Source organism: Phalacrocorax carbo, chromosome 8 (assembly GCF_963921805.1).
Source record: "Phalacrocorax carbo chromosome 8, bPhaCar2.1, whole genome shotgun sequence".
Classification (NCBI taxonomy): domain Eukaryota; kingdom Metazoa; phylum Chordata; class Aves; order Suliformes; family Phalacrocoracidae; genus Phalacrocorax; species Phalacrocorax carbo.
Window position 1 is genome coordinate 40,679,573 of NC_087520.1, and position 128,854 is coordinate 40,808,426.

Here is a 128,854-nt window from a genome sequence, read left to right on the forward strand (position 1 = left end):
CAAAAGGCTTTGTAAAATAAACAGGGTATCTAATGGGACTGCTACGATTTGCTATGATACTCCATTTTAGTGAATATTAATAAAATTGAATGTGTAACTTAAGTCCACAGCCCTAAAATCCATTAAGTGGTCCACACAGAGAATCCCCTTTGCTTCAGCACAAGTGTTAATAATTAATTTTTAATTAAACAGATTCTGATACCATAGTTTTTCTGTTGTCATTTTAGGTATCCCACAGAAGTGTTTTCATTTATATCACATAGACTTTATACTAGATGCCACGCATTCTTTTAATGCACAGGCAGTGCCAACAGTAAGAAATTCCTGACTGTTGAAGACACTTCGCTCATGTGGTGTAGGGCTTTAGCAAAGCGTGTAACACATCAGAAATATTCATTACAGTGATTCACAATTACAGTAGGCATAACTAACTTTTCAGCTTCATATTTTAGTAATAGTTATTCACATTAATCATTCCTGTGGAGTGTGTACCAACACTATATTTCTTACAGGGTTTTTCTGAGTAAACCCTGATTTTCAGGAAGTTACGCGTACCTACAAAATTCACAGTCAACTCATCACTGTGTTTGAGAGCAATTACCCCAACTGTTTGAATAACCAGTGCATCAGCTTGGAATCAGATGGGAAAAGTCAAGTGGCTGGAACACTCACAGGACTACAGTCCTCACCCAAACTGTACAAACAGTCAGCTCAACTGAATCGAGGTTTTACTGCAAGGTCTAGAAACAAGACATAGTCTTTATCTGCACCAAATACCTCTGCCATAATTCCTTGAGGGTGTTACCAACTAGAGTGAAACAGGGAAAGACAAACTGTATATTCATAATATACTAGCACTCAGCGCTGCAGCGTAACGGTAATACCAGATTCAAATGCTGTTGTGTAAAGAACCGTGCAGATACGGCACGTTTTGGCCCCTTAACACCAAAAAGTCCAAAAACAAGGCAAAAGAGATGCAGGCCATACATGAGAGGAGATTTAAAATGGTATAAAAAAATAGTACATGAAAGCCAGTATTACAGTTCTTTACCAACACAGTTATTAATTTAACTGCAAGAATGCAGAGATGAAGGTTAAATTGGATAAAGACTAGGTGGTGATGTCCTGAACTTTTATCTCCGTCAGTGTGGAGCCCACAAACACATATGCAATAGGTGCTGCTTATGCTCTTATGCTCGTGAGGCAAAGCTATGCTGTGCCAGGGCACTCACTGCAGATTAAGGGTGTCCTAAGTGAATTTATAGCAAGCTAGCCACTGAGCACTCACTGGAATATATCTGACATTAAATTCCCCTGACAGACAACTAATGTTTCAAACTATCCCTAGCAGAATTGAGCACGGGTACAGTGATCTCTGCAAGCAGAGCTTAACACCAGAGCAAGAACTAGCAATGCTTTACATATGTTATACTGCTGCTATTCAGGATAGCTTTCCTTCTACTGAAAAAAAATCCCCAAGATGTCAGCATTTCATTTCCCAGCAAGAGAAAGTGCACTACCGATAGCATGATCAGGTGTTGCTGGTAGAGCTGGAGGGATTTTGCTGAGTAGTTATCACTCCCATGCTCTGCACTCCTCCTATCTGTGTATTCTACAGACTTGTGTTGCAGTTGAACGTGGAAAAACCTCTCTGCTTCGGCCAGGTCTGTATTACAGCTGCCATTTGCCCCTTCTATTTATATTTCCTCCTTATTGACTTTCCCACATGAAGTGCCTAAAAGCTTCTCATGTTCTGTTGTGTTTTCTGGCACAACAGAAAATTCCATCAGATTTCTTCTCAAACTTGCTCTTCCAGAAAGACCAATGGGAAAAATGCTTCTATCCACAAATGACATTAAATAAAGTATCTTCAAAGTCCTTATAGATAAGGTTTATTTCACCCAGCGTGTCTCCTATTCACCACTCAGCTCACTTCAGGAAACCACATGTACCGTTTCACCCGTATCTTCTTTCTCTGTCAGATAAATTGTAATAATTATTACACTAGTGTTTCTCAGCTTCAAGATCACATTAGCAACATAACCTCTCTCTCTCAAAAAAAGAAAGAAAACCAAAACCATGGGAATCAATGGACAATCTCATACCACCCTACTAGTGGGCAATTAGCAAAGAGAAACAGCAGGATGAATATGATCGTACTTTCACTACGTAAATGAAATTCAGCTGTAAATACTGCTAAATGTAGTCCAAAGTATCAACAGAAAATGTGCATGCCATTTGGTCTTTAATTCGTTAAGCACATTGATCTTTGAAAACATGATTCTGACTAATGAGCTGTGTTAAGTGGCTCTTGGATTCTTATTTTGTTGCTATTCTAGTGAAAGATCTGGACTCACAGAAGCTGATGAAAGAAAGAAAAGCTTCAGTGCTTCTGCACTCAGATATCAGCTTCTCAACCTAATCTCTAGGACAATTCTCTATTTATTTACTTAAAGATTACAAGCATCACCAAATCCTATTTAAGAGCCTGCCTGAAGTAGATTTTGTCATCACAAATGGAAGAAGGATCAAGGATGCAGAGTTCCCAGTTAGGGAACTTCACTATAAAGCACTCTTCAAAAGTGTTCTGACGAGTACCAATAAAACGACTCCGCCACTTCCAACCACTCAAGTATTTAATTCAAATAATGTATCATTTACATGTTCTAAGAAAGCTGACAGCATGATGCAGAAAAAAATTGCTTCAGCTTCTCTTCGAACTTTCACTGAAAACCTTTGCGGTTAAGTTTTACCAATTTAACTGGGTCCATCCAGGTACTGAAAAATAAGTAAAATTATTCTGTGTAATTAATCTTTCAAAATAGATCACAAAATACAGCTTTCTTCCAAAAACAGGTACATGTACTAATTTCAAGATCGAGTGTCAACAATGGTTCTTACAACAAACTGGAGCATTCATTGTAGCCTAGGCACCCTTTCTTCAAAAGGTTCAAGACACTTAGTATATTTGGCTCAGTAAAATTTATTTTTTTAGATAGTCTTTTGTTGCTAGGCAGAACAGAAAAGTCATTTAAAAATAAGGTGAATCCAGCAGACACCCAGTGAAGCAGCTCCATCACCGCACAAACCAACACAGGTTTTAATATCAAACCTTCTGAATTCAGAGACTTGTTGAGGACTTTCTGCAGTTTGATAGCAAAACAACAGCTCTTGTAGGCTAACAAGGCAACCTGGTTAGCACAATACTAGTTGACTTGAACAGAAAGGCAAGTTACGCTTTGTTTCACTTCAGTGTGAACTTTCCTTCAACAACAGTTGTCATAACTTGACTTCGTCTTTGTACCTGAGTATGTGGAAGAACTATTTAGCTTGTATTTTTGGCAGCACTCCTCTTCAAAAACCACTCAGCACACGTTGATTGTACTCAACAAAAATCAAGGCAATGCTTTGTAAGTCCCTGGAAATGTTCCATTCTGAATTTTTAAAGCCGCTTGCTTTGGGTATGATGAACAAATTGTCTTACAACAGTCTACACTGTACATATGGTTGGCAGGAAAGATTTTTAATCTTCTCAGTGGAGGATGGTAGTTTCATCATTTTAGCTCCAATAAAAATACTAGAACGCCAATTATTACTTGATAGGCAATTTCCAATTTCAAGCCACATCTGTTTAAAATTTCTTTTTGCTAATTCATTTAAGCAGTGTTATCACAACATTACAAAGAGTGATGGAAAAGTCATGCAGTGTTTTGCAAGAAGAAAAGAAAAAAAAAAACATGAAAGAAAAACTGCCAAACACAAAGAAATAAATGCAGCTCAACACACGGTAGGGAATAGAGCAGCCTTGAACACAATATTCCGCACACACTGATTCCTCATTACCTAACAATCATAACAAAACAATGCCAGAACAAAAACTTGCCATAATAGTTTTCTTTTAGAGGTCAAAAATTAAGTTAAGTTGTGAGTGATCATTTGTTATATTTATTTTTTTCCACAATGTTTGCCTTGCTGGGAATGAGAATGTTTTAGGTGCGTTTATTTTTTCACCATTTCACAAACCGCAGGCTGAGCACTGGTGATGTGGAATAAGTATTCTGTCAACTTTCAACCGAGCGTCCCTGTTGAGACGCAGCTGTTCAACTGCAGCACAGCTCACTTCTCTGAGTTTTTGCGAGCATCAATTAGCTTCCGTCGTATCGCCTGGTTCCTGGCCCTGTTTTCTTCATACTGGAAGACAGATAAGGAAATTAATAGATCAGCTGTTATCATTAAACAGATAAGACAAATTTAAAAGTGTAGAGAGCTTTTATTACTTAGGAACAGAAACAATATCTTTGATGGATGCATTAGAAATGCAGTTCTTGTTAATATCTATATATTGGTTCATTTTTACTTTGAACACTTATTTGATTAAAATACATGTTTCTAAGTTTGAGGTTATTAAGCTAAAGAGTATTAGAACATTCTAATAAAGAAGATCCAGTTAACGTGGTGGAGGAACTTAATTATACAGCCATCTTCTATACGATAGCTACACTTCACACGTGAACCAGGAAAAAAGCTGCGTCAGTGCTATTCTAAGGCACAGGTCAGGCACTTCTTCTAAAGATACTGATAAATGTAAGTGTGTCTAAAGATACTGATAAATGTAAGTGTGTCTGCCCTCTGAAATACGAATTTGTCATCACAGACTTGGTCTATTTTTGATCCTAGTCATTAATTATATGCACAGATAGAGTTAGTATATCATGATGAAAGGAACAAAGGCAAATCTGGGTTGAATGAGGGGAAGGTGTTTTGGGGTTTTTAATGGTTTAAAAAAGGAATGCAACAAAAATGGGACTCCAGTGTAAAAGGGAAACAAGAAAGCCTTCACAGTTTAGATACATGCGTAAGGCCACTGTGCTTTCAAGGGTGCCCCTACACGAGCAAAAGCCTGAAGACTGAAGAGCCTAACTTTTCTTTGCAGCCAAAAAGGAAACCTTTTCATGGCTAAAAGGAATGAAAAATTAAAAATCAATGCAAGATTTGGTATATATTTCATGAGAATCAAATTATTCTTGGCCTTAAGTTAGAGCATCTATATGTTCAATTTTTTAATAATTGGTATCAAGAATAAAACCCAAGTAACCCACAAAAACTCAATTCTCTGTAGAATGTAATAAACCACTAAGGAGATTGATTTTGGAAAGGATTTGCAGTTTTTCACTCATTATGCTGATTGGTTTATAACTGAAATAATGGCCTGAAACATTACTTAACATTTACAGAATGCTTAACTTTTCCCCATGCCAATATTTATTTTTTCAATAACCCATCCATGTTTTTATGTAGAATGAGAACAATGAATCTTTAAAAGCTACATCTGTACCTATTCTATACTTGTAAACAGCCTTTCAGGGGCTTCCTAGTAATGGCATATCAATGTAGCCATATTTTAAGAAGGCAGACAAATACAGCCATCATGAACTCCTTTTAATATACAGGCTTCAACGGAACAAAGAAAAAGAAGATTACATGGAAGGAAATTTTACTTCATTATTTTCCAGATCTGTGCTACAGTTTTTACAGGGGAAGAAAAAACTGGTATTTGACACAAGCAGATGAAATTAATTCCCATTGACAGAGGGAAAAGAGGGGGCCCAAACTGCCCTGGCTATCATGCACTTGAAGTCTCCTTTTTTAAACATGACTGTGAAAATTATGTCAAAATTAGTAAGTATGATTTCAAGTTAAAAGACATGTCAAGAGTTCATTTCTGTGTTCTGTCAAGTAAGCATGACAACCACAAATACAAAGACCAGCTGATACTCTTCTGAAAATGTGTCCATTAGCTAATTAATCTACTTAAACTCCTAGTGCCTTCCATTCCTTCCTATCTGCAGATGTTGCACGGCAATGAGTAGGTCCTAAGCAGCAACATTTTCATTTAGGGTCTAACTCAGCAACTCATCAAGTAGTTCCAGCCAACATAACTGACTCCAGTGATGTGTTACACAGAAGTGACCGTTACTGTTTTATATTCTATTCTATGCCAATACCACACTAAAAAAAATTAAGAAAAAGTCAGGAGCAACCTGTGAAGTGTCATTCCTATTTGCAATATCTGTTTGGTTAAACTGTGTCTTTGCCTATTTTTGTATATTCAAAATAGACCATGCCATTTGTTAAAGCCAGATTTTACCTGACCAATTTATCAAAAAAAGTTTAGATTTGGTCTCAGATGCCCATTCCAGGATGTGCTTACGTTTCAAGGCCTATTTATTGATTTGTGCTACCTAGTAAAAAGCAACTCTGTTTCTATCCCATGAACTTTTTGTTATTAAGCATTTAACTCATAGTAAATTTGTTTCTTACCTCCTTCTTTAAGCACTTCCGCATCTCACGGTCAATGTCATTGCAGTGGCCAAAAAATTTCAAAATGTTGTGCTGATAAGTTAGGGAGAGAAAAAAAAAAAAAAATCACAATTCAAAGGTTTCTTCCTCTGAAGCTCTAAATTTCTTAGAAGTCACTTACATTTTGCAACATATCTTGGTCTTCTCTTCCTTTTCTCTTTTTGTGCAAAGTGATGCTTTGTAATTTTACTGAGTAGCTGGAAGTTAGAGCTCCTCCTGAACTTCATTTGAGCCACCCTCACCTTCCTGAAAGTTGAAGGAACTCACCATGCTGTATAACCAGACTGAAATAGGACACCTAAGCTGAAGCTATGAAGTCAAAATGTAGAACATACATTTCTATTGATCTGGGAATCAGTCTTACAACCTTCACTCACATTAGCCTGAATGATGTACAAAAAATAAATATTCTGAACTCCAGTTTGTGGTATAGAAAGATGCAGGGAGATCTACAGGCATCCTGGAGGCAACATCCTCTGTACTTTAGTTTTCGTTATTTCTTCATGGCCTAGAGAGGCAAAGAACTTGCTGCTACATCATCCCAGCCACATGAAGAATATGTTGTGGGTCCAAAAGATGCAGGCACGAGGCTTAGATGACTGAAATGTTGGAGCCAGTATAAAAAACAGGGGATTAAGTTTTGCCAGGTCTTGCCGTTAATGTATAAGATGCATTTACCATCTTTACGACACAGCTCAACTGCAGGCCTTATGCATACTTAAGTGTTACTTAGTTTCTGAAAAACTGCAAGCATTGTCCTCACAAAGGCATTCCCCAGCTAACCTGATGATATTCACCATAAAAATCTGTCCTCTTAGCCAGCGTTTCCTGAAGTAATTTCATATTATCAGCCAACAAATCACTGTCAGAATGCATTCTTCTAAAACGACTACTTTTTCAGCGTGATGCTTGCTAACATGCCATAGATTCTGGTAGCAGAGCATCCAAGCAATTCAGAAGACCTGAAGGAGTGGAGATTTTAGTATATTATTTACAACTATACAATCAATAGGGACAATTTGACTCATCTTTCAGAGAACTAATGAATTAAAAAAAAAAAAAAGACCATTAACAAAACAGACAAAAATGAAGTCACTTCCATATTTCAGAGGGAAACCTATGCACATTTCTGTAGCTGATGAGCAGCCAGATGGATTTATGCAGGTAATACAGGAACACTATTAAGAATTCAGTGGACAAGATTTCAGCCAACAGAACATGACTGAAAGTAGAAGTGGGTTAATAAAGATTATGACAAACACTTAACTATAGCAGGGCTATAATTAGGTTGTTTATACTGCTCTGCTTTATAAAGGGCATCAGATGACACTCTGAAGCAGTTGCATGTGATAAATGGTCACTTTCCTGCAAGCTGATCTTGCTTTTACAACATCTTCATTTTAGCTAATACAGATTTCATTTTGTATTCTATTCCCGTACCTGCATGTTAAATTTCAAGGTGAGCACTCACATTTCACGCTAACTCCACTCTTACTAGTGCATACAGTGAGTTGAATCTATGTTTATTTAGCCAGATTCCCAAGCTGTCAACTTTTTGGCTCACATTATCAGGAAAAAAGAATCAGTTTCTCAAAAATAGTTATTATGCCTATTACAGTGATACAACTGCAAGACAATACGTGTTTCTTTCAGCTACCACCTATAAATATAAGTCTCTTCAAAGCACGCACTCAGCACCAGAGTGGAGTTGTTAAAAAAAAAATAAAAATAATAATGACATCAAATAGGAATCCCATTAACCTCTCCTCACTAGATTCAAAACTTGATACAACGGGCAGATTCTAGACTAGGAATAAAGTAAATCAAACTGACTTTTGTGAAAATGCACACATGGGACACCCAATTAAAAAAATGAAGCTTTTCATCCCTCAGGAATATTAATTTAAATTGTAGGTGAAGGTTCTTAGGACATTTTGTCATTATAACAAAACAGTACAGTAGGTAGTCGCTTTAACTAATTAAGATCACGGACTTTTCAGATTTCAGTGACTTCAATTTTAAAAGAATATTTCAGTACATTCCCCTTGAATTTTAAACAAAAAGGTATTGCTTCCTTTTAACTGTGTGTGAAAGAAGCCATCTTCACCCTTTCTGTTCTGAGAGTGCTACACAAAAACCCTCTCATAGTTGAGCACAGAAGTAATTCCTCTTCATATAAAGATCAAACTCAAACAAAACCAAGAGAATATAATCCTGTGCATGACTATTATTGCTGCTCCCAGTCCCTCCATAAGTCAAATTGGCAATAGGTTCCTTTGAATCACTTGCTGCCAAGGAATTCAAGTACACCTTTTAGTTCCAGTTCCCTCTTAAACTCAAGGTAGTCTAATAAGCTACATTGTACAGAAAGCCTATGATGCTTGCATATTAACATTCATTTTTATTTGAAAAAAAACCAAAACAAAACAAAAACAAATAACCAAACAGTCAACCATTACTTTCAAGTAGTAAATCAGTATTTCTGGATTCTCTGGTCAAAGCACAGAAGGCCCAACTATGCATGTATCAAAAAGCAGGACAAATCCGAGTGTACTTTCTTTCCTGATTGGCTTCGCTTTCACAATTATGAAAAATTAACGACAACATTTAATTTTATATTGCTTATAGAAGTTTTACTCTCCTCTTAACTGACAGTCATTTTATTTGGCAATCCTTTTGATACCATAGTAGTTAATGTACAAGGACAGTCTTCTCACTTAACCCTGGCTACTGAACACTTGTAGCTACATTACAACATTAAAGTTGTTTAAAAAGAAATCATCTAAAAAAGGAAAAAAATTAAGTCTCTACAATCTCTCAAATTACTCAAAGCATTTTTAGCCAAATTAAAATTTTAGAACTCAGATGAAAAGCATAACTCTTACACCCAATACAATTACTTTTAAAGCTTGGGGATGTTCTGTACAAGAACTTTTTATCTTAGGTTTAAAAAATTTAGACAGTGCATAGGAACAGACAGGCACTGGTATGGAAAGTACCAGATATGAGATGGCATCAACAGATTCCAGCATGTTTACATTTCAAGATACTGCACTACAAGTGCCAGCAAAACCCAATTAAATGTTGCTGACCAAACCCAGTGCAGTATACTCACTGCAAGTGAATTTTAGTTTTAGAACTCTGCTCCCTTCATCGTTGTTCATTTAGAAAGCATAAGAACATGTGGTACTGCAAAAGTTTTCTTATCTGTTAGTTTAGCTACTTTTAAATCTGCAAAAATGCTGTTATCCCTCTTTCATACAAAACATTCATCTCTTGCGTATCGTGTATTATCAGCCTTGTTTTTCTTTCTGTAATGACTTTTGCAAGGAAAAGTTTAGAACTCCACTCACAGCAGTAAAGCTAACATACGTGTTGCCTTAGAGCTTATGGATAACTGCATTACAAAAAAAGTACAAACACCACATCTGAACACGGAGGTGAAAATACTGTAGACTGCATGTAATGGTGTAAACCATTGTTTTCACATTCATATTCAACATTTAAATATATTTTTGTCTCAGTGGAAACTATGAAATTGAGCTTTTTATGCACTAATACAGAAATATATCTCTACAGAACATCTGTTTAGAGTATACAAGATAAACAGGAAAATAACAATATTGCGACAACGCTGCAGATAGCTGTCATTGCAGGGGCTTGACTTTTCTACAACTAGGGGTTTACTACAAAGCAAATTTTAAAAAAAGGCTTTTAATAAATGAGTGTGATGAAAAAATTATCTTCTTGAAGCAATGAAGAGCCTTGAGAAGTTTGAAGACAATTTGGTAGGTGCCTATTAAGAAGATGGAAGTCAAACAGTAACTCACATTTAGCTCTCCAAGCACTGAATGTAAGGCATGCTGCATGTCCGGCTCTCTGTCAACACATCTGCTTATAAATAGACTGAAGCATCTGCCCAGTGGACAGCTGAAATATGGAAATGCTGTGAGCATACAAAAAGAGGGTATTTGAAGTTGCTTTTATTATTGTTTTTTTTGAGGGGCACACAGTCCTAAAAGGTGCAGAAGTTATTTCAGTTCCTAAAACAGGTCCACATTTGTCAGGCTGTAGCACAGGGAATTTTAAGGCATGTTTTATTTCCTAAAGAAATCACTGGCAAAATTTTACACCCGGTTGTCAGATACCTCTTCAGTGAAAACGTACTAGCTACACTTCATGGCTGTTCTGCCTAGAGGAGGTTTTTCTCTCTATGATCACATAATATTCTCACTAATTCATCTGACACTTATTTCCCCAACCCACCCACTCTTCTCTGCTCAAAACTCCTTACCTCCTTGTGACACTTCTTGAGCAGACTGATAACTAGGTTACATTCTTCACTGTGCAGATGAGGAGACAGGTCTGGATGCATCTTTAGTTAGGGATAATTTTAGTAGTACAAGGACAAGAATCTGAGAAACCTTCCACCTGCCAACATTAAAATATGAAAGTAACTTGAAAGCTTGAGCTAACCATGTAAAATATTATCACACAGTATTATTTTAACAAAAAATATTTTAGATCACAATGCAGCTTAAAATGTATAATTTATATTACACAGTTAAAGTAATTAAAACCAGTACGTCTGTTGTTCTACACAGCCCAAATGTTAAAAGTTAACTAGAAGTCTATATTCTTTGCTATCATGGACATAAGCGTACATTTGGGATTTTAATTTTCAGGCACTCCCTAGTAGCATTAATCTTTCTTGAACTGCAGATTATCTTTTCACTTTCCTACCTCAGTTTTCTTCTTTCTAGCTTTAAAAAAAAGCTAAGTGTATGTAATTTTCTTTCTACCTTCTACAAAGCAGGATCAGAACAGGAAGCACAATGATATTTCATTACAGCACTCTGAAAACTGGCATCTTTTTTAGTTATCTACGTGCTTTTTGAAAAATCCTGATCCAAAGCACTGAAGAGGCTTTAAAAGCCAGTACTTAATCACTTCATTGAAATGGTAATGTGTTGGGTTTTTTTAAAATTATGCCCAACTGGCATGTCCCATCTTGCAGCTTCACATTTTTGCCTCTTGCCCTTTCACTGTGCTCCTCTGAAAAGCATCTGGATCTTTCTTCTACATGAATCCCCCACTCCTTCAGATAGTGGAAGACAGCATTTAGGTTTCCCTCAAGTCTTCTCTTTAGAATGCTGGAGCAGCCTGCGTCCCTTAACATTGCCACACATGCCAGCTGTTCCACTCTCCTGACCCTCTTAGCTTCCCCTTTACTGGACTTGGGTTTTTTATCATCTCTGTTACACTGTGGGGCCCAAAGATGAACACAGTATTTCAGATGTGGCGTCAAGACTGCCAAAAAGAGGGGAATAACAATAACTTCCCTTGACCTGCCTGATACATTTCTAACACAGCCCAGTATGCTGCTAGCCTCTGTTGCTGTGAGGGTGCACTGCTAAAACATGTTTTAACTTCATGTCAACCAGGACACCCAGGTCCTTTTATGCAGGGTCCTGTGGGGCAGGAGGCAAACTGCATTCAGGAAATAAATTTTTATATTACGTTCCATTTAAAAGAAAACATATTCCCAGAAGTAATTTTCAAGATCTTTTGTTGAAAAGGATGAAAGCATCATATGATAGCGGCTGAAATAAGATGACGTATTTGTTGTGGAACATCACTTCAGAAGTGAGGGAAGAGGAAAAGTCCAGTTCATACCAGGACAAATGGTCTCCCCGTGGCAAAATTCTACTTGCATGACCCATACTGCCACTGAATTAAAGAGATGCCTTTTGTTTGTTTGTTTACTTAGTATTTTTGTCCTTCCCTCCTCCCAAAGAGATCACCTTTCCAGCTGCAATACATCAGGCAAATACCACTACAACTTGTACCAAGTAGCCATCACTGTTTTAACACTCCAGCTAAATAGACAAGCTAAACACTAGTAGCCAGCGGTCAGATTTTACAATTGCAAAATCCCAATATTCAGCTGCAGTGCTGGCAGCTATAATCTACACTGCTCTTCCTAGAACACTGAAGTAATATATTTGGCTTGAAGAGGTATGTACACTAACTTACCCCATATTTCCCTCATGCGTTCAGCTTAACAAGAGTTACATTCCCACAAGCAAACTAAATTGTAAAAATCCAAACAGATTTAAAAGCCTCTTGAGAGCCATGAGAATATGTTCCACGTAGTGTTGCAAACACATGTAGTAATTCCTTTCAAAAATCTTCCCCCATACTATCTGAAAGTCTAATATTACACTACATATACTCTTAGCACAGAACAAGTTGGAAACAGTACAAGTTGCTTAAGCATTCTAGTCAACAAATTAACAAATGAACCTTTAGAAATATGACAGCAGGAGCATGCCTGTAACAGCAAAGTGATTAAGAACCCTGCTGCGTTATTGCTACCAGCTTTTGATTGCATGTCACACAAAGTCAATATGTTTTAAATTTATCAGTAGATCTTTTTGATAGCACTGGAGTTGGCATTCCCGTGAGAGGGTGACCTGCTCAATGACTGCACGTTACTTTAACATGTGTGAACCCAGCTGATTATTAAATCTCTTCATCATTCAGCCTCCAACTGCTCTTCCTAAAGCTGTCTTCCAAGCTGGCTGTTTGAGAAGAAAGCAAGACCTGGGCCCTGGTGAAGTAGGTAGCATGCACGCCAGCACAGGCCAGGAAATCCAAGGCACCATTTCAAGGAAAGGCTCATTATTTCTAAACTAAGATTAGTAATCACTGCCATTGTTTACAGAATTATTCTCAGATAAAGTGGATGAAGACTATCAATGCCACAAATAGATAGGTGACAGTGTACTTCTTCAATTAAAAGCCTTCTAATGACTCGAATAGGTTTTCCAGTGGCACCTCTTGCAGGACACATACCACAGATCAGAGGTCCTAACTGCCACACCAGTTCATAGATCAGTACTCCTGAAATTCATTTTCAAACAACATTCAATATTAAAATCTTTCAAGTTCAATTACCAGATACGGTACTTAGCTCACGGAGGCTATGATGGATTAAAGTAACAAAACATCTTACAGTGGTCATGGAGGCTGAACTGGAGCGTTTAAGTACTTCTGAAGTTCATGATGAACAGTGTTATCAGTGCTCAGTATTATACTTAAGTTAGCAGTGTCAGATTAGGCAGTGATCTATAAATGATCAGAGAAGGCTAAAATGTTTTTGCTGGAGGGGAATGACTCTAACAGATGAAAGAGTTTCAAGAGTCACAAAAACATGTATGAAAAAAGGACAGGATGAGCTGTTGGTTTTCTTAATTTCTTTTAAATATGTTCTAATCTAAAATAAAGATAACAGGTTGCCATCTTACCAGAATTTAAGTCCACATGGACAGAATTTTATATAGGTGGTAGCTCATAAGGAATCTAAGTATGAAAAAATACTGCGAAAAAAAAAATTCATAGAAAGAGACTGGGAATAAGCAACATAAATTGCTCTGAGAAAACTACTAACAGAAATGCTGGATAAAGAATGTCAAGGTAAACATGCAATTGCTGTAGAAGAAATATTAGCAGTAAAGTAGAACAGCAATATTAAGAAAATAGAGGAATTGCTTTAGGAGAAAAATTGACTGCAAATTGTTACGCATACATTAATATCTGAAGTGACTATTTGGGGAGAAGTATTTAGATGAACTCTTAACATAAAGGCACTGACATATTTCGCTGGGTTGCACAAAAATGTTCAGCCCTTTATTGTGTTTTATACAAGATTTTGAGTTCTGCGCAGTTTTCCCTTCCATGTTAAAAATTACATTACGTATGCATCTAAATGCCTTAAGAACTAACTGCAAATTTCTGGACATTATTAGCCCTGAAAGTAGAGGACACGGATAAAGATGATTTATTTTTCAACTTCCTTAACCAGTTTCTAAATCTACACTATCCTTCAGGGGAAAAAAAATAATTAAGACATTGTCTAGTTCCAGTATCACATTCTGCGTGGTTTAGCTTAAGGTGGGGAAAAGATGGGATGTTCTAGCTTTATGGTTTCAAACATAAACCAGATTTTTTTTTTAAATCAAAAGCCTAAACTTCAAAATTCTCTGACAATGATACCAAATTTCCAATGACAATATTTTTGTTTAGAAAAATAATACTTACAAGATAATTCCTTGCATAAGCAATCCTGGACGCTAAGCATTTCACATTGCTAAAGATTTCCTAACAGGAATCACATATAAGTTATCAAGAAGCGACACTCATCCCTAATCTAAAAGCCTATCTATAAACACGTTCAATCCATTAAATATTTATATTCATGTGCAAAAGGAACCAGCATGTATTATGGAATTCTCAATAAAACTGTGGATACCTAGCAAGTAGGCAGAAACCAAAAGGCTGTCTAGAAAGAGGCAAGAATGCTGCACGCATTTCATTCGCACTCGTGTTAAAACACCAAAATCCAGGATGAAGTGCTTGTTTCTCTCCACTTGCTCATTTCTCCTCCTGACCTCCTTATGGGAAATAGCAGTACAGGAACCTCGCTGTGTGGAGAAAGAAGTGCGTTTGGTACATTCCCGCTTCCTTCCCAAATGAAGCATGAGATCAGCATGTCAGGAGTCCAGGGAAGTTCCTTCCTTCTTATAGAGAATCTTCCATAAATATAAACTAACCAGTGTCCTGATACAGAAGGAAAACTAAATTAGGTTGCTGTAGTCTCGCTGATTAGCTTAATGCTTAATATTTCCATGCTTGGGGGATGACAGTGAAAGAAGAGGTTTAAATCTAGATAACTGTTTCCCTAAGATGCTTCTTCCATATTTCATTAAAACACATTAGAGTGTTTCTAAACCAAGTTTTGCTATTTTTTCCATTTAAAAAGTTGCATACTAAAGTAGTTTAAATTTGTGAAGTTTCTAATGTCAATAGTAAAACACCCCCTAAGCCCATGAATTCATGTTGCTCAGAAAAATGACTTCTTAAAGCAAAATGCAAATCCTTGTTTACCAACCCTGAAGATGAAAAATTGCATCTGAGCATCTACATTGCTAACCATTGGGCTCCTTAACCAGAAATACAGAGTAAGCTTTCTGCGCTACTACGAAACAGAGATTTGCTGTGCACACTCAAATCATACCCACAAGGCGGCAGCATGACCATGTGAACGAGAACATGCACTAACAGCGACTGGTGAACAGATCTGCATATTCCTATAAATTTCACTCACCACGTGTAACATTTACTGTTGCACTTCATCCTACTGCCTAATTTGAGTAAGACCAGCCAGTTTTGGTTTATGTTCTCAGTTACACAGTACTGTTCTGTTTGGCTTTGGAGAAAAATACTTACAATCCAAACAGCTCTTCATTTACTCTAATCACAGCTGTTTTCTGTAAGATTATACGAAGTTTTAGCAAAAAAAAAAAAAGGATTCAGCTCCACACCTAACTGGTTGGTGTTACCTGAAGATATCATTCATGTCACTTCAGCAGAACTGCATTCCTAGTATTATCTTTCTTACAAAATTTAGAAAGATTTTTTACAATAACAGCTTAGAATACTCACAAGATCAATACAGAGGCATGAGAAATCACAGTTGATTAACACTATTTCAAAAAGCCTAGGGAATACTGAACTAAGGACTCTTTCTAGCTTTTAATAAGATGGTTAACACCTTCCAGATCAGGATATTAAAGTATTTATGCTGCTATCCTTAAGGTTGTGATTAGGCACATTGAGAATGACCCCTAACTTTCCAATGTTTCCAAGAAATTTAGCCAGACACCTTCACTTTAATAAACGAAGTTTAGCTAGATCTTATAAAAATTAGTCTCAACCTTTTGAATTTCAGTCTTGAAAACTAGGCATTAGTTTTCTAATGTTACATATTAGAATGCAGGGGGAAATTATTTAGATACATATCTATAGACTCCTAAACAGTAAGGAAATGGAAAAGGGAACAGAATTATGTCCACTTTTAAAATGTTTTATATTATGTAGATGGCGTTTACTTTCCCTGAACCTAAACAATAAGACTGACTTTAACCGCCTTTTTACATGACCACTTTCTGCCAACAATTCAACATTCCTCACATCAGCAGAATGAACACTTACCTGCTGCTTTTAGTAGCAGGTACCTACATCAGACCTGATGTCATAGTAAAGCAAGTTAAAAAGGTGTTACTGCTAATGAATAAAGCAAGCTGAGCACCAACTTGAACACCAAGTAATTTCTACAGTTTTATTTCTGGCTAGAATAAATGATCAAGTAAAGCACAATGAGGCAGCTTCACCTCCTGGTAATTATTTAAGGTGGCACTGATAGAACAAACATCAGCATAGTTACTGAAAAATTAGTGGGATATTTTTATTATAATCTGCAGCAAGTCACACTGCAGAATACAGTGCATTCTATCACAAAAGATTACTGCAGCAATCTCTTTCTCTTCCTGCTATGTCTATGAAGACAAGACTATACAGTCAAGAACGGCAAGACACAGCCAGCACAGAAGTAAAGCATGCTGAAGATGAGGTGCTGTTGCCAAATCCCTGTTTTGCAAGCTGCTCTCGTACTTCAGTCGCATCCACCAGACCAGGCTTCATTTCACCGCTATTTCATTCATTTCCCAGTCAAGCAGGGAAGAACATCACAAACCTAGTGCTGATAGCAGGATTTCCTCGGTTACTGTAAACTGCTTTTCCCCTTCTGAGAGAAGGGGATCAAGAGGATCACGCTCCCCTGTTGGAAAAGACGGGATCTCATCCCTTGAGCAGCACTTGGCAGACACTCGGTACTGCTGGCGGAGCACAGCCTTGCCATCGGGTGAAAGGGGCTGCTGCACCTACACTCTTACCAACAGTTACGGCGGGAGAAGAGGCCCACTCAACTAGCCCACTCCTTTCAGTCTGTAGTTTCTCAGTGCTCCCAGGAGTCCTTAACATAGCCATAGGATACACGCAGATGCAAGGAAAAAGCAAGCTTACGACAGTCGCAATGGAGAGCCCCGTGTTCCCACTCAGAACAGCTCATTTAAAAGCCCTCCTTGAGCCCTGAAGGAGGATGCGAGGTGAGCAGAGGGTCCCAGCAGCCGGCCCCGAGCTCAGACAGGGGAGGGTTCCCCCAAAGGCAGTGAGGCACAGAGAGAGGGAGGCGGGGAAGGCGCCTCCCCACACGCCCCTCTTTTCCTTTAGGGATAGAAAAGAGCAAAGCTGCCCACTCGGGTCCGGCCACAGCCTCCCCTCTCAGCCATCCTCGCACTTACTCCAGTCCCCGGAGGACGAGCCAGACAGGGAGGCAGGAGCCGAGGGCAGCGGGCCCGCGCGCAGGGCCGGGCGGAGGCGCGGTGACCTGGGCAAACCCCACCGGAAGCCACCTCAGGCACCCGCCGGTTGCGGGAAGGGCCCACACCGCGCCGGCGCGGGGCGGGGCGGGAGGCGGAGCGCCTTGTGATTGGGCAGCTGTGGCAGCCTGCGGAGTCTAATTGGGCGCTTCGAAAGGCGGGCGGCGGTTGGCGGGGCGTGTGGCGGATAGGCAGGGTCGCTCCGCTCTGCGGGTCTCCTCACGTCTATGCCCGCTGCCTGGGATTCCACCCTAGACACCGGCAGCAGCAGCCGCCCCCGGCGAGGGCCAGCGCTCCCTTCTTCTGCAGAAGCTCGCAACGGGCCTCGGTGAGCGAGGGAAACTTGTGAGGGGTTGGGGAAAAATGGCTGTAGACAGCGCTTTAACTCGCTGTTGTTGATACCCACCGAAATGTGTGGTAGTGCTATGCTTAGGACTGATGTCAGCGTTCTGCTAGTCGTGTCTAGGTGCAGCTTCGTACACATTACAAAGATGTAGGTGAGTCTGCCTGTGCCTTGGTGCTCTTTAACGCTTTAACTTTCCAGGTGGTTTCATTATGGATGAAACTGTTGCTGAGTATATCCGAAGAACTGTACTAAAAATGCCACGAGATGAAATCAAGACAATGCTACAGAAATGGGGCTTCCTGTCTGAGGCACAGCTGCAAACTCTAAATTTCTGTCAGGTGAAGGAGAGCATTTCTCAAGATGTTGTTCAACTTTGTGAGGTAATCCTTTCTTTTGGGAACTGCCTGTCAGTGACATACAGAACAGATGTTGAAGCACCATAAAAAAAAAATTCTGAAATGAATTTTCTTTGGCCTTAACAGGGCATCGAATAGCAGTTAGTAGTTTGAAAAATGTAAAGCTGAGCTGGTAATGCTACCAATTTTGTCTGACTGACAGGAGTACAGGATTGACCCTTACTGAGTACAGAAGTGCATGTTTTGAGCTCTAAGGAGATAAAAGCTCAGTGTGTTAAATCTTTAAAAAGCAGATGTGTTTCTAAACTGCAAAATAAAGGCAGTGGTTGAGATGTCTACTCATAATGCTAATTCAAATCTATTTAGTATGGATAATGATAGCAGTAATTTATATCTTTTAGACTTTCCAGATCATGTTGAAAAATACTCCTTTGCCAGAACTACTTCTGTTCTGTGTCCTGTAAGGAAAAACACTTTCTGGTCTCCTCCCGACATACTCTGATTTTGGTGTACTAGAAGTCTTTATGTTTAACATCATAGCCCAGATAGATACAATTATTACCAATATATCTTACATTCCATAGCTTATTGATTAATTCCATTTGAATTTCATACTAAAATATTGATTACATAGGGTGTAGATCAAACTGCAGGCAAGAAACTGTTAAGTTGCTAGTGTAAGATAGCAAGTGTCATATCTTAAAGTACCATTTGTTTCTGAAACATTCTTATCTGTAACAAGTAGTGTCATAAAGTTTCTTTAAAAACTTTTCATGCTGTAAAGGTTAAATCCGGAGGAACGAAGCATGTTAAAATTCCTGATGGCTAAATACTAGTCACTGTTGCATGTCATGGATACCCTTTAATTTTATTTTCTATTTGTACTTCATACTGTAAGGACAATGTTGTTCTTGTTGCCTCCGCGGAAACACTTAAACCTTGCTGAAATAGCTTTCAGTGTTGGTTTCTCAAAACTGTATTGTGTGCACATTGGGGCCAGGTGTGGTGTCTTTGACGAGAGCATGCATGCTGTGGACTTCAGTGCAATGTAATTTAAAACTACCAGTACTGAGACTCTTCACTTACTAAACAGTCTGACAGAGCATTCTGGACTTGTAGTTCACTACACACTGTTGTTCTTTCCAGGAGAATTCTGCAGACATAAAGCAAGCAGCTGTCCTAGACATAATTTGTAAGTAAAAAAATGTATACCAATAATATCTTTATACTTTTTCCAACTTGATAACATGCTTAATTACGTAGCAATTGCCCTAGTGAGGTACAGATGCGTTTAGTGTAAGCAGGTTACATTTTAAATGATGAATCTTATTGGATCAGTCCTTTTCTTTTAAAGAATTTTCAAAAGCTCAAAATCAACAAAAGCATGTTTGCCTTTTCTGAGGTCTAAATAGATGTAAACTGTGGTAAGCTACATCCAGCACACAGTTATAAACATAGAGACACATTTGTCTCCAGTATGCACCGAACCCTAAAATCAGTAATATCGTGCCCCAGTAGGGAATGATGTAGGCAAAATTATTGGCGAATACTCCAGGTGGAACTCTAACTCCAATATTAATTCACAACTTGATTATGTAATAGTTTAAATCTCAAGGTGTCTTTTAAGAGTCTACACTTTTTAGTTTGACTTTAGACTGAGTTTTGATCAGTTTAGGTAAAATCTTTTAAACATTGAACCTCAGAGATACCCTTTATTAGTTGCTTAACTCAAAGATTTTCTCATCTCTTAACAGAAAACTATTTTGCTTTTAGGTTTACTATGAGTGATATTTTAAGAATGTTGACTAAATTATATTGCATTATCAGAAGTAATCTTTTTGAGATAACCTGGTCATAAAACCATTGTCAAATTCTTGGTCCCTTTAATTACTGTTTAATAATACATGATGTCATTGAGCAATTCCTATTTTTTGTAGACAACCACGTCTACCCAAACAAAAGAGTGTGGAGCGTTTACCAGATGAACAAAACAGGTAAAATGCCTTTCCTTGCTGTCATCTCAGTTCTCAGCAACTTACTGCAGCGCTGCCTCATATCATATGTTTTACACAAATATAGTCAAGTCAATGGAGGTATCTAACTATAGTCTAGTGTGGATTTTTCAACAGAGGCATCTTTAATATTTTTAGACTGCTTTCAATTAACTTCTCAAGCAACTATTAGAAATTAATAACTACAACTTAAATATTCACCTTTTCTCTAGTAATAATGAGGTTCAAATTTTTAATATACAGCTTTTGTATAAGACTATGCAGCTGTAGCTTTTTCTGCTTAATTTTGTTTCAGCAAAACTGTAAAAATAACTTTGAACTAGTTCTTGTAAACATAATTAATTCTAGTTTCTTTTTTTCTTCTGTTACAGGGGAAGAAACAGAAGTTTTTGACTTAACAGATTTCAAAAAAAAATTTAAAAGACGACTTCGGTCAGCCTTGAAAAATGTAAGAATAAATCCATTCTAAATTTGTTACACAGCTCTGGTGTCAATAGATTGTTTTTGTAACTTTAGCAAGGTATTTTTTTTTTCTTAGTCTGCATCAAAAAATAAATGGAATTATTCATTTGGGAATGGTAGGAACTGCATGTGAAACAGGAAAAATGTATTGCATATTTGTTCTAGCAACTTTACAATTATGCTGGAGTGAAAGAAAATGTAGGTTTGCCTTAAAATATGACAGGCTTCAAGAAAGGCAGTATGTCTATGTGTTCTACCAAATCTTTGCCCTCTTTGAGTGCACGTGTTGTCTAGGTGAGTTGATATTGCTTTGTCCTGTTACCCAAGAACAATACACAAACTACAACAATCAGATCGAACAGAGTATGGAGGGAATTTGAAGTAGCCAGTAAGGAGGGCAAAGAAGTTCAGTTATGACTTAGATTAGTAGCAAAACTGTACACAGTTCCTTTTAGTTCTGTTTTGAAATGTTATTTTGTGATGGCTGTGAGAGCCTGGCCCTGGTATTTAATTACATTATAATGACTGAAAGACCACTGTCAGTGGCAAGAAGCAGTTTTTAGGCTACAGAAATGAGCATGGTAAGAAAAAAAAGAAAAGGAGGTACTATTATCTCACTCTTTTACTAAGCAATTTGCAGAAGCCTTTGCTTGCTTTAGCTCACCAGCTCCATTTAAGCAAAGTAGCAGAAAATGCCTCTGGCTAGTTAGCTGTGCCACTTCTTGATGCACAAAGGATTCCCACTGACAACAGGAGAGGGCAATAAATACAAATCAGACTAACAGATAATCAGCTGCAGTTCATAAAACTCTATATAATAATAAATTGTTGCAATATTTTTTTTAATCCACAAAAACTTTGAGAAATAATTGTGGTCCAGCAATTTAAACACTTTATGGCCTACTTGGACTAAAAACTAGACTCCATGTGCCTCAGTCAAAGGGAGGGATGTGGGTTTTTTATTTTAAAAGAACTTTTCCCAAACTTAAATCACCTAGACTGAGTCATGGTAAAAAGAAGTAACAGAGGAGGAAATCAAGAATAGGAAAGGGAATTTGCTTCAAATTTCTGACCATGTATTCTTGATAAATAATATATTTGGGTCTAAAATCACAAGTTGATAAAAATTTTAGTATCTCAAAAATTGGACATATTGGAAATACTGCCTCTAGCCCTCCATCTAAAGAGACCCCTTGTTGTGCTGTTATTTTCCAAAAAAAGAGAACCAAGGCTTTTGTAATGAGCTATTTTTATTTTCACCCTTCAGAAGAAAATGTACATCAACAGGAACAAAAGTAATATTAGAGTTTGAAACGTGATTTCCCCCCACCCCCTCCCCGCTTTGTAAGGTTACTGTTTTTCTGTGGAACTTTAATTTAAATACAACCCTGACCACACTAGTGGGATTTGTTTTTTCTTCAAGCAGTGGTGTACTAAGTTATGTTTGGGTCTTGTGAACACAGCGCTAAGAGAGAACAAAATCTTTGTGGATGCCTGAATGTGCTGGTAAATCAAAGCTTTCTTTTTCTATTAGGTCACCATCAACTTTAGAGAATATGAGGATAATGCAATCTGGATTAGAATTGCCTGGGGAACGCCATACACAAAACCAAACCAGTACAAAACCAGCTATGTTGTGTACCATTCACAGACTCCCTATGTCTTCATCTCTGCCTCAGTGCTTAGGAGCAACTTGCCTCTGCTATGTCAGGTACTCTGACAGACTCTGACTTCACCACCGTCATGCAGAGCTATAATTGTGTTACCCTCTAAGAGGATGGATAAAGATTCATCACTTAATGTCACTTACTAATTTACATAGTCATTTTTTTGCCTCATGATAAAAATAGGGCAAAAAACACATCTGTGACCTCTGGAATGGTGCATTGTGAATAAATTAAGTTTGGGATTTTGCTGACTTTGAATTGTTCTAATTTCTTAACTAAGTGTTAGGCAGTATTCAGTTGAATTGTCTCATAGAAGTTGAAGAATATTACATCAGCACAGTTAACGTTAAGAACTAAATGTATGAGCTCATCAAGGAATGCTATGAATTAGTTTTAGAAGACTTTGTCAACTTGTCAGCGTTGGTAGGTTTTTTTCCTATATTTAGCAGACTTCTGTATGAGTAATGTAATTATTTTATTAATCTGTTTGTTTATTTTTCAGCTGATAAGTCTATAGGGCTTATCTGGTTAATCCTGTGAATGCTTTTAAATATTAACCTAAGCTTAATAACAGTCTATTCAACATTTTGTCAGATAGGAGAATCCTGCTAGTTGAACGGCAGTTGCTTACCTTGAAACAAAAATGTCATAATGTCTAGAAATACTTTGTTTTTCTATAGTATAAACACAGTGGTGACCAAGACTGCTAAAACAATTTCATTTTTTTATTTAAAGGCCCTGGTTGTTGCTTCCAATTACTGTGACATCTGTGAAATGGAGCTTCGAAGTCATTCTTTAAACTCCCTTAAAGATATTGTGTTCAAGAGATATAGCCAGGTGAGCCACTTTACAGGAACACCCTAAGCTAAGTCTTGCTTTTTGTTTCAGGCCTAGTTCTTACCCCCTAGCGGGGGGGGGGAAAAATCACCTCTTGCAAGAGACCATCAAGTTAAAATAATACTGAGCTACTGGGGTGGACAGCCTTTCGCTAAGGTAACATTACAGTGGGGATGTAAAAAGCAGGTGGGATACCACGTAATTACTATTGTTATTCCTGATGGTTAAACTTGGTCTAAAAACCGTGTGAACAATTCAGTTGTAGGACTTCTTTAGCATAGCTTCACTAGGCTTCCTAGAGCAATGACTTGAGGGCTAACAGAATGGGCACTTACTCTGTTCGTCCATGTAAAACTTGCAAATAGGGAAGTGTTCACAAATATCATAAGATGGGCATTCTTTTCTCAAAATAAAGCCAGGATTTCTGACTTCTAGTAACTCTCAAAAATTGGAAGAATACTCGCCTTCAGAATGAAAAGTAAAAAGAAATCTGGAAAGTTCTTTTCAGATACAGCCTCCAAAAGTGGAAGAGAACTAAAATCTCTCTTCTTTCTCTCTCCATTTAGAACTTCCAAACGTACTGTCCGAGACCTCTACAGGAAAGGCCTGCAGCACTAGAAAATGGTATGTATATTTTAAATTAAACGGCAGTTTGAATGTCACTACTGCTAGTTTCCGAAATTAGATTCATAATAGGAAATGTACACCTGTTGCATTGACATTACACTATCCATCCCTGGTGGGGTGCCATGATACTGACCATGCTAGGAGAGGTCCGTATTCCCCATGACTGTCACTGGACATAGTTATGAAACCAAAAACACCCAATGCCCAGTATCTCCTTTCATATTAACTTGGGTTTTTCTCTTGGTAAGAATGGAAAATATAAATGATGGAGACAGCTAGCTTATTAAAAAAAAGATCGTGATGAATTCTTTAAAATTACTATCTTCAGACTTTCACTGGAATAATCACCTGATCAGAGAAACAGTATTGTATCAGCTGACAAAGTTGTCTTTCTTGTTTTTTTTTCCTCTTCTCTTCTCTACTCGCTTCCCCTGCAGCAGATTTAAGGATAATTCAAGAAAACAGAAATGAGAGAGAGAAAATAGAGAGAGTGAATCGCGAAGTTTTTGGTGATGGTCCCCTACCAAAAATTGAATTTGCACAATATAAGGTAGTAAAACCAACAAATTTTGTTTTTATGATTTCAATGTAGTGGTAGCTACATTAAATTGCAAAATGAAGCAATATTAGATTTAAAAATAATTTTACAAAGGATGTTTTAAAATTAAGTATCTTTAAGAAACAGATTTGCATTGAGATTTGGTCAGACTACTAGATTGTGTTTCAGTCTTTCAGCCTTGGGAACTAGGCATTTTGACTTGTTTTTGTAATAAAGGTAGACTTATACGAGCAGCATGGTGAATCTCTGAGAAATTGGGGTTATTTGAAGAACATACAAAGCTCACACCACACGTAACACCATAATTTAACTTGGACGATGCACAGATTTTATCTGACGAACAGATATATTGGAAATTCTAAGAGAAAATTAATATTTTACAGTATTACTGACCCGGCTGCCTCTGTCAGCAGAGAACTGTTTACCACATGGTGGCACCCTCTGATTTTATTGAAATATTCCTCCAGCTGGAATCATGTTAACATTGCAAATAACAGACAAATAGGATACAGTCTTGTTACGTATTACATTTTTAATGTAATGCTTAAATGATAACATATAAAAAATATATTTGTTGCTTATCCTCCCTGGTTCAATTTTGTGTTAACAGCTTGAGACGATGTTTAAAAGCGATCCTAAAATGAATGTTTTGGATAAAAAAGAACCATTCAGATGTCTGGTCAAGTTTTCTAGTCCACATCTCTTAGAATCGCTGAAATCCTTGGCACCAGCTGGTAAGTGTTCCAACGCTATACAATGGTGGAAAAATCTGCAGTTAAATATCATCTTACATTCTGCTTGTATCTTGCATAAGGGAGAACCTTCCTAGTTTGTTTAGAAATACATAGAAATTTAGAGAATAAAAAAGTTACCGCTACAAAAACTTAGGTTTAAATACATACCAGTTTGTTCTTAGAATTATTCATTTGTAGACACATACTCAAGCTGTGTTTTCAGTTTTATAACAATTATGAAAGGTAAATATTGGTTGTTAAGCTATAAATATCTGTTTCTCTTTCCAGGTATGGCTGATGCACCACTTTCACCGCTACTTACATGTATACCACAAAAAGCTAGGAATTATTTTAGAATTAGAGAGAAAAAAGGTTTATTTCCAGGAAGCTTTGTAAGCCCTTAATTTATAACTGATTCATAGAGAAATATACAATGTATTTCTTAATGGTATTAATCTAAATCATCATAAACTTTAAACCATATTTTTAAAAAAATAACTTACTCTGATAATACCTTAAGGTTTTTCCCAAATTATGGCTGCTTTGAATTACTTTTCCACAATTCTTTTCAAGAGAAGAGTTAGCCCTTTCCTTAATAAAAACCCATTAGCTGTGAGGTTTAAAAAGAGATCACGGTTACTTTAAATTTAAATGCAATGACTCCTTTCAACTGTATCTTCATAATAGTATTTGTGATGTTAAAGCTTAATAAAGATACAGTAAGACAGCCGTAGCCATTCAGTTTACTATCATAGCTGTAGATGACAAAGATATTCTAGGGGGCCACCTTATCCTGTTACACTGCTGAACTGGAGCCAAAATATGTGCCCCATTTTGAACACATGAATAGTCCCATGAAAATAACTGGGACTACAGATCTGCTGGTCAGGCATGTTTTTATCTTAGTAGATGAAGATTAGATTCAAGGACCATTACAGGGCATGGGGAAGAAGGGACTCTTGGAATATAGATGTCAGTAAGAAGTTTCCATCCAGCTTTAGTGGATATTAATTCAGATACAGGGTTTAAACACACCAAGGGCAACAGCCAGTGACAAATACTTAAAAAAAAAAAAAAAGAATCTGTCTATTGGTATTAATGTCTTATGAAATTTTATCTTGGAGTAATACAATGAAACAGGCAATAGCTTTTGAGGAAAGTCCATGGTTTAGAATATTTCAATTAAGATTTGATCCTTCTGCAGTCCTTGCACATTAGCACCTTTTTTGTGCTAGGGGACACACAAATTGCAGAATCAAGATGGCAACATTCACTAGTGCTAACCACTGCTTTGCAGTGCAGTTCTTCAGAGTTGGTAAATTGTAATTGGTGATTATATATATTGCTGTGTAACTTTCTGCATAATCTTTAATTTGAGAGTGATTTCATCTGGAGTCAGTTATAGTGTACAAGTGTTTCTTTCCTTACTCTGTTACCGGGGAACTTTGTGCATGTACTTTGTGTATATGTAATTTCCGATGTACTTCAGGTATGCCAGTGTGCAGAGACAGTCTTCATAACTTCATGGCACAGTGTAAATATTTTGAGAGGTTGTTTGGGAATGTTTTTGTTTTTCAAACTGTAAATAAATGTGTAAATTATGTCTCACAGAACTTTGTTTGGCCGACTTAGTATGTCAAGTCATGTTTCTGATTTTTTTGTTTTGCTCCTCAGCATCTCTATGTAACTTGCACATAAAGAGGAGTTTAGGATTAACTGCTGGTGGTGTATTTTTAGGACTTCCAGCTCTGATTTAAATGTTAATTTGAAAAAATAGTAAATGTTAGGATTCTGAAAAAATTCCAGGTTTTGTGATACGCAAAATGTGTGACAGACATCAAGAGTTAGCTCTTAATGTCTCTCACTCATACCCTCATAGAGCCTTCTCTATGATTAACACTTCAGTATGCATTTCACTCTCTACAACTTCCTTCCTAATGCTCTTTCCCAAGTAACTCAAATATCTGAAATAATAATGATTTACCATAAGGGTAAAGCTCCCAAATGCTTTGAACCATGGCGAGTACCTGGCCTGCTGCCTGTTTCTATCTCTTATTTCTGGGAAAGGCAGCCTCTGTTCCCTTTTTAACAACCAAAAAGTTGGTCTCTGATTTTCAGATATACAATTAATCTCTACCTTCCTCTAACCAAGGCTCTTATGGGAACTACGCAGCAGTTCCAGGCAAGCAGGCATGTATTTATTAATCCCAAGCGGCAGAATGCATGCAGTGAGACGACAGGGGCTGTACAATGAGCATAAGGCCTTGGCCCAGCCTGGGAGCTACACCCGTCACCCCATTCTTCCCCACTTAAGGGTGGGCTCTGTATTGGTAATGGGTGTTTGTGGTGTGTTTGGGTTTTTTTTTTCCCCTCTTGCTGGCTAAGCTTCAGGGGGAAAAACTCCTGTGTGTTATAATTGGTTCTTTAAAAGGCAAGTCTACATCAGTAAATAAATGCAAAATATCTGATCCATGGAGGACATGCTGCAGCCCTATCTTCCCACAGGAGGGTAATGGGGTGGAGGTTGGTGCAAGTGCTTTTTCACATGCTCTAGCTCCTCTCTACTCTACAGTGTACATTTTTTTTTTTTTGCTGTGAATCAGAATTACTAAGGTTGGAAAAGTCTAAGACCATCACATCTGACCATCAACCCAACACCATCATGGCTCTTAAACCATGCCCTGAAGTGACACATCTACATGTTTTTTGTAGATCACCTCCAGGGATGGTGATTTACCACCTCTCTGGGCAGCCTATTCCAGTGCTTGACATCCCCTTCAGTGAAGAAATTTTCCCCAATATCCTAATATCCCCTGAGGCCATTTCCTCTCATTGCTAGTAACCTGGGAGAAGAGACCAACCCCCACCTCACTACAGCCTCCTTTCAGGTAGTTGTAGAGAGCAGTAAGGTTCCCCCCTCAGCCTCCTCTTCTCCAGACTAGACACCCTCAGCTGCTCCCCATCAGACCTGCTCGCCAGACCCTTCACAAGCTTTGTTGCCCTTCTCTGGACATGCTCCAGCACCCTTCTTGTCCTGAGGGGCCCAAAACCGAACACAGGATTTGAAGTGCGGCCTCACCAGTGTCAAGCACAGGGCACAATCCCTGCCCTGCTCCTGCTGGCCATGCTATTGCTGATACAAGCCAGGATGCCGTTGGGCACTGCTGGCTCATGCCCAGCCAGCTGTCAGCCAGCACCCCCAGGGCCTTCTCCGCCGGGCACTTTCTAGCCCCTCTGCCCCAGGCCTGGAGCGTTGCCTGGGGTTGGTGTGACCCAAGGGCAGGACCCAGTACTGAGCCCTGTTGAGCCCAAGACCGTTGGCCTCGGCCCATCGATCCAGCCTGTCCCGACCCCACTGCAGAGCCTTCCTGCCCACTTGGTGCCACCCGCACTCCCTGAGGGGGCGCTCGACCCCCTCCCCCAGGGCAGCAGCAGCGCGCGGGTCAGCCCTTTTCCTCAGCGCCCCGGGACGATGACGCTACGGGGCGTGGCTGGCTCACGCGCCTGCTGAATATTCAACAGCGGCGCTGACTATTGGCGGCCGCCCCCGGAAGTGGGGGAGGGGGCCCGAGCAGCTGACAGCAACATGGCGGCGGCGGCGGCGGCCGGGCGGCGTGGTGGGGGGCTGGGGCGGCCCCCGGCGCCGTGCCCCGTGCCCGTGGGGGATCTGCCGCCCGCCGGCGAGCTGGTGCGGCCCTCGGTGATGGAGCTGTCCCAAGTGAGGACCAACATCCTCTGCACCGTGCCCGGCTGCGGCAAGGTCCTGCCCAACAGCCCGGCCCTCAACATGCACCTCAGCAAGGCCCACCCGGTGCAGGTACCGCCCCGCCCCTCGCCGCGGCCCGCGGGGCTCTGCGGTGGCGCGGCCCCTCCCTCCCTCCCTCCGCTCCGGGACGCAGCCCCCCGGGGCCCTGCCGGGGTTTGGCCGCGCCCCGCCGGGCCCCGGAGCCTGGGCCTCCCCCCGGCCCGGACCCTGGCCCCGCTTGAGGGGCTTCGCTCCTGCCGGGCGGGAAGACGAGGGCCGGGGGTGGGGGGGCTGCCCGGCGTCCTGGGGGACGTCCCGGGGTGCGAGGGCAGCCTTTGGCAGCGCTGGGGATCCCTTCGTGCAGTGTAGTCACGGGGGGGTGTGTGGGCGTGGGTGTGTTCCACACGGGAGTAACGCAGCGCTCCTCCTCGTCTCTTGGTTAAATCCCCCCACCTGAAAAGCCTGTTCGGGGACGCGTCAATACACGAGTGGGTGCCTGTGCACGGCCTGACCGGTCATGTGGAGAATTCCGCTAAAATTATAGAAAATAACCCATTTTGTACCACTGTTAAACATAACTACGGCAGCTAAAAGTTCTTTGGGATCCGCTTTCTGTTATTTCATTTGCTTATCGCTTATCTTTCTGCAGTAAGACATTACAGCCCCACTTGCGAGGTGCTATGCAAACACGCCGCGTCTCCTACCCGTAGCAGTTGGCAAGCCATCGTAATCCAAGCGCCGAGTGATGTTATGCTGGGGTTTTTGTTTGTTTTTTAAAAACGTCTGTGAGCCAAAAAAACCCCTACATGGATGCCATTTTGGAAACAAGCCCTCATTACCATAGTACTCCTGAGAAAACGCAGCATGTACTGGGGGGAGGAGAGCCACGGTTCAGCAAGCGTATGTTTGAGTGTGGGCCTTTCAGAATGATATCCTTACTTTTCTCAAAAGCAGAATGCCGAGTGTGTGAGGACAAATCTTATTCCTGGAAGACTTCAAGCACAGTATTCATATCTGTATGCAGAAAATGCAGCCCCAGTGGGCAAACAATAAACATACTTGTTTTGTGAAACAGCTAATTACAGAATCAAGTGCGTCTTACAGATGATCATTTGTGATGAACAAAAGGAAATAAGTCTCGAGCATGCTTGCGATCTATATCTGATTGTTTTATTTAATTTCCTAATATGCGCTAACAACAACTGTGCATGTTACATATTATATCTTTCGTGGAGGTACAGCAGAAGTCAATTCAGGTTCAGCAGGCAGTCCGTTCAGTTGCAGGCTTGTACTCGGAGAGTATACAGCAGCCAGCGAGGACTGCAGCTAGCAGTGCATGTAACTCATGTTCAGGGTGTGACGGGTGAGGAAATGCCGCTTTCTCACCAGTTGCCTAGATAGTTGTTAGCTAGTGGTGTCTTGTAGAATTATAACGTATTTCATATACCTAATTACTAAATCTTGTGATAGCTTGGATAACTACTGAAACATGGTTGGATGCAGATTTTCAGGAACATTGGACTTATTCCATGGGCATTGTAATTGAGAGTAAAATGTTACTGAGGCTTAAGGTAGGCTAGTTTTTCTGTACTATGTCTTAGATAAAATATATTTAGTATTATGCACAGCTTGAGAATGCATCTTGAATGAAAGGATAAAGATCTGAAGGTAAAATGATATAAACCTAGGTGTGTATTACTCTTTCCCCAGAAGGAGGTGGACTAATATTTTAGTATTAGGATTTCCTTTTAAGAGAGAACTGATTCCCCAGACAAAAAGAATTTAGTAGATGGCATTTGTTAGTGAAACATGAGGATTAGTAAAGAGGCAACTTCACAAATGAGATGGTAAGAAACTATTGAGGAAGGAGAGAAAGTAGCAATGCTGAAGAGAAGGGAGGCTGACTTGGTTAATTTTTTTTAATAAAAGTAGCACCAGTAGGCTCTTTTGATACCAAAAACTGTGAGGTATTGTCAGTGCAGAGGAAGGACGTTTACATAGGAAAGCAAGATTATCCTGTAAAAACGGAGTCAAGTGTAGTAGTACAAGGTTATGGTCTTGTGAAGTGATAACAAAAAAATTTGATCGGTCCTGGCTTGTTACAGAAATAACTGAGATGGGAAACACTTGCAAAAGCTATTTGTTCATACACATATGAGCATTTAGGGTAATGCTGCTGTGAGAAGGGCAGTACATCAGAAGGATATTCTGGCACTGCTGTAGGGTAGGAATCTGATTCAAAGAAGCTAAAATGAACCCAGAAGACCTGTAGAAAAGGGCTACTAAGGCTGATGAATGGCAAGTGTGCCTGACAAGGGAAATTAGAAGAATTTGGCTTGTTTGGCCTGAAAAAAGAAGACACAATGAAGTGTTGATATATAAATGTGTTTTTTCTGGCTCCTTAGCTTAATTAAGCCAATAAAAAAATGAGAAGAGTGGGTATAAACTGGCACTTAATACAGTTAGGCTTGAATATTTTTTTTATTTCTTTGGTCTTTTGTCTGTATTATTTTATGGGGAGAAGGGGAGCACTTCTGTGTAGTTTAAAAATTAAGCTAGAGGAGTACATGTAAATGAGTGGCGTCTGTGGCTTCCTAGGGTAGCAGGTAGGCTGTAGTCAGCAGTGGACTGGAAAGGGTAGCTTACCCTTGGGGCAGGTTACCCAAATGCAAATATTACACCACCACAATAGTTTTTATAATAAGAATAAATGCACTTCTCTCTGTTATTTAGTAAAGAAATGCATGATCTGCTGCAGCAAAGGAATCTTATAAATAGTTGGCTACAGTCTACTGTAACTTATCGTTTTAAATTAATCCTTTGGGGTAAGCCTTTCTGTTGTAGGAAAGCAAGACATTCACCTTGACTAAATCAGTAGCAAGGATCGCTGTTTTCCACATTGTTGCCCCAAGTCCTGTCCAAATGTCAGTATTCCTCATGATACATGCATATTGTGAGAAGTTAATTGAACAAATATCTACCAATAATTGTGCTGGGTGGCTCTTGTAGAAACATGGGAAGTAAAATCAGACACAAGGAAAGGACTTGTGCGAATGTCTGAAATGTGACTGGCCAGACTGGTTTTGAGAAGATGTGAGATGAACCATTTAGAGCCAGGAGGACTTTGAAGATGGTCAAAACAAGATTCCCGTCTGTGTAGGGTTACTTACGTGTATAGAGTATCTCTCAACTTGGCACAACAAAGTTGTTGTGATTTGTGCCTCAAAAGTCTATGTTCCAGCTGTTATAAACATTAGTAAGGTATTTTTTTATAGCCTTTAAACACTTGGTGTTATTCTGTGCCATAATACTTAAGTAGCTTTAAATAACCTGACTGTGGTTTACCTGTTAAGTGCCTGGACATATTTCCTTTATTGCCCTGTCATTTGTTGGGTTGTGACTTTAACTATAACACGCTTTGAATAACTTTTTCCTTAGGAATAAGTAACTCCACTTGCTGCTTACTGAGCAATTTTCTATTTCATCTGCAGTGGGAGAGATCAAATGTAGTTTTGTCTTAAAGGCAAATCTTTTTTTCTCCTGAAGTCTTGAGGCTGGAATCTGGTCAAAGTGTTTCTGGGTAAACTCAGGGTTAATAAGTGTAATTGGGGGTAGCAGGGCCGGAACAACTAGATTTTTCTGCGTCATGTTCCTGTTTTGGGCAGTGGCTCTAGGAAGTGCAAAAATAATCACAGTAATTATTCAGCAGAGATAAACCAGGCCTGTTCATGAATGGTTTGTCCACAGGGAAAACTGCTGTACATAAAGATGCTTAGAAGGTTAAAAAGTTATGTGAAAAATCCCTTTTTAGAGAAGTATTCTAAGTTTTCTGATGAAATGGCAGCTGAATGTTTTGGTCGAGAGGCTCTAAACTTCTTTAAGTATAGTATGACATTAACAAAAATGAACTTGTGGCAATGTCAGCAAGTAGCCGTGTTGGTTGAGCGTGTGGAAATAACTGAAATGTTGCTTGAAGGGATTACATTTTACCCAGAGTATTTTAGATTGAGAGATGATTTGAGGAAAAATAAAATCATTGAAGCGTCCCACTCACCTCCTTCATGGCATTCCTGCAGCACAAATGAAACGAATCGTTCCAAAGCAAGGCACAAGTAGCTCAGAGCACAGAGGTGTTGGGTTGTGACTAACTGTAGCTTGGTAAGAAGCGGGGTGTGAGCAGCGAACCCCTTTGTGTTCTGGCAGCTGCGGTACATACCTTCTCACTGATTCCCATGGGATGACTATTGTGCTCTGTGGATTCTTTGTTTGGCCTGACCTGTATAAACATGAAGCGGCTGGTAGTCAGGGAGTGACTGGTGTAAAACCAACATTCCGCCACTTGCTGTGCTTACTGTCACTGTTGTTACACAAAGGAAAATCAGGTGCAGAGCTCAAACAGGGCATGCTCCGGTAACTCTTCCCTGAATAAATCCTCTTGGGGATGCCATTGTGGACTACCATAACTGGCTCTGGGGACTTGGTTGGCTTCCTACTCAGTCTTGGGATGTAAGGAGACCCACAGCTACTCTGAGCATCAGATTTTTAATAGTTCACTTTGAATTTTTTGCTTAGACACACATGCCCGACGTTTCCATTGAAGCTGTTTCAGATGGGATATGTCTAGAAGGATCCATCTTGTCTGGCTTCCATGGCTGTTTCCTCAATACGAATAGGTTCAATGTGGTTGAACAATCTAGACAATCCAACTAGGGTGTCCTTTTTACATGTATTTTTGAAGTCCTCTTTGAGCAAGTTATGTTGCTTTCTTCTCTAGTGTCTCAGATGGTCACAGAGACCGATCACATGGAAAGCGCAGGTATGCCAGCCACTTTATGTTCAGAGATTCAGAATTAGCATACCGGTTGTTAGTTTTGTAGACTTCAGTGAGATTTGGTTTATGATCTGAATTAAGTGGCAGAGTGTACTTGGCACTTTTCATTTTATTACAAGTAAACTCTAAATAGTGGCAACAGAATTCCAACATCAGGGAAGTGTTGTGTTACAGTGTGTGACTAATTATAGCAGAGCTTCAAGAAGACTGAGCTACTAACAAGTAAAAACCACACTGAATTGGCAGTGTAGTGTAGTATCTGTAGTGAAAGCTTTTGGGCTCGAATAACGCAAAAGGCAGTTATAATTGGCTTGGCACAGCGAGTATCTTGGTAAAAGTAAATAGTACAGTGCTACTACTCTGTAGAGCTTGTTGTAATTTCACATGGTAATTCTGATGCTACATTTGCAAAGTAGCATCCACATAGGTGCAAAACTCCACTTGAACTTCCAAATTACTCAGGAAAGTGCCTTCAACTCAATGAGGTGTGTAAACTCAGTGAGCCAAAGTTGATGTGTATTCTGAATGTTGTCTTTAATATGCAAACCTGTAGAGTTGCCAACTTCTCAACTGGTTCTTTTTCAGGATGGAAAGCTTAATGCACCAGTAAGGAAGGGTTTGAAAACTTCACAGAAATTCTACTGCTGCCCTATAGAAGGCTGCCCTAGAGGACCAAACAGACCATTTTCCCAGTTTTCTCTTGTAAAACAGGTATTTGTATTTCCTAAAGTATTCTTTTCAAACTGATTTAATCGTGAGTGTCTCTACTCCAGAGAGTGTGCACTTTTTTGCATTCAGATATGAGCCAAGCCTCTCAGCATATATCCAGAAGTTGAAGAACTGTATGCAGAAACTCCACATGGGCATATAGTTGATCAATTTGCATGTTTGCGTATTGATATTAGAGGACTTGAACCTTTTGATGAGGCAGATGCCAGTATGTTCTGCAAAACTAGAAGACAGCCCCTCTCCACAAATTAAAAACATGGAGAAAGATCAAAGAGGGAAAAAAGTTAAATGAAAAGGAAAAATTCTGGTGCTTGCCCTGAAGTTGACATATCTGACTTGAGACTATTTGTTCAGTTGTCGATCTTCAGGAGAGTGCACATTGCGATATATGCTTACTACACTCTTTGGCAAGATTCATCTCTAGGTTTATTAATGTCCATAGGAAACATCCAATAGCATTAGGACACATAAATGTTTATCTGTGTTTTCAGATGCACATAGTGCAAGCAGATTTGCAAACTTTAAATTCTTTCTGTTGTTTTCTTTAAGCTTGTAACTTATTCCTACCGAGACTTAAAAATTTTAATTCTATTCTTCAATGCTATTTAACAACTAAAAAACAAAAAAAATTGCAAATATTAATGTCTCCCCTGAACATGGTTTTCTTTTTTTGTTACCTTAGCTGAAGGCTAATGTTTACTTTTCATTGTGTGTTCTAGCACTTTATGAAAATGCATGCTGAAAAGAAGCACAAATGTGATAAATGTAGTAACTCCTATGGTACGGAATGGTATTTGAAGCGGCATATAGAGGTCTGTGGCAAGACTTTCCAGTGTACTTGTGGGTGCCCTTATGCCAGCAGAACAGCATTACTGTCTCATATTTACAGAACTGGCCATGAAATTCCTGCAGAACACAGGTAAAAGTGAAGCAGTTAAGTAGTGATGCTTAGATTTGTCACCAGGTCCTCTGTCTCCCATGTACTGGCTTTTTGTCTCCTTCCTGTTGATTAAATTGGAAATAGACTCACATTGTTTTAGCTGTAAAGCAGTTTGCAGATTCTTTGTTCTGTTGCTCTTAGTAGTTGCTGCTGTGTTGAAGGCAATGATGATTCTCTAATCAATAAGATCAGGTTTCCCCACATATCAAGGAGAAAGTACTGATGACACTGCACTGCATGGCATAAATGCTAGTGGTTCTTGTTGCATCTGCTTTTACAGTTCTGTGAGAGTAGAGATCGTTTGGAAGTGTTTATAGCTGGTAACTGTGGTGTGGAATGCAATTCAGTTTATTTTCTTTTATAGTCTAGTCATCTTTGCAAGTATTGGTGTGGGTTTTTTGTTTTTGTTTTTTTTTTTAATGCTGATATATGCATGTTTAGATTTATAGTTGTAATAAAGGGTAATCTGTTTCCTGAGGCCTAGCCTATCTGTCTTGGATATGCAACTGCTGCAAAATTAAGTTTTGTGTGAGGGAGTGCTAATTGTATCTTCAGTTTCCATGAGACCTTTACCTGTACACTAATTTTGAGAACGCTGTCCCTTCAATGCTCAGTCTGAGTTAGCATCAAAGTAATTAATTAAACTTCAAATCAGAGTGCAGAATGATTCCCCCCCCCCCTTAACAATGGGGATAAACCATCTAACCTTCCACCTCCAGTTAGAAATAGGTCTCCATAAAAGCGGTAACCTTTTTTCTTTTTTAAATGGGGGAGTGAGGAATGAAATTTTACAAAACTGAAGTTCATGGAGTCTCTCTATGTTTTAGTCAGGATTAGTTTTCTTCTCATATCCAACTTCATCTGTAACTTCAGTGTATATTTTCAGTGCAGTGACTGAAAGGAATGGATAGCAGATGTTTTGTGCTTGAAAGGGGTATAAATTATTGATCTCGTTTTCACAGGGATCCTCCTAGTAAGAAAAGGAAAATGGAAAGCTCTGTACATAATCGGCAGTTGACAGAGAAAGCAAACAAAGCATTCATTAATGCACACAATAATAATCCTGGCACTCGGGAACTGGAGTCCTCTGAAGTGAAACTGGTGGCCTCTCTTGAAGGCTCCTGTAGCTCTAACTTCACGAACCAAGTGCAGCCAAAATGTACACCGAAGATGCTTTTACCAAAGCCCAAAGTGGCTTTGGTTAAGCTTCCAGTGATGCAGCTTGCTCACTTGCCTGTATATGTATCTGCAACAGACTCTTCTGTCAAACCTGCTGTGGTGGCTGTTGATAATCAAGGTTCAGTTGTAAGTACTGTTCATTTATTGCCTCAATCCATAGGAATTCTGGTTCCAGCACTGGAGGCAGAAACACTTGTGTTTAAAGACAGTATGCCTGTTTCAAAAGTGACAAATTCCAGCGATCGCGAACCAGTAAGTACTGGCGTACAAGTTGAGTGGGATAAGGTTACATCTAATAACACAGGGCAAGAACTGGGGAATGTTTGTCACAAGAATAAAATTTCTTCAATAAATATACAGACTGACTTATCTTGCATCTCACAGAACTTTGTACCCGCTGCAACCTGGACTGCCAATTCTTCTGTATCCTCTTGCTCTCAGACAGATCTGTCATTCAGTTCACAGGTTTCGTTACCTGTCAGTGTACAAACACAGACGCTGCTGCCTGCTTCCAAACTGACTTCATCCATAGCTGCTCAGACTGATGCTTTCAGTCAGGTTTGTTATCCAACGTGTGGCATTTCTAGAGAGACTCAAACCAGTCGGACACAGGACTCTGTTGATGGAAGAGTGCAAATGGACCAGGCTGTAATGTGCAGTGACATCTTTGATGATGTTAATTCATCATATAATGTTTCTACTCACATTGAACTTCCAGAAAACAATTTAATGCCTGCAAATATAGATCAAACCTTGCTGCAAAGGAGTAATTGCAAGAGCCTGAATCAAGATATGGTGAAGTCTGAATCTCTTATCAGCTTCAATACACAGACTAATATACTTCCACCTCAAAATACGATGGATAATCAAACCCAGACAATGGACCTACTAAGTGATCTGGAAAACATATTTTCGGGAAACATGTCTGGCCAGACGCTGGATAATCGTGGCCTTTTGTCTGAGACAAGTTCTAATGCTGACACGCATCTGCCATCTGGTCCATCACAGAACACAGGAATAGACTTTGACATTGAAGAGTTCTTTTCAGCATCCAATATCCAAACTCAGACTGAAGAGAGTGAGCTTGGTACCCTGAATTCTGAGCCGGTTTTGGAGTCACTGGACATTGAAACTCAGACTGATTTCTTATTTTCAGATAGTGCCACTCAATCATACAGCTGCCGAGGAAATTCTAACTTCTTAGGTTTGGAGATGTTTGATACACAGACACAGACAGACTTGAATTTCTTTTTGGACAGTAACACCCATCTGCCTTTAGGAAGTATTTTGAAGCAGTCAAGTTTCTCCATGAGTACTGACTCATCTGATACAGAAACCCAGACAGAAGTATATCCGGCCACTAAAAACATACCTACTCAGAATATTGAAAGCAAAGTCCAGCTCAGTAGTGCTGAAACACAGACTATGGATAGCTGCTTTGAGAATCTAGGGAGTTTATTCCTTACCAGCAATGAGACCCAGACAGCAATGGATGACTTTCTTCTGGCTGACTTAGCCTGGAATACAATGGAGTCCCAGTTCAGTTCAGTAGAAACACAGACCTGTGAAGAGCTGTGCTCCTTATTTCAGAGCTCTGACAAGCCCAGCCATTGAGTACTATGTAATATTACTGTTTCCTGTGGTGTGAAATTAAGTTATTGGGGTGGGAGAGATGGCTTGGCCAAGTTATCCACTTTGCATTATTGAATGTAGTTATCGTGAGCAGTTGGCCTGAGAGACTTCCTTTGCTGAAGGTACTCTATTGAATACGTAACTGTACATAAACTGTGTGTGTATAAATGGGGGGAAGGGGGGGGGCTGTAACATGTTAATGTATATTTGAACCTTAAAAAAAAAATTATGTGGTGCCTAAGTTTTTTCCTCAAACTTCTTTACAAAGCTGATACTGCTTTCACTTAAACAGAAGAACTTTTAAAGTTGTTCCATATATATCTTTATCTGTTCCTGGCTTACATTTAGGGTTCCAATGTGCTGGACCAAAACCCTGACCTGTCCGATTCAGATGCTTCCCTGAACTTATACAGGGAAGGATTCTGTTAGTGTAAGCTACTTCTGTTTACTTTTTTTCGTGGCTTGTATTTTAAATCTGGCATGAACAAAATAAGCCGTATTGTCTTCTCTTACTTTATGCCTTCACAGCTCTTTCTCTTGCATAAGTTGGTATTTTCTAAATACCTGTCCAACACGAGACAACCATAGACTCTTGAGTTGTTGAATATATTTATTATTAAAAATATGTAGAAAGCAGTACTTGTTTTACTTTTTTTCTCTCAGTGGCACTTACGACCTTTGAAGGGTAGGAAAAGAACTTGGAATGCATAATTATAGGGAAAACTAGTGTGTCTTCCTTTTAGCTAGTGTAATAAATGGGACTAACATTTTTAGAGTCTTCAGGAGGAATTTGCTTAAATTATTTCTGTCTGTAAGATGCAAATGTTACAATGTGTGTGCCTCAAAGACTGGAATAATTTGTTTTTGCTGAAATTCTCCTAGCTTTATTAAGATCTGAGTTGAGAAATGTTTCAGTGATTTATACCTCTATTACCTTAACAGAAATCGTTAGAAACGGGAAATGAAATTCTCTAAAATACTTACTTAGACTCCTGTTTTTGGACTTCTCACTTCCAAAAACAATTGGAATGTGTACAACAGTTGGGAGATCAGCTCACAGAAGCCATTTCAGAACAGCTGTATCTTGCTTTTGCACATTGATCTGCAGCCCTCCGTTCCTGCAGCTTTTACAGAGCTTTTCTGAGTATAATCAAATTCAAACAAACTGATTTCTCAGAGAAGAAACATGTGACCTCTTTGTATTTTTTTTTAATGTCCATCTTGCCCCTCATACCATTGTTTGCAGTATTTTTCATTTGCATGAGGAAAAAAAGAAAAGCCGTTTGTGAATGTGTGTTGGAATTTGGCCTTAACCAAGTTTATCTCTTACTATAATACCTGCAAAACGTAGGCCTCTGGTTTTGTCACAGGCAGGTTTTAATTTCTGTTACCTTAAATGAAACGAGAAACCTCTTCATGTCAAGTTCCTGGGCCTGTTACAGACTTTAGACTTTACTCCTCCACTGTGAGAGGAGAGGTATTGGCTGCGTATTTACTAGGCATCCCATCAGTAAATACATGTCCAAGCCTTAGTTTCTGAAGACTTGCTGTGCTTTGTGCTTCATATCCTCCACTCAAGGACGTGGGCGTTAGGTTACTCATCCATTGCAGCTAGCTTGTTTTGTTGAAAATGAGCAATACCCTTTTTTTTTTTTTGGTCTCCTCCTACCACTCTTTAAATTGCTACAGTTAACACACTAATATAGTAAGGATCTCTACTTTTATGGGAATAATCTCTTTAGATTAACCCCAAAACTCCTGTTTTCCTCCTGAAACCACAGCTGTGTTGCCTGTTTAATTTTTCAACATTTCTAGGTGTGAGTTCAGACATTTACAGTCTTTGGCTGAAGAAACTGCGGAAATATTCTTGCAGTTCTCCCCAGGAGTACAGTAATTCTGCTTTGGGGAGTCCCCCCCAAGTTTCACAATGCCTAGAGTTCTGATCTGAAAGGTGGGATATATTAAAAAAAGGAAGGCATAATTTGTAATTCTGTTTCTGAAGATATGACTGGTCCATATTTACCTGCCTACTTTGAAATTGGGAAATAAGATAAATGGCAAAATTAGGTCAATTTCTTCTATTGCAGTATTTTTCTAGTACTGTTGCATCTTCAGCTTTTAAAGTGTTTTTCCTTTTCCTTTCTTCCTCCGTCTGGAATAGCAGAGAACTTTTCTTCATGCAGAGGCTTCTGTGTTTCCCATGTGCCATTTGTCTGTACTGATGCATGAAAGAGAAGCAGTTACTAGAAATGTGGTTGGGGAAAACTGCATTTTCCATGGCTGTAGAAGGCAGAAGTGAGAAGCTGTTCATTACCTCGGAATTTAGAAAGTTGGCCTTTTCTTTGCAAGAGAAGGAATCTTAGGTGATGAGGAGCAGAATTACAGAGGGCTTCGAATTGTAGCTGTCTGAGAGACTAGCTAGCATTTAAAGAGCTTTGAAACTAATTTACAAGTTAGAATGAGAATTGCCACATTCTCATGGTGTAAGCCAAAGCTCTTAACATCAGTGACTATGAGAAAAACCCTAAGGTTTGTGTGGACACAATCTTACAATGTAATTGTTACTCATTTATTGTACTTTGTAATTAAAAGTATTTATGAGCTTTGTGTGTTTTATTAGAACATGCAAATAGCATTCCCTTCCCTCATCCTATGGGTTTAAAATCGTTTGAACTTTAATTGGGTGAACACAGTACTACAACATGAAATCATTTACTGAAAGTGTAGTATTAAGAAATCCTGTGTTGCTGGCATATGTCACTCAGTTTGGATTCATTAAGTATTGCTGTGAAAAGATGAAGCCTGCAACCAGACTTCATGGTTTGCTGAATCCCACAGTAAACCTAATGAAACCTGATCTGAAATGCTGTTGCTGAATACTACAAATTCTTCAGAGTTGAACAAGTTCTTTAAAAAGGCTAGTTTTCTATTTTGGCCATTGATTTAAAAATGAACTTCAGTCAGGCTATTTCTTGGTAGTACTAAAATGATACTGATCTCCCTTTTTCTGCAGTTTGTCTCTGATTTGATTTTCATGGCACTGTCTTTATTGTGAGCATTGGTCAGCAGTGACTTACTACTTTGCTTATTCTCTTTTGTATCCTCTGCTGCCAGTTGAACTGTGTAATGCTACGCTAAAACTGAGTTAGTAGGTTTGTAGTTTCACTTGGGATTTTTCTTTAGTGTATAAGAAATCAAACAAATGAAACATAGCAAATTTGGGACACAGGTTCTATGAGAACATAAGCACAGAACGGCTGAAAAATGAGAGGTCTGTCTTGTTGCCTCCTATGTTTGTCACAATGCTAAAAGTTTGTATGACAGTAGATGTGTTTCTTCTCCTTTTGGCTGTATTTGCATCTGTTTCCACTAATACCTTGTAAATACTCCTTTCTGCTTTGGGTAGGGAGGGAACCCTCCCCCAACTCTTCATGTCAGCCTAGAGAAATTGGTAGTTTAAAGTCAGAGTTTACTAACGCTCTGTATTCTTAGCTATGCAAAGCTGCTTGTGTGTAGAAAATTTTTACTTCCAAAGGATATGAAATCTTAGACCTCATGTAGTTTTGAACAATTCAATCAGTGTCTGTAACTTAATGGATGTAACTAACGCTCCTTACAAATTTTTATTCCAAGGCGTACATGCAGTCGTGTTTTCTGTTGCAAACAAAAGGCTGAATTTCCCTGTTAGTCAGATGTACCTTGGCTGTGAGAGGCAACAGAACAAGGAAATATGACTGCCTTCCGCTGTTCTAAATCCTTATCCTGCCAACACACGCTCACATGCTTAGTCAGATCTGAATCGATTTTTTTGTGAGGCTGGGTAGAGATGTAAGTGCTGGCAGGACTGGGATCTCAGGGTGTTAGGGGTTTTTAATTGCCTTGCAAATATAGGGAAAGTCAATCGGACTAACACATACTGAATTGACATAGGGTACTCCACTCGCAAAAGAATGTTCTGAGTTACTGAAATGACAACTCGGAGGTGAACCAAATGTACTTGCCTTTATCATTAAGGTTGTACAACTTCCTTTGCTTTAAGCTATTTCTGATGTGTTGGGTTTTTTTAAACATGAGATTAATGTACAATTCACTGTTCCAAATAGATTCACACCAAAATGTTGTTAATGTTCTGGCCCTTGCAAGCTTTTTCAGTCATGTTTGGTTTAAGGTGCTGTTTTGCTTGTGTTCCTGGTAGAACGGGCCTCCTGTAACAGACTTCCGTTAATAACTTTACATGAACACTATGAGGATATTGGTAGCAAGCTTTGATGCATGGTGCAAATGTGCATCTTCTGGGTTTTTTTTTTGTTTCGTTTTTTAACAGTTGATGTGAATTTAAATGCGTGCTAGAAGGATTTGCTGCTTAAAGCACGATGATTTTTCTTGTTTAAAATGCCATTGCTATGCAATGAACAGAACCAAGGAACTACATTGTTCAGCTCTGCGTTGCCTTGCACTCAGGTTGAGGGTATGTTTGTATTCGTGCACGTGACGCTTCTGCTTCACTGAAAATGTAACCAGACAGCCTGAAACAGTGGAAACTCCTGAAGGAACCGCTGAGTTAAATAACAGAAGTCCTTTATGTCTGATTCTTTTTCATATATTGGCTTTACAGCAGTATATTCAACTTAAATAGCGATGGAATATAATAGATGACTTGCGATGATGTAAACTGTGCATTTCACAACTAACGCTTTACATGCATGCGTCAAGCACTTGCATGCAGAGCTAGATTGACAGTACTTCTGTCTACAGGTATTTGCGAGTGCATCTATGATAAAGCTGGATATAAAAGATAGCCATATTTTTTTCATCTTACAGAATTCAAAATCTGATTATGATCTAAGTTAAACTTGTAATTATTTGGAAAGAATGAGTAATAAAATCTCATGGGTGAGTCCTTCCCAAAGCATGTGTGAGTTAATCTCAGTGAGGCTGAGAAATGTCCATAAAATGTTTTTCTTCTCATCGCTGGTGAGATTTTGATCTAGTGGACAAATTTAGTTTTCAAAGGGTGTCCATGTTCAATTTTTGTTGTTTAAGCCAGTAAACTTGCAATGAGCAGACAAAAGCAAGCATTCATTTTAGACCTATTTTACAAGTGACAATCCCAAAGAAGGAATGTTGTCCTAGTAATTGTGAAACTTCTGAGTATATTAATGCATGCAGAGAAAACCTTGTGCCAAAATACTGTTTCATATTTCCCTCTGTTGGAAACTGAAGTGTTACACAAAGCTACTAGTAAGTTATTCACAAGTATTGAAACGTTTTGTTCACAAATGAAGCACTTATTTAGTCCTGTAAATTATACATATTTTGGAATAAAGTTAACTTCAATCCGTTTTTGCCTTCTGTTTTAATGACTGTGATCTGCCTACAGAGGCGTGGGTGGGTCAGGGCCTATTGGCAGGGACCACCCATTGCTCCTTAACCTCCTCCCTTCTGAAAGCTAGGTGTCTTTTGAATTGACAGAGAATTTGTAAATTAAAACTCTTAGAGTGTCAGTCCTTGATCTCCAGAGGCGGCGGAAGTTTTCCTGTGTAGTCCTACTTCTCAGTGAATCCTAGGAAGATCCCGAATCAGAATGTCAAGATGCTACGTTTCATAAACCTGAAACAAATCCATTTGAGAGGTTCTCTGCTGTAAGTGAACCTATGCATAGACCTCTGTGCGGAATCTAGTGCACGCCGGCAGGCCTGGATTCTTGTGAGCAGCAGCATCCAGCTGGCTGCACTAGTGGTCCTCCATCTCAAACCTCTTGCCGGCGCGTGCAAATTTTAATCTTTAATTCCCTTCTATGCACGATGGAATACCTCTGCAGTTTCAGCTCACTGACAGATGCCTTTCTTTTAGAACAGACTCTAGGGACAGAAGGATTACTTCACATTCTTCCTCTACCTTACCACCCACCCCTCCTGTAATGCCCAAGATCTCTAGAGCCAAGAGTGTTATCAAGTAGAAATTCAACTGCATTATGTTTTCAAAATATCCTATTAGAAAATCACAGTCCTCTCTGACAGCTTATACTATTTTGCAATATATTTTATATAACTGAGGAAATAATTTTGCCGCTATGAATATTTAAGAAAAAAAAAGCCAGAGTAGGTTGGAGTATGGGTCATACTTTGTCCCTTTTCCTCTTGTACAGTTCCCGTGCTTAGTCATGATCCCACCATTTTCTGCTAGTTGGAGGTATAAAATGCTGATTGCTGTTGCCTGCATATCTTGTCAGTAGAATTCAGAGCAGGTGAACAAGCAGATGCTTCTTGGCTGAAAGTTCATCTGTACTACAACATCAGCCACAGTCATGAATGATGCGTTCCCTGACGTATAGCAGGCTGCTTTCTGCAGTCCCATCATGCTCTGAGGTAAGGATTTGCACAAGGCAGTGTTCGGCCCTAGTAGTACCAAAAGATGGAATGTATTTCAAGAGGGGAGTATATCCTAGGTATCTAGAAACTAAATTCCTGTTCAGAGCATTTAAAATTATGAGAGTCAAATATATAAGATGCTGATTATCCTTTAGGAATGATAGCCCTATCCCTGCTGTAGGAATGGTTCTCCTTAGTTTAGGCCGCGTTATTACAGGTTTTTCATTATTCAGAACAAATTTGGCCCATGAACAAAAGTCAGATACTTCAACAGCCTGATCCTCATGAAACTTTCACAAATGGTATACTCTGAAAGGCAGGACAAGCTTTAAGTCTTGATTGAGAGGAAGATAATGGCTGTTTAGAGATCAGGGAAGCCTCATCTATTTTTTAACTATTTTCTTGTTTGCTGTTGCTGAGAATTGACTTATTTCTGGTGCTGGCAGTGAAAGCAGCCCTGACTGGTTTGTTTAGTTCCTGAATTTTCTTCACTTAAAGAAACTGCATGCTGGCAAGCTGATTGCTTTCTGTCAAAACAATGGAATTAGAGGCAGATTTTCTTTCTGGCTCCAGGATTTGACAGTGCGTTCTCTGGAATCAGTCCTTTGGAAGTTTGAACCTAAAACAAAAGGGGAAAAATGTTGATTTAACTTTCAGGTGTTCCATCATTGTATTTTTACGTTGTTGTCAGCAATTCCCTTTTCGCTTGTTTTGTTTTGGCACCTTGAATACAGGAAGCACTTCTAGCTAATCAAGCCCTTAAGTTTATTTCTTTTCCTTGAACAGGAATGACTTTATTCTTGTGAGAATTTACACGTAAGCAAGAAGCTGCTGTTTCCTGTGCTAGAAGAACCCAGTGTATTCAAGGGCAGGTAATTTGATTAAGCTTATGATGGCCTAAGTGCTGTGTATTTGCTTCTTTATCTTTGAGGCCTTTAGTTAGCAGCTTTTCTGGTCTTCTGCTACAGGTCTTGTAGCAATGATCTGTGAGCATGGTTCTTAGAAACATCATCTTTAATCAGGCTGTAGTAAAACCTCTGTCTAATCTGTCTGATTTGAAAGTTTCAAAAACCACAGCAAAAATCTTATCTGGCATGAAACACTGGAAAACAGGGAAATAAAGTTTATAGCTTTCCCTGCGACTTTAAACCTTTTTTTCCTGTAGTCCTAAAGAATTTACTACCTGTCTGCAACGGCTGTAACTTACAATTACTAGAACAAACATGTTTGGCTTTGCCTACTGTTGACTGATAATGCAGTTCATTTTACAGTTTTCTCACTGAAGCAGCCACGTTTTCGGTTGTCTGAGTGGGAGAGACCATCTTCTCTCCTAGATGATGGAAAATGTTACTAGTTTCACAGATACGTATATCTTTGAATTTTATGTTTAGTGGAAAACGGGACTGAAACAAGTATGTGGATTTATTTATCTTGGGGGTTGCGAAGGATGCTTCTTTTGTAGAGCTTGCATTTTATATCCAAATATGAAGCACAGGATTAGAAAAGATACTACCAATGGGGGGAAGGGTTCAAAGAAGGGAAGAAAATGGTATATCAGAGGGTGTCTCTGTTCTGTCAGAACGATACTGCGCTTGTAACTGCAGCACCATAACTGAACAGCGGTTTGGACAAGTTACTATGACAAAAAAGTTATGTTTCCTGAAAGTTAACAACCAAAGTAGAGGTTGATTCCAGATAGTCGTTGGTTGAGCTTTTCAGATGTCCAGAGTATTTAAAGAGATAAAAGATGTCTATTCATCATAGTACCAGCTATAATGACCTATTTTTTAATAGATATTTATAATTTTTAGAAGGTTCTTTATAACTTTTCCTCATGACTTGCAACAAAATACCAAACAGGTACAAAAAATTACTGCCATTTCAGATTGAAATGTGTAACTTTTGCTCTTCAGGAAGAGTGAAGGAATGCAGATGACCGTAATCCTGTCGGCAGCCTTGTGCTGTTTCTGGCACAGGTGCTTATTTTGTTCGCCGTTCAGCAGGTGGCACTCCTCGCTCCAGTACAGAGGCACTGCCGCTTGAAAAATGAATTTTGCTGCCGGAAAAGTGTTGGCCCTGTTCTAACCTCCAGTGCGACAACTCTCGTGCTCTGCACCTCAAGCCGATGTGCCGCTCTAAAAAATATGCTTCGTAAAAGAATCGTAACATACTTTCTATACAAATTAGTGTTCTAAAAGATGTCCAGATTTCCCTAAGCAATTCCCATGGAAATTTGTATTAGGAGACAAAGCAAACTGCTTGGAGCTCTTATTTAACACTAGCACTCAGCTCCTGCATTCTCTAGAGGTCGTTTCACATGAGTATTGGGTGAAAAGACAAAGCTGTGTCATCTTTCCTTTTTTTTTTAGGGAATAAACACATAATTATTTAGATACATAGACTACATACCACCTGTTTTACTGAAACTGTGCCTCTAGAAGGTGATTATTCTTCAGCTCTGATGTTGAGATACCTGAAAATGAACACAATTAACAAATAGATGCCAGAAAACTACTAAAAACTACATTTATGCACATTTATTAGTAAAGAAATAAATCTAAAAAGACATTGAATTCCTCCGTCTGTTGTAAAGTGGAAACCATAGGCTATTGGGAGCCTTGCACTGGTATTATCTTTCTCCATTCTGAATTTTTATCAAAGCATCAAGAGAGAGGAAGGGTAGGTTGCAATGAATCTCCATCCTGAATGATGGATTGAATTGCAGTCACCTATGTATCTATGGAAAGGCTCCTGGTTTAGTTTGGTTTTTGTTTAACACAAAAGCAAAAGAGAACTTGATCTGAAAGTCCCTCATTTAGTATGAGATGAAACAAGAATAAGTGAATACCAGAATGCACAGAATATGTGTTAAACAAGCAAAGAACACATTAACAGGATTTTAAAACTGCATCTTCTTGCAAGGAGTAAGAAAAAAATAATTGTAAATCCCACCACTGTCTGCTTTCCAGGTCAGTTCCATTTCTTTTAGGTGCCAAATTAGCAAGGAATGCATGCAAATGTTTCTCTGTGAACCTCAATAGGATTTTGTGCACTGTTTAAATTAAGAATATTATTAAATGCCTTGTGGAGTAGGCATGGATTTAAGAATGTTCCTAAAGTTAGGGATTGAGTCAGTGCTCAGCAGCATCAAATACCTAATTACCGTGCCAGGCTACGGTAGTCATCCAGAGTGAATCTAACTGAAGAGGTCGCACCTCATCCCCAGAATAAGCTATTTAAGGCTCTAATGAATCTGTCTTATAGACAGGAAGAAACTAAACCTACGTGAAAGTAATTGGCATTCATCAGCTTAGAATACTATTAATAGCATCTGCAAAAACTACAAATACCCACATTGCTCACAAGGAAATTTTATTTTTTTTCTCACAGTCTAACAAGCTTTAGAAAAACACATGAAATTACAATATAGGAATGTTCGGTCAGGCTAGACGGCACTGCAGCTGCTGCAACGTGGCTGACTGTTAAGGAAGGGAGTCCAGAAAGCAGTGGAACCTCCTGCATTTTTTATTCGTTTCTTTCCTTGACCTCAGCATACCTGTTCCTGATGTTATCGGTTGAAGAGCCCTGGATGTCATTATGCTTTATATATTGGTTTTGGTTTGTATGTGGAACCTGCACACAGGCATGACAACTGCGCTTTTAAAAAGCAATAGGATTAGGAACAGTTGCAATACTTTTGTCTGGTGTAATAGCCCAGTGCCAATATAACTGCTCAGGATCTTCTTGCGGGAGCGAGACCTTTGTATGGCTTGAGATAAATGGTGATTCATGAATTTCTACTTTTTGTCCCCTCGCTTTATCATTCACGACATCAGCTCCTTTTTCCACCCTTCTGCTATGTTGCTCTAGCATCGTGACTACAGCAAGCAATGTCAGCTGAAGTACCATTCTGAAAGAGAATGGCTTTTGTATTCTTCCAAGAAGGGTCTGAAGTATTTTTGGGAGTGGCATCTTTCACAGGTGGAAGTATTTTTGAAGACTTAAAGGCAAAGATTCAGAGCCATTTGGATCAAGCACATCAAAGATGTGAATGTCTTTATGCCTTACAGCTTCTGGAGTTTTCACATCTTCCAGGTTCCACATACAGTGTTCTCTTTATTGGTGGGTTCTTAATCTCACCGTGGAATGTCTGAACAGGGTAACTTGTTATGTATTTCCATTTTAATGCCATATATTGTACGATAACAGAGTTACTAGAATGGGTTGAAATATCTTCCTTTTGTGAAGCTGTATCAGCTATGGCATCTATGCTTAACTCGCCTTCTGATTTTGATTGCTGTCTTGTGGTTTTGGCTTCTTGACCCATACTGTTGTCAATAGGTTGCAACATATCTAAGCAAAACTGGCAATTGTTGGAAGTTGCATTTGCCTTGCATTTCTTGGCTTGTTTTTGCAGCTGGAAGTGGTCAAGTAGTGGGTCAGTTTTACCCCAGCCTTGCACCTGATAGGAGAGAAACATGTTAAATCTAAGACAAGCCAGAGCATTGTAAGAAGAAAAATGTAAAATTAGTCTTTGCTGGTGTAACTGAACACTCCTGCTATTTGCGTTTTCTTCTGAGTGCAAAATAACAAGTAACTGTAATTCCTCACGGGTCCTATTTTGTCACGTTGCATGGAGAAAGACCTCCTGAACCGAAAGAAGGAACGGAGGTCTTGCGTAGTCCCTCCCCAGGGGGTTTTGGTTTTATCCTGAGAGAGACCAGATTAATCTGACCTCTGATGTCAGAGGCCATTTGTGACAGGCAAACCCTCCTCCCTCCATCAGAGTCTTGGAGGATACTTCCCATCTTTTCTTCACTGTGGGTGAAAGAGTGACTACAATGATAATCCCCAAATCTCAATGAAATGTGCCGCTCCCACCGGCCACCTGAGGGGAAATGGCAGGGCTCCTGTGGGAGAATGGTGGGGTTCCTCCCTCGGGCCTGTTCGTGAGGGGAAAACGCTGTGTAGGCCTTGGGAGAGCTGCCCCAGCGGTGGGGACTGTGGGGGAGCTCCTGAGGTACCTCCCCACCTCGAATTATCCTGTGGGCCCTGGGATTTGCGTGGGTATGGCAGGGCCCCACGGCTGGCTGCACACTGGCAGATGGCAGGTGGCAAAGGACCCTGAAGCCTAATGACAGGCTGGCGTCTGGGAACCTCCGGCCAAGAGTGGCAAGTGGGAGAGATGGCAGAACCCGGCAGCTTGGTGGGCAAAACCAAGGAGAGTGCTGACGGGCACATGGGAGAAGGATAGAGCCTATACAGAGGTCTGAAAACATGAATGGGAAGAGAATAGTGCTTGTGAGAAAATGGGACGTGTAAGGACCAAATAGGAAGAAAAGGAAAGAAAAGCTGTGAGAAAGCTTAAGAAAACAAATAAAAAAATGAGGAGACAAACTCATCTTACAATATAAGGAATCCAAATAATCTCTTGCAATGAACCACTGCCTGACCCATGGATCTTTAAGTATGAAAAAATATAAAAATGTAAATCAAGCATACAATGAGCATATTCTTATGTCTAAAATCATTAACTAGCACTAGTGAGACTATTTGCAGTTGCTAGAAGGTCCTGTGGTTATTTTATACTGTAGATGGCATGAAGACTGAGTCATAAGCACTTTTACCAGAATATGGGATATGGGGACATCCTGAAGTGCATTTATGCAGATATTTGCATGAAAATCTATGTTAAAAGTCCTAGAACTGAAAGAATCTTTGTCCAGCTAGCTGTTACTTAATTCTTGTTAAAAACATCCAATCCTTTTAAAAACAGCAGAACTATTTCTATAAGAAAATAGTTTAAATGCTCTTTATCATCTTTTCCACAAAATGAGATAGATCTGTTTCGTGGTTTTGTTGTTTTCCACTGTTGTCTTAATTGGGGCTTTTTTAAGCTTACATTCTCTCCAGAAGTCTTAAGCCAACTGCTTGATGTCAACAGAGATGGCTGATGCTTAACTAATAAAATTGTGTGTGAGCTTCATCATATAGTAAGGCAGATTCACAAGGTCATGCACTGACGTAAGCTCTTACAATTCTATTTTCATGTTAATATTGTATCTTCATTTGGATACCTATATTTAAAAAAAAGGCAAACCAAACCAAACCAAAAAACCCAACCAAAACAAAACCCCACAGACCAAAAGGCAACCACAAAGCAACCTTTCTATGTGTCACATCTCTGTTTAGCAAAATTATTCACTGATCTTTGACATCAAATGTCATTGATACAACTGCATGAATCACACAACTTGGATCTTAATAGATAAAGCCTGCATGTCCTGGTTAGGTGAAGATAATAATTGGTACAGAAGATCGATACCATTGTTCTTTAACAGAATGCTTCATTTTTATACATGTATACTTAAGGCATATTACCTAATTCTGCTCTGGCACTTCTCTGAGATGTGACTAAAACATTTTCTTGGGGAAATAAATAAAGTCTGAGTTAATCATTGATGTGAAATGATGTGGGAAGGTATTTTTAAAGTATATGCATGCAGAACAAGCGTACCATGCAAGGCTTACAAACTGTCAGTGTAAATACCATTGTCAGATTCACAGTCATATATGATTAGTACGCTCTCGAGTGATGTTCTAATGTAACACCTACATAGTTCATCAGCCTCAGAAGAGCTGCACCGATACAAATGAGAGGAAGCTGACCTTTCCAATTCAGACACCGAATCACAACTTCATCTCAAAAGCTGATGTAATCGTAATGCACTTCGCCTTTACATCCATTTTATCTTCCTACAATTCTCATTACTAAAAATAAACCTGTTCTGGAAAGTTAAAGCAGACATGTGACGGTGGCCACTTTGGATAAGCCCCAGCACTCAGACACTTCTCCCTATTAATGGTTCCATTCGTAGTTCTGCTTAATGCTCCCAGCGCCAGCATCTGCTTTCTCTGAGATTACCTGGAGTCAAGACAATTAGTAAATGCAGCAGAAGAAAGCTCCCAGTTCATTGCCTGCATCGGTTTTGCCTTTTCCTTTGTGAATCATTTAAATCTTAACAGAAGAAGAGGACTGAACATCTCTGTTCGGTTAGTTGGAAATTCTCCGTCATCAGACGGAGAATTAAATGCAGTTTGGCATGGCAGAAATGTCAGGGTCACCCAGTGCTACATCGGCAGAACAAGAGGCTGTCTTTAAAATTTCTGATGTCAGCTGGAAGATGAAGAGACAGGTTGACAAAAAGTTATTAGGACAATGTCCTTAGGATAAACTTTTATCCTATGACCATGCTATTTAAATCTGCAAGGGGAGAGGAATCTGTAGCAATGAAAACAATGCCTGAGCGCCACTTCATAAGTCTGTCGACTCTAACTGTAAGACCACCTGTTTTTCTTGCCCTGTAATAGAGCAATGCTGTATAGCGCTGGAGTTTACATTATGACTGGGCTATTCCTGCCACCACCTTCAAAATTATCTTGCCATTAAAATACTATTTTCCAGTGAAAAGATAATAGGTATTTCTTTACAGGGGCTAGCTAGGTCAGTACTAACAATTTCTTTATCAGCTTTGTTATTGACAGTATTATTTAGAAAAGAGCCTCAGATAATGTCATTGCCATAGCACTATAAGTGACTTTTAAACTTACATGTTCAAAATATTGTGAACTAAATTAAGATAGGGAGGGGACCACTGCATATATTAAGCCATAGTGTCTGTATATGCGGTAGTACTTGCTTTTAAGGACATCAGCATTTGCTGCGTACAAATATTTACAGTATGCAAAACCGAAAGAACTTCCTTTTACAAATGGTGTCTGGTGCTTCCCATTTTGAACTCATACCACAGTTTCCACATCACAGAAGGATGCACAATGCTGCAGGCTGTTTGAGGGAATGTCTGTGTGTATGTTTGTTCCATTTCAGTGCTCAGAACTTTCATTTATTATGTCTGTCTTAAATTCATCAGTGGCAGACCACCAGCCTAGTCATAAGGACACCCTCACAGCTTCACCCTTGGCAAGGGAGCAAGAGGGTAATCTGACAGCAGCAGCATACCCCCCCACGTTCAGCAAGACATGCTGGGAATGTTCAGGTTGAGAGAAAAAAAGTGAGAAATACCTTTGTTATGATTCGGGGGTAGGTTTACGGGGTGATGGTGCTCAACAGAGACCATCATGGGGGCTGAGGTGCCCCCGTGTGTGGCAGAACTTCAGGTGTCTTGGGGAAATTGCAAGTGAAAATGTGAGCACCTCCAGGATTAGCTGGTGAGCTGAGGTTTTGACAATTTAAGTACCATTTTATTCTGATTTTTTAGAAGCCTGTAAATGGCTTTCTCACATTCCACAGGATTGCCTGTGAAATTATTTACAGTGGGCATGCATTTATATCAAGTCTCTTTCCACCCTTTTCTCCACTATCCACATGCTCCCCCAGTATTCTCATTCTCTTGCAAAGCTAAAGAACCATCAGATTTTACCCAATGATGACAGGAGCTGAACTCAACTGAAATTCCTGAACTGCATTCTCATCGTGTCAATCAATTTATATGGGCATCCCTCTGCACCTCCTGCTGTCTTGACCTGGCTCGTCCAAAGCATACCACATTGGGCTTTTTTGGCTTTCTTATCACAGGATTTTCTCTCTTTTTTTTTTTTTTTTAATGCCAGTATTTGGTTTACTAACTTTGGGGAATCCGTATTTTCAACTCGGTTACGTGAACTACATCACCAACCATCCCCAGTGATGAAAGCAGTTGGGTTTTTTTTTTTTGTTCTGTGACCAAGGTTGTGGGGAGAAAGGAGGCCTGAAAAAGCCAAAAAGCAAGAATATTACACAAGCATATTATAAGAAGAAGTTAGGTAACTAAAATTACAAGAAGAGGGGAAGCCAAACTTTACTGAGGCAGAAGTAAAATTGCTCCCAACAGTTGTATACCACAAAAATGTATCCAAAACTCACTGAGCACGTATTCACGTTTAAGTCAATTTACTAAATTGGCTCTTATTGACCATTGAATTACTGACTAATAATTGACTATTATTATTAGTTCTGATAGTTTCACAATGGTTTAAAAAAGGCAAAGACTTTGCATGTAAATGTAAAAAATAAAGTTCTTACCGTTTGCTGGTTTTAAAGGGACATTAACATCAGTAAAACCAAGTGTTAATTCCTTAGAATATTTTAATTACAACAGTTAGAAATTACTAAAAGAATAAAAGGATGTAGTCTTAAAGCCTGTTTGAACAACTCTTTGAGCCTGTTCTTCTTCTCCCCCAAATTAGTATGAGTGGATGAAAACCAAACATGAATTTTCCTGAAATACTCATTTTTGGGAGGGGGACATGGGAAAGAGGCCTAGCAAATCTTTCCTGTAGTGTGCATTAAAGGACAAGTGAGACAATTTTAAGGTCCTGAGCTAATGAATTCAGATGGGATTAATCCTTATGTTATTACTGTTTGATTTTTCAAAACCTATGACCATCCTGTGAATATAAGACAATGACACGACATTGGGAAGCACAACAGTGTCAAATTTAACACCACCGGGCAAATTTTTTCATTCCCTAGTTATGAACCATCTGTCACTGAAAAGATTTGGAACCCAGCAGCAATGACCTAGGAATTATTTTCATACTTATTAATAAAGGAATTAAAGCTGATCGTTCTAATATGAGACAGTGGGGAGCTTTTCCCCATGTTCTGGTGGCTTTCATTTTTTTTAAGCCTTGGTCCTTACTGGGTTTACCTGTCCCATTCTTAATCTCATCAGACTTTTCAACGTAACACCAAGTGCCGCAGATAAAATGATGAAGGTGTAAAAGCTCCTGCGCAGAAGCTAAATCAGAATCACATGTCAACACAAGTCAGGCTCAGGTTGGCGGGATAGCAGGATCATTGTTTTTAATGCAATTTACTAATTAAAAATGAGTACCAGATTACGGAAAGTCTGGAATGAAGCGGCTTGCTAACATAGTGTTTTAGCTCCTTGAACTGCCTGTCTGCTTTTCATTGGACTATAATTCCTTTGAATATTGCTCAGCAATTATTAAATGCTCTTCCAAAAAGCACGACCGCGCTTTACGTTTCATAACCAGCCCTCCGCGTTTGGACTGGAGCTGCTTTTACTAGAGCTGGAAATCTGTAGCAGGGCTGCGGCAGGTGTCTTTTATTCAGCAGATGTACTGTAAACGCATTACAGCAGATTAGCTGGATTTCTTCCTTTAAATGTACACTGCGATATGCAACTTGCAAGCCAGCTGTTTCTTATCGGCCCGTTTAATCTTCCAGAGCCCGGCTTTGCCTCTCCTTCCTTTTACCAGCTATTTCTGTAACGGATCGGACGGGGGTGAGCGCCGCTATGAATGTTAATGCTTCCACCGGGGAATCCCTCCCGCCTCCTCTTTTTGGATGAGATCCTCGAGGAAAGACCCAGAACACAGCGAGGAGGAGGCGGCGGAGGAGGAGGAGGAGGAGGGACGGCGCAGCGGCGGTACCGGAGCGGGGGGCCGGCAGCCGGGGGTGTCACCGGGGACGGTGGGGAGGCCGAGGCGGGCCGAGGGGCGGGTGGGGAGCGCGGGGCCATGAGGGAGGAAGGATGACTCGGGGCCCATTTCCCCGCCCGAGCCCGGCGCGGCAGCAGCGACGGCGGCGGCAGCCCGAGCGCCGCGGTCCCGCCGCCCGCGGACACATGCGCCCACCGGCATCCCCCGGGGCCGGCCGCGACGGGGAGAGCGCCGAGCCCATCCCGCCGCCCCTGGGTCCGGGTGAGGGGCAGGGCCCGCAGGCCGGGCGCTAGAGCCCGCCTCGCCACCCGCACGCCGCGGCCGCCGAGGAGGAGGAGGAGGAGGAGGAGCGGCGGGCCCCGGGCCCCGTGATAAGCACCGGCACCGCTCCCGCCGCCAGCCCCCCTCCATGGATAAGGCGGGCTCGCTGCACACCTCGGTGCCTACCCCGCCGCCCCGGCTCTACCTGCCGCGCAACTTCAGCTGCAGCGCTTGCCTCTATGGCAGCCTGGCCGAGCAGTGCAAGGGGGGCTGCAGCCCCGACGGCGACGCCGCCCCCACGCCCGTGGTGCGGGAAGCGGCGGCGGGCGAGGAGAAGCCGCCGCCTCCGCCCCGCGGCCGGGAGCCCTCGCTGCCCGCCGTGCCCCCCAGCCCCACGCAGCGCCGCCGCGCCAAGTCGCTGCCCACGCCCGGGGACCGCAGCCTGCGCCCGGCGCTGCAGCAGAGCCCCTCTCGCCGCAAGACGGTGCGGTTCGCCGACTCCCTCGGCCTGGAGCTCACCTCCGTGCGCCACTTCTGCGAGGCCGACCTGCCGCAGGTGCCGCTGCCCGCCCCGCTGCCGCCGCAGCCGCGCTCCGCCGACCTCTTCAAGACCAGGAAGCCGCCGGTGCTGGGCGACCTGGAGCCGGTGCTGTTCGGGCCGCCGCCGCTGCTGCTGGAGCCGCTCTTCCCGCCGCAGCCCGGCGCCAGCCCCGGTTTCGCGGAGCGGGTGCGGCAGCACAAGGTGAGGCTGGAGTGGGTGCGGGCCGAGCCGGCGGGGCTGCGCGGCGCCGTCCGCGTCCTCAACCTGGCCTACGAGAAGGCCGTCTCGGTGCGCTACACGCTGAACCGCTGGGCCAGCTGCGCCGAGGTGCCCGCCGCCTACCAGCCGGCCGGCCCGGCGGACGGCCTCACCGACCGCTTCACCTTCGTCCTGCCCCTGCCCGTCGCCGCCCCCGCCGCCGAGGCCGCGCTGGAGTTCGCCGTCCGCTACCGCGTCGCCGGCGCCGAGTACTGGGACAACAACGAGGGCAAGAACTACCGGCTGCGGGGCGGGCAGCGCGTCCCGCCCGCCGCCGGCCCGCCGCAGGACCCCGACAGCACCGCCTGGATCCACTTCATCTGAGGCGGCGTGGGGGGGAGGGGGGCGCGGAGCGGGGGAGCCCCCGGGGCCGGCCCTGCCGCCGCTGAGGGCCGGGGCGGGCGGCGGGGCCCGGCGCGCCCCCTCCCCAGCCGCCCGGCCGCGCGGCGCTGGAAGGCCGTGTCCTGAGCTCTCTTCACACGGGATAAGTTATAGTTCATATTTCACAGGGGGCCGAGGGGAGGCCTCGCAGGCCGCCACGGGGGCGTCGGGCAGGGCAGGCCGCGGGCACGGCGTGCGGCCTCAGCCCACCGGTGGCTCCCACCGGAGCAGCTGCCCGGGCAGGCTCTGCAGCTGGGGAGAGAGGGGCTGCTTGCACAGTGTACTAGCCGGGAGCGGGACCCACGGGTGCAGAAGGCTGCCGGGTGGCGGAGGTCAGCATCGTCTCGGCAGGGTCAGGCTCTGGAGGCACGCAGGGCAGTGTCGCAGGGCGGCCAGCCAGCCGTCCTACTTGCCTAATCCTGCTTAAGCAAAGCCCGGCTCTGGCGAGGCGCTGGGCGCGTCCGTGGTCAGAGCCTCTCGCTGAGCCACTCCTGTTAACTGCCCTGCGGGGTTAAGGGCCAGCTTATAGTTTTGAACCCCAAAAGACAAGAGTACGGGTGTCCCCAGGTGTAGCTGTGTTTCATCGTGCTGTAAAAATGATGGATCGGTTTAAAGCAAAGTTATATATTCTTTTTAAATTTTTAACTTTGTTGGACGTGCTTAAGCACATTTAGAAAAGAGAAATGGTGTCACATACTAATTGAAATGCAAGCCACCAAGAGATTTTTACAAAGCAAGCATTTCGTTCTGAAATTCACGTGGTATGCTCTTGCAAAGGTTTGTCAGGATCTTGAAACTGCTTGTGTTCAGGTCAGCAGGAAAGTCATGGAATTGCAGCACAGGAACTAGAGATGGCAAGAGTTGAGTAAATAATTTTAGCCTGTATCCCAAGCAACGCCTTCAGTGTTATTTCTGTTAGCAGTTTAATTGAATTTCTTACGCAGGACCCTGCTTTCTGAAAAGCAAAATGCTCCAAATTTTTCATAATGATTTCGGTAAGTGGCAGAATTCACAAAGCTGGCTAAATTTAGTCAGGCAAATTGAAGAAAGTCACGTCTTGCCATATAAAATATATCAACAGAAATTACAGAGTGCGCTGACTTCTGCTTTCAAGGGCATGCTTTAAATTATATTAGCAGTAAACATAGTATTTTCCTTTTTTAACTTGCTTTTCTAGGAGTTCAGCTGAATACAGGCTGTGCTGGTGCCAAATCTGGGTGCTGAATTTCCTGGATTTAGGCATGTATGTGTTTGCAGGAGAGGGACTGCTAGAAATACGACTTCTGAGAGTGGTAAAACCGATGTAAGTGTGATCTTCCAGTTGTGCAGGGCTGTAAGATCAGGCTTTTAATGCTTTGGGTCCTCTGTAGATTGTTCAGGAATAAAATGTGGGGTTTCTTAATTGCATTTTTGTGTTCCTTGAAAGGGTTAAGTGTCCCAAACAGCATGAGTAATGTCAAGTTCTCGTAGAACGTTTTGACTTTGATGGGAGTTGAGAGCACTTTTGTCTCCTGAGGGTCTGGTTCAGTCAGAATAATTAAACTTACAAATTCCGGAGGAAGAGAAAAAAGGTCTGGAAACTTGATGGGAAAGAGTATTTAATTTCATTTCTCTAGATCGCTGTTTCTGATTTAATATAAATACAACAAGACTACTTTCTCTAGTATTGGTAGCTTGGTTTTAATTTCCCAGTCAGTTTTCTAATCCCTGTGTTTTTAATAGAAACAGAATATAGAAGAAATGTATTGTCAATATCTACTGCATATTTCACATTTTAGAATATTAAGACCCCAATCTTGTAATGAAGTAACCCCATATATCGCTAGTACGCATTTATAAAGCTAGAATTGCAGAACTAGCCTCTTAAAACGTTCATGACTGAAGCATATTAAGTGGTGTATTTGATAAAGAAAGCCCAAGTGTCTTTTAGTTACACTTTTTTTTTTCTTTTTAATAAGAGCCTTAATACTGGAGAGAAGGAAAAGGACTTGTCTCCATTTGAAAGCACTTTGAATTCTGGTGGAAATATAGCCAAACCTCTTTTTATTTATGTGTTACAGCTTTCCAGAGCTTTTTTTGCTTGGCCTTTTTTACCCAAATAGTGAAGCAAAGACTGTTATGTCGATTGTTGAAAACACTTGGAGAAAAAAATAGTTTCTCTGCATTTTAGATTAACTGATGCCGCAACTTTGCGTATAAAGATTTAGTAAGATTTCCTGTTTACTGTTTTAATGGCTTTAGAAATGGTGCTAAAACCATTTTTAACAGTGGATAACTCTAATTCTAGAACTTCAGAATTATTTTCCAGTGAATGGCAGTTTTCATCGTGGTTTGATTTATGCAGCATCTGCAGGTCTCTAATCATTAAAAAATCTCCTGATAGCAACTGTGGCTTAAACTCTTTAAATCTGGAACACCTAAATGGATGTACATGCATCAAGCACGCTGGCAAGGTATTCCATTACCCTTTTTTGATCTTGACTTAGGGGAAATTACTGTTGCTCTTGGTTGAAATTCTGTGGGCAGAATTAGGCTATGGCTTTATAACACTGTTCAGATATTACTGCTTTTTTTATTTATGGCCCCATTTGTCAAACAATAAATCTGAATGTTAAACCCTTTCAGGGTATAGCATGTCCAAAGGATGTTTCACAAACCAGAGACTCCTGAGCCTTCAAGCAGTGAGGTTTATCCTCAACATTGTAACCTCAGGTTACAATGACCCTGAGTATTTTTTCCACTGGCAGCATTTATGTACAGTTTCCAATCCTTTAGGTTTCAGTCCTATGCTATCTGTGTGTGGCTTGCTAGAAGCATTGTAATAAATTGAGGTGAAATTAAAAAATCCCAAATAATTACATAATATTTACAGAAATGATGCCTTTGAGGAGAAAAACCTGTGTTGAAGAGGATAATTTTCAAGTTGGTGGGACATCAATCATTTTGATGGGAACAGGAACAAACCAACTTTTAAAAATCACGTTTCTAAAGAATAGAGTTCCACAAAATGAACTTTCACAGGCAAAGTAAAATACTTGAAAATTTGCAAGCCAACCTTTTTCTGGAAAAAATGTCAGGTCTTTGTATTTTTATTTGCATGAATAGAACCCATGCCACCTTCCTTTGAAGTGATACTAGAATGGTTTAATCCTTAGGTCATATACTTCACTTTTAAGTGAATTATCCACTGCTTATGTCTCTGCAGATGTAAAAACGTGTCTGTCACTTAGCGTGCAAAGTTGTAGCTTTATGAAATGTGCCACATTACTTTACGTGCAATATAATGATACTTTATACAGTGAGTCAAATTGCACTCTACGTCTGATACACATTGATGTTTGCTGCTTCACAGTTGAACTGATAGGGGTTTTGCATGTCATTCTATGCCTTTCGTGGCAATATATTTTAAATCTTCCCTAATTATTAGAAGTCCTACCAGGAATCAGAACAATTGAGTGACTGTAAACAGGATTTCAGCTGGCTAAGCATATTACTATTTATTAGCATAAAATCAGTAACTGAAACTGTCTTACTTATTTTCAATAAATGTACATTATTTCAGGTAAATTAATTCATTTTTTCCTTTTACCGTTTGCAAGTAGCTTCCTGATGTGAATGTGTGTGCCTCGGTGTCTCAGAAAACAACAGAATAAGTGCACACTCTGTTGTTTCAGCGTGTGTGAGGGGAAAATGTATCGCTAGAATGAACAAATGTCCGGTCATGCACAAGCATGATCTCTTTACAGATACATGAAACGTTTTTCCATAGCGCCAACAGGCAAACATCTGCTAATTCTGTATTTTATTGTAAAGTAATCTACAGGAATACTCAGAACCTGCTTTTTAACATATTATTAAATATATGTTGAAATTTTTATGTGCCTTTCAACATTTCCTAGGAAGAAATCTCATGTGTTCCTTAGCTCTCTCACCAAAAGTCCAATAATGGCTTTGTCATTAAAATGAAATTTATACTAAAAATTAATAATAAATTCTAATTCCTGATCCATTTTCAGCTGTGCCAGAAATCCTCTATCTGTAGCAGCCAGAAGAATTTGGTAATATTTTCCCGTATTATAGTGAAAGAAATTACAGTCAAAAAATACGTCTTCCTGGTACACTTCTGCAATTATGTAGTTAAGTAACAAAACTAACTGTGACTAGAGTTAATAAAACAGAATATATTTATAGTATATATTCACCTCTTACACAGATATTCTCATATATATTCTATCCGAAATCAGAAGTTCTAGTTTTTTATGAAATCTATTTGTGGAGACATGGTCTTTTCAGCTTTTACTGTTATTTATCTGATGCTGCATAATGCATATTGTTAAAATTTTTTGATTAATTTAATCTGTCTCCAGTTTGTATCATGAGATAAAAGTGTTCACTGTAAGGAATACCTGAAGAAAATGGCTTTCACCTTCCAATTATACTGCATGGCTTTTTGGCAAATCATCAGTAATTCTGTTTCCTGTACGCACGTCATGTGTATGTGGTCTGAATATATGAAAGGATATCTTTTAGCACTGAAATTAAGGTTTTTCAAACATAAATAGTTCAATGTAGGAAGTAAATACAGATATTTTTGCTGTAAAATAAAAAAAAAAATTAGCCTTATGTATAACTGATTGGTATGTCTTTCAAATGGAAGATGGTGACGTTTTTCAAAATGAAATGTGTTCAGGGAAACGTACCCACTTCAATAGGAAGGTTTTCTCAGGCTCAGCTTATGTGAGAGAATAGCCCTAGAGGAGTCCTTTCTTAAATCGGTGCATGGACTTGAATGTAGGTCTTCCATGATCGAATCTGAGCTATGAAACCATTGGCTATTGCTTGGACTATTTCTTCATCCAACTTGTAAATATGACTTTTAAATTATTTTACGGAGAGGATTTTTGACACTGGGTTTTCCCATCTCTTATGAATAACCTCTTCATTCAGCTATCCTGGCTTTTGTTTGAACTTTCTGTTCTTGAGAAAGGTCGGATTATATTTTTATGCAACATAGAAAGATTATTTTACATTACATTTTGAGGGGGAGGCAGGAAAACTGTTTTCCTTTCAATTTTAGTTTTTTTAGTATTAAACGATAGCATGCAGAGTAAAAATGTGCTTGAAGTAACACGTGCACTAGTGATTCCAAAGAACATGGCTATGAAAAAGTCAAATGTGAGATGCGCTTTTTAAAAATTTATGTGCTTTGATGTAGTAAGGCAGGGAAAAAGTCCTTGTCTCCAGTGCAAGTGTATTAATACCAGGGATTTCTTTCTATGCAATATTATGGTGCACCTGTTTTTTTTAAGGGATTAACTTGATTGGTATAGTTGGTGTATTGGTGTGTGGTGTATAGAATATTCTGTTAAAAGTGTCATTAAGGAAACTGTATGTCTTAAATAGCATTATATCTTTAGGCTTTTTTTTGTCCGGTCTGACATCACTAAGTCATAATCGTACTCCTTTGATTAACAGTAACATGACAATATTTCATAAAATTGTGGAATGAAGTTTCATGCATTGTACTTTACTCTTTATCACCTTCTAGGACAAAAAGTTGTGTTACTGTTGTGAGTTTTAAAATTTTTGTATCTCTGTATCTTAAAAATAAGCCAAATTGTATTATACTTTTAAACTCAAAGAGCTAATATATATGTTTTTAAAGTTGATCAGAAGTAGTAAAACTAAAATTGGTTGGGATTGCTCCTAAGTCCGGTTTCTAAGCTGTGCTATCACAAACGCTTCTGTACATCCTGTAACTGGCTTCATGGAGGTGCGCCCTGACATGAAGTTTATGCGTTTTAGGGTTGATATAAAATGAGCGTTGCCTGGGTGCGAAACCTGCCTACATCCGGACATGAATCCGTGTTGTAATGTAGGGAGATTGACTGCTGTGACAGAAATTACTGTTCTTGAAATGGTTTAAATAAACCTAACTCCTCCCTTATAGCGTTACACAAATTCTTTCTTTCTGTGATGGAGATGCTGTCTCTTGAAGACAGTGTTCTTCAATGTGTAAGTTTTTATTACTGTTTCTTTGCTTTACTTTGACTTTGTTTAAAAAGTTGTTTCTTAACTATGTACTTAACTAGTAAATTACTTCTGGTCATAGTTTCTGCTGCAATGTTTATATTTCACCAAGTAGTGTTTATTTCTAATGTTTGTAAAAGTAATGTAATATCACCAAAAGTTCAAAATCAACTTTTTCTAATAATGCCTTGTAATTTACCTAGCCTTACAGTATTTCAGACAATTTTCCACCGAAACCACATCTAGTCATTGGTTGTCACAATTATGAAAAATATATATTTATAAGCCTGTAGCTTCTAGCTGTCATTAAAGATTAATGATACAAATTGTGAGCACGTGATGAATATAAACCTCTTATTTTACTGACAAACAATGAGTTCTTTTTAGTTGAGGATCTGAAACAATTATGTTCTGATTCATCCATAGTGCGTGCATGAGGACGTGTTGTGATGTGCCTGCACATCTGAAGACGAATATCTAATATTTGGGCAAGATTTTCCAGCCAACTTGTCTTCAGGCAGCCACCGCTAAGAGTGGTCTCTGTGGAAGCTGCAGTATACTGAGTGATGTTGGTAATCTGGTCTTCTGTAGTGTAACTTCCTTTGAGGAAGATAGGCTGAGATTATCGATGGGCATAAACGTACGTAGCCGTCTTTATAGTCTTGTATCGTTGACACCGTTTCAGCCATAGTTTAGCAGTCTGTAGTTCAGAAGGGAATGTCTGTACTTCAGCTCTTTGTGACTTTCCTCCTTCCTGGCTTCACATCGTTACGGTCACTAGTACCAGTTCAAACATTCTCAAGTGCAATTCAACGTTTAGCTGCCAAAAGCTTGGGCTAGGTGCTAGAAAGTACAGAAACACCAGTCTTTCAGGAGAGGAGGGAGTGGCTGTCATAGAGGGAAGATAAGAGATATGTGAAAAGAACTGTGATTTTTATGGGGGGAAAAAAATGTTTACATTTTTCAGTGCTGAAGGGCTAGGAGGAAGGTTTCTAAGCCCCATGTGTGTTCAGCAGTAACTGCAGTCAAGCTGCCTCTTTAACCGGCACATGCCTGTTCCTCCAGTGGTGATGCAGAATTGAGGCTATCTAGGTATTAGCTAAATGAATCATAAGGACTCTTCCAAATATTCTTTCTCTGTTAATTGCTGAGTTCAAAATATTTGTTTCCTGAATTGTTACAATGCACTAGTTTTCAGTCTTTTGCTGTAGACAGCATCTTGTCTTGCAATGCCAAGAACAGTTTTCAGGTTGTCTTCAACACTTTTTGAGCCTTCTTTGTAATACAGATAAAAGCCATAAGGAGAAAAAAAATGTTACATCTTTGTTCCCATGTAATTAGTACAACTCATTTTTCTATACTCTTTCAGAAAGATCTACTTAGCTGTCTCATTATTATTAATAATAATATTTTCATGTGTTTCTTTGGAAGGGCAAAGTAATTAAAATGTAGCCCCAGATTTCAGGTTTTTTCTCCAGAGGGAATGCTTTCTGATTTAACGTCTGTCTAATCTTTTTGTTCAAGTAAAAAAAACCTCTTTGCTCACATAAATTACAGAATCTAGAACTGTTTTCTTAAGGTGCCATTATATGAATATTAGACTGTAGTAATTAGAATAATAGAATGTAATTTCCCTTTTTGATAAGCCTATGCTTTGAATTTAAAACTGCTGTTATGCTTGAGTGATCCTGAAGTAATGAGATTACAGTTCTGGTTGAAGATTATGATGAAGTCGTGCTCTAAAATGAGAAAAAAAGGAGTAGTTTGACGTTGTTCTTTAGTCTTGGATTAATTTTTCATTTTTTCCACTCTTACTTGGGACAAAATATGACTACAGTAATTCATTTGCCTATTAATCAGAATTACATACAGTAGATAGTCTTACTAATAACAAGTGTTAAAATGTATGAAGTATTCATATAATAGTACAACTACTAATTATAGTAACTATCCCTATTTCTTAATGTTCCCCTCTGGGTGTTTCTTGGAATCTACCAACAATTTTTGGTCTGCACGATGAGTTGAGCCGAGGGGATGCACCGAATGCCATGGCCGCCACAAATGGGGGAGCCTCTCACGGGCGTGCGTGGCAAGGGTGGGGAGGATCGGGCACAGAGAGAAGGGAGAGGCCAAAGAGGAGGGAGAGTGTGCAAGAGCCCGTCAGCAGCAGGGAGCGGCGAGATCAGATCAGGTTCTCACGCAACCTCATCCCAAAAGCTCACACTGTTGTCATGATCTAGAGCCACGCTTCCCAACCCTGTTTTGACTTCAGGGTGACTGTCTCTTCTTGCAGCTCTCTCTGTGTACAGGGGCAGGTAGAAAGGAGAAATCAGGGTTACTACCTATAAAAAGCGGCCTTTTGCAAGACTGTGTTAGATTCCCTATTAGAAATACTACTGCAGATCTCTCAGAAGCAGGGGCATGCGTTAAAGGACCATGTTGTCCTTCCGTTACTCCTTAAACCTATGGAAGATATGGGAAGTAGACAAAAAAGTTCCTATCAAGGTTTTGAACAGATGAATTTTCTTCTTTGTTGTCTAACACATTTACCAGGCCAACCTGATTTAAGAAATGCCCCTTAGTCTAACAGAAAACTGAAAATGTTTCAGTTGTAGGTGAGAATGATACACTGCAGAAAAAAAGAGCCCTGCAATGAGAATATTCCACCAGTTTTATCACTGGCTTTGCCTTACTGTTTGTGGCACAAGTGAGGGGTTGTCAGAACGGACAGGGGTTCTCAAGAATACTTAATTCTCTTTCATGTTCTCTTGATCCAGACCCTAGCAGCGAAGAGGGGAGAGGGGTGATGGCTGAAAAACAGAAGTACTCTTGAGTCCTAAGAAGTGCAGGCTCATCCTCCTATCTTGTGGATTGATTTTCACAGCTAGAGAAAGGTACAAGTGCTGTGCCTCCATTAAAATACATCTCTAAGCAAAATACGTTCAATAACATAAATAATTAAGCACTATAAACAAATGACAAATGAAACAGCCTAATAGCAGAGGGTGTGGGACACTTGTACTGCGCTAAAATAGATCATATCTGAAGTGACTGAGTTATGCTTTGTCAGAGAGGGATATCGATGTTGTGAGGCAAAGTCTAACCAATCCAGATACCACAGCCTAAGTTCTCCTGCCAAGGGCTGCTCCTCTAAGACTGTGTCTCAAGCAGTGTGGGGAAAGTGGAAAAAAATTACATTGAGGACACTTCTAAGCTGCTTTCAGAATTTGTGCCATCTGCAGCATAGCTTGCTGGTAATTTACACTGATGGACACTGCTCGAGGGTCTTTTAGTATCATCTTACATCCAGGAGATCGTGTTGCCTGGAAATGGCTTGCCGAAGGATGTTTGGTTTTCCATCAGTCCCGTCACGATTCACCACGTTACAACAGGGCTGGCTGTGGAGATGGCACCGTTCTATGTAGGTGACCTTTGCAGCCTCTCCAAGAGCAATGCAGTTTCACTAATCTAAAAGCAGTTTCACCTGTGCCTTTGGTAGAAGAACGTTTTTCCCGAGGCTCCCGGTCCATCTCTGCTCTTATTGAAGGGCTCCTCTTGACCTAATGGCTGGCATCGCGTTTGGAACTTGGTAGAGTCGGAGACTGTCCATGCACAGCCCTTCCCCACCAGGCCCGGTTTCAGGCGTGCTGCAAGAAGGGGGAGAAGACGACTGTGGGAGAGGAAAGAAAATCATGGGTACGATAAAGTGAGGTTTAAGTTAGTAATTCCTCTGTCACATACCGTGCTGTGAGGAGTGGCTTTTTAAAACATTTTCAGTGAAGCAAGATGTGCTTAATATTTTTTCTGAGCTTGAAGGTGACCTAGGAAATGAAATGAGGCTGAAGTTGAGATGTGGCTGCCGTTAGGGCCGGCGGCGCGCGGCGCGGCCGCCCTGACGCCGTGAGTGCCCACCGTGCGGTGAAATTGGGCAGCGCTTGCTTTTTTTAACTTGCGGCTATTTAAATCGGCGCATCACCGTTTGACAACCTGGAGAATTCCACCCACTTGGTGAACTCGTGTTATTAGTGAAATACGCGCTGCTCTTCGGTTTTCTTTCTCTTCCCCAAAGCAGGCAGCACGGGTGGTGCGATTTCCTTTGCCCCTTGCTGTGTGACGTCTCCCAGCATCACGACAGAAAAGCCTCACGCGCTCAGCTGAGGATCATTCTGGATTGATTTATTGGTAAGGTCTGTTTATTCACATGATCAGGCTGATGTGAAGATAGATGTTGTGTCCTTCGTGTGTCAGTTTGCTTATTAAAACTCTGTGATGGGATCCATTACTACAGGAAAATCGTAAATTCCCAATCTGTCAGTACGAAGAAACATACAGTTAACCCCTGTGAGACAGACATAATCAGTGGTTGCAGAAGTACGGAAATCAGAATTGCCAGAAACCAATCTCTCTACTGTGTCTACAATGTTTAGTATCCAGTAATCCTGAGTGGCAAGTTCTTAAGCTCAAGATCAAGACTTAAGAGGTCACACATAAAGTGGTTATTTTGTAAAAAATAATTTCCTTTATTCATTTTCTATAGGAGCACACACCGGTGAACAAATTTGATGTTTTCCCCTATGATTTATATAAAAGCATTCCAAATTGTGTCATGGACCAAAGCTAATACACATTCATTGCAGCTTTTATTTTGATGAAAGGCATTCATTATGGATTCCTGTTGGCAAGTTTTGCATTCGTGCTCTTGCAGAGCCTGGTTCCAACCCACGTGTGGTGGTCTGTCTGAGGCTTCCTGCTGCTTCAGGAATGTAGTCAAGTGATGGGATTATCTGAAAGCTAGGAGCTCTGCTTGGGCACCACACATCACACAAGGAAGAACACATTCTTTGGGCAGCATAATTCAGGTAGTTGAGTGGATTGCAGAAAGATATAAAAATATTTGCTCCAATAGACATCCTTTAGCCTAAATAACTGCAGAATACCAGAGATCTCAGCATAAACCACACAAGAAAAGCACCTAAGTATCGTTCCCGTTTTAAGAGGAATTAGAAAATTCAATAAATTACCTTAAGGTCATATAAAACCCTAAAAGAACTAGGGATAGAGACTCTGAAGAGATAGAAACTCTTTAAGCAAAATAACATTCACTCTCCAACTGCACACCATGAAAGGAAGGTTAAATTCTGTTTCAGGTGGTTTCTCAAGAATGTTTTCATTTATCCACCCCCTTCTGTAATCCCCTTAGGGGGTTACAGAAATTACTATTTCATAGATCAAAAGAAAATATCATCAATATTTTAAAGGGAAAAATTTTATTAAAATTAACTATAATGCTGCGGACTAATCTTTAAAGGAGGATCCACAAGAGTCATATAATCATAGCAATGAATGACCTATTAGTCTCTAGTAAAGTTGGAAGAAAAAAAAAAAGTAGAAGAAACAGTATCAAATTGAGACATTTTCCTACATTCCTATCCCCATTTGCCTCCACTCTAATTTGAAACAGAACTTTCCCTTTGGAAAGTGCACAGGGAGGTCAAAGACCCAAAGTGACACCGGGAGTCTGTAGGCCACGATCAAGCTCCCATCTCTCTGGGCCCTGAACATTGTCACAATAAATTCTGCATGATACTGTGCAGCATGGATAAGCACGGACAGTTTTTAAAGCACTTACACTAGGTTTACCAGAGCCTTTTGTTTATCAGCCACTGCCAAGTTTGGACCCCTGTGGAACAGTCAGACCCGCTCTTTCCTCTTGGCCACTTTGCAGTTTATCCCCTATGGAGAAGATAGTTTTATCTTAAATACACAGTGGAGTCTCTCTTGGCAGTGCTTTTATCTGTGACTTGTGTAGGACAAATTGGCTCCCAGGATTTTAAAACACCCACCAATTACTTTGACATCCCTTTAGATCTTAAAAGAAAGCCCTACATTTTTATGTAATAAAAAGGTTTCTGTATAAGCTGCAGTGCATTTCTGCCCTTTAGAAGGGCTGTGCTTTTGAAAGTAACTTCCAAAGGAATATGAATTTTGCCTTTGTCATCTTATATGGATTAAAGATTCCCGTTTCCTCTTGGATCAACCTACAGATACTTGGTTTGCACTCCTGTTTTGTGCTTAGCTTCTAATCACCATTTTAAAATTGTAGGACAAAAGTTTTAGACCAAGACTCTGCTGTACTACCGTTTTCCTAAAGTACAGGTCCGTACAACTCAAGCTTACCCTTGGATGTCACATCGACTTTGAGTGCACTTTTGTGGATTCAGGAAATATTAAGTCTAATGGAATTCAGCTGCTTTAGCTTACTGGTTGGCAAAGCAAAAAGTTTAGTCTCATTCCTGTGACATCATTACAGCAGTGCCCCTACTTGATCTTAAAGACAGGCATACATGGATACATTTTATGTCAAACTATTACTGATCAGAGTTTTCTGAAGTATCTACTCTTCTGAAACCACAGCTGCTAAACACAAGATGTAGAATTCCTTAATTACTTGTGACATGGGTAGTGGTTACCCAACAGAAAACACAGCCTAACCAATCCACTCGAGAACCTTGATAAACTATCATTGCATGAGTTTTGCGTACTAAAAAAAGCATATAAATGAGAAGACAAGGACCCTACTCTTCTGCCTCAAAGGCAGAACTAATTTGATTACATGGTACAATGAAGAAGGAAAACAAAGGATTAATAAATTCTGTAATAAAGTAAAAATCATGCGAAGGGGTAGTCGATATGGCTTCTCCTTTCTCAGTATCATCTTTGCAACAAGAATTACAAAAAAATATTAGGAACGTAGGGTGGCACTGCTTTCCAGTATCTTGGGAGCAATAGAAGAGGGAAAACTGTAGTCCAGGTTACAAAAACAGTCCTGTGCCTACAACAGAACTATCTTAAGGCAATTGTTACTAAATTTGATTGTCAAATGAATCTTGGAAAGTATATATTTTGGCAAATAAATTATCGTAATTATTGGATTCGTTAATATCCACTATCCATAAATATTGGATAATTCAAAAATATCATAGATAACATCCTGAAGTTACATAAATCAGATAATCTAGAAGAAAAAACCCTCGCACATATGCAGGTGTTAAACATTTTTATCACAGCAATTATTTATGGCCCATATATATGTGATCATAAGAGGTATTTTTCAGGTTGCCAAAACTGGATATTCTTTACTTTGCTGATTGATGACAAACTACACTGAAATATTTTATATAGATTTATTTCATTATTCCAGCTCAGTCCTCAATGGATTTTATGTATTTCTCATAGGCTTCTTCACTCATCAGTTCATCAAGTTCAGCAGGGTTTTCCACAGTCATCTTGATCAGCCAACCTGTAGTTAGGAAATTAAAAAGAAAAATGGTTGCTAATATCCTACTAGACAGACTCATCCATGTTACTGCCTTAGGAGAGTACTCCCAGTAGGCATACGAGCCCTGTAACGCTGGTAGAATCAACAGCACTTCTTGTGCAGGCAAAACAATGCTTCAGTACTTTAAAAACTGAAGAAAGAACCTGTCATAAGAAATGGCCTTTTGAGTCAGACCAGCTACCTAATTTAGTACCGTCTCTGACAGTAGCATTAAGGAGATGCTCTCTAGAAAAACAGCCTGACCTCTCGGCATCATGAGCTGTTACAAGATCAGAGAAGAGAAATGTGATCAAGGAAAACATTTAAATTCAACCACAGTCTGTGTCTGAGAACACCACATTGTGAAGCAGCTGTCAGCAAAGACAAGACTACAATAAGACTTTCATGTTAAATTTTATTGGGCTTGAACTATATTCAATATATTCCATTTAAGCCTCCACAGCACTGAACTGGAAGAACTAGGAATTGCAGAGCCATGCGTGACAGCAAGGATCCAGCTGGTGTTCATTACTAAAGATAAAAATGACATCTTACCATCTTGATAACATGATTTATTGACGAGCCCTGGATTATCTGCAAGGGCAGCATTAATCTCAGTCACTTCTCCCGAGAGAGGAGAATACAGTTCACTAGCAGCTTTCACACTTTCCAAAGCTCCAAACTCATCTGAAACACAGAATACAATTGAACGCTTTTCAGAGGAAAACACAAAGTGCTTCGGTTTTTTTAGTCAGACATTCTGGTGATGACCTAGCCAGTGAAGGCGTATCTTGATCCTGAACAAGGAAAACTGTCAAGGAGATTGAAGTCACCGACTTTATGACAATGATTAGCAGTATTAAATTTGATCTTTATGCTCCTGAATTATTCTGGGGAGCTTGCATAACACTAGCTAGCTGGCTACTACAGAAGGGACAGAAATTTCTTACATTTGGCTAATCCTTTGGCTAAAGCCTTACAGCATATGTTGTGATAAAGGGCTAGAAGGAACCACAGCCAGCTCTTGCGGCAAGAGGCCTAAATATGCCTTCTACCTACAAGTTAAACCTTTTTATACATAATTTGCTTACAAAATGGACACATCCACAATTTCAGGAATCCCAGTTTTTCTTCAGAAACACTAGCAAGTGTTACATTTGCACTCACTGGAAAACACGCATTAGTATTCAGAAGCACCACACTGGAATCACCCAGCCGCTCTTCCCTTCTTTCTGTTTCACAGGCAGTTATGGAAACAGTGCCTGGAGCAATGTTAGTCCAGAGTAACTCTAAGCCACAAGCAAATAAGACAGAGGCTGGAGGAACACGGAGCTGTCAGAAGAGTAGATAGGCATCAGCACAAGGAACCAGAGAACAACATGTTCTGGGAAAGCCTGGAATTAGACTAAGGCCAGAATGGGTAAAAAAGAGAACGACTAAACAGAAATGAAATTCCTTCAGATACAACAAAACTACAAGTTGGTTAATTAAAACCCCGAACAGAAAGACCTTTTGTCTAACATTCACCATTCAATGTGATGCAATAGGCCTGCTACTTCACCTCCGTAAATCTACATTCTTGTTCTGCAATGTCCAAAGCTAATGACAATCTTTTCCCCATACACTACCAAGACAGCCCTCTGTGTAAATGCGGGAACAGGCTCTTCCTTTCTACCTGTTAATGCTCACTCTTCTGTAACATGGAAAATTACAGAACTGAATGAGTAAGATTGTAATGATTTGTACATTGCTAATGAGGAAAACCCTATGATTACAGCTGATACCCCCAAATTACTGAGTCTCTATATTCACAGAGCTTGATATCAATTAGATGTTTCACTCCGTGCAACTCGTGAAACACCTAACTGCAGAATTACAAATAAGCCAGCCTAAACACTAGCAAGTTCAAATCAAAGCATAAATATCTTAAAAACAGAGTATAGATAAAATTGCAAAAATATATTTCAAATGTTTGATTTTCAAATGTCTTAACAGTTTAATAAGCTGGTATTTTCTGCTACCATGCATGGTCTGACAGTGCAAATTTGAAGTTAAAGCTGTCTCTTATAGAAATACCTGAATTTATTCTGCACCCAGAAGATTTATAATGTAATTAATGAACACAAATTACTTCATAAAATTCATCTTTGCAAAAGGAGAGAAGGATGAGTAATTACTTAATTAGAAATTAGAGCTGAAACTTACCATGTTTACTCAATTTTGTCCCAACTTCTGGAAGACTACAGTAAACAACATCCCCTAATGCTTCCTTAAAAGAAAAACAAAAGCATCAAAGCATACATTAAAGAAACTATACACAATACAGTAAGTCTGGAATCACTATATATAAAGTAATCTGTCTCTAAATTTAGTTCTCATTCCTTAAGGACTGCATATTTTTCACATTTTTAAACATTTAACTTGGAAAAACCGTGCTTTGTTATCATGCCCCAAATGCCAAATTACTGTTTATCTATTACAGTGGTAATAACCCTCAGGCTGAGTTACAAGATTCATATACAGATTTCTTCAGGCAGAACCTACTGATCTTCTTACACCAGCTAGAGTAATAGTTTTAAGGGACAAAGTTCCCAGTGGTTTGAGGGAATTACCTTTTTGTTACAAAGCGCAGAGTATTTACTTCCAGTTCTATTTGAAAGAAAACGCAATGATTCCTCCACAGAGCCACCAACAACCGGGGATCCATTAGCATACAGTTTGTCCTCACTGACTTAGTAAGGAGCCTTATCACCATAAGAATGGTCTCAACCAGAATAGGCTTCTGGGGAATGTACCCTACCTCACAGAAGACTAGGGATCTTAGAGTATTAGTGTTGTTTACAGAAAACTGAGATTATGGGAAATGGTGCTTGTCCCAAAAAACATTAATTCCACTTAATTGATAGCTTCTCTCATTAGGTTTTCTTAAGTTTCCCATGCAGTGAATCTCTAGCCTGAATTTGCCTGTGACTATTCCATATCAAGTACTTGCATGAGAACAAAACAAAAATTCCAAAGAAATTCCTATCCTAGAGCTAGAAATACATGCCATGTTGTACTTCTATTCACAATTGTTCTTTAGCCGGAGGGATTGGACTGTATTCATGGTCAAGGGAAATTTGACCTAAAAAGTGCATGATACCTTCTTCACGTAGCCACAAACTCCTCAGGCCTGTAAGAGCTGAAATAACAAAGGAAGCTTTAAATTCTGTTGAACCATGAAGTTTCTCAAGTTCAGCTCTCTATAGGCTCAATCTGAAGTGATTAAGAATTTATCAGTATGCTAAAGCATCACTCACTTCAAAGAATGCTATAGATCCAAGTCCAGAAATCGCGCTCAGTGTATAGCGTATGCAATTAGAACAATAAAACCCAGTAACTGTCCAAAGAGCAAGGACAACGGCACATATGCATAGATAAATATTGCAGACTTTGGTAAGGGGGGAGGGATCAATACCTGTGCAAAATTGCTGATTCCTACTGTTCCAATGCCATTTTCAACTGATATCCATTCATGCTTGTCTGTGAATTTGCGGGCTAAAATGAAACAAACTTGGTATTTCAGAAATAAGTGACATGTTGCTCACTTAAATACAATAACACATTTGCAGGCTTAAACTATGGCATTTCTTTACTGAAGTTAGCTTTGTTCCTTTTTCTTGGAAAATATTTTAAATGGCAAATGCAATTTACAGAAGCATTTTGTGCTGCTCCTGGCATGCTCAGTGACACAGTAGGAGCTCACCAGAGGTTCTGTTAAGAGTTCCTGCGCTAGTTCTTGTGCAGTCATCTAGAGACTGGTAAGTACAGGAACAAAAGGAGTAGTTCCACATCAAACAAAAGTATAAATCTAAAGCACGTGTACTTTACTCATAGCTATGCATTTCTATGATAGCTTAGTGGCTTTTCAAGCATATGTGATGTTTGTTTCGAAAAACCACTTTATTATTCCTGGGAAGGCCAGCGTTAATGACTCACTAGGAACAGTGTCAGTGTTAAAGCATCTCATTCAAAATACTTAGAGCCATCAGCTGAAGTAAAAACGTTGCAACCTAGCTAACAAGGGTGGCTGATCCCCCTCCCTCCCCATGACATTTCCTATAGAATCTATTTCTCCCTGTTTAGTGTTGTCATAGCTCTATGTAAAATTGGGGCAAATTAATAAGGTGACTCATACAGGCAACAGTTACTTAAGGGAATTTGCTCTCTGTTAATACAGTTACTGTGAGAAGAACACTACTATTACAGTTACTACGTGTAGTTTTAAAATAAGCTTACTTAAGACCCCGTTAAGTCTTTTCACAGCAATCTTACAGTTCTACACATATTTTAGATCTGCAATATTCAGGGCAGCTTGTGCTAGCTTTTATCAGAAGTAATCCTTTTTATAAAGTCATATAGAAAATTTCAAAAGCAGTAATTGAAACAGGCAACATTTTTCTTACTACCATTTTACCTGGAACTTTTCTTACTCTGAGCATTATCAGCCTGCTTTGTCTGTTCTCTCATTTCCATTGTTTCCCCACAGATACTTTCTTTCCCTCACCTTCCCTACGCCCTCTTTTCTTAAAACAATAATTTATTTTTCATTTTCACTTGTAGCACCTATTCAATCAGGCATGGGATGTTCCAGATGCTGGAGAACATAACTTCTTAGAGCTCCCTGGGTGATTAGTGCCAGCATAGTACAGCTGGACCTTCCTTTTGAGTTCAGAGTTAGCTCAGGCTCTTCCTTTAAGCTGGATCCTTACACCCACTGGAGAAACTACACTTCTGCACACCCTTGTATATTTTCTAAACTTGTAGATGAAGGAAAACAGAAGTTCTCACACTAGACCTGCTAAGGTCTTTCCACTGTAGGTCAGTGAAATTTTCAGCTGTTTCAGTTGTAGTGATCCTCATATTTACATCTGAACACATGTAAGAGAAGCAGATGAAATGGTTTGTCGTTCAAGATGGCCTAAGTTTTATAGGCCTCTATATAGTAGAGCAATGCATGTTTCTGCAAGTACAGTACACAATTTTTTTTGCTAAAACACAAATTTAAAGTATTTCTCCATGAATTATCACTCAGAAAACACAGACAATTTCAGCTTACATTATTTATGCCTATAAAAATCTCTCAGGACACGTTCTAATGAACAGAATAAATAATTAGTCTTAAATCATTTTAGACATTAAATCCATAGGAATTTCACTGGAAATGAGTAATGAACCGTAAGAACGGAGAATGATGCAGAATCTCAAGCCCAAGCTGAACATTTGTGACATTGCACATCAAAGAAGCCAACCAATATCTTTCTATGTAGGATAATAATATAAGTTTTATTTATAAAGCAAGGTTAAAAAAAAAGAAAAACAGAAGACTTCCATGATCAGTTTGGAACAGAGCAGTAAAATGCTCCCAATAGTTAGAAGAGCACATAAGTGTCTCATAGGACAAAAAAGTGAAAAATGAGAACTGCTAACCATGTAACAAACCCCACTGCAAATAAAGTAAAGGTCAAATTAAAAAGAGTTAATAAATAATCTCAAAATTTGAACTTTGAGCGTATGTGATCAGCCCATTAAGTAACACAAATTCAATGAACACGAGATGTCAAAGCACACCAAATCTCTTCTGTGAGCATTCTTTTTCAGAAGAGCAGCTAAATACTCTAGCCTCATTCATTTCAACATGACTTTGGTTTCGGCTTAACTAGCACATTCTAAATTCAGACCTTCACTTAGTCTAGCCTGCCTCTATTGAGTATTTCATATATATATGCTTCAAGAGTGAAGGAAAACTCACACCTCCACAGAGGCATGCAAAATTTTTCTTCTCTGCCTAAACCAAAAGCATAATTTAGGTTATTGCTTCAAGTTTTATCTATAAAAAAACAACGCGCATATTAACAATTAGAATAGTGAAAAAAGCTTAGCTTTTGACTCAGTTTGCAAATAACAACTAATAAATGTTATTTTGTTCACTTGTAGCAGAAGACAGTTAAAACGATAGGTTAAAAGACTATCTGGAAGGAAATTTATGATCTCTTCTTATTGGCAGTCATTACTTTTATAGCATACTCTCCTCCTCTTCTATCTTTCCGACATTGCTGTCCTCTAAAGTATTGCAGATTCTGTTTTTCAGACTTCTGTGGCTAACTTTCACTCAAAGAGACCTGCAGCAGCAGCAGACACTTTCAGAATTACCTACAGAAGTGCTAAATCACACCAAGCACCTCCTGCCCTAACACTCCTGCAGCTACACTGCACAGGCGCTGCTCAGGCCAAGCCAGGCTCCTTCAGCACCAAAGGGGCCCCGAAGGTCCAGCTCGGCTTTGCTGGCAGCCCACGCCAGCCTAACTGCTGGGGCTGGGGCCGGCCTGCCTCCACCTGTCCCCGCTGCTGATGCTCCCCGGGGCTGCCAACGAGCTGTTTCAGCACGACGGTCCCAGGAAAAGCTATCCACTTTTTTTTTTCTGTCAAGTTTGTTTTCTCCGCGCTCGGCCCACTCGGTGAAGCCTGCGGCTGGGGCCGGAACGGGACAGGGCCACTTTGCTGAAAAGCTGCAGCATGGGGAGAGAGGAGGTTAAAGGTTTTCCGCCAAGTAACGGCGATGGCCCAGCTCCTCGTGGGGGGAGGAGCTGGGAGAATGTCAGCACCGGGACAGGGGCAGGTGGAACCCGCGCTGCCAGAAGCAAGCCGGGACGAATTGCCCCCCGCAGCCGTAAGCCCTTGCAAGGCTTCAGCCATCTTGCGCTGCTTCTCCCCGGCTCCCCCAGGGCCGCCCCTGCGCCAGCGAGGGGAGACGGCCCGCCCGAGGCCAGCGCGGCGCCGGGGTGCAGCACCCCGCTCCGCCCGGACAGCCACGGCGTTCGGGCCCGCCTCGCTGCGAGGCGCTTCTGCGGAGCGGGGGCCGGCGGCGGGGGTGCGAGTCCCGGGACATCCCGGCGCGGCAGGGGGTCCCCCCAGCGCTCCCGGCTGCTGCAGCAGCCCGCCCTCGTCCCCTCCCGGGAGCCCTGACAGAGGGAGCGAGGGCTCCTCGCAGAACCGGGCCGCTCTCCCGCCGCCCCCCCCGGCCGCCACTCACCGGACAGCACCAGCGAGCTGGTGGCCAGCCTCCGGGCCGCCGGCACCCGCAGTGGCGGCGGCGAGAGGCGCGGGCAGCGCGGCACCAGCACGGGCCCGACCCGCCGCACCGCTCGCCACGCCATCTTTGCCGGGGCGGTCGGGGGGCGGCGCCGCGCGGAGCTCCCGCCTCGCGGGGGCGGCCTCAGCGGCGGCCGTTGCCAGGCGCGGGAGGGGGCGGCCGCCGCCAGGTACCCTCACAGGCGGCGGGGCTCCCGGCGGGGGGGGGGATCGCGGGGCCTGCAGAGCCGCCAGGCAGCCGCGGGGCACAGCTGCTTGGTGCCGCCGAGGCCGCGGCCGGGGCGGGGGCCGGCTGGCGGGGCCGGGGGGCCGCCCGAGGGGGTCGCCATTTTCCCCATGGCGCTGGCTTGGCGGGAAGAGAGCGGTTTCAGCCAAGCGGTGCAACAAACGCTCAGCGTTTATTAAATACAGGTGCAAAGTCTACAGCAAGTACACGTGAGACTATGTTACGCTTAGCATTACTCCTTCGCTAATAAACCACAGTAACATCAGTCGGCAACAGCGTTCTTGGTTGAATGCCACAGCATTTCAGTCAGAAGCCACAATAACCTAAGTCTAGCCGCTGCAGCTGATAGTTAAAAAGTAAATCTTCCACCCACAAAGTGACTTTTCGTCGTGGTTATCATTTAATCGTTGACAGGTTATTTCAGTTGGTCATTAGTGACTGGCTTCTCTTCCTTCTTGCATTTAATCCCGAAGAAACTGAAAAGTTTCATTAGCATTAGATCAACAATCTCCTCTTCTTCTGAAGCCTAAAATAACAACGAGAAGTAAGTTACTCAGACTTGCAGACCAGAAGTGGATACGGTCTCTGCTGAAGCCAGAGAATGTTGCAAGAGAAAATCTCTGCTTGAGGTGAAATTTTCACTCTAAGCAGAGCACAAGTAGCTGCCAAAGCAAAACACCATGCCAATATTTTTATCAAGACAAAAGTCCCAGATGAGCATGGGTGAGCATGGACATTACAGAAGAAGTTTTGGCTCTGCCAAAGCCCATGGAAATCTTGCTACAGGAGCCTGGAGCTCACTTGCCAGCTACTAGTGGTATATGCAGCAGTATATGCAATGAGCTACCCACCATTTCTAGATGAGGGAAATGAGAAAAACTAAACATATCTTGTTTTCTATTGACCATATCTTTTGTCCTCTTCTCCCTTGGCTTTACACCATAGAGGAATTTTGGACAGCCCTGCAGTACTAAGCTGGATTTCACACCATGCTGTCAATAGATTGAATGGGTCAGGCACTCACAGTGACATATTTAAGAGGAGCTGTAAAGTCCTCCTAGAGTCAGTAGCAGTTTTGGCACTGATTTCAATGGAGCTGGGGCACAAGCCTAAGACTATTTTGCTCAATTTAGTATGTGAACAGAAAGCTACAAACCTGATCTTGTACTAAATGTGAACAAGGACTCATCTGAACAGGAATGGACAGCATAAATGTGGAAAGTCTGAAGTGCGCTTTATGAGTCAACGTTGCCTTCTTAAGAGTTGGACTGAGTTTATACAGGCTTAATCCGATGGTAGAATACCTAAATAATGACTAAGCAGTGCACAATAAATGTTAAAACCATCAGGAGAGCTTAGATGAACATACCTGGTAGTGCTTCTGCTCCTCGCTAAAAGCAACCAGAATCACTGAAATGAACAGATTCAGTACCACAAATGTCATGAAAATTATGCAGGATCCAATTAAGAATGAGCCTAAAATTGGATTGTAGTCCAAGACCTGTAGTATAAGGTAAGACATCATATTTTGATTGTAAAAAAAAAACCCAATCCAGAAACCAAAACAACATACATACAAGCAGTTAAGACACAATAAGGACTTCGTCTCTGCAAATCCCTGTGGCTAATAAGTTGTGCTATATATATCATACGTATATATATACACACACAGACTTTTTCCCCTTTAGTCACCTTCCTATGTTGGTACAATACAATACAAAGATGATTGAATATTTTACATCTCTGGTATATGAATATGGGCAATCTTTGGGGTTTTTTAAGTGTTTGCATTTGATTGTAATTGTATTAAAGTTTCATGTGAAAGTTGACAAGCCTGGAGATCTGTTTATCTACAGAGCAGCTGGAGCTCCATCGTGCCTCAGCTTTCAAAGTATAGGTGAAATCTCTGTATGCTTTTACTTAGTGTCTTTACAAAGAAGCCCAGTCAGACTGTCACGGATGCATATCAACTAAGGGCTGTGTAAAAATCCAAACCCCTCATTTTCATGTAAGCAATAATGCAGGAAGTGGGATGTAGAGGTTGAAAAGCTTTATGCCCAATTACTGATCTTCAAAGCTACCTATACCTGGTTGGATCCATGGTCTAAAAATGTCTACCAGGGAGGACTTCACTGTCAGGCATGTCTGAGAACTAGCTTAATCCAGAGAGTATTAAAATACCAAGGGTATTTGAAAGAACTTAATGAAAAAGTCAAGAATAATAAAAACAAATGTGACATAAAGTTCCCTTGTGAAAGGGCTTGCCTTTCTTGAGAAGCTGATGGATGCATATTCAGAACAAATGCAGGGCATTGCTCACATTTCTGTTGTAGCTTTCTAAGGAAATTGCTCAAAACTTTCAGTAGCCAATAAGTGACACATCTAATTAAAATGTGAGCACTTTTCTCAGCGAAACGTTCATTATGAGCCTATTGATGGTCAAAATGGGATGTGAGGTGTATTTCGCTTGGTGTCTTTTTTTTTGTCTTGGTGAGAAGAGGTGGCCGCTTTAGGAGACTGTGGATTAATGTCTAGCACTAATTGAAAGTCTTTCTATTTGCTGGTTCAAAGCCCATTTGATAGCTGAGCTGCTGATTACACGTGATAAACTTCTCAAAATCAGAGGTGGTACCTCCTCATAGTTGAAGATTCCCAGCTGAAGACTGACCATGGTCTCTGCTGAATCAAAGAGAGTTTTGTAAGAGTAGAGCTTCCAGCCAAATATCAAGTTTGTCTGCAGAGAAAAGAAGGGATATCTTGTGTCATCATCAGCATACTTGCTGCAAAATCAGCTAATGACTGCTCTGTTAAGAGAAAGCCCTCCTAGCGTGTCACCAGAGCCATGAAGCTTTTTTTGTGTTTTGGGTGGTTTTGGTTTTGTTTGGGTGTTTGTTGGGGAAACACCAGACAAGGTCATAGAAGACGAGTAACCTAGAGCTAAAAACTGGATTCACACTTTCTGAATGTGTTTAGCTGTAAGACCTCTTATCATGGATAGGAGAATGTGTTATATCTGCTCAGCTTGCCACCAGATATGTAAAAAAATCTGCAAATACATGACAAAATCATGAAAGTAATTTACCCCACCTCCAAGGGGCAGATTTATCCCTGCATAATTGACGAAATTAATCAGTCACAAACGCTTGCCTTTCAGTGCACAGATCCTTCCGGATAGGCAACCTCCTTGTTCACCCTCAGTAACCAAGGTGCTATTTTCTTCATTTATATCTTGTGGGCCTACTGTGTCTGGTTTAAATGGGGACTGCTGCAGTCTCACCTTTTTCTCCATCCCTCTGCCTCTTTCTTTCACCGCTCCATCCCTTGCATGATGTGACAGCGGGCTGGGTCATGATCTCATCACTTACTTTAGCTGTTAAGTTTGTGGCCACACCAGCGCCTAAAGCTACTCAGTTGCTAGAATGTCAGTGCTGGAGGGAGAGATGAGGAATGTGAGGTCAGGCAGCGAGAGACTGCAGCAGGTCCCGTTTGTCACAGGACTGCCCTTTACAGGACAGTTTGGATTTGGCTCAGATGGTTTCCAGTGATTTTGCAGTTGAGATGTGCTGAATTTCCCACATCACTCTGCCAAAAGATTTACACGAAATGTTTCAGCTAAAACAGTAAATATACATACATAGTTGCAGTCCAATAATTCTTTCATCTCACTAGAATGAAAATATAACTTTATTTGCATAATAACTGCTCCTATAATAGGCAGAAAAATAGTTATTACCACTTAAAACTAGCCAAACAGAAAGCGGCACTTGCTGCACTCTCTCCAGTTTGTGCTTTATCCAGAAAATTATTCTTCCTGTGCTTTGTTCTTTGTCACACTTATTACACCCAGAGAATCCATTTTTTCATCTCAGAGTTTGATTTTTGTACTAAATTTCAGTTTGCAAGGAACAGACAAGTGGATATTTTAACTTCTATTTCACTTACACTGAAGAATTGGGCTCCAAGGTGCTAAGCTAAGATTTAGATAGGCAGCTTTATTCAGTTTTACATTTCAAAGCTATGTTGCTTTCAGCATTCAGAAGTAATTCATTTAACCTGACAGTGCCTGGAGGCAGACTGCAGGCACCAGAAACCACAGTGGTACTCACAGCAATGGAATAGGCGAGGAACATGATTGCAATAATAGTGATGAATCCAGAGATATCGCCCCATGCCCTCCTTAGAGTTGAAGTGATCATGTTTAGTTTAGGGTTGAGCCTCAGGAGATGCCACAGTTTCACTGTGGAGAGAAGCACTAGGAACGCAATCAGGTAGCCAAGAACTGCATCAGCTCTTGCTGTTTCGTTAAAGCTTACACAGCTGTTAGAAAAAAAGAAAAGATGTAATAGACCGTGCACACAGAAGCCTTTGAAGTGCATAAATGAGTATGCTGGGAAGGCCAGTCACTCTGTCCTTGTTTTCAATGGAGAGCTAACTGGAGTTCTTGCTTGAATGTTCCCATCTGTACTTCCTGCTGTGTGCACACAAAAAGCCCAGCTGTACATGGCAGATTTTTTTTTAATCAGCATTAGCTAGAGCTGAGAGAGTGTCTAGGCTGTAGCCCAAATGCTGCTCATTTTTAGCAAGTCACAGTTTAAAGGCAGCTAATGCAAACATACTATCAAATTCTGATCCTTAGAAAGGAAGACAGGTTCTTCTATGCATGTGTAGTTGAGAGGATGGGGTTACTGGTGCTGTGCAGTACCAGGATGCACTGGCTGTGACAGGGTTAGCTAATTTCCAACAAGGTGTGTGAGAAGGTGTCTTCTCACAAGAGGATATCAACAAAGAGGTGATAAGGAATGAAGTAAAAGATTGGAGGTCAAAACTGTGATTTGTGATTGAGGTGAGTCAAGTCTTAAAGTTGGCTGAAAAAACCTTGGCAATACTTTTATTTACCATTTTATAAATGGTAACACATCATTTGTACTTACGATTTTGTTTACAACAGAGGTGACAACAACAAGCTTTTATAAATTATGTATGCTAATATAACTTGACATACACCTATATGATATGTGCATGCTGCATTAGCAAGAATGTAGCTGTTGGGTTAAAGTTATTTATTCTTTCCTCTCATTCAGCACTTGTGAGGTTGCATCTGAAAAACCTGAGTCCAGTCTTGGGCTCCCCAGTGCAAGGAGGGCATTGAGTACAGTGAAGGGCCACTCCGGTTGGGAGGCAGGGCACAGGACATACAATAGAAGGATGTTGGAGCTGGGTTTGTTCAGCCTGGAGAAAAGAAAGCTAACGAGGCCTCTAACCGCTGTCTCCAACTGCCTAGTTGGTGGTTATAGAAAGGATGTAGTAAGGTGCTTCCAGGAGGTGCGCAATGAAAGGACAAGAGACAAGAGCTACAAGTCACAGCAAGAGGAATTCTAGCTGGATGTGAAAAGACCTCTGTTTTTCTCCCACAGTGAGAGGGATTCAGCACTGGGGCAGGGCTCCAGGGAGGCTGTGGAACCTCTGTCCTCGGAGATGCTCAAAATTCAACCAAACAAGGCTCAGAGCAACTTGATCTAACACCAAAGCAGGAGGTTGGAGCAGAGACCCCCAGAGGTCCTTTCCTTCCTCAATTATCCTGTGATTCTATGACCTCTTTCCTGTGTGACCATTTTTAAACAGATGTTACAATTTTCCATTCTGTATAAAATAAGCCATTATTATCCTCTAACCAATGGCTTTTTACAACAAAGAATGAGGCAGATTATGTACTATCTGAATGGATGTCCTGTAGCAGAAAGGCTTGTTGATTCCAGAGGGGGTGATGCAGAGAGGGAACTAGCAGCTAGGCTAGGGAACTTGGTGCTCAAATCTACTAGATTTTATCAGAGCAATATCAGAATAAAATCCTATTGCTGATACACATCTAAGCCCTGAAATACTTACATGTTTCATGACTATAACCATATAGGGTAGCACTATCTAGCACAGACAAGCTGCTGTCTGGGAAAAGAAAAAATAGATTTGTTTCTGCATAAGTAGCACTGACACAGGATGCACTAACTAGCATTAGTACTTACTCCTCTTTGTGTTCCTGGTAGTAGCTGATGTCTCGGGTCCCAAGGACTGTCCGCTTCACAAACACTGACAAGGCACTCCAGCTAATCAATATAATGGCCATCTCCAGGAGATTCCACTTGCTGTGGAAGTATCGCCATCTCAGAGTCTTAATCAGTCTTCCCTGTGGAAAAAGGATTTTTACTGTTTAAGGCTCATGACTCCATATCATAGAATACATCTCTAAGATCAGGCATATCCCCTCTGCAATAAAGCAGATACTGCACATCGATAAAACTACATCTTGCAGTAATTTCTCAGTAGCTTTCTCAAAAGAAGCATTCCAGCCACATAAGAAGTTGTCCCCCTATTATTTAATACAGAATCCATGTCTGATTCAATCTTCCACTGGTGCAAGTCACCAGCAGCACTACTGAAATCAAGTACAGCCCTAAAGTTTTTGTAAGTGAAATCAAAACCAGACATAAGGTGATGCGGTCAGCCGAGCTTTCCATTGGGTCTCACCTGTACTATCATGTAGTACACAATAAAGAGGAAATAAATTACTTCTGCTGCAACCACAAAGATGTGGAGACTGTTGGTGTATGGGTAGAGCCGGACACTTTGCAGCTCTGCGCTTGTGAAGAAGGCCCCTAAAAAATAGACAACTGTTCACCTCAGTTCTCTAATAATTACATCTTTCTGATTTCATTCAAACAATTTAGTTCACCAGTAAGATTTCTGTACTCGCAGTCACATCAATATGAGACTGAATCCCACTATCAAACTAAGATTTAGACTTGGTTATGTGAGTAGCCTTATAAGTGTTCTTTGAAATTTTCCTCAAATAGGAATTTCGGGCAGTCAATGCCTGTTAGAGTGCTTGTGCTGTCTTGTGTGACAGCATGATACTAATCCCGGCAGGGCTGGGTTTGGAATGGACTATAGATGCAGAAATGGAGCAGGAGGACCTGGAGATCTAAATCTGAATCTCATTCTAAAAAGAAAATAAACTCAGCTTTGTGGCCCAGTTTGGGCATTTTCCAGTCCTGGGACAATCCTAAGGGAGGCGACTGCTCAGTTTAAATGTTTTTCTATGGCCTTCAAACCAGAATCTAGTTTCACTCTTTTCTTTGTTGTATCCAGATTATGTATGATATGATTACACAGCTATGTATTAGAAGTCTTCTGGAACAAAAACCACAGACTCTCGTGTTTGTAGTTTTTGTCTTAATATGGTATTGATTAGCTGCAATGATTAGGAAACACCATTGTTCTTGTTACTGTTGTGTAAATTTTGGAGATTAAGTTTCAGTACCATGTTTTCTTCATTAGCAGAAGACCACAGCATAAGCAAGCATAAGGCACACCATTACGGTCTATATTACTGTTGCGCAACATTTTTCCTAAATGGTTTATAAACTTTTAATTGATTCTGTCATTATGAGGTTTATTAAAACACTTCTGTTACTGAATCAAGAACTAGGTAAACACTGACAGCATGTAAACTGCACTCTGTAGGTGCATTGCTCGCTGTCTTCAGAAATGTGTAACTTAAAAAAGGTTCTCACCTAATGCATTGGTTTCAAATGTCAGGGTTATAATGCAGAACAGGTTCACATTGGCATTGTAGACTGTAAATTCAACAAACACTGCTCTGGTGAAGGTGTCTAGCCAGACATTGTTGAAAAGGTACTGGAGAATTCTGCCAAAAAATGTATAGCCAGTGATCAAAGTAAGTCATACAGGAGAGGGACAGTATCACATGGAGGATAGGAGTGTCTGGATATTATCACAGAGAAAGAGTAAACCAGGGGTAAGATGTTCAAGAGGACATCTGGTCTGTCAAGTCTGGAGATAGGGGATATTGGTACTATTAATCTAGGTGGTGAGTTTCTTTTTGGCTCTTCTGGAGAAGCAGGTACCAGATGTTGGCCAGTGCTAAACTTGAGATGCCTCATATTGGTTCATTTTCCAACTTGGATATCTCTGGCAACATATAAGTTATCTGTAATCTCTGGATCTCCACCCCTGTGGGATACTGCTTCCTGCTCATTTATCTCGGGACCCTTATCTGCCAAATTCTTTCTGGGTTTCAAGGCCTCATTTTCTGTTAATTCACTTTAAAAAGTAGTCCCTGTTACTATTCATATTCACACACAGGAGATTATTTTCAGTTAAGTTTCACTAATTCTCTTTCAAAGCAGGTACAAAATTGTCTGCAAGGATCTAGGGAGTATAAACTCTAGGGAGAGAGATAAGCCTCACAGATCTTACCATGATATGAAAACACACACATATCATAGTTCAAGCATAGTAACAAAATAACAAGAGAGTAACATAATAAGATTTAGGCTAAATTATTTTCTCACAACCACTGGCATGCCCTTAGAAAATTCAGTATTTTAGTAGTTAACAGCTAGACTAGATCCAACACTGGATTAATACATTGATAGGATTGGGGTTTTTTTGTTTTTTAACAGTAGGTATTTCTGCAGCTATGTAAATCTGGAACCCATGCATGTAAGTTAGGAGAAAAAGGTTCTAATTTTGGATCCTGGTTGCTACCTAGCATGGAGCAAGGTGATAGGAACATAAACCACAATGATGGCACCACAGTATTATCTAAAATATCCACCACAATGCACAGCAGGGAAACTCAAGGTGCAACCTGAAATGAATCTTAAATAGGGTAGAGGAAAGAGCATCATTGATGCTACAACAGATACACTACTAATTTCCAAGAATACAAGCAGTACCTGGAGGCATTCTTGGGATCAAGTCCCAGGTGAATCACGTATCCCCCTCCCCTGTAGATGGCGAGTTTGCCCCAGGTAGGGTGTCCTCTGAGTTTGGACTGACTCTGATACTGCCATGCTGAGCTCAAGTCAGAGGAGTTATCAAAGGCTGAAGTATTCCAGTGTTCCCCATAATCTGATGTATCTTCTGTTTGTAGGGAATATGCAGCATGGCATTCCTGAATCACATGCTGGAGTTTGGGAGAAATAGGGCAGGTATCTCCTTTCACTCTTACTTGGCGAATTCGAGCACTACCCACCAGCTTGGAATTGCCATCTGTAATGAATCCTAAACGGGAGATGGAAAAGAGTCGCACTGGCAACACAACAGAACTACTAATAATCTCATTTATGATTTACTGATGCATTAATATTTTGCTATAGATTCTTTTCTAAAGAACACTGTAAGCAAAATAGTAATGAAAATTAAGCCCTCGTGTTGATTTGAACTGAGTTCTTAGATAACATCCATAGATAACAGAGTTCAGTGTCAATACCCATCTGTATTTTATACAGAAGGAAACTGAGGCCTGGAGGAGAAAAGTGACTTGCTTCGAGGCACACAGCAGAGTGGCTGTATGCAGGGTTCACTTGGCCACAGCTGGTCAGTGCCTGTCCTGTCCAATGAACAACGCTGCTAATGTACTTCAATATTTACTCATAAATGTGAGCTGGAAAATGGGTCATATTTATTACTGGATATGGCTAGATAGAAACATGGTGATATTGCGTAATTAGCCTTCACATTGACCAAAGTCATGATGCAAACAGAGCTCTCCTAAGCAAAAGTTTTATAGTGCCACCTATCTGCCATTCTTTTTTTGAATTATGGAAAGAAACTTGTGTAAAACTGAGGCATATATCTGAATATCTGGAATAAGTAATGTAAAATACAAAAAATGTAAAATTACAGTGCAGACCTTTTGGTTTATATTAAAGATAAGGAAAATATCAGGGTACATTAAACTTGGGGTCAGGCTGTGGGGTATTTGTTACCCACTAGTATTCATATTATAAGAATCTACACCAGTCTTATGCACTCACAGTCTCTTTCTCTGGTCAAATACGCGTGTGCTAGTTAGGGAGATGTACAAAAGATAACGTTTCAGAATCTGGCAAGCTCAAGTGAAACAATATGACTTTGCACCTTTATATGATCCATAAAGATTTTTGACTAAGGTGGTATTTGCCCATGTGAAAAAATCCTGATAACTGTACACATCATGGAATCCATCTGTAAAGCTGTTCTCAATGTGTTTGTTTAAGTAGTAGGAATTGGGATCTCTCTGCCCGTAGGCAACCAGTAACAGCATCCATAAAAACCCCAGATAGGCTGGAAAAAAAACAAGAAAAGACAGCACATGTGAGCTCAGAATTAACACTGCTGTTCAAAATAGATTGCATGAACGATTACTGCTGTCATCACTTATTAGGCTAAGGAGATGCTTTGCTAGATTCTGACTGACCAGTGCTAATGAATTTACACAAGCTACTTCAACGTGCTGCAGTTTAAGCGTGTCACATTTGGAACACAAGTAGCAGTCGAGAAAGTAAGTGGGAGGGCTGGCTGAACACCAATAGTAACGACAGCTCTAAATAAAATGAGTAGTCTAACTTTGTTCCAAGCGAAGTTGAGATCATTTATTCCATTGCTTTTAGAGGAAATAAAACTGGGGTATAAATCATTATCTATAGGTACTATCTGCTTTTAGAAAGATGGCCTCCATCTGCTCTTTTGATTTCAACTTCATTTAACTGTTGACCTCCTCCTTCCACCCTTTCTAACTTTTCTTTAACCTCTCCTGTCTGTAATGAGTTTCTTTACCATAAAACCAAGCCTTAGCCACACTTTTTTCTCCAGCTAATATTCCCACCTCCAATCAGCTCCAGCTGCCACTGAACAGCCTGTCTCTACACCATAACGGCTGACAGAAAGCTAAAGACATGCCAAAACTTTTTTACCCAAGAGAATAATATTTTCACTGATGTAAAAATCCTGATGAATACCACTGAGTAAAACAAGATAATCTCCATATGGATAATACCCAGGATTTCTCTGATGAGGGCAAATGCTTTCTGATCCTTCATACAGCTGATTTTCATTTTCTCCACATCAGCTGCAGGAGGTGGCTGGTAAATATTGCTTCCACTGTCCCTTCGGGCTCCAAAGAGAGGATTTGAATCACCTGTGAGTGAGAACCATAAACCCTGAAATTAGTCAACAGATTGTTTATGTCTTGCTTTTTCTTTATTTGGACACTATAAGGAAATATTTCTATATAATGCTTTCCCTTAGGAAGTCAGGGGATGTGATTTTAACAATTAGTACAGGAAGGCAAATGGGGTGAGGGAAGGAGCTCACAAACACAGTGTATTAGGTTTAGGCCCAGGTGTAGTCCAGGTGTCTCTCTCTAGGCTGAGCATCTCAGAAGGCGATGTATTCAGAGCCTGAGACTGATCAGGGAGGAAGCTGTTGGTCAGGATTCCTTGCTGTGCCCTAGGACTCCTGTCTGCTGATATCAGCTTTTTTTAGACACAATGGTGATTGCAGGAGCCGCTATTTGGTTTATGGAAGTAATACAGATAATTGTGGTTGTGGGAAACTATGTACGCTGAGGACTTTCATATCGTAAGACTTAAAGGAGGTGGGAAATTTCCTTGAGAGAGAAGTTGAGTTTTAGGTATGCTTGTCAGATAAAGATCTACCATTCTAGATGAAGAGTGCATTTTGCATGGGGTCACGTGCTTATTTTCACTAGATTGTGGAATAGTTACAGGTTTTGTTGCACACCATGCCATGAATACTGAGATTTCTGAACAGAGCTAAAACCAGCCTCCTGGTGTATCTGACTTCTCTGATGTCTGACATGAGAGCTAAAATATTTAAGCATGCTTGCTGCATACTAATAGCACTGATTCATTAATTTTGATTATAATAGCTGCAGCCAGTCTGCCACATTTCATTATTTTCTTGTCTAGATGTTCCTTGAATGTTGATGGACCAAAAAGTGATTGGCTTGTACAATTCTTGATCTAATATGAATCAATGCAGGAGAATAATTCTTCTTTTCTTGACACAGGCAAGCCAGGGATTGAGGGAAGACAGGAGTCAAAAATCAGTATCCTGGCAGCAAGTAGGTCCTCCAATAACAGGGACAATCTTACAACAGGGCTAGGGGAGATTGTGCGTGTATTTATATTTGCAGAGGTAAAAGCATATGGAAAAAGATAAACAAGGAAGTATTATTCTTTTGATCCAGACTTCTTATCTTTTATCTTTTTGATCTTTGTGGTCTCTTTCATTAAGTGTTTTCATCTTTAAGCAAGATTTATCCAACCTAAACATACACTGGTCTTTATATTTTCTCCAACTGGCACAAAATCAGTTATTTAGGTTTGTTTCCACTCCACCTTGATCTTGGGAATGCTAATGGGTAGGCACATAGTCACAGCGCCTGTGGATTTAGTGATTTCTGCTAACTTTGTCAGCTAAGATTCAGGTATATAAAGATAACCAGTGAAGTTCTCAGTTGAGCTGAGCACTCCAAAAGCTTGGAGAATGCTTCACTCCCTTTAATAGTGTCTCAGTTTAGAGACAGTTACCTGGTGCAGATAAAGGCCCATCAATGGCTGTGTTTTCTTCATCCTCATGTTCCACCTTCTTCAGAACCAGAGCAAAAAAAGCAGCAAATCCCAGCACCTGGAAAGAATTAGCTATAGACTCACCATATGCCCATTTCATATAGAGAAGCTCAGGCTTTGACCTGGATCTCTTTGGATCCAGGGACTGCAGAAGAACAACTGTGCTTTGGCTTTGTTCAACTCATGCAGTTGAAGCTCATAAACAAAAGAACAGTGCACAGTGCCGGGGTCCATCCAGCTAAACAGATTTTGCCATATGACACATCTTCCCCTGGTCAAAAACCTCACCACCTATTAAACTCTGATAAAACAAGGAAGATGAAACTAATGGAGTTAATGTCAACAAAAGACAATAGAACTCTGTAAACCACCTGCTAGCTTTTGTTTTGAGGGCAAAGACTTCTCATTTTACATGTTAAATCCTGTGGTTCTTTAGAACACATTATATCATCTTCCTGAAATGATAGTAGAATGAGTTCATATTGGCCAGTGGTTGTATTTCTGAGGCTCTCACCTTTAAGGGCTGTGTGATGAAAAGACTTTCCAAGAAGGAGATGGCCATGGAGATCAGCCACTTGATGGAGTTCTCCTTGCCATAATGCAGCCCATAGAGCATGGTAAAGAACCCAGACACACCACTGGTAGCTGCAACAAGGAACCAAGCAATGAACACAAACCACCAGGGCAGCCCTTTGGAAGAAGAACTTTTCTTGCCATTGCCAGAGGAGCTTGGAGTAAGGGACCACCTTGAGAGTCAACAGGAAGAGAAAAAAAAATCAGTCTGCAGTGGAACAGAAGCCAAAATCACAGTCTCTGGGATCAGTGGGGATAGGCAACACCTTATGATTTAAAATATCAGTCAAAATAGTCTCAATTCTTTGGACTACTGCAGTTATATAGGATATATGGATAGCAAAAAGTACACTGAGCAAAAATATGAGGAAGTGTGCAGAGATCAGCTGAAATCAAAACAAATATGATGGGCTTATTTACTCCTCAGTTCATGTATAATTGAACCTCCAGTAGAAATCTGGACAAATAAAACCATGAATGTATTTTAGCTGCTAGATACACCTCTTGTGATCACCATAAAGGCCAGAGAGATAATTAGTGGTATTGTTTTTAATACTTCCAACTTAATTATCATATCTCACTGAAAAATTTTTGTCTGCTTATTGATTTTTTCTTTATCCATATATTTTAAGAGATGTCTGAGACTTTGGAGCTCAGTGATTATCTCAGCCCTTTACTATCACATGGCATGGTTTTGTAACATTCAGTTTTGGAGGCAAAAATGACAAAGAACAGTGATATGTCATTATTGCTTTTGTGTGCAGTTTGCAGTGCATTGGCATTTCTTTGTTGCTCCTACAATAGTATAATAGTAAAAGATGTTTCTACAGCTATAATAATGGTTATCTAGGACATATTAAGCAGTAATTATTTGGACTCCATCATCCTGACCAGCTCTGAATTAATAACCTGAATTTACTTACACTGAGAATGAGATGAGAACTAGGTTACCTCTCACTGATGGACGCTGATGAGCCGATCCGGTTCTCCAGGAGGTTCTTCATGTGCTGAACCTGACAAACAGCTTGTGTGTAACTCTGAGGCATCTGAAATTTATGGGGCCCCAGTAATTCAAGCTCCATCTCTACATGCTGGAGTTGCAGGTACAAGCAGCGATTGTAATCACTGTATTTCAGTCGCTCACATATTCCCTTCTCTGGAGTTGGGCTTCTTGTTTTTTCTGCAGGTAAAGCATTATTTAATTTGTTTAAAAAGAAAATCAGCATAGCTATCCCTAGATTAAAATACTGTTCAGTACAAAGGTTAGCAGAACTTGAGGTCAAGCTTATGAATGTGACAAAGTGAAGAGTAACATTGGAAACGACTTGTAAAAGCAACTTTAGTACTAGAGCTTTAATGCTTTTCTGCTGGAATGGGCCAGAATTGTTGCCAGGAGGTAATTTAGTAAGACAGAGCTCCTAAAACTTTAATAGAGAAGTCAGGTAAGATCAAGTGCCAATTTGTTCATAGTTTACCTGTTCAATTAGTAGCTTGATAGACTCCCTGGAAAAGTCAAATGCAAGTCTTGATGAAATCAGTGGGATTCTTTACTCATATATTATTGTTTAATTGAAAATAAATTAATGCCTAAGTTAAGAGTCAGACTGAAAGCAACAATAGCACAAGGCCAAAAATAAAAAAAAAGGACAGGAAAAAACGACTGTGAAACAACTGATATTTGTGAGTCTTTATGCTATTAGATACCGATCCTGCTCCCAAGCCAGGCTGGCAGCTAACGTTTAATTCTACAGCATAAGAAATAGAAATTTCACAGTGTCTTTACTCAGTTGGGCACTCAGTGGTGCACAGTGAAAGGACAGGAGGCAATGGGCACAAATTAAAACATGGGAAATTCTGTCTGAACATAAGGAAAAACTTCTGTATTATGGGGGCTGTTGGACTGGAGCAGGTTGCTCAGAGAATTTGTGGAGTCTTCATCCTTGGAGATATTCAACATCTGACTGAATGTGATCCTGGATTACCTGCTCCAGCTGACCCTGCTCTGAGCAGGATGGTGGCCTAGACAATCTCCAGAGATCCCTTCCAACCTCAACTATTCTGTGCTTCTGTAATTGCCTTTGAGTCAGAACGTAAGAAGAGCTTGGGTAATCGCATCCAGCATTACCATCATTTTCGCTGCAAAGGTTTCAGTAGACGTGTCACATTGCACTGTTTACCTTGTATATCCATAGCACCTAATGTGACAATTATAGGGTCATCCTTCTTTTTGCTCTCATCATAAAACTCCTGCCCAGCTCTGTTCTGCTGGCAGATGATGTCCTCAACCAGTGCCAAAAGTGTGTTGATGTTAGTTGATTTTCCAAGATCCGATACCAAAGTGAGAGATGGAGTCTTCAGGGCTTTAAAGAGAGAGTTGGCAATTCTTCTTATATCCTAGAAAACACAGCAGCAACACAGCATTGACTCTGGCTGCAGTGACTTAAGCTGATGTGGTCTGAAGGCACCACTGGCTGGGGGCTGCACCGATTGCTAAAATCTCTCCAGGATGGATAAGGCTATGTATCCTGCAACGATGGATGCGACAGGCAGATTTTGATGAGTTCAGCAAGACAGCTTTCAGGATTCAAAAATACAGCTTACCTGCCTGAGGACCTAAGCTGAGAAAGGCAGGGTCTATGATACCTTTTATCTTCACTGTCTTGCTTAATGTTTGCTTTAACCCCCGAACACAGCAATTTTGGTCGTACATAATAATTGTGCAAGGGCGGGGATGTACATAGGCAGATCTTAATGAAGTCGGAGATTCCATGTAGATGGGTAAATGAGTGCTTTGCACCAGTGTGTAATTGGCTTTTCACTTCAGACAAGCTGAAGAGCATCTGACAGGGAAGACTTCTGCTGTTAAACTGGGGAGGTCGGGTACTGCATGGCAGCAGAGGGCAGTGCAGGACTCACTAGGGAGCAGCCACAGGGACTTGCCTTTATCACAGCCTCGGGAGTGAGTGAGACAGCCTGGGTGACCTGTGGGGTGGGAGGTAGGCTTGGGGACACTCGACCATTCTTTCCTGGCTTCTTTTCTCTCCCCTGTGTGGCTGGCCGGGATCGTATGTTTCTGAAGATCTGCACAATGAGCAGGTTGATGGGGAACATGAGGAGAGAGCTCTCAAAGCCAATCATCGCTTCCTGCCATGTGAACTCGATCTTACCTGTCAAGATCAAAGAGGGGGGAGGAGTAAAAACAACCCCAGGAACCATAAAGCCCATTTGTTCAACTGTCCTGCCTCTAGATTCTGCTGTCTATCTGTTTCCCTGCCCGAGCAATGGTGAGGATTGTTACCCAAATCCATTTTCTGCTCAGCTGGATCCTTTGGCACTCCCCAGAACATGATGCTGGTCAGCATGGTGCAGAGAAGCAGTGAGAAGCAACATGACACACGCTGAGCTCGTGTGAAGGAGCTTCGTGGGGAGCGGCTAAAAACTGAGTACCAGATGTGCCCATCCTGGAAGCCCTTGGAGGTCTTCATGAAAAACAGATTGCTGGGAAGTAGGAAAGGAAAATCAAATGGATATTTAGAAAGGAGAGGGAAGAATAAAGCTGTAGTTCAGGGATCTGACCTGTTCATGGTTCTAGGCACTATCAGAAGAAATAATAACTATGAGAAATTACAAAATATCATGGCTTGATTTGCATGGAATGGTCATAGCTACTTATGTCCTTTCCTTCTGGCCACACCATGGAGGGAAAGCTAATCGTAAGTAGTTTATATATAAATTGTTAGGAAAATTACACTTAAGAGAAGATGCTTGGGTTTCTGTAGGTCTTGTCAGGCTATCCTTCTTTAACACCAATATTTCCAGTGTGGTATTAATGTTAGGGTAACAATCAGACTTCCTTAACCATCCTTCCTGTTTTCTTTGTTCATACCTCTTCGAGGGCAATGAAAAGACCTCCCCTGTTTTTGTCTTTGTCTAGGGGTTTGATCTTTTTTGCATAGTTGCTTTTCTAGACCAATTGCTGTCAAGAATAAAAAGCCCATGAAATAGAAGGTACCTGAACTGCTTCATGTCCTGTTCTGTAGCTACTGGGAACATTTTATCTAGGATGCATTCTCCAATATCAATGGCTAGCCAAGAGTTACAGAGGAAGTACCATTTCTGATCCCATGCCAAATCATGGACCAATACTCGATTCACATACCTGTTGGAAAAAATATAAAGGGCACATTCACATGTAACTGGGTGGTATGAAATTCAGGACTCGACAGGACTATGGAGGACAGACCCTGGCCTTTATCTTCTTAGGTTTTGTCTAAACTGAAAGGCACAGAACACATCCCATCCTGTACTGGACACAGGATATCGGAAGCACTCCTGTTTCTGCAGTTTAGATTATGATTTGATCTATTCATCTACAAAAAAGAGAAACTAACACTTCTTTCCTTTCTAGAACTGTAGAAAGGATAATTTTCAAGTGCTAGGAAAGGAAAACTGTTATCATTATAAAAAATATTTGTGGATCTTTACTTCCCAGGATATCCAGATCTCCACTTACCAGGATGGACTATCCCCTGAATTATCATGCCACAGTCTAATACTCTGCAGTTCCCCAAGAGGGAAGAAGGTACAGAGTAGGAAAACATCCACTCCTCCACGTTCAAAGACTGGTGTATCAGGATCAGTTAGATGGTGTGGCTCACTCTCTCCTTCCCGCCCATAGAGGGTGAGAGTCACCTGGAGAATAAGATGGCAAAATGAAGACTTGCACATCTTGATCCTATGTGTGATTATTCCTCTGGTATACTCTTCCTGCTTTCATAAAATCTAAGGGCTTTCTAGCTTAGATGTTGCATTTGAGCCATCATATTTAATAGCTTCAGGTGCTCCCTTATTCATCCAGTTCTCTCAATGAATGCATGAGCTGTCTTACCGCACAGTGCCATCGATACCTTGGAGGTTGTGGCTGCCCCGCGGCGGTGTCCTGTAAAAACTGTCACAAGATAACGATACTGAGCAAAGGGGTCGTTGTCTTCCAGAACTGTGATTTTCACCTGCAGAGTGACACAATACAAGCAGTGTGTTAGCTGTTCTGTGAGTATGGATTCTTTAAAGCTGTGGATAGGCATTTGTTATCTTGTGCACAATGCATATACTTACCAGTAAACAGAGAGTTACAGGGAGGGGGGTAGGATTGCATGAGGACTTCCTATTAAAACAGGCTAGGCCAAGTGGGAATTGGCCTAAATACATTCAGTCTTTATCAGCTGAAGACTTACTTTGGCATCATCCTGGATGTCTTTCCTTCGAGCCCAAATAACTACAAGCACATATATCAGGAAGATGCATCCTACAGTTGTCACCACCACAGGGTTGTCCACAAATGTACCAAACAGCTGTGCAGTTTTGCTAACATCTATGGCATTGGGTATGACGAAGAAGGAGCTCCCAAAGAAGGTCAGATGGTTGCAGAGGCACTGTGTGCTTCTAGGATTTGTTTTTGGTCCTACCTGAAAACCAGAAAAATTTCATAATAAAACATTTGGCTTCAAAGTATTAGATAACTTAACATGCAAATGAAAAGACAATGCTGAGTCTGGTAAGTTAGTGTGGAGAGCTGCTATGCAGAAAAGATTTGTTCAAGTTCCAATAAGGGATATTAATTCTAATGTCTAGCCAGAAACAGGCATTATAATATTATATAGCCTTGTCAGACAGCTTCCATTTCTTCTTATATAGAAGCTCATCCCAATAAATTGAAATGGAAATGTCATTTGAAGCTTAGTCCAGGATGACTAAACCTGGGTTTATTAAAACATCTCAGAATGATCTTGTTTTATGGTGTGAGTTCAAAGCTATCATTTTACTACAAGATGGTGGTGATAAGGGCTGGCTTTGAAGTATATAATATGAACATTGTTTTGTGTCTTTCTACTTACATGACATCCATAACCGTTCCAGTTCCCCTGGTGCTCATCCCAAAATACACAGCGGGATGCAAAGCAAGTGACAGCTATAGTTAGCCTGTCATAGACTGTGGAATCCATTCCCATATCTTGTAAAACCATGAAATAGTAGGTTCCCTCTCCAAAAATTAGTTCTTCTGGGCTAAGAACCCAGGTGTTTGTCTCACCTGGAACAAAAATATTTTCGTTTCAATGTATATACAGAAATTCTAATTCAGAAGTATGCAGCTGTATTGCATATAATCAAATAAACAAACTGAAGAAACAGGTATAAAATCATTCTTAACAACTCATTGTCCAAAGCATCTCACTCTTTGCTCCTGTTCGTGGACACTGTATACTAGAGACTGGAACCCTGGAGCATGACAAATTGAAACTCCTCTGAGAAGTTTCTTTCCAGTTAGATGTCTGAACCTATGGTCAAGGCTCATTCTGCAACCATGGATGTGCTGTAAAGTTGTGGATGAACACTCCCCATACTGACTGCCCTTAGCTTGCTATGGGTGGTGAAAGTGTTTTGGCTACATAAGCCGAGGATGCACAAGTTCATGGGTCACTAAAAAGTTGTCTTACCTCCAGTAGTTTTCTTACAGAACAGATGATTTTTCATATCATAGTTAGTTTCATTTGGACGATAACTGTACCCTAAGTAGAGTATTAGTGGAATGTCATGTTCAGATTCCAGGTGGATCACTATAGATGCGTTTTCTGAGGTGACATTGATTTGGAAAGTGCTAAAATTGCCCAGATTCAACAGAATCTTATCTTCCTGAGTTGCTGAGAGCCTTGGTAACATTATCTGTTTTTAAAGAGAAAGACATAGCTTCAAATACAACAAAGCATCTAGCTTCTGTTATCTATAAGTACAATATAGCCACATGTTAGATAATCTTTTTCCATAACATAGGGAAAGCATGGCCAGCAAAAATATTGGCTTCAGAGTAATTTTCCTGATACTGTCAGCTAACCTCTGAAAAGGTCATTTGAAACCTATGTAAACTCATCACAAAGCCTGTGGCCCTTAGTGCACTTCTGAACGGAGAGCTGAGATTATAACTGAAACAACCAAAACTGAAACAGAAACATGAAGATTAAAACTGAAATAACTGGCTACATGAAGTGGATATACAAATAATTTAGATATCAGCTTATACATGGACTAGGAAACCCAAACAGTGGTAATATGAATGTAGAGTTGTTGGATGATGAAGTCAGACATTACATTATGTTTGGATTACTGTAATCTGGAGTGTTTTTCCACAACCATTAGCAATCTCACATCCATTTAAATGAAGAACAAGATACCTCTTTTTAAAGAAAAGACAGAAATATTTGTTATTTCATTCTTCACGTGACAGAAATCCCTCCACCACAAATGCAGACACTGTGATCCCATTATATAATGCAATGAACATTACCACCATTTGCAGTCACCTCAGAAGATGATAACAAAAATTGCAGTTCATTAACAGAGAAAGAAAAAAAATGGGAAAAGAGGGAGAGGGATAGAAAATAGTGGGTTTACCTCAATGTTTTCTTTAAGATTGCTGACTGGTATGATCAAGCCATCCAGACCAGTAAGGCTTAGACCTCCCACTGTTCCGCTAATGTCAAAACTGGTGTCACTGGAGAAAAAGGGATTCACGGCAAAGCTCACCATCTATTAGCAAGACAATATCAATCAGTTTTGAGCTATTGTCAATATTTTGTTACATTACACTCTAAATTTCTGAATAGTGAAAGCTTAAGCTCAGACCCAAACAGTACTCGACTTAAAAGAAGCCTGCATCCAGATTTAGATAAGAAGCTGGCTTATCTCTGTGGTAGGTCAAACACAAACCCTGAAAGTGATTTTGATTCTGAAATGTGATATGTGTACAACAATGTCTGTTGTTTCCATCCATTGTAACTCTTTTGCCTTTTAGACACCAGATATCAAAATGCAATTGCATAAGCCTTTTTCAAAGTAAATCCACCAAAGCTAGGCTGTAGCACCCCTCCTGGAATTAGGAACAGAAGTCTATTTCTACTATGATAGCAATGCACAGAAGAGTATGTCAGAGTTGTCAGTCCAATGAGAGAATTCTGGAGCCTCTCCTAACGCTCAGGTAAGAAAATGGATGTGTTTCCACTGGTTTCAGTGGGCTCTAGACATTTTTTAGTAGAGCTGAAAAAGACAAAATGAAAAAACCTATCTATTTTGCAGTTATTGTAGGGGTTTCCTGCGAGTGTCAAATCAATCAGAGAGGCCTTTAGAAAAATTATTATAAAAATACGACAGTAATACGCAATCTGTTGTTCTGAGGGAAAAAAACACCCTATCCTAATTCAGGTGAGGGATGTGTTATCATCAGGACATTCACAGGCCTTTTGTATCCTGCAGGATCTGGGCGCCTCAAACTCATTTATTTCTAGCTGGGGCAAAACCGGGCTGCTGTGGGTTAGTTTTAATGGTGCTATGGACTCTGAGCTGTTGCATCCTCCTCACAGCATTGGATGTAAACAAACAGCAAATAGATTAATACGTATTGATTAATTCCATTGGCTTCTCTAGCCATGCAAATATGAATCAGGAGTTTATGTAAGGGGTTGATGGGATGGGGAATTTAAGCTTTCAGTCCTCTTTAGCTTGCTGAACCAACCTCATGCAATTCAGATAAGTGAAGGCTTCTTTGTCCAAAAATATTTCAAATTAGTTTCTTGGTGTGACAGGAGGGAGGGATGACTTGTGTGCTTGTGTATTCATTGTAAAAGGAGAAAATATTTTAAAACCACTAGACCAAGAATGTAAGTTTTATATCAGATTGAGTCAGATAAAAGCTGTTTACTTGCCCTTATATCCACTGTTTCATCATCAACTCCTGAAACACTGAGAGAGGAAGCAGGTGGGAGAGTAAAGCTGGCAGAGCTGGAACTGGAGATATTAATGGATGTGCCATCCATGTTTTCTGTTTGTAATCTGTCCAGTTAGGGTTGGACACAAGCAAAACAGAAAAAAGAGAGAAATAGAAGGGAAAAAAAAGAAAAAAAAACACCAGAAACTCCCCCCCCCCAACATTAATAGCATGGAGTCTATACCTAAAGAGAAAGCTTTCTCACTTCATGAGTGTAACTTAGCTGGAGAGCTATTTCTAACTCTGCCAGTAAATACTTTGTACGTTATTTGTCCATGATGCAGTACTCCACATAACACTACCATAGAATCATCAGAAAAGGGATGAAATTGGTGTACCTGGATAGAAAATTGTACCTAACTAGGTGTACCTATGTGAAAGACGTACCTGATTTCTGTGTGAACGTGCTCTTGATTTGAATGCACAGTTAAATCTGGATGAAATCCAGGCTCTCGGGAAACAATTTAGGGATGATTATAGGGAATGGAGAATGCTTGTCAGGCTCCTCATGGTTATCTTTGCTTCTGCCAAGCTGGTTACAATTCTATATAACATGTCATTATTGGCAACTTGGAAAAGAAAAGAAACCCTTAAATGGCATGATATGTTTTCCACATGATTTCAAAGGTAAGCCGCTACTGCCTCATCCAGGAAATAGGAGTAAATTCTCTGTTGATCGAAGAAGACACAGCATGAGAATTTCTAAGGGGGCCTTACTGAAGCTAATTGGAGTCCAGGCTGTTCTTACTATCAGTTAGCCATGACAGCCTCATTGCACTGTTGAAGTTGTCATTATGCTACAATATTTAGTTGGGTGATTCGTTTAAGGATATTTAGGGCAAATTCAGTTAACTCTCAGGAGCCTAGGTGGGACACACTCTTACTGTTACCTGTGTATATACATTGTGGCAGAAGGAGTGGTAAGGACTGTTGGTTCATTATCCGGTTCCTTCCCAAACAGAAGGGCACTCTGTAGATTTTCAACTGTATTCAGGAGCTGGTGTGACACTGAACTCTGGAACAGGATTAGAGGAGAAAACTTGCAACAAAGCCCCTCATAATCATCAAGATGTACATTATTTGCCTTTATTTCCTTTTAGGAACAACACCTTATCGCTCCCTACAACTACCTGAAAGGAGGCTGTAGTGAGGTGGGCATTAGTCTCTTCTCTGAAGTTACTAGCGATAGGATGAGAGGAAATGGCCTCAAGCTGTGTCAGGGGAGGCTTAGATTGGATATTAGGAAAAATGTGTTTACTGAAAGAGTCGTCAGGCATTGGCACAGGCTGCCCAGAGAGGTGGTGGTGTTGCCATCCCTGGAGGTGTTCAGAAAACGTGTAGATGTGGCACTTCAGGACATGGTTTAGGAGGCCTGGGGCTGCTGGGTAGATGGTTGGACTGGATTATCTTAGAGGTCTTTTCCAACCTTAATGACTATATGATTTTAAATGTCAGTGTCTTATAAAGCTGGCAAACTTGGTGTTGTGCTTCTTAATCTCAGAGGAAGTTATTCTAATCAGCAATTCAGTTTCTGTAATTCTCATTAAAACATTGCAGACAGCAAATAGATATATCTTACAGCTTTTACTTCTGTATTCTATTATTTACAACTTCTACACACTGAAATTTGAAGGACTACAAACATGACATCAATTTAATACAATATATTCCTGTGCTTCTGTACATTAATGCCCTTTAGCTGCACACTTTAGTTACTTGCAAAAGCAAGACCTAATTACATATTAATTGGGTGTTATTAGTGTGTTATCCTGGGGGAGTTCGAATGCTTTACAACCTTTTCTCTCAGGTTAGATTTATTTCATGCCCTCCTTGCTTGCAGTGATGAAAGGTACAGTACGTTCAGCCCAGAAAGCACACGAAGGCAACAGTGACAATTCACATATAGATGGGAAAGAATAGGACAAAATAAGCATGTTGCATAAGTCTGAATAGAAAATCAGAGTGGGCTTTCTGAAAAAGTGTAAGGAGCAACCAAAGCTGATTCCAGCTTTGAGGGAGTGGAACCAATCCTGAATATCGAATACCTGTGGCTTCCTTGAATTATGAGGCAAAAGGAAGAGATAGAATAAAATCTGAAAAAAACCTCTGTGTGCTCATCATCCATTAGAGGTTGCACACTGATGCCTTGTTCTCCAGTGCTCTGTCCTGCTCAGCTTTAAGGGTAACGAATCTTAAGAGTCTTCTATCACCTTAATTAGCAGACTGGTCAGTCTAACAGGTCTAACTGGGGAGAAGTTTCCTTTGATATTCAAGTCCATCATGGTGTCACAATGAACCCCATCCAATGACAATTTAAAAATATGAGAGGCAGCAGAACTCTTAAAAGCCTTCCAAAGCAAGCAGATGTTCACACAGAGTCCACTACTAACTGGACCAAGCCAAAATTACCTGTTCTGCCTCTGGCACTGAAGTGTTTGTAGCTCTGATTTCTGCAGAAGCTTTAAGGACATTGCTCACTGCTTTAAATAGATAGTTGGCTGCATCTTTTAACTTCTCATCATCTCTGCTGTCTTCTGTATTTACAGTGAGCAAGGAAGTACTGACACCTTTCAGAGTGTTGCTAGCTTCCACCTGCATGGGAAACAAGGGGGAAAGTTTGTATGTGTTGGTACTACAAATGACAGAAGCGGCACTTGTGCCATTTACTGAATATTGCAACGTAAGTAATCTCATGGGACTATTTGTGGCTAACACTGGCTTTACTACAATTATTTGTGCTGGGGTAATACCTTCAAACACCAATAAAGGTGATAGACTAGATGTATACTAACATGTAACACAGGCCTGGAAAATGCAGCCTGCTTCTGCAGATTTAATCCATAAAAAAGATGAATATCATCTGAAGGAAGCTTGTCTGCCAAACGCCAGGTAAGGATACAGTTCAGATGTACAGTAGTGTAGTAAATTAGGTTATACTTTGGGTGGTGTGTCCAAAAAAATACCACCATATTGTCAAGTGTTTGTACATTTCAATCTTAGTTTCCACAAACCCTACTGGATTTCCAGCGAGCAATACCTTTGGCCTTGTGCTGTGCTAAGTGCCAAAGGAGAACGAGGTTTACAATTTTTATTTTGTGCCCGGATGCAGCCAGTGATTGCTTTGTGATTGTGAAAGCACAGGCCAGCTTTTAGCCCAGGATGGTGAGGCAGCCAAGCAAATTTATTGCAAGCTTGGACATATCCACTCCGACAGTCTGCAAATGCTTAGCAGCCTTACTGTAGGGTGAGTGCTGAATCCAAGCTATGTTCTTGTCTTGCCAAAGTTAACCACAGACTGCTGAAATGCTCCCAAGCCATTGTCTGGCTGCAACTGTATAATACATCAGAAACCAAGACAGCTCTTTTTATTGCCTGTGTATTTGGGAAACTTCCCCAGTGACAGTTTGTTCTGTCCTCCCATGTGCTCACTCCTTATGCATAAATAGCATAATCTACTAATAATGTCATGTTGCCATATAAGATTCAAGAAATACTTCTGTGAGGCCAATCTGAACATTTGTGCTCAGTTCCTCTGGGTGCTCTGATGTTCCTGCCTCACTGACAGCTTGCCTACATGCATTTTGTGACAGTGCGTGGATCAGGGACCAATGGATCTGGGCAATTCTAGAAAAATCTTCCTGGGCAGTTTTTTTTCAGGATTCCAAAAGCACTTTAAAAGATAAAATATACATCCTAACATGCCTCTGACTAAAAGTAAAAGCTTCCATCTTAAAGATGTATCATAAAACGTGGCTGGCCAGCTGGTCACAGCCTGGACTGTAGTGGTTGCTGAGACAATGTCTGTGAGCCCAAATGCGCTTACTCTAAATGTCAGAATGTTTTCCTTTCTGGTCAAAATACACATGCTGGTACCGTTGAAAAAATTGATAAAGAGCAGATAACTGTAAGGCACCAAAACTCTTCTGAGGTCAGTGGGGTTGGATAGAGTCTATACTGTTAGTGTGAGGAGTTATGAGATTCTTACCTGTGCTGAGACAGATAACTCTTCGCTCCTGTACGTGATTTCTTTCAATAATTCTGACATCTTAAGAGCAGTCTGCACTGATGTTACGTTAACAGCAGAGAGAGTTGTCAGCATCAGCCCTCGGAGCTTGGGATGAAAAGGGATAATTAGGCAAAGGAATAAGATGCTAATTAGGACTGTGCAAGTAGTGCTGTATATTGACAGCCAGGCTTGCTGTAAATTATGCGGTAGGGTAAGACTCCACAACAAGGATCATTTGAACTGATATTAGGTCTACTGACAAGATGCCACTTGCCTTAGTAACTGTATAATCACGAGTTTTATGTTACCTCCCAACACAGAGGATTTATACACTTAACATCCATTAATAGCAAGGAGACTTACTTGTAAGAATTTTTACTAATGTATGTGAATTACTGTATAAGTACCACTTCCAGAGAATGCAGAGCCCTGTATGATTGATGTTACTCAAATAATGAATCATAATTGAAGGATACATTGCATTTCTCTAGATCTTTTCATCTGAGGCACTCAAAGCACTGTACAAATATAAGCTCATAACTGAAAAATAAGCTGGTAGCTGAAAGGAACAAATTAAAATTACCTGCCGTCTAGTACTTTGGGGGGAAATTGGATAGAATATTTCTCCTGCAGGAGAGGCCATTATGTTAATATTTAAATTGTTTGTGAAAAATCAGGTTGATTTTAAGTTAGTTAGTTAAAGTTAATGCATTGACAATAAAGAATTCTTTAACTGATGGATGATAAAACAAATTATTTATGTGGGAAAACAGTTAAAAACAGCTGAAACCTGTGCCAAACACTGAGACAGATACTAGAAACTTGAAACCTCCATTGATTTCAGGTGGTGATGTATGAGCTTTTTATTACTTAACAGCTGACAAAGAATATGAAGAGTCCATTATATTGCATTGCACTGCAAGAAAACAAGTGTCTGGCTGACCTCTTTTCGTGTGTCCAACTGTAAAGATATGTTAAAGCCTTCCTCTTGGGTCTCCTGGTTAAGGACTGATGTCACTGACTTATACAGCTGGAAAAGACTCATGCTGTTGTTCCCATCTTTTAGCATGGTGTTTGCTTTCTCAGATACAATAGCCTGCAGGGTCAGGTTCCCATCGATCATATCTGCGTGTCCAACCTGATGAAGAAATCAGATATGCTCTTAACGTTGCTAATGCTCTTGTAACTATCTTTGAACCACTTCCACAATCATCTTATTGACAGCCTAGCTAGAGTGGGACAGAGGACTTTGTGTTCCCCATTTTTAATGTTTTATTTTTAGTGGCCTGATATAGATCTCCTTACTGGGGCACTGGGGCAGAAGCAGGAGTTTTCTGGGGCCTACACAGAGTAACTCCAGACACAGTAAATACAGTTTATGCTGCCCAGTGTCCAAATAGATCATCTTTTAAACTTCTATCCTGGAGAAAGGAGAGTGGAAGATTCTTTTACTACCTTGAGTCCACAGAGAATAGTCTCTGTTAGATAAGAAAAACATGATTACGGCACATTCAGAAGGAGGTAACCAGTATAAAATGGGAAGAAGCTCCAAAACTGAATTGCAGGTTACGTACCAACTTGAGAGATGTTGAAATAAAGTAATTCTACTGTGTACCTTCACTGAAGCATTAGTTTGAACTGTATCACCATAGTTGTTGCTAACAGTAATTGTGATATGTAAAACGAAATAATTCTCCTCCTCTCCAAGTGGAAGATAAACTGGGAAGAGTTCAGGATCCTGGCCACAGTGCAGAAGAGAATCTGAAATAGGAAAGAGGGGGTCACCTACCAGACACCACACAGACACCTCCTGTTCTCTAAGGAGAGGGGACTGTGGGCTTGCTCTGGGCAGGCCCATTGACTCTGAAAATAGTCTCTGGGGAGCAGAAACAGGTTGTGCCTTTGCTCTTATTAGCGACAGTAACAGTGCTTGCTAGAAGCACAGAGAAGCAGTTAGCCAAACAGTTCACCTCAGGACTTACTTGGTTTCAGATAGAAGCAGTATGTGAGCTGCCTGTTATGACTAGATTGGCATGAATCCGCCAGGCAAGGAGCGCTGCAGGAGACTGTGAATGTAGTGAGCACTGATCCCTGCTTGGGAGACACGGCACAACTGGGGATCTCGGGTGGAGGCACGGTGCTGACGAGGTACGTTTCCTCCCCGTAGCCACGCTGAGTCATTGCTGGGAGTGGAGGGAGCAGAACGTCAGCAGCAGTCATGCCCCGGCAGCACTGATCTTCAGACATTAATCTTGCCTACTCTAGCAACGGTGCTGTTTGTTCAGGCACCAGAAACATCAGGGTGCGCCTAATCAGAAATGAAATCCCGCTACTGAATAAGCCATAAGAGGAAAAGAACTATTAAAAACATGGTAGTGTTTGCATTATAAAGCAAAGCAGTATTATTTGGTCAAGTATTTAGCATTAGCAGTAACTTCATTTCCGATGAGCCTTAACAAAGTTAGTAACAGCTTGGAGTAAGATGACTGAATTTGTCCTGCTGTGCAACAGCCCAGAACAAACTTAGCTCTTAATTATTTTAAAGAACCCGCATATAAAGTAACAGCTCTCAGCTTGTGGAATGATTTAACTTATTTGTCAGCGAGGCTATATGTGTGTGTAATGTCAATGTGATGTCATGATGGCAGAAACTATCTCAAAGGAGTCTGAAAAACTCTGCTTGCCCCTACCTGTCACTTTAATCTGAAAAGCTTCTCCCTGTGTCTGTAAGAAGGAGCTGTTCATTTTCAACATAGATGTGTTGCTTTGAAGCAAAGTCAGAGAGTCCTGCCGGAAACCAGTCAGGCCACAGGCTAGAGGAAGGGGCGTAGGCTGGAAAATCAGACAGAAAAGAAAACATGACAGAGGAGGCTCTCTGCTGTGATTTCTGTTGTGATTTATCAGGAGCAGGGTGGCAGTTTGGTGCTCTTCATTATAACCCCTCTCAAACCTGGCACCCCCTTGTCTCAGTCTTCACTATTATTTTCAAAGCGTCCATTTGACAAAGTACCACTCCGAGGCCACATGGTGTTCCCTCCGGGTGCATGTTTATTTTTGTGTGTGCAGTATTTCTGACAAATCTCACCTTGGTTTGGAACATGTTATCTAAATACCAATTATAATACATGGCCTGGGAGTCCTTCTGTCCAGAGACACTCAAAACAACTTCATCACTAGCGTTCACTGGCTTGCAGTTTGCCTCACACCTGTAAGGAATTAAGACAGTAGTTACAAGGAGTAACTGTGTGAGATGTCATAGTCCTTGATGTTGATTATTTTACTCTTGGTTGATGAAAATCTGCAAAAGCTCTGCAATATGAGATAGGTGACACATGACTGGCAAATAGTGAAATACTTAATTTTAACACAAGAGATTTAGGAACCTTCATCTCCTTTTTCAACATGACTGAGGCCCAGAACCCACAAACTATTTATGTTGCAAAACTGATTCAGGCTCTCAAATGAAGCCTGCCTCTATTTAAGCTCCTGAAATTATTATATTAACAGATCACTGAAATGTCACTGCTCTTTAATGAGGCACCAGACTCTTGAAGAACAGATATTTTGAAGCAGTAATGTGTATCTGGGTGCCTAGTAGGAATTTCAGACATGACTTTTTTTCCAGTTGTTTCAATGCAGTTTGCATATGGAAATCTCCAACATTGAAAGAATGTAGTGGGGACAAAAACCCTAAATGGTTTTGGAAAGAACATTATTCAGTTTATAATAGGATTGTGTTCAGAAGTGTGGACTGGAAATTGCAGCAAGACCCATTTTGTCTGTAATTCCTATGATGGTAAGGTATAAATAGGTTTACAACAATAAATACTTTATCATTGTTGCACTTTATTATCATTATTATTGAAAAATATGGCCTTGCACTATGTTTGTGTAGTAATAATATTAACCAGTTAATATTATGGTTCAAAACCAGACCTGATTTCCAGTTGCAGTTCTTGTTTTGCAGTCACATAGAGACATTGCTCGTCCTGCCTCTCTTCATTGCCATGGTTTCGGACCATAACCCTGACAGTCACTGCTGACCTTGGAGGAGGAAGGCAGGAAGGTGGGATTTGCACCTCAGTTTGGTCGGTTTGGATGATCTGTTGCTGCACACATTCATTCCACTCAGGCCAGCAAGCTCCTGCAAAAGATTTCCTTTATAATTAGAATAGTCATAGCATCCCAAGTCTCTTATAAAGGACTTTTCTGCCGTAGGTTTCAAGAGCTTTATAGAGCAAACAAGTTTCCTGAACCCAATATAAAGAGTGGGTAATCAGAGTTCAGAGTACAGACTGACTTCTTCAAAGTCATGTATGAGGCCAGGGATAAATATGGGGATGGAACACAGATGTCCTGAATCTCAATCCAGTTTTCAGCCATAAATGTTTTTGCATCATATTTGGTGCTAATTATTGCTCTTTTATTGAGACACATGTACCTTGCAAATGCTTAACTACGTAAGGCACCTGGGCATGGTTCTTGGCTGTGAGGGTGAGGTCTTAAGACAGGGAAAAATTGAAACCTAGGAATAGCCACCTTGGGGAAAAGACAAAAACTGAGCACTGTGCCATATTATATACCATAATTACTTTAACGTTAAAATGAGGGTAAGGTAGAAGGACGTTCTCCATGTACAGTGATTGGCAAACTTTAAAGCCAGAGAGAAAACCATCCTTTAGTCAGATTTTCACCACTTGATCTGACCTGACAGTGAATTCGTTACTCATCAAATAGAAGTTGGTGGAAAAGTTCAGGAAACACACATACCACAGGACCAGAGAAAACTGGCATTATTGTTGTTGTCTGGCCAGCCAAGTGTAACAGTTGTGAAAGGATCCACATGGCGACTTGGTTTAATGTATATTTTGTTTTTTCTTTTGTGATCCTAAACAATAAGTAAATGTACCGGTTAGGACAGCAGCCTGTATAAACACATACATATCTTGCTTCTTTATAATGAAAAAGGTCTGAAAGTTTAGACCCCAAATCACTGTATGCAGACCTGTAGTTTAAATGGTCTTTCCCTGATCAGTGGTAGTATGGAAGTAGAAGCTATGGGAATAGAAGCAGATGGCACAGAGAAATTGTGTGGCAAAATGGTCCCAAACTTGTAAGTGGCTTAGGAGTCCAGCTCCCATTTTCAAAACTAATGCAGGTACTTAGGAAATTAATTCCCATGAATTTTCCACTTCTGGACCAAGACTTTTAACCCTTGGACAATCATTTTTCTTCTAGTGCATCTTTTAGTACATTCCTTTTTTATCTGAATTGGATACATTATAGCTATAGATAAAGAGAAGAAGGAAGTAGCTGAATTTGTCTCGCTGTGCTAGAAACTCTGATAAACTTAGTTCTAAATTAGATTTATATTCCTCTGATGCAAGATATTCTTACAGGCAATCTGTAAAGCATGATGCCTTCTTGTGAAGCAGCACATCTCCTATAGCAGACAGCTGTTTGCTAGTGTTATAGTTAAAAACTAGACCTTTAAGATGATAACAAAATATTATGTCTAGCAATTTTATTATTTAAATTTGTGCAGCTGCTAGCAATTGGTGTATCATTAATTTCTTAGTTTGCCATAAACTGGAAATTCCTTCTTTGCAAAGTAACTTAAACATTCCAGTACAGAAACAGGAAGCACTTAGAAACAACATAAAAATATATTAAACTCTGCTTGAAGGATAGCTCCTCAAAGAGAGGTTTCCATTAGTCAAGTAGATAATTTAAAAATGAATCTAAGCACGTTTCAACTTCCAAAACTGAATCATTGTGCAAAGTTCATTTTCTCTAATCTAATTGTTACTTGCAGGCTTTTACAAATTGTAGATTGAATGCCTGTAAACATACTTGTCTTAGAGACTTTTGGTGTAGAATTTATGCTAAACCATATGAGGCACAGAAAATCTAGTCCATAATCTAGTATGCAACAAATACTTCTTTCCAATATCTTATGCAGCACTTTTACTGGTAGGAAAAATATCTAAGCATTTAAATTTTAAAGGAAGATCCTTAAATAATACTTACATTTGTCTTTTTGGTATTTGTTTTGGAGCCGCCTTCTTCCTTAGCAGAATCTATTTAATGAAGAAACACAAAAAAAAGTGGAATATTTTAGTGCTACCTGTAAAGATTTCAGACATCCTCAGTGAATATGACTTAAATACACAGGATTTGACTACTGACAGTCTAAAAGAGAGCTATAAGAATCGAACTCTAGAACTGTGATAAATGGTCTAGTTACAATAAGTAAAGTTGTAACAACAAGCTAGTCACACGCTGTAAAGAAGATGATCCTGATTCTTCAGACATAATGGTGTAAATCAATATAAATTCACAGAAGGTGATGGAGTTTCAACGATGTACAAAGAAATATTGAGGGAAAGCACTAGAAAAGTCTCAATAGGATTAGTACTAAAGTCACTTTATTCCTGGTATAATCTGCTTTTGTAAATGAAAGGATGAGCCATATAGAAGCATTTACTGACAGGAATTTAAGACTGCTGTGATGCAAATATTTCCTGGTTTCAGAGCTATGTCCTGGGCCAAAACTTCACTAATTATTTCTAGGAGAAATAGCAAATATGCAATGTGTAACATATACAGAGTGATGCTAATTTATGACTGCTTCAAAGCCAGGGAATATGCCTTCATCAGGAAGAAGGCTCCACAAAAGTTTTCAGCACTGTTGCTGGAAGGAAAGCAATTACTAGATGCAAACCACAAACACTCCATGAAATGCTCTGACTGCAAAAAGACACTTATGTTGTCAAAACCAGCACAGTCAGATTAATGCAATTACCTTCTTTATGGGAACTGTTTGCCAGCACAGTGATGAACCCAAGATCCAGACTCATGTTTGAGAAGGCATTCATGGCCACCACTTTCACTAGGAAAGTACCTAGAGAAGACAAATGCGCAGTTCAGAATAGCAGTGGGACCAGTCCATCATGTTTGGGATAGAAAACCCAATTCATAAAGAAAATCCTATTCTTTTCTGTTAAGAGATTTGGTGTTTTTCTGATGAGTTTCCACTGCTGAAAGGCTTTTCAAGGAATGTTCTTCCCCTTTATCTCAGCTTTTTTAATAACTCAGCTGCCTTTGTCCTAGCACTTGCAGTGCTATTCTTTGTCAGCTGGCTATGATATTACCACACAGGAAACTAGAGGTGTGCTAATACCAGCGTCCAAATTAGTTTAGGCATCTCGAGAGACCAGCTGTCTTGTTTGAAAATTTCTGCCTGAAGGGAAGGGATGTTCAAATGGGTATAGGGAGACTCAATAAAACTTTTAATATTGAATAATTTTAAAACATAAAAAGAAATCATAATTAGCTTCTCGAATTCCAGCTTTGGCATGGGATTTGAATAGTTCATTAGAGGAGGAAACGTTTTTATCTTCTGCCACTGCATTAACTCTTAAGGACAATCTCCCTAATCCCATATTTTAAAGGCTTTAATTTCTTAATAATGGAAAGAAAAAATTACTAAAAAGCTTATTCATAAGTAAGTCCAACAAAAAATAAGTGTTGGAGACCGACGCACAGAAAAGCTTCCCTTTTCTTTGTCATCTCTACTGAGAACTCCTCAGATTATTAATTACTGCAGTGTAAAATGCAGTGGAGTGTAAACTTGAAAAGTTATACATATGAACAAAGAGGAGGAAACCACTTCGTTATTCAGGAAAATGTCATCATTTGTACTTGAATCAGATCATGTCATGAAAAAATAAACCGTGGTTCACTATATCATATTTGTTGGAAAAATCAGATGAAGCCTTGCTTTCAGTCTCCGTATGGAGAACCCATTCGCTAGTTCAATTTTTTAGCTCACTTATAAGTCAATAAGACCCTGCTGTTCATACTGCTCTGCAGACCAAGTCTGAGCAGCCAGAAAAGCTACTAAATTCAGCTGTACATTATTGTCCCCTATCCCAGGGTGCTGTGACTGTTTATTTGAACTCGTCTACTCAGCTGTGAGTTTCTTAGAGATACCAAAGATGTCAGCGTGCTGTACCTTCAGAGTGCATGGGAATGATGTACATTTGAGGTTCCCCATGAGGGCTGTCTTCTTTGTGAGAGTGAGTTTCATTAGATCCAATCACCTCAAACTTCAGCTTATCTGGGGCACCATGAGTCACAGAGACATTTATCTCCAAATTCTCCCCCAGCTGCAGAGTGTGAGAAGCTAATGCAGCCTGAAGACCAGATACTGGCTCAATTAAGTGAACAGCAATGCTCTCAGAGATCTCTGATGCTGTTGTGTTGCTGGATGCTCGGATTTGCAGCTGATGTAGCCCTGGGCCTAGCAGCTCCTGAGAGTCACTGTTGAGTGTCAGATTGTGAGGGACAATTCCTTCCTTTGCACTGGATTCAGCGAGTGTCACGTTATCTGCTAATATAATGTAGGTCACGCCATTGCCTGCAAAAAGACAGTTCAAAATTTCTCACAGCTTGTGGAATAGGACATCCAATTCTAGCTGCTTAGTGCAGCGTTCAGGTTTTTATGAGAGAGTCATAAGAATACTGCAGCAATGCAGGCTTTTATGCCCCTCTAGGCTCCCTATGGAAGTCTATCACATGTGTTTTCTGCTGGGAGTGTTAGGACAGTCAAGAGAATTCCAACATATGGTACTGAATTTTATTTTTTAAGCATATATGTGGATTCCAGGAACTTGAAGTGAGAACAAATTTTATCAGCAAATGTGACCAGCTCAGTGTGGAATCCTCTTACCCTCAATCAGAGAAGCATTTCTGTGGATTCCTAACTTCAAATATGGAAATACTCCTGCTAGCTTCATGTGGATTCATGTGACTAAAGCTATGCTTGTGCTTTGTCAGCTTCGTGTAGAGGGAAAAAGAGTTTATACTTACGTTTGAGGTGGTGTAATAGCTTTGAGAAAGAACCCTCCAATGGAGCTGAGAGCATTCAATTGCAGGAATGCAACAATTAGAGGGAAAGCATTTGCTAAAAAGAAGTATTGTTTTGCATAATGAAAATCCTGCTTCTATCCCATGGGTAGCATAATATTTAGCCTGCTGTGTAAATCATGCAGAGTAATTAGCCTCACCTCCATTGAGTTCAACTTGAATCCACAACAACTCCCCATACAGTGTACGGCAGTGAGAGCTGTTCCCAGATTCATACTGGCTATAGCACCCAGTAATGCTTAGTTGATTCATCTTATCTTGAACAGTCACCCGCTTCTGTGCTGTCACGTGCCATTCGCTGGTGCTGCATTCCACAAAAACAGTAAATTCTCCAGGAGATGAATATCTGTATGTGACATTGCTGACCAGTCTAGAATAGAAAGAGAACAGCTGCTTGTGGAAGACTGTCCTGGCAAGTCCTTAGCCTTACGTCCTAACAGGGGTTACAGTTCCCAAATTTCTGACCTGACTCAGCTCCTGCAATCACTGTAATCCCTCATTTATTTACACAGATTTTTTAGGGTTGAAGATTGTTCCTTTGTTCCAGCTATGGTGTCATTAAAGATGTATATTGGGGTGATCATTCTCAAAGTATATCTATACGGGTGGATACATCTTGCTGTAAAGTAGGTTCATTCCAGTTCAATAACATTGCAGCATTAGACCCGGTTTGTGACTTGTTGGCTCTGAGCACAGGCTCAGAGGCTCAGAGACTATGCATATTAGAATACATAACAGTGCCCTTAATTCCCTAGTCTTTATTTTATTCCTGATTTACCATCTCTCAGATATATCAGTGAAAGCTGAGGCTGCTCAGCATTTTGTCAGAGCACTCCCTTACTCTTTGGTTTGGGTTTTTTTTGTGTGTGTGTGTGGTTTTTTTATGTGCAGCTGCTTCTAGCTGCTTCGCCCATGCTAGCAAAAATGCCTCTTCACCCTTGGGTTTGGTGCAGCTCTGGTCATGAACAGATATGAAGAAGCCTATGGTATTTGCTGTTATTGCTAACAAGCATAGGGAGATGATGGAAAAAATGTAAGAATACCCTTCTTGAATGATATCCACCATGGAAGGCAAATAAGTAATATTCCTGACACTATTCTCTCTGAACTATTTATATTCTTATCATGGTACCACCTAACAAATGCAAACAAACATCAGGACATATCACCTTGATAATGCATATTTATTATTAGCTATTTTAATGAAGAAAAAGGTTTCATTCTAACTGGACTTCAAAAACATGCCAATGACAAGGTCAGACCAGAAAAGGCAATCCCAGTAAGAGTGGGTATCAAACTGGACACAGAAAACAGATGAGCATGACTGTGAGCCATTTAGTAGGTGAAGTAAAAGGGCTTCCCATAAAACCAGCAAGTCTTTGCTTACAGCTAGTGAGTATGTTTTACTTAAAGGTTCACTATCCAAGATTTTTTTTTTCAAGTTCTTTACAGCTACAGGCCTGTGTCTGTGGCTCTGAAAGAATGTTTACTGTTTCTAGTACATTTCCACTTTTTGGTTTTCATTCTTCTACTCTTATTTTTCTAGTTAACTAAAGCAGGATTCCATTAGCAGGCAAATAAATTTTTAGAGCCATCATCTGTCATTCCTAGCACTACAACAAAATCTGATTTTTAAATCCAGCAGAAAAATGTTTGGTCTTTTAAAGATGCAATTTTTATGCAATTGAAACAAAAGAAAAACTCCAGAATGTCATTGTATGATTTTAAATGTTATCAAAAAACACTCTTTAAACTTAAGAAAATAAAGCTTGCCTGTTTCTTTGGCAATTGCTGACATGTTTTCAATAATTTTGTGTCTTAGGATCTGGAATAAATTATCTCAGTAAGAAATAGAAATCATTTGTCATAATAAGAGGAAGAAAGATTGTGGTTGGCAGCTTGACATAAAATTTTGTATTAATTTCAAAACAAGTTTCTACAGAGTCCAAGTGTCTTGTATGTATGGCCTATTATTAATCTACTTAATTTTTAACAGCTCATTTAGAAACTTGGAGCATTCAATCAAATGCAAGCAGTGAAATTTACTGGTTGACTGATGATACATGAAGGATGTATCTTACGTTAGAGGGTAGTAAGGATCAATAGTGTGGCCATCTCCAGTGCTAATGATGCAGGAAATGTTGCCAGAGTATGGAGAGAGCAGCCAGTTCAAACTGACCATGATGTTTTCAAAGACAAAGCATGTATCTGTTACAACCAGCTGCAGACCTGTAAAACATAATGACAGAATTCAATGCCATTGTTTGTCTACATTTCTTACATAATCCAATTAATTTTCCATAAATGAGAGCAGACCTTCTCCAAAACAGAGTTGATACTGCTGGTAATTTGAGTGCATTAGTGGTGTGACCAGGGAGCTGATTCTTTTCCATAGCTTGTGGTCAAGATTCTTGTTGGAACATAATTTCATTTAAGTGTGTTTTATGTGTCTGAATTTCCTGGCTTTTTATCTTATCAAAACCCCTCAGTTAGGACAGGGAAGCTTAATTTTTGTGCCTATTTTTAGTGGTGACCACTCTTGCAGGTTCTTCCTGAGGATGAAGCAGTGGTTGTTAAGCTAAATATCAACGTTCACAGTGTTACAGCGAAGAGCAGAATAGGCTTTTGGTGTTGACAGGCCCTTCCCACTTACCTTCTTTGCAGTGGTATTGAATAGACAAATAGCTTCCAGATGCTGGACAAGGATCTCCAAAGAAAGTACCATCCGCTGCCACCTGACAGGCCTGAAGACCATGACACTGGCCTGGAAAGAAGGTCTGTTTTAGATGATTGACTGTCATAACAGCTCAGATAAGAGATGATTACAGAAACAAAAAGGGGAGGGGAAGAAATATCATGTTATTGATTTCTAGACAAAGTCCCACATCACTTTGATTTTATTGTGTTGCTTATTGCCTGCTATTTCTTAGCACTGTTGCACTTTGTTGGAATAAAGCTGACTTAGGAGTGTTAAAAAAAAAAAGAAGTTATGTGTTTTGTTTAATTTTGGCTGGAAGCCCAAAGACTCACCATAGGGACAGGCCGTGGTGACTGTTTAGTTTGGCAGGCCCTGGAGCCCTGTAGGTCCAGCAGGACGTGTACTCAACACACGGCAGGCAGCACCAGATCCCTCCTGCCCTTCTCTCCCCATGGGTGCCAGCCTTTTCACCCCTCCCGGCTGGGAATTAGGTTTGTGTGGATGTGTCCTCCTCCATCTCTGTCAAACCTAGGGTGTCCCATTGAGTTAATCAGGGAATTGGTGTGCCCACATATTTTCGTCACACAGTAAGAGGAACCCTTGTTCTCCATTTGCTCCCCCTCTCCTCTGAATCTTTGCTCCTTGCAAAACCCCTCCTTTCCATCCAGCCTCCTAAGCGAACCTCCTCCGTGCCAGTTCTCTACTATTCCCTTCATTTTAGGAATAATCCGCTTCCTTATTCACTAACTAACTGTACTGAAAATCAAGATAAAATATTTTAGCGACCAGGAACTTTGGCACGTGCTCTATGCTTCTGATAAGCAATGCCATGTGATACTACCTGCTACTTCATCTTTGACACTGATCCAGCTACAGTCTTCATTGGTATCATACTGGAGAGCAGTCTCTGATACACAGTAGTGAGGGGTCTTCCGTCCATAGAAGCTCTCTCCAATTTGAATAACTTCTCCTGATCCACATTGTACAGTGGCATTGTAATTATCACAGGCAATGCTCTGGCCAGATTCTAATAGGAGAAAAAAAATCAGATCTAACTTTTTGAATTTCTGAAAAATCCTGCTACAGTTCTCCTGCATATCCATTTTGTTTTATTCTCCCCTTTAAGCTAAACAATTAAGAAAATGGGAAAAAAGAACAAAGAATAAGATATTGCTCTTTTAAAATCCCAAAGAATAGATTTGTGGGTTTTATCACCTTAAACAAAAACTTGAGAACTTTTAAAATAAACCAATATATTTTAATTTAAAAAATAAACATATTTTCTGTGGAAAACACTTAGCATTTGTTTGACCTACAGTACCAAAGGTTTAAAGTTACTCCTTAGTTCCGAAAGAGCCTTGTGGTGGTGTGTGATTTGCATGATATTCAGGTAATTGCTCTGGAGAATTGTTTGCATATTAAGTATGGGACCTGATCCCATTTCTGCTACAGAGATACCTTTGTTCCTGTGTGATATTTGACTGACTTCATTCAGCAAGACTGCTCAAATGAGTAAGGTCATATCTCTAAATGCATACACCTCATCTTTTGATTAATCTGGGACAGTTAATTATCTTTCAGAATTCTTAGTATCCTGTAGTCATCAGGATACTTAATACCCTGAAGAGGGGGATGTGAAAGAGTGCTGTCCTATGGGTGTGTTGCAAAAGAATGTTTTTGTTTCAGCTGTCTCATGCTTAAATACATTGTTGTCCAGTTGCTGTTTTGATCATTCCCCCTAAGTACTTTGATTAACAGTGCCAATGTGTGCACACTGCAGTAATTGTGTACTATTGTTATTTAAAGCCTAAATCTAAGCCTGGCTGTAACTATAGCAACATGTTGAGTTTACAGATTAGAGCTCTCTAAATAAGCTTGAAAAATAATTTGCTGTTAAATTCTAATACGGACTATCATCTCGTGCATTTTTTTGTTCTTTACTTTGTATAGAGCGTTCTCATAGTATTTGCTGTCTCAGCAACTTTTACATGGAAAAATGTATAGAACCTGGTTTGTGTTCCTATGTACAAACCCTGATTCAATACATATATTTTTACTCTGATGAATTGCTAACCTACTGAGTACCAAATGGTAGAATAGAAATAAGAAATAAGAATAATGAAAGTTGTTACTTGCGTTGAGATAGATGGGATAATGCTGGGATAGATGAGCAAAGAAAGGATGAAAGCAGAACACTGTCTGGTTAATTGTTTGTGCACATATACCTATCTCAGAGGCTCAAGTAGGTAAGTTATCAGTTTCATTTGAAGTTTCAAACTCACTGTGAACCAAGCCTCACAGTAGCAGTGTGTGAAGGTGTTAAGTATCACTACACCCATCTTACAGAGAGACAAACTCAAGCACTGTCAGGCTGCAGGAACATCCAAACATTCAACACCCAGGGAAACTAATGAAAATATTGCCTCTATTTCTTTGAGATATTAGATCTAACTCCTTGCATGCAAAGCTGGTAGGAGTCTATTATTGAAATATGTATGTGTATTAATGCGCATGGGCTGTAGATACTGAAAACAAGGCTACGATTGCCTCATTCTCATCTCAGTTTCCTGGGTAGTGGAACGATGGATGGATTGTAGGACATTGTTGCTCAATAATGCAAACACTCTTCGAATTTAATGGGCTTTAAGTCAGATCCTATGGTAACAGATGATAGTTTTCTTACAAACAGACAGTTGTCTACTGTGGTTGTAATGGAAAAATAATTTTAGTCTGTTTTTACAAGGAAAATAAGCTTAAGGGATTGTGCTGCCTGCCAATTTCCTCTCTCCCGATCATTTTTAATGTTTGTCATCTGCAGCCAAATTTGATGTATAGATATAAACCTCAAAACACCCTAAAATTTCTTGAAAATCAATAGCTAGGTAGAAGAGAAAGAGCTACATCAGTGCCTCTATTAGGAGTAGGGATTATAACCCAGTGTTTATCTGTTCCACAATGTGGGGTTCAACTGGCCGGCACGTACAGCTGGTGCTCTGAGGCAGCTGCAGAACTACAGGGGAGGGATCTGAGGGAGGGAAAAGTATTTGCAGAGGTATGGGAGTGAACTGGGAGTGCTAAGGAGGAAGGTAGGGAGGGGATGTGGAACAGAAAATCAGGACAGGAAACAAAACTTTTTTAGCTTTGCTGATTGTGGAATAATTTGTTAATCGTGTCAGAAGTAGTACAGTACTGGACCAGGGCAGTAGCACGGCTGGGGCTTGTGCTAACCTGTACTTGCATACTGGATTAGCAGACTGTTTTTTATATTAGTGAGCCTATGGCCAGACTGTCCTTCCAGTGCTTGTGACCTTGGTTCTAGTTACAGTTTAAAATGCTTGGCTTATGTGCAAAGTGTGAGGAACACAAATTCCCTTCATATCTATACGTTGAATGGGACAGTATTGCCAGCATTCCTTTCTAGGACTGTTTGTTCCAAGTCACAATTTAAGGGACACAATGTCTGTAGATTTTTTTGCCTGAGCACTGAAATGCCACCAGGAAGTACAGGTTCCTGTTGGCTTCCTTTTCCTGGGGAAGCCCTCAAACACCACCTGATGGAAGGGTCTGAGAAGAAACAAGAAAAACTTGCTCTCACTTTTGCTTACTCCAGGCTGCTAAGAGTGGTGCCTCTAGAAGTCTGGCTGTATTTTTGCTTCAGTTACAAATGGGAATTATTTTGGCACATGTTTCTGGTTAAGACTGTGTTTACAGGACAGTCACACAGGTCCCACCTAGCTCAAGTACTATGGCATTGTGGGAGTTTATTCTTGTAACCATGCTATTATGCACTACTCAAATTGGCTTTAAACTAGCCAGCTTACATCGCTGTAGAAATGTACTGCTACACATTTAGATTAATTCTCAGATCCATTTCTATTTTACTAGCCCTCTGTTGGAAACCTGGACCTTAATGGCTTGTTGCTGAGCTCCTACATCTCCCAGTGACTGCAGGGTTCTTCCATTCTTTGGATCAGACCATATGTCAGCACACTGGAAAAGAGCTCCTGATGGGGTTATATGGCTTTTTGCTTGTTCACTTTTAATGAGCTTTATTAAGTTATTGCACAGCAATTCTGAAAGTGACAAGGCAAGTTATGCACAGTTATGAACAAGGCATTCTCACTTCTCAGTTCCAGCTGTTGTATATCTTACCAAACTCACAAATGAAGTCAAATTCCTGGCTGCAATTTTCAGTCACACCCCACTGATACTTGGCATTCTTCAGGATGTACCCACATGTGGATAAGAACGTAGATGGCTGATCCTTGTACCAGTTACTGTAGCTTATATTTGAAGTGTCCAGCCAAATCATTGACCCTGTGAACAAAGTAATCATGTCCCAAATGTTTATTTTCCACAGCAACACAATTACAGAGTCAGAGCCTGCACAGCAGGACCATAGACCTGCTCCCACTGAAGCAGAGGTGGTTTAGTCTGCATAGGGATCTTCAGTTACATTTTATATTTAACCTGATATAATCACTAAAAGAGACACCACCACTTCCCCCTGTGCTCCCAGACACAAGATTCCACCATTTCCCTTGTATCAGATCTTGCAGCACTTCCTGGTATGATGAATTGGCTCAGCTTACTCTTCCACTAGAAAACTAACCCAGCACATTTTTTTCACTGGGTCAGCAAGCTGATCTAACTCACCACCACAGGATCCGGTGAAAAGAGCGACAAACGCAACTCAGAAGCAAAGCAGGCAATTAAAACTTCTTAATATAAATCTGAAGTTACAGCAACAAAAGACAGTGGCTTTTTAGCAGATGTCTACAGAAGGACTGAATGCATTTGTTGTCATGTTAAGTAAGCATCATGGGCTGATACAGTTTTAAAGAAGACAGGATTTCAATAATCACCTACCGTCAGTAGTTTCATTTGGCAAGGAGTTTGAGATCAGTCCTATCCACCATTCCTGATCCTCAGCAATATGTTTTTGCAAGAACTCTTGAGTTTCCTCATTTTCAATAAAGACAAGGTGCCCCCCTCCTCTCTCACACCAGCTCTGAGCACTTGTGAAGGTACGCTGGAGTCGAACAAACTCATAGCATGAATGGTTGAAAGCTAGCTGGTACTTTAAGCAAAGGGTTCCTTCATCAACGGTTGCCTCCTCCACAGCCAAGCATACAGCAAGAGAAATTAGAACTGCGATCCCGAGCCACATTCTCAGCTCAGTGTCCCGTGTGGTACTGGTCTTGCTTATCACATCACCGCTCTTTTTGCTGCCTTCTTCAAAAGCTTGAGATGTCATCCTTGTCATGTCATCAGCATTTCTCTTTCCTCTTTGCTGCTTGCAACAATAGCAGCAATAGAACATGGAACAGATTGCTTCTAATATATAATGGTGATTGTGTCTGAGGATACACACACCAAGTGTTGATGCTAAGTCACTGCAATGGCTATTGTAAAGCCTGTTTGTATAAATGGCTCGTTCCATGTGAAGCTAGTTTGAAGAGAAGACATTAGAGTAGTGCTTTCCTCATGAGCAGAGGAGATAAAGTTGATATATGCCGCTATTGGACACATGGGAAAGTGAGATAAAGCTCCTACTTCAAAGGCAACATTGTGTGAACATTAAAGCTGGAGGTCTTCACAACAACAACAGAGATACAATAGTAAGCATGAAAGGAGAATGAGGAAAATGAGAAACACAGGGAGTTATGAGATGGGAAAACACACAGTGCTCCTCTAGATACATTTAATTGTTTTGGATTGCTTTATCTTTAATAATTATTTGAGGTGCTTCTTTTGGATGCTAATGCAATGTCTACAATTATTGTTTCATATTCATCCCATCCAACAGTTTACACAATTCAAGTTTATCTGAGCTGTGCCAAGAAAGCTTCATTTTAAGCAGTGTCTGTTTAGAATACCACACCCCAAGTGAAATGCTCCCATCATCCCTTAAAAGCCAAGCTGCTTAACTATATAGAGCGACAGTATTCGTACCTGCTAGGAGGTAGGAGGGAAGGCCAAAAGGTAGAACAGTGATTTAGAAAAGATGAAAGTATTGCCTTAATCATCAGAGCTACTTGGGAGCCTTATGTGCACATTCCAAAGGCTGCTGATGGACTTCGGGAAGCCAGCCCAGCAACTTCAGGAGCTGAAATCCCTAAGTGCTTCTGAACTTCTTTACAAAAGATATCCATCAGGTTTCCAAGGCCACTGGATTAGCAGAAATATAGTACAAATAAGGATATTTAGCAGTTGCAACCCTCCTGTCCTTGGCATTAAGTCCATTGAATTTAATACCATTATAATTAATTTATGCAACCATAAAGTGATGCTGAAAAAACCATGCATTTATATTTAGGCATGGATCAGTGTGCCAGCTACTGCATCACAGAGATGCAGGAAACAGTGATGTTTGGTTGAATTCCCACATAGCAGAAATGCCACCTGCATTACACTGTTGAGATGAAGGTAATGCACGTGTTGCTCACTGTGCCAGTCCAGCTCTACGTCTCTAAAACTTTCTTGCAAAGTAAAGTACGTGTACTGCATCCAGTAAGCATTAAGAGTGATATTACATCCCAAGACTCTTCTGGACTTCTGGATCATAGTAACCTTGCTCAGCTGGATAACGCAGGACTATGATCGGGGTTTTCAAGATAAAGTTCATGGGAAAGTGTTTAATGGGTAGGACAGTTGTGGGGGAGGAGAGGAAAGGGGAAGAAAACTGCACTGTGATGGAGGGATAGGCACTATGCTGGATGTCCCCTTTCCCACCACTCTTGAAAATCAAGACTTACCTCAGCTATGGGACCCTTGGAGCAGATCCCACATTAATTTCTGACTAATAGAGAGGGCTGATGGAGCAGCTGATATGTGAATATTCAGACTGGGTTTCTCAGCTCTGGGGAAGTCCAATCCATATTCTAATTAGCTGATGGATCTGACCCAGTCATTGCCCAGACACCCATCCCCTTCCTGGAAGAGACCATGTAACTATGATTGTCAGCTGGTTCTGTTGAGGATGACTACAAATGAGGAGTCCCTTTTGGGCTGTGTATAAAATTTAATAGGCTCCAGTTTGGGAACCTCCCAATCCAACTGTTTTATATTCAAGCTATTGCAAAAGTCAGAGCTGAGGGAAGCTGCTGTTCAGTTAGTCAGCCACTGTATAATTTCATGACATTTCCTTCAGAGTCCTTGCTTCTTCTTGGGCCATGCTGGCTTTGGAGAAGCTGGCAGCCAGCCCTCCCATTTTGTCCTCTTAAATGTGAGAAAAACAGTCTGTTTCTGAAAACATAGGTGTGATGAAGGAGACTGTACTTAAATGTATCTGGCTCAGTGATACAGACTATGCATTTCCAGTAGGTGTCATTGACTCACATCTGTGATCAATGGATTCTGTAGCATCGACCAGTTCTCCCTCTGCAACTGGAAATTTGACTACATGAACACACTGCTAAAGATGCCAGAGCTGGAGATGCCACAGGCTATCCTCTGTGGATCTGCTCCAAAGCCACTGAAATTAATGGAAGCCTTGTCTCTGGTTTGATGGATTTTGAAACAGGCCCCAAAAAAGAACAAACAATGTTTGGAAATGTCTACAAATAAAGCCAAGCTCTCCAAGTGAGTCTACTGTTGGCAATTTCTACAGCAGTGTGAATTTTTTTCCTAATCTGTGGTTGCTATAAGTAACTCTTCAACTGCCTGTGGCAGATGGGGAAGGGAAGAAAGACAGTTTCCCTCTTTTGCAGTTTGTTAACTTCATATATTATAGTGCCAGTAAAGCAGTCTGTCAGTGTATTCTGTTTACCACAAGGAAGAGAAAAGCATTTACAGAAAAGAAAATACTGCTTTAAAAGCATTAAAATTAGGAACTAGGGTCCACAGGAAGAGGGGAAATTCCTGGAAGCCTTTTTCAGCCATAACTTGAAAAATGGCTTGAGTTCAAATGAACAGTGCTAGTTGAATTTACTGTTTTGTAGGAAACATGCTTTTTGCAGTTTTCCTCAACAGGAAGACAGTTTTTAAAAATAGTTTTCTTATGCCAGAAGTCCACATGGAAGCTTCACAGTAGAATGGTTTATTACTTTTTTTTTGCTATTTGCCTTTGTGTAGCTGGATGAATTGAAATAATTTAAATAGTTTAAGAAGTTACTTAAATAGTCATACATGCTAGTGTGGAAGAGACAAAATGGTGCACTTGGCTGTGTAATCTCATCTTGTGTGTTTCAATAGGGAGCCACAGAAGTGCTTAATTAAACCTCTGTCATCGTCTCAAGGGGGTGGCTGGCAATTACAATAAGTCCTCCTCTTCTGGCTGCCCATGGGAGTGTAACTGACCCCAAACAGGTATTGTAAAGCCACTCCAGTATCTTCAGGGAGGTGTCAAGCATAATGTCAGCTATATAGATTTTGGATACACCAAAACCATTCACTTGCTGGTTTTAGTTTGCCTTTTGTATAGTTCTGAAGAACCGGGGCAGACTCACAAAAGAAAAGTCTGTACATAAGCATTGTGTTTAAGGACCTATGAGCCCTTCGCATATAGCCAAGACTTGTTAATCCTTGTTCAGTTATAGCTGTCTGCCTGAAAGGCTGATGTAGCAACCACCCTTACAGCACGTGTTATGTACCAGTGACTTAAACTAAAACACATCCACCAGCTAAAATAAGGCTTGCAAAGCAATTGTGTTTTGCAAGCTTTGACTAGAAATTAGTGACAAAGCTTTCTCAATATTTTCACACCCGCACTCCAAGCTGTGATAAAACTATGAATAACTCCTTTGTTTATGAACCCTCTTGCGTCTGTTGGAATAAGTCTTTCATTTTTCTCAGAAATGTTTTAGGGGGCCCTGCAGATCTCTTACAGAGTCCTAACTTGCCCTTATGAGTTACTCCAGATGGTGGCCATCAAGAGAAAGTTTCTTCAGAAAAGCATTGTGCTATATGAAACGTCTCAGAAGACAATGATGAATGATTTATTCCTGGGTTTCAGATCGTTCAAGGTGTATTAATTTTTTTGTTGTTGTTGGAAGTAGAAGCTGATGAGGTGAAAGAAATCTGAATCATACTTTGCTTATGATGCCGAAAAAGTTAATAGGTGTTAAAAAAACAATTGTGGCCTACATTAAGATTCTGTAAGGGAACCTTCTAGGCGGTATTCACCACTGCTAAAAATTGAACCCCTTAAAACCAGTTCAGTTTTGGTAGCCAAATCTTAAAGTAATCATAATCACTAATTAATTTTTTTCAAAATATAAGCTTATATATGTAAATTACATGCCATTTGGAAAGGCTAGCTTCATACGCCTAAATTCTTGTAGAACAAGGAGACGAGCACACACAATGCTAATCTAACATAAGTAAGTGTGGTAGGCTTGCCTTGGTACCTTTGCAAATCAGCCTTTAATGCCCCATATTAGGCACCAAGCACTGGATTGCAATTTTTGAAAAACACAAGCTTCAATTCTGCTTCAACATAATCAATATCCCTATAGCTCAGGGTGCCCTGAATCCAAGTGAAATCTCTCCATGACCCACTGCTGTTATTAGGAGAACATGGCTCATTCATAAGGCTTTCTGCTTCCGAACTTTAGTGTCCCAGACCTGAGCAAAATCAGTTCCAGGGTTTCATGGGCTATTGGAGAGCTTGGTGCACGGACAAAGAGGTATGGTTCTGCCGCTGACTTCAGGGTGGTCCTGATTTGTACCCTAGTGCAGATTACAGCTGCATCATCACAGCCTAGGAACATCCTGTGATTCAAAAGGCCATTGCAGCACAGCAGAATAGCTTGACAAGCCTTAATAGAGGCCAGAAAGTACTAGATTTGAAGCGTTAAGGAAGTGAAGAGCTGCCAATTGGAAGGAATAAATCACACCCCCGTTCATTTTGGCTGTTTTTCATTTGCCTTGAGGAAGAACAAGTAAATTTACTCTCTATAGGAGGATATTACCATCTTTGCATTCCTGAATATTACTGAATGTAATGTATAGATTTAATCAGGAGTAGAAATACATCTCTGTTCTATGAATTTAATATGCATATAAATGGAAAATTGATTTATGTTACTTTGGATTTGAAGTAGAAAAAAGATGATTTTCAGGTATCATTAACTTGAGACAAGATCATAAGCGGTCCATTTTAGTGTGTCATGTACACTCCTGCAGTGTGCAGGACTGCCTCTTCAAAAGACCTGTTTCATTATTACCCAAATAGGTAGGGAGAACTGAGTACTAAGCAGACGGTCCAGAAAGGGATGGAGAAAAGCCCCTGGGTACACCTACATCTTCCATCTCTCCAGCTGGCTTTAAAAAAACCCCATCTGCCAATTAGTTTAAGAAGGTGGGTCACAATCACACTTCCTTACGTGCTGCTCTCCTGGGTTGCTTGTCCTGATAGTGAGTCCCAGTTATTTGCTGACTCAAAAGGGTTTGTTTTTGTTGTTGCTCTACTGTTACGTTTTCCATGTGGCAACACAGTGAACTTACCAGTGAGCCCTGTCAAGTTGCAATTTTGATATTATCTTGTTTAGAAAAACAGGGAAAACAATTCTTATCTTTACAGGGTGCAATAATTAAATTACACATTCATGCCTGGCATGATGGGGTCAGGATAACGATAAGTAACACTACATTCAGGAGTTGCTGGGTAGGACATAATTTCTGTTTATAAGATGTGTATGGTTGTCTTCTGGCACAACTGTTGCCTGGATAAGCTCCTGAGGATCTTCTCCTAGGAACTGTCCCTTTGGAAGTATTGCCTTTGAGCTTGTAGCTTGACTTGCCTCACCTGCCTTACTGCTGATGCCTCAATACTCCCACCAGCTAGTTCCTATGTTTTATTGCCTTCCACAGCAGAACTTTGACTGTTGGGAAGAAGACGGTAAGTGTGCCCCATAAGAACATAAATCAAGCTAAGGTTACTGATGGCTAAGGTTAGCCTTGAATTCTCATAGAAAGAAGCAGAGCTATCTGACACATCTGCTGACACCTCATGTGTTCTTATGATCGTGACTGATTAAGTGGCACAATTTAGATTATCTTAATAAGATGACTGTTCTAGGGATTAAAGGTACCTTCTCTGGGCAAAATATTAACTGGTAGATACAAATGGACTGAACTTTTCTAGTACACACAGAGAGGCAAAAAAAAAAAAATTTGCTTGGATCTGAATCTACAGCCCTCACAACTCCACTGGTGTTTCTGCAGCCACTCCAGATTTCCATGATCATAAAACTGGCTGGATTTCTAAGGCAGTCCAGCTTCCACCCTTGTTTATTTTATCTAATTTTTTTAAATACATTTTTCTTCTGCTTGTTATGAGCTATTTCTGAGCTTACAGGACATGAAAACAGAAACAAAAAAGCTGTGTTACAAGTTGTTTTCATTAATAACATCTCTCATCAATAGGTATGCAACACCTTACAATAGAGATTGGCTTCACAATCCCCATAATGAGAAGACTGGAGGTCCAGCAGCCTCTTCATTCAGGAACGCTGCTTTCATGTTAAGCACTCTACACTCAGATGCCACCTGACTAAAACCAGAAAACAGTTCTCACTAGATTTTCTTTTATGTTCTGCCAAAGGTATACAGTAGGCTAAAAGGTAGGACAATGCATAGCAGTGTTAAATTCTGTCACTGTAACTGTCTGTAACACCTTCAGTCATGTAAGTGAACGCCAACCTTCATGTTGTCATTCTGCCCACTTGAAAATACATTACCGAACTGTATAACATATTAGATATTAAAACATGTCAATAGCCTTGGGACATTGAAGGGTGCAGATATGGTTATAAAAGTCTTATGGTGAGGAAGTTCTTGTACATACCGTGGCTGTTTACTTGTTTGACTGTCTAGTGTTTGAATATTTGGGCATTTAAATGCTTGGGCATTATGGTGGCTGGGTGAGCTCAGTCTGGTTGGATACTAGTATGGGTAGGCCAGTAGTTCTGTGCCTCAGCACTTGAAGAGTTTTCATACTAAGTTATATTATATTTGTATTTAAATGAACAAAACAGTATTTCTGGTGATATTTATTAAAAATATGACTAGTAAAAGAAAAAAGTATATCACAAAAAATTTGAAATCTCACAAAAATCTCTCTCAAAAAAAATCTCACCAAGAAAGTTAATATCTCACAAAAATAATTATTTTCATCCAAACAATACTGATCAGTATTTTATCAGAACTGTTTTGATCCAAACAAAACCTGGTCACAATAATATATGGAAACTATTGTTATTTAACTTTCAGCAAACTATATTAGTAGTTTGTGTTTGCAATTATACTTGGACAGTGCAAGAGACGTATTCCTAGATAATGCCAGGCAGTATTTCTTTCAAAATCAGATCATGCCAGTAAGACAGCATTTAACAAAGATTAGAGTTACATCTCCTAGCAGAGCGAGGTAGCACTCAGTGTGATTTCAGCAAGGACAACTATAAAGTTTGTATCAGTTCTACTATTGGAATCTTTATTTGGTAATAATAGATAACAGTTGATAGTTGAAAGTTCTTAGCACAGATTAAAGTTGTATTGTTAATTTGTTAATGAGCTTTAATTAGAACTCGAATTTTATAAGAGAAAGGTTGAGATTAAAGTAAAGTAAGTACTTGTATTTCAGAATACAGATAAGAATAATATTAGTCTGTCTCTGCTTTATAGGGCAATGATCTGCTTCTTGTGTAAGTAAGTGAACCAAAAGTACAAAGGTAGACACGTGGCAATGACATTATTGTTATACTAGAAACTTAGTTAAGCAGCTCCTCTGCTTAACTCTGTTTCCATTGAGCCCAGAGATCACACCCTAAGAGTCAACCCCAGCCTTGCATGGCCACAGGGTACAACCAGACCAATGCTGGGCAGGGTACTGCTTTGCTCAGAAGATGTCTTCATAGCCCTCTTTAAGTTTGGGAGAGAAGCTCAAGGCACTCAGAGACTGGAGGGAAGTGAAAGCAAAAAGGATCCAAAAGGAAACAGCTTGTAGCCTTCACCACAATTGTGTAAAGCGGAAAAAAATAGTGACGAAAATCTGCCTGAGGTGGGGAGCTGTGTTGTCATGAGGGGTGATTAAAGAGAGGAAACTGGGAGAAATGCTAGATTTGGTTGGGGAAAGATCTGTATTTGAAGAATTCTGCAACTGGATAGTGTTTGTAAATGAGGTGAAGCAGCAGGGGAGGCTATTCAAACCATGGGATTGGATCATTTGCATTAAGGCTTATGTTTTGTGTATTCCTTACCTGGAAGAGTAAGACAGCACAGCCTCCCTGAGTTTATAATGTTTCGGTAAACATTATATATGTGAGTTACAATCTGTCTGGTAAACCCAAGATCAAAGAGGCGCAGGCAGTCTGTCCAGAGCGGGTTGTACTTCCTCTATGTTCTGTACAACATACAGTTCTATAACCTTCCCTATGCTCTCCCATCTAACACATGCTTTTACAAAGGGAGAATAAACATTGTGAAATAATAAAATTAGGAAAGTCACGTAATCCACACCTACTTGTGCTCAAACTTACACATTATAATTGTAAATCAATATGCTGATATTTCTCTGTTTCGATATAAAAAGGCAGAAATTACACAGTTGGCAAGAAAATTAATCTCTCCATACCTTACTAACTGCTTATCTGTCATGAGAATGATGAAAACAACAATAAAAAAGTGGTTTACTGCTAAATAAAGTTTTTTCACTGACAAGCAGAAAAATGAACTTTGCAAGTTCATTTTCCTTAAGTTGTACAAAATATGTGACAAAACTTTCAGGCACAGACACCTGAAATGTGACATTTACATCTGTAAATGGATGAGTATACACTGAAGAGAATGTTTTAAAGCAAAGCAGAACATCATGGACAGAGAAAATGTCCCCGTGGCTAGTGGAAGTCGAGTTAGATGGCTTTGTTTTTTTGCCAGATCCTTTTCGGTTTCTAACATTGCTGAAAAATCCTATAGTTGCCTTTGTGTGTACAAGTAAATCTACATCTCAGTACACACCCTCTCTCTCTCACACATATGTGTATATACATATCCATGCATATAGTATGTGTGTATGTTTATGTGTGTGTGAGTGTATATATATCTGCATATGTGTATGTATGTGGACTTTGATACCCTTCATTTCCTGCAGCCTTCTGGTTCAATTCTCCT

General features: G+C 40.3%; 6 protein-coding genes across 8 annotated transcripts; 3 read left to right on the forward strand and 3 right to left on the reverse strand.

Moving 5' to 3' along the window:
* Positions 1–2,618: 2,618 nt before the first annotated feature.
* On the reverse strand, positions 2,619–17,705 carry CMC2 (C-X9-C motif containing 2). 2 transcript variants are annotated; one of them, XM_064459637.1, is made up of 4 exons: positions 17,565–17,705; positions 10,655–10,791; positions 6,322–6,393; positions 2,619–4,191 (listed from the first exon to the last, which is right to left on the reverse strand). In XM_064459637.1, the coding sequence occupies exons 2-4, from the start codon at positions 10,733–10,735 to the stop codon at positions 4,117–4,119; spliced, it is 228 nt and encodes a 75-aa protein (XP_064315707.1). In that variant the 5' UTR covers positions 10,736–10,791; positions 17,565–17,705; the 3' UTR covers positions 2,619–4,116. The 2 variants fall into 2 exon arrangements, with proteins under 2 accessions (XP_064315707.1, XP_064315708.1); XM_064459638.1 differs by lacking the exon at positions 17,565–17,705 and adding an exon at positions 17,287–17,509.
* A 164-nt stretch (positions 17,706–17,869) lies between these two features.
* Positions 17,870–26,855, forward strand: CENPN (centromere protein N). 2 transcript variants are annotated; one of them, XM_009506470.2, is made up of 11 exons: positions 17,870–17,970; positions 18,187–18,368; positions 19,491–19,536; positions 20,282–20,338; positions 20,728–20,804; positions 22,353–22,529; positions 23,221–23,322; positions 23,889–23,946; positions 24,387–24,499; positions 25,119–25,242; positions 25,531–26,855. In XM_009506470.2, exons 2-11 carry the CDS (start codon positions 18,198–18,200, stop codon positions 25,644–25,646), a joined length of 1,041 nt encoding a protein of 346 aa, XP_009504765.1. In that variant the 5' UTR covers positions 17,870–17,970; positions 18,187–18,197; the 3' UTR covers positions 25,647–26,855. The 2 variants fall into 2 exon arrangements, with proteins under 2 accessions (XP_009504765.1, XP_064315710.1); XM_064459640.1 differs by having other exon boundaries at positions 24,390–24,499.
* Positions 26,856–28,809: 1,954 nt separating this feature from the next.
* ATMIN (ATM interactor) lies at positions 28,810–43,639 on the forward strand. The gene is made up of 4 exons (XM_064459641.1): positions 28,810–29,059; positions 34,404–34,529; positions 35,267–35,466; positions 36,450–43,639. The coding sequence occupies exons 1-4, from the start codon at positions 28,829–28,831 to the stop codon at positions 38,278–38,280; spliced, it is 2,388 nt and encodes a 795-aa protein (XP_064315711.1). The 5' UTR covers positions 28,810–28,828; the 3' UTR covers positions 38,281–43,639.
* An 11,117-nt stretch (positions 43,640–54,756) lies between these two features.
* Positions 54,757–62,952, forward strand: PPP1R3E (protein phosphatase 1 regulatory subunit 3E). The gene has a single exon (XM_064459642.1). The coding sequence runs from the start codon at positions 55,546–55,548 to the stop codon at positions 56,518–56,520; it is 975 nt and encodes a 324-aa protein (XP_064315712.1). The 5' UTR covers positions 54,757–55,545; the 3' UTR covers positions 56,521–62,952.
* Positions 62,953–69,777: 6,825 nt separating this feature from the next.
* On the reverse strand, positions 69,778–77,158 carry GCSH (glycine cleavage system protein H). Its single transcript, XM_064459643.1, has 5 exons — positions 76,998–77,158; positions 73,383–73,462; positions 72,131–72,194; positions 70,481–70,612; positions 69,778–69,907 (listed from the first exon to the last, which is right to left on the reverse strand). The coding sequence occupies exons 1-5, from the start codon at positions 77,119–77,121 to the stop codon at positions 69,810–69,812; spliced, it is 498 nt and encodes a 165-aa protein (XP_064315713.1). The 5' UTR covers positions 77,122–77,158; the 3' UTR covers positions 69,778–69,809.
* A 539-nt stretch (positions 77,159–77,697) lies between these two features.
* LOC104048414 (polycystin-1-like protein 2) lies at positions 77,698–119,912 on the reverse strand. Its single transcript, XM_064459931.1, has 43 exons — positions 119,612–119,912; positions 118,895–119,059; positions 115,584–115,769; positions 114,698–114,808; positions 114,126–114,273; positions 112,185–112,405; positions 111,131–111,535; positions 109,919–110,017; positions 109,144–109,193; positions 107,884–108,001; positions 107,050–107,257; positions 106,199–106,319; positions 105,804–105,945; positions 105,096–105,296; positions 104,729–104,874; positions 104,057–104,251; positions 103,093–103,218; positions 101,517–101,699; positions 99,998–100,122; positions 99,046–99,172; positions 97,739–97,873; positions 96,787–97,012; positions 96,187–96,380; positions 95,527–95,757; positions 95,200–95,301; positions 94,806–94,984; positions 94,305–94,451; positions 93,591–93,790; positions 93,242–93,459; positions 92,470–92,686; positions 91,259–91,472; positions 90,234–90,465; positions 89,681–89,777; positions 88,123–88,263; positions 87,225–87,410; positions 86,039–86,366; positions 84,851–84,984; positions 83,805–83,932; positions 83,303–83,463; positions 81,389–81,599; positions 79,915–80,016; positions 78,652–78,783; positions 77,698–77,808 (listed from the first exon to the last, which is right to left on the reverse strand). The coding sequence occupies exons 1-43, from the start codon at positions 119,910–119,912 to the stop codon at positions 77,698–77,700; spliced, it is 7,404 nt and encodes a 2,467-aa protein (XP_064316001.1).
* Positions 119,913–128,854: the final 8,942 nt, after the last annotated feature.

Excerpts from the sequence above, each read along its gene's own strand:
- CMC2 (XM_064459637.1), bottom strand. The coding sequence starts at position 10,735 with ATGCATCCAGACCTGTCTCCTCATCTGCACAGTGAAGAATGTAACCTA. Across the intron at positions 6,394-10,654 it reads TCAAGAAGTGTCACAAGGAG|CACAACATTTTGAAATTTTT; the intron begins GTAAGGAGTTTT and ends CTAACTTATCAG. Across the intron at positions 4,192-6,321 it reads GGAAGTGCTTAAAGAAGGAG|TATGAAGAAAACAGGGCCAG; the intron begins GTAAGAAACAAA and ends TCTGTCTTCCAG.
- CENPN (XM_009506470.2), top strand. The coding sequence starts at position 18,198 with ATGGATGAAACTGTTGCTGAGTATATCCGAAGAACTGTACTAAAAATG. Across the intron at positions 22,530-23,220 it reads ACTTGCCTCTGCTATGTCAG|GCCCTGGTTGTTGCTTCCAA; the intron begins GTACTCTGACAG and ends TTTTATTTAAAG. Across the intron at positions 23,947-24,386 it reads GCCTGCAGCACTAGAAAATG|CAGATTTAAGGATAATTCAA; the intron begins GTATGTATATTT and ends CTTCCCCTGCAG.
- ATMIN (XM_064459641.1), top strand. The coding sequence starts at position 28,829 with ATGGCGGCGGCGGCGGCGGCCGGGCGGCGTGGTGGGGGGCTGGGGCGG. Across the intron at positions 29,060-34,403 it reads GCAAGGCCCACCCGGTGCAG|GATGGAAAGCTTAATGCACC; the intron begins GTACCGCCCCGC and ends GTTCTTTTTCAG. Across the intron at positions 34,530-35,266 it reads AGTTTTCTCTTGTAAAACAG|CACTTTATGAAAATGCATGC; the intron begins GTATTTGTATTT and ends TGTGTGTTCTAG.
- PPP1R3E (XM_064459642.1), top strand. The coding sequence starts at position 55,546 with ATGGATAAGGCGGGCTCGCTGCACACCTCGGTGCCTACCCCGCCGCCC.
- GCSH (XM_064459643.1), bottom strand. The coding sequence starts at position 77,121 with ATGGCGTGGCGAGCGGTGCGGCGGGTCGGGCCCGTGCTGGTGCCGCGC. Across the intron at positions 72,195-73,382 it reads GAATCAGCAATTTTGCACAG|GAAGCATTAGGGGATGTTGT; the intron begins GTATTGATCCCT and ends TTTTCTTTTAAG. Across the intron at positions 69,908-70,480 it reads TAAATCATGTTATCAAGATG|GTTGGCTGATCAAGATGACT; the intron begins GTAAGATGTCAT and ends TCCTAACTACAG.
- LOC104048414 (XM_064459931.1), bottom strand. The coding sequence starts at position 119,912 with ATGTGGCTCGGGATCGCAGTTCTAATTTCTCTTGCTGTATGCTTGGCT. Across the intron at positions 115,770-118,894 it reads TGACTTCATTTGTGAGTTTG|AATCTGGCCAGAGCATTGCC; the intron begins GTAAGATATACA and ends TTCTCCTATTAG. Across the intron at positions 106,320-107,049 it reads GAACTGCAACTGGAAATCAG|GTGTGAGGCAAACTGCAAGC; the intron begins GTCTGGTTTTGA and ends AATTCCTTACAG.